We start from the raw sequence: 144179 nt of genomic DNA, 5'->3' as shown, positions 1-144179 counted from the left end.
AAGGAACCTAGAAAACTGCAGTTCAATTCAGGATCACTTACAACTTCCCTAGGGGGTCATAACCATTTGCTCAGGTAACTGTATTGTGGAAAGATTTTCCAGATTTTCTGAAGTGTTGTCGGGGTAAGAACAGATTTTGAAACTGGAGACACAAAGCACCAGGATTCTCTTGCTCTCCCAGTTAGTATGGGTGCCTATAGGAGGAAAGGTAATAAATAAAGTCTTGGCCAGGTCTGGCTCACAGTTGGTCCACTGGGTCCACAGACCCACCTGATGGTTATTTCTCTGCTCCCTCTATTTGTATTTGAAATGGACATACTTGATGATGGGCCCAACCCCTTATTTTGTTTGCTTGACCTGTGAGGTGAAAGTTATCTTGATGGACTGGTGTGACTTGCCTTCAGCCCCTACATCAGCCCTGATAATAACTTTATTTAATTAAAAAAAATTGTCTCAGGAGGAATACCACCCCCAGAGATTTAAACAAGGCAGAGGTGATTATCCATGTAATATACCCATTTAATTTGCAAAAATCAGATAAATCATTGTGGTTGCTAGTGGGTTGCCATAAACTTAATCAAATGGTAGTCTCAATTGCAGCTGTCAGCAAGGTACTTGCTATGGCAGATTAACATGGCCTCTGGCACATACTATGTAGCCATTAACCCGGAAAATGCCTTCTTTCCCACTCATATGAGAAGTAGGATGAGGAGCAGTTTGAATTCATGTGTAATGGACAACACACAATGGTCTTGCCTCAGGACGCTGTTAGCTCTCCTGCTTGTCTATCAGAGTCTGAAGGAACTTTAATTATCTGGACATGTCACAGAGGCATTATTTTAATCTCATGGGATGAGCGAGCAGTAAACAGTATGTCAGAAACTTAATAGACTCATGCACGCCATAGGGTGGTAGATACATACTACAATGTATTAGCAAAGTGCCAAATCAGTAAAGTTTTTTAGGGACCCAGTAATCTTGGGTGTGTGAGGACAAATAAAGGGCAAGTGATTGCATCTTGCATCTCCCACAACTAAAAACAAAACAAAATCACCACACTGAGTAGGTATTTTGGAGCTCTTCTACTGGAAATACTGATTAACCTATTTACCACAGACAGTGACATGAAAAATTGCCATATTTGAGTGGAGACAAAAACAGGAAAGAGCTTTCCAGGAAAGAACAAGTTTAGGCTACAGTGCAAACAACCTGTCACTGAGGCCATACAACCTGGGACTCTAGTGCTAGAGTTATCTGCAGTGGGATCAAACACCGTATGGATTTTATGGCAAGCCTAATAGATGAGGGCATCTGATGCTGGACCATCAGGTAACCACATGGCTAGAGTTTTCCTCATGAGCATTATTCTGTCTAAATCACCAAGTCATAAAGGGCTCAAAAAAGCCCAGCAGCAATCCATTGCCAGATGGAATTGGTACATCTGGAGTTGAGCATGACAGATCCAGAAAGCTGGAATGTACAAGTAAACTGCATGACGTGGGGCCGAGCTTCCCAGTCATCTGCCAGGGTTGTACAGCTTGTTTCCCTCTGCTCATGCCTGCTGCCTCACAGGAAACCCCTATGGCAACTACTGAGAAGGTAAAAGGACAAACAGGATTAATAGATGGGTAAATTATTATGGTGGGTTCAAGCTAGAAGTGGAGGCTTCTACACTATAATCTCTCTCAAGCCTGGCCCTGCAAGTCATCAGTGATGTAAACCAAAAATATAAAATTCTAAACCCCAAAACCATGTGAATGGACCCCTCCTCTCAGCAAGCGCATTCCAAAATTAACCTGAAAAACTAGTTTGGGCCATGAAGGGAAGGAGGAGCCACACATGCCTCATTATACCCACTTCCCTTTTGGAATTACTGATAGAAGAGACTCTAAGTCCGATAAGAAACATTTACAATCTTTGTCTGTGAAACCTGCTGCCTGGAGGCTTCATCTGCATGATAAAGCCTTGGTCTCCACAACCCCTTATCATAACCCAGACATTCCTTTCTATTGATAGTAACTCTTTTAACCAATTCCCAATCAGGAAATCTTTGACTCCACCTATGACCTGGAAGCCTCCACTTCCAGTTGTCCTACCTTTTGGGACTAAACCAATGTACATCTTACATGTATTGATTGATGCGTTATGCCTCCCTAAGATGGATAAAACCAAGCGATGGCCCGGCCACCTTTGGCACATGTTCTTAGGACCTCCTGAGGGCTGTGTCACAGGCCAGTGGTCATTCATATTTGACTCAGAATAAATCTCTTCAACTATTTAGAGAGTTTGACTTTTTTCATCAACAGTGAGAGGAAAACTTCTGGATGGGCAGAGCTCCCAGTAATGGACTTGGTCAGCCATTTTGTATGGAATGAGAAACAGCCTGAGGTAAGTGGCACAATCCTGAGATTGAGTGGCTCCTTAAATGTTGCATTCTAGGGGACCCTCTTGCCTCACACTACTACTGGTCCTGTCTGAGATTAAGGGATCCACTGTTCCTATGATATCCTGCCCAACTCAGAAGCAATCAGCTTGGTAGAGATAAATTGGCCTCTTTAAAAAAAAAAAGAGAGAGAGAGAGGGGTCTTTCTGTGTTACCCAGGCTGGAGTGCACTGACTGTTCACACATGTGATCCCACCACTGGTCAGCACAGGAGTTTTGACCTGCTCCATTTCCAACATGAGCTGGTTCACCCCTCCTTAGGCAACCTGGTGGTTGCCTGTTCCTGGGAGGTCTCCATAGTGACACTGAACTTAATGTGGACACCCAACTGGCATATCACAGTACAGCCCAGAACTCAGGAGCTCAAGCTATGCTCCTGGCCTCAGCCTCCCAAGCAGATGAGATTCCAGGTGTGGACTACCACACCTGGCAGATTGGCTTCTTAAAAGCCTAGCTGAGGTGCCAGCTTAGAAAGGATACCCTATGAGAATGGGCATCACCATCCAGGGTGTCACATACAGCCTAAATCAACAATCATCATATGGAGCTTTGTTCCCCAAAGGTAGAATTCAAGGGCTTGGGAACTGAAAGATTAAAGTTGTAGTGGCCCCGAAAACCATTACTCCCAGTGATCCACTTGGAGGGAATTGGCGTTTTCCCCTATATGTTTTAGATTCTACATGTCTGGAAATTCTGGTTCCTATAACAGTACCATTGAATTTTAGACTACTACTGCTATTCAGTCTTCCAGAATCCTTGTGCCAAGAAACCAGCAGGGAAGGAAAGGAGGCGCCACCCTGGAAGAGGTAATTGATACGGTCTTCAGGAGGAGGAAGGGCAGCTGCTACCCCATGAGGGCAGGATGGGATATGTTTGGGCCTCTTTGGTGCTGCCATGACCAGTTTTAATCCTATATAGGAAAATACATCTGCCATGGCCTGAGAATAGCAACCAGGAGCTCAAACTGCTCAAGAATGATGGTGTGCATCACCTAATGAGGCAAACTTCCTAGATCAATGGAAGTGTGAGCTAAGGGAGAGGAGAACCTCCAATGGATGGTACAGGAAGATGGTATCAGTTATAGTTTTGAAATCAGCTGCAGCAACAGGGGCTGTAGTTCATCCAACTGACACTTCTTTTCATAATTTCCCAGGAAACAAGACTAATCAGGATCCCGGAAAGCTTTGCCCTGGTAGGAAGATAGAATTTAGGAAGGAAGTAGCTGTGAACCTCTCAAAGTTTAGGTGTAGTGCATACTATGTTGCTTATACAGACCCTCTCTGTAGAGCCAATTACCTCATTCCTTCTCTGGGAATTGCCATCCGTCAGAGGCAGGTGCCCCCATTTGCAGAACTGCCATGCAAGAGGCAGCCCAGGTCAATGACTGTATGGTGAGGAGATTTGTCTTAATTGGAAGAATTCCAGTCCTTCCCCACAGGATCAACTGAGGCCTCAGGAGGAAACACGCTGGAGATCTCCTTCCCCCTGTTTAATCCTGCCTGCCTCGTGTCCTTACTAGAGCATCTCCTAGGAGCATGTACAACAAACCCTTTGGCCCAAATTCTCTGTCTCAGAATCTGTCTCTAGGGACTGAGTCTAAGACATGGGGCCAAACAACAAGCTGCTGTAAGCAGAAGTGACTGCAGGAGAAGCAGCCAAGAGAGTAACAATAGGAAGCTGTTTCAGTCAAAAAGAGGCAAGAAATATGGTGGAAGCTCCAAGAGCTAGAGGGGTTGAGAGAGGTTTTATTTCCTTATTGTTGGTTGTTTGTTTAAGATAGAAAAGGCTTAAGGATGCTTACATGTTGACAGAATGGAGGGGGAGGGACAGGAGATACAGAAAAATATATGAGAAAAATAAATTGTATGAGGTTACAGAGGGGACAGGAAGAGTGGGAATCACAGGCTCAAGTGGAAAGTTAAGGCTTAACCTTATTTAGACGGGATGACTTAAAAATCTGACTTAATGTTTTGCAAATGGTTAGTCACTCATTTCAACACTGTTCTTGACCAGTTTCTTCTTTCCCCACTTATATAAATTGCTACTTTTAGCACAAACTAAATTATATATGCCTGAGTTTATTTTTAGGCTCATCTATTTCATAACCTCTTTATTCCTCATCCAATAATAAATTGATAAAATTACCGTAGGTTTATATGACATTTTGCTCAATGGTAGGGTAAGACATTCCTTCTCATTATCCTCTTCCTTTAAAATTTTAAATTTATTTTCTATATATCACATACTTTTCTAAGTTTATTATCATGATGTTTTACTTTTACTTGCTATTCAAAATTATTCTGTTACATTTTCAAGGTTTTGATTGCTGAGATGGGGTGATTAAAGGTTTTATTATTAATTGATCTTTTATTGATCCCCTTATGGAATTCAATGAGTTTTTACATTTGTTCATTTTCCGCATTTTTAAAAAAATTAGTAATTTTTTACTTTTCAATAATTAATATTGAATTTAGTTCTCACTAACCTTATTATAAGAGTCAGAACCTACCATATTTTTTGAGATGGAGATTTGAGTGCAGGAAGATTTGGGGGAATTGCTCTTGAAATCAACACCTGTGAGAAGGAATAGAGGAAAACAGGACTGGGCAGCCGAAAAAATGTGTTGTTGTGCAATCTCAATAAAGTCCTTAGCAACCCACAGGGAGCTCTGAAGCTTAGACAATCAATCCTTGAGAGTTTTGGCGAGGGGATCCAGATGACCAGTCACTGCATACTGCCTTGTCCCTAGAAGGGGCTGTGACCTTGGGCCAGGTGTCACTTCAAATGAGGCATTGCCTGAAAACAGCTGAAGACAGACAGTTGTTGACCAGGCAGCACACCCAGCAACTTTCCAGGCAGCTGAGGAAATGTGTGTCACTCCTGAAGAGGGATCCGGGTAGCATATCACAGCACTCACTGCACGTCATGCATTAAAAAAGAGGACACTTTTGCGATTATGCTGCTTCCGTCTCAATTTTACCACTTTAAGGGAGACACTGCATAATTTTTGTTTCGGTCTTTTAAAGAGAAATTATTATTTTTGTTATGTAGATTTATTTCACGAATTGTAATTTCTAGGTTATTTTCTGTAATGACAGTCCATATTATTTTAGCATTATTTCCATGTTCTAATGATTACATTCACCACTGGTCTTCAGCACAGTGATTTCTAATTAGTGAATTATATATATGTATGTATGCATGGATGGATGTCTTATTTAGTAGTACATGCTTAATATGTTTCATGAGTCCTTGCGCATTGGAAAATGTCTTTCTGATGTCTTCAATTATTGTGACACTTCTGAGAAATAATTTTTTTCCTCATCATTCAGCAGATATCCCTCCATTGCTTTTTGTTACAAAATGCTACTGAGAAGATCCTAAAGCCAGGGGAGTGATGAAAATGTACAAATAACCAACATTCCACAATCCAATATTCTAATATTGAATACTTAAGTGGTCAATCATTTATATATATAAAACAAAAGGCTCATTATAAAATATTTGAGTGGAACTAAACTGTATAAAGTAAAAAGTTTAAGCCCCCTTCCTCCCTTTCCTGCCTCACTCCCAGACATACCCACTTCACAGTTTAAGGTCTGTCTCTCCATATTCATTTTTTAATCTTACAAGATGTGAGAAAACCATACATATTATGCTGCAATTTGCATTGTTCACACAATGTAGCTATCCTAGGCACCCTTCCCTTCTAATACATATTATTTTTTGTTTTTGTTTTAGCATTAAAAGGTTTTAAATTTTAATGTGGTCACATATATGTTTATTATTTTGTGATTTCTTCTACCTAAGCATTTCTAAATGCTTAAATGAAAGCTAAAATGTGTTTAGATATTGCAGCAATGTAGGGTATTCATTCAATTTACTGAAAGCAAAGAATATTGCTTTTTTATCTCCCTAAACTGTAACTAAGATAGGGATTCAAGAGAAAATTGAAAAGAACCTAGTGCTTGAAAATCTTGTTCTGTGCTAATGTGATCATCTTGGTACCTTGGGCTACCCAAATCAATGACAGCTTCAATGTCCCTGTTTAGTTTCATTCGTAAAACTGAATCTTTTATCTCAGGACTATTCTCTGTTTTGACATCTGATTTTAAAAATGGTGTCTGTACAAATGAAGGCCTGGCAGAAGTCAGTCAAGCTAACCAGAATCTTAATAATTTACTTCTTTCCACTCACTGGACGCTAATTGTGAACACTATGCTTCTTGCCTTAGCTGCTGTTTTCCTCTATAGTTATACCTTTAACATTCATTTCTTTCTATGTCCTGAAATATTTTTTCCTATTTTCATTTTGGTCATTGCATATGAATGCATTCATTTACCTGGTGAATGTGAGACCTCTGTATATTCAGATCAGATTTCAGTTTTCTTTTCTCTCTTGTACTCTCACTTGAAGTATGCCTTATTCTGTGCATACTTTTTCCCTAACACAGATTTTTGGCCCTTCTTGCAATCTGTTTTTGCTTCCAGTTCCTGTTCTGTCTACTGATCACTTATACATATAATAGTTTTCAGATGTCCAGGTCTTTTCTACATTTGGGTGCATTGTCAAAAGTGTAATGCCTTTCTTCGTTGGTCAGATTTCTTTTTGGCCTTGATTGAGTCTATATTACTAGTCATATTGGGCAGTCGGGTCTCATCCTGATCACCTAACTCTAAAATTCGTTTCTCTCTTTTAAGTGTCTTATATTTTTTTCCATTTTCCAGACCCTCAGATCCTACTGGCCCTTTCACATTTGGAGTACGGTCAGGAATTAACTGATTTCCTTAGCTTGGGACCAACTACTACGAAAACCTACCTGCACGTTTGTGCTACGTTATGTACTGGTGACTGAACATCATTTTCCCTCTTGTAGCCTCCAGTCTAGCTCCAGCTGCACCCAAACATTGTAACAGCTAGAAGCCTTGGAACTACAGGTACCAGAATCTCTACCAGGAGTTTCCAGTTTGGGTTCCACTAATCAGAAACACCTGCTTGAGATTTGGAAGAAAGAAAAGAAGTAGAGGGCATAATATTGTTCTTAGGCAACAGGAGGCAAATTGTGGGTTTTGGCAGAGGTATTGCAGCAACTTCTAGGCACTTTCTGTTAATTATCTGCTTCGGCACAGCATCATCTAGCCCAGTTGTTCTCAGTGTCATCCCTGAAACATCAGCAGCATTGCCTGGTAACTTGGGAGAGATGCAAATTCTTGACCCCAGACCTACACATTCAGAAGCTCTGGAGTTGGAGTCTAACACTCTAGGTTTCACAGAGCCCCTTAGTTAATCCTATATGCCAAAGTTGAGAACCACTGAAACATATTCCAATATAACAGATCATGGCTGGGCTTTCAAATTGGGTGAGTTAACAAAATCACCAGGAGTGATTCTGAAAACTGGAGATTTGTGTATCCTACCGTATATCTTCCCATAAATAAGACTCTCCAAGAAAAGGGCCTATGAATGTGTATTTTTACAAGTGATTCTGATTCTTAGTCAAGTGCAGGAAGTGAGTCAAATGTATCGCTCTAGGGTCTTCCAGGCTTCTTGTTTAAACAACATTCCCTTTTCCTTAGAGTTGACAAAGGAAAAGAAAAAGCAACATATTTGAATAAGAAAAAAACTGTGAGTTGTTTGGAAAAGTGTGCTTACTCAACATAAAATCCCTTTTTAGAACTTTAAGATTCTATAGTTCTGTATTTCATTAGTACTAACCAAAGATGACTTGCATCACAATCACTACGAGTGTCCACTGAAATTGCAGATACCTGGGTTCCATTCAGACTTATTGCATGGGATCTCTGGGCATTAACAAACACAGCAGCACACAAAAGCTTGAAAGCCAAGAATAAACTCTTTCCAAGTTTACGCTATACTATATGAGAATGTGTTATCAGATGTGCTATCTGTACTTCAAGTGTAAATACAACAAAAGTAGACCTACAAGCATTACTGGTATTAGCTCTGTGCTTCATGGGTAAAATAAATCTACTTCATGTGGAAGTAGATTATCTCTAATTTCTCTTCCTGTTCTAAAGTGCTATGATTAATTTACTTATTTATCAACCTATAGCCACTTCCAAAAACCGTAAATAATATTATACAGCCTTTCTTGGGACTCCATGTTCACCATGCATTTGTTGCATTGGCTAGAGACAAATATTTCAAGTTTATCACCATTGTTGGCATAAATACTTAAAACATCAAAACGTAATATCCAATAACATCCTATTTTGTCTCAACGTCTAATTCTAGTCATAGATTTTCTTTATTTTTTATTGTAAAAATGCAATCTTTACATTCTATTAATGGCTAATTTGGAATATATGTTTAACTATTGAGGCTTTCTATTATTGTTTTGAGTTAAAATATATCTTCTTAAGCTATGAATAAGTAATGATAGATAATATATGTACTCAGAATGAAATTAAATCTATGTTGAAAAGTATCTAGTGCAATGTCTTGTACTGGTACTGGTAGTAAACATTTCTTTACTTGGCTGGCAATTAAATACTCCACAAATTCTGACACAAATGATAATTTAAATAATCAACAGTAAAGTTTTCGAGGAGCTTACAGAGGTTACAGGGTTTTTGTCTGCAATTTTAACATATTTTAAAATAATTTCCTATTACCCTGACATTTTGAAACTGCTCTGGATAAATTATGAGTTCTTAAGTGCATGTTTTCACAATAGCAAGATTGTGGAAACAATATTGTTTTTTTCATAATGGAATTTTGGAGGTTACAGGGACCATCTTATTAAAGAAGGGACTATCAAGAAAAATTGGGGTAAAGATGAAATTTGGCAAGCATCCAAAATTGATGAAAACTTCTCATGTTGTTTGGTGACAATCTGGAATGATAAGTAATAAACAGTATTGGTTTGTTGGCTTTTCCTGTCAGTTTTTATGATGCTCCCAAAAACTAATATAATAGTTACCTTATTTTTAGAATATTCCAGTTTGGTAAAGTAATATGAGTTAATGACAAGAAAAGGGCATAGCTATGGCTAATGGTCATGGTCCAATAAATCCAAGTCTGTTGGCCTTGGGGCTCTCAGTACAGGATCCATCTGCTTAGCCAGATCTTTTTCTAATTGAGAAGAAGTCAGTTGGCTCTTTAACTTCAAAATTGCAACATTTCATTTTATTTTGAGAGTTTTGCTTTTATAGCCATACTTCCTGTGATATTTCATATTGGTATATTTTTAGAGGTAAAATCTATAGTGATCATTACGTTTTGGGGCATTGAGTAGATTTCATTTCGTTACTGCTAAAAATGATATTGGTAGAAAAAAATGTATGGTATGTAAAAAACATGCCAAACTTATTCCGAAAAAATATATTTTTGGGAAATTATTCAGTATGAAAATTTCTTCCTATCCATAATGCTTCATTCACCAATAGGCACAAGAAATGTTACATGCTAAGCAGAAAGGGTAATGCTAAGACCTTTGACACTGTGGCTCTTATATTCCTTAAGAATTAATTTTATGAAAAAATTTAAATTTCTAATGATTCATATTAAAATTTAATATAGTCGTGTGCCACATAATGACATTTTGGTCAATGAGGGACCACATCCACAACAGTGGTCCCATAAAATTATAATGGAGTTGAAAAATTCTGTCTAGTGACGTCTTCATGATCCTGACCCTGTGTGTAGGCCTAGGATAATGTGTATGTTTATGTCTTAGTTTTTAACAAAAAAGTTTAAAAAGCAAAAAGAAAAAAAAATTTAAATTTAAAAATAAGAAAAACCTTTCAAAAATATAAAGAAGACATAGTTTCTACAGCTGTACAATGTTTGTGTTTTAAGATGTTATTACAAAAGAGTCAAAAAGTTTAAAATTAAAATGTTTATAAAGTTAAAAGTTACTTTATAAGCTAAGGTTAAATTATTGTAGAAATAAAAATATTTTTATAAATTTAGTGTAGTCTAAGTATAAAGTTTATAAAATATATAGTAATGTACAATAATATCCTAGGCCTTCACATTTACTCACCACTCACTCATTAACTTTTTTTTAGATGGAATTTCACTCATCGCCCAGGCTGGAGTGCAATGGTGCAATCTCTGCTCACTGCAACCTCCGCTGCCCGGGTTCAAGCGATTCTGCTGCCTCAGCCTCCCAAGTAGGTGGGATTACAGGTGCCAGCCACCAGTGCCCGGCTAATTTTTGTTTTTTTTAGTATAAGAGACAGGGTTTCACCATGTTGGCCTGGCTGGTCTTAAACTCCTGACCTCAGGTCATCCTCCTGCCTTGGCCTCCCAAAGTGCTGGAATTACAGGTGTGAGCCACTGTGCCAGGCCTCACTCGTTAACGTACCCAGAGCAATTTCCAGTCCTGTAGGCTCTATTTATGATAAGTGTCTTATATAGGTTGTAATGGTTTGGCTCTGTGGCCCACCCAAATTTCATGTTGAATTGTAATTCCCAATGTTAGGGGAGGAATCTGGTGAAAGGTGATTGGACCATAGGGTGATAGATTTCCCCCTTGCTGTTCTCCTGATAGCGAGTGAATTCTTACGAGATCTAGTTATTTGAAAGTATGTAGCCCTTCCCCCTTCATGCTCTTTCTCCTGCTCCAGCATGGTAAGACATACTTTCTTCCCCTTTGCCTTCTTCCATGATTCTAAGTATCCTGGGGCCTCTCGCCATCCTTCCTGTACAGCCTGCAGAACTGTGAGTCAATTAAACCTCTTTTTTTCATAAATTACCCAGTCTCAGGTAGTTCTTTATAGCAGCGTGAGAACAGATCAATACACAATACCATTTTTTATCTTTTATAACATATTTATACTATACCTTTTCTATGTTTAGACACAAAAATAGTTGCCATTGTGTTAACATGGCAGTATTCACTACTGTATTCACTACAGTAACATGCTGTACAGGTTTGTAGTCTAGAAACAATAGGCTGTACCATATAACCTAAGTGTGTAGTAGGCTATCTAGGTTTATGGAAGTACAGTCTATAATGTTTGTACAACAAAATCACTTAACAGTATATCTCTCAGAACTTTTCCCAATTTAGCAACACATGTCTGTATATAATTTCTAAATTATAATTGATGTGATTAATCCATGTGCAGTTTTTTTAGCGTAGATTTTACTTTTAATTAAAACTTTGAAATGATTTGTGTGCGTTTGAGAAACATGTCAGACTTGACTATGAAATCAAAATTTTCTTGGTAATATTTTGCTGTTAAAAAACAGTCTTTTATAAACTAACCAAGGTTCCTAAAATATCAGAACAACAATAATGTCACATAAAAATAACTCATTAGCACAGACTACAACGTAGTTGATTCTGACTGTGAGTTGTGAGCCAGCCAGCCAACCCCAGGTACTGGGTGTTGGTATAAGCTGTAGACTCACTTCAGAGAGAAACATAAGGCAGACATGCCACTCTAGTAACTATGGTGGGCAAGCTTTTGCTAAATCATGAACAGTGGTGAATCATCAGATTATTTTATATTTTCTCCCACGGCATATGCATCATGTTTAAAATGTGGGTTTCCTTCCTTATTTGAATCAGAATAAATTTTTTAAAAGAAATTTCAGCATAGAAAATATTTTGAGGAAATTCTTCTAAGCCCTGTATTTACTTCTCATGTCTATAATAAAATAAAAGCATATCATAGTTTCTCAATTTTGTTTCCATTTTGGTGTGCAGTGCACAGGTGGGAAACTGAAACAATTCCAAATATCTAAATAAATAAAAGAATAAAATAAGAAAATATTGTTCCACTAGCAAAAAAGAAATTATGAAGTTCTTATTTCCAAAGTGACTAGTGGTTCTTAGACTTGTGGTTCTGAAATCTTGGTTTCTGGAACAATAGCAGCACCACCTGAGCATTTGTTATAAATGTATATTCTCAGGTCCCACCCAGGCCTACTGAATCATAAACTCTCAGAGTAGGGCCCATCGATCTGAGTTTCACAAGCCTCCCATGTAATTCTAATGCCTGCTAAAATTTGAGGAAAACTACCTTTGACTATGGAATGTAAATTAACAAAGCTAAAATAGATAGGTCTGAATTTATCTGTAGACTCATTGGTTCTCATTGGATCTCACTCTCGCCCTCTAATCCTACCTGGGGATGTTTATAAGACCCCAAACCAGATAATCAGAATTGAACTGAATCAGAATCTCGGCCCTAGTATCAGAATTTTCCAAAGCTCTCTGGCTGTTGAGCAGGCAGGATAGAGAGACACTGGTATAAGCTACACATATTTGTTCCATAGATCAACTTCTTACCATGTCTTAAGCATATACTAATCTGTGGTGATAACTGTTGCCCCTTTTTGGTGACCCTGCTTTCTTGCTGTTCCTCACTATTTCAATAGCTGAAGCTACAAGAGCCAGAAAGAAGATGAACATTAAGAAGATATTTTCATATATCTATTGTTACTTTTTCATTCCCACACCTAGCTACTAGAGTGGCATTCATCTGAGTTGCTCCATTTTAGAAACTTGTATATTCGATTTAAAAATCAGCCCACTATTCTTTGGATTATTAAACACACCGCTAGTACTGATCTGCTTGCTCTGTTTTATCCCTTTTCAACCCATTCCTCACATTGTAGTCAATGTTATCTTTCTAAAATGCAAATTTGATTGTGTTCAAACTTTTTAAAATGACTTGCAAAGCACTGCATAAGCTCTGTGTAATAGCCCTGCTTCATCTAACTTTTATCAACTATTCCCCTCCCTGAATCCCTTCAATGATGTAGCCGTACTAAATGTTAGGTTTCTTGAACCCAGCATGTTTTTTCTCTCTTCTTATCAGCAGAACACATGTTGTTCTCTTTACTTGGAACGCCGCCTCTGACAGATGGTCACCTCACCATCACTCATTCATCCTTCAAGTCTTTGATATGATTTCTTCCAAGAAAACTTACCTGATTATTTGAGCTTGAGATAGCACTCTCTGGAAAGCCCTAGAATTTTTATAGCTTGCAGTAATTACTTACTGAAATCTCCAGTGGGCTGGAAAATTAGGGAAGGTATTTTCATGTATCTATTGTTAATTTTTCATTACCACAGCTAGCAGAGAGGTTATATGTTTTGAAAAAACTTTTATTGAGTAAATGAGAGGACGAATTTAAAACAACCTAAACACAGGTAATGCAACCAAATAACAAATTAAAAATCATCAAGAAGTGAACCAAAGAATAAAATCAATAAGGTAATATAGGATCAGGAGTGAAATTGCACATTAAATGTGCTATGATAGACATAGGGCCCAGAAAAACTGATCTCCCAGGTAAATGTCCTTTTTCTTACACCATCCTAACACTTTAATCCCTTCCTTTCCATCTTACATAAAGTAACTGTTTACTGGCAAACATTTGAGATGCAATTGATGTATTAAAAAAAGTCTACATCTCTCAATTTATTAGCACTTCTCATACTGTGTTCCTCAAGCACTAAATGTACAAGAGGTTAATACATGTTTCATATAAATTCATTTCTCTGGTGGAACAAGTTTGTGAGGTGCTGTGTTAAATTAAGTAGCTTTCTCTAATGCAGTCATATTCAGAATCTTTATTATGGTGATGTGCTTTGTAAATCTCCCAAAGGGAGAAATAGTAAACATTTCTTTGGAAATATTTTGAAAGACATCTTGCAGAATTAATAGTCAGTGAAACAGTTTGAAAAGCATTAGTTTAAACGCATCAGTACATATCTCACTCCAAGAAAGTTGAGGAAAATCACGGGGAGTGTTGCTGGGAGCTTTCCGCTATCTCTCAGGAAATTGATTGCTCAGAATTATTTTCTGAACTATGTGAACTTTGTGAGCTTAAAAAATGTATATACAAAATGAGTGACCGATGTGTGTATCTTCAAGACTATTTAAAAGTATGTATTAAACACATACAACATGCAGTATTGTATGTATAAGATATGGCTCTTTCGATAACTACACATTCTTGTTGAACATACAATGACTGTGCTGGATGGGTGTTCTGAATTGTAAGGACTATAAATGCCTAACAGTTCAGGGAGACTGTAGAGCAATGTCAGCTGAAATAAACACTGGAAAAGTTAAAGATACAGGAGGGATCTAAATGGGCCCTGGGAAAATAATATGGGACCTCATTGGAGTTTTAAAACATGGGGCTCAGATTGTGTTGAGCACTGGAGTGAGGCACCATCTATTTCCAAAGCTAGAACCTGGTGCTAGTGGGTGGATTTATGAGCAACTCTACCCAACGTATTCATTTATATTTAGGAGCCTCCAGGGGGAAAAGGCACCGACACCTTGATCACTGAGATTTAAATGCATAAAAGCCTAATTGACGCAAGTGGAACCTATTAAATGAAGCTTATGTTTCCTCAAGCTTCTCTTCCTCAAAAAGAAATTTACCTCAGAAAGGGAAGCTGGGCCAGTGAACCATACTTAGTGCCAAGGTCTAAGTTATTTGAAGAAAGCGACTTTTCAGGCACATTACACACTTAATTCCAGAACTTTCTAAGCAGCCCTTCTAGCATTGAGGGAAAACTTAGAGAGTGACAGTTTGACAAGTTGTACTGTAAGAAAGAAAGAGCTTAAACCATTAAAAAGCTCTTACATGTAGGGCCATGGAAGTGTGTAGAACTCCTAACTGGGCTTAGTCAAGAAGACTCCAGGGGATATTGTGTGTATATGTGTCTGCATGCACACACATGCACGCATGCATGCTTCATTCATCATATTTCCTCGGGAAGTGTTCCTCTTCCATCTGGTGTGATTCTGAGGAGGCCTGTCAATTACATAGTTCCACCAGATCTAGCCACAGGGCTCTGCCCCAGACCTGGCCTAGCTTATCACAGTAACTTACCTTCCTGATTAGCAAGGGGGATAATCCAAGGGCTAGACATATGATCCCAGAAATACCTGTCTCAGTCCCCCATGAGATTAGCTAGACACTGGGAAAGAGAGAGACTCTCTTTCTTTTGGTTAATAAGTTATAGAGAATAATGACTTGAGGCTGACAGGAACCATTTTTCTTACCGTGTGGAAAAAAAGCTTGCATAAGAATGAAACCATCGCACAGAGGAAAGCAGAGCCCAGAGTCATAGAAAAGCTGAGTATGAATGACAGCTTTGTTAGAAACTCTAGATCACAATGTGCTCAAAGTCTACCCCATGCTCAGACTTGCCAGTTACAGGAGTTAATACGTACTTATTAAACTGTCTTGAATTTATGTTTGGTTTCTTTTACAAAGTGGGTGTTGACTAATGGATAGTCACCCCGTTTTCACAAAAAGGAGCCAGGAAATGGATGGAGCCATTGACAGAAGTTTTCTTCAGGATCCTGGAGAGCATGTGGGACAGCAGTAGTACCAGAAATTCAGAAAGAGATGATTGGTGTTCAGGTGAGTCATAGGCTTGCAGAATTATTAGGACTTATAGCAAAGTTATCAGTGATAGTGTATGTCCAGTTGCACCACTGAGAAGAACGGCAATAAATCATTGGCAATGCCACATGGATCATGGTCAACTGTTGAACAAAAGGGGTTTGGAAATGAAGTTTGACCTCTAGGAGCTTTGAGGTACTGCTTCCTTGGAATCATGAAGTGTAAGACCAATGGGAAACATTTCATAATTCACCACAAGAAGATACTGGGAATATCTAGAAAAGGGAGGTCCTTAGATCTATTAGAATTTCTATAAGCAAGGTTGGTGAAGGCTTGCAGCTATTGTGATTTAAGGAAGAGTTGTTGAGTATAACCTCAGACTACTTACATCAGAGAAGGAAGTGAGAAGGTCATGCCAGAAAAAGGAAAATATTGACAATAAACCTTGGCATATTCACAAGGCTTTGAGACCAAACTGATGAGACAAGATGAAATTTTGGAGGGAGTTGTGAGAAATAAAGCTGGCTAGTTATGAAAGGGTTGCGTTAGGGTACAGTTTATGAGAGAAGTTTAAATTGGATTTAGTATGAATGAAATAGGAAGCAAAAGGAGGGTTTCTACATCACCTGTTGTGGACTTGGCAACACCTGTTTAACTTGTTTGCAGCATGAATACAATCACACTTCTTATTTTTCAGATAGTCGCTTAAGCTTTCAAGTTTTCTTCCTTATACCTCGTGAGATTCTCTATTTCCCTTTTTGAGATAGCCCCCTATACTCACGCCCCACACTGAAATGTCCAAAAACCAAGGGGCTAACTCAATATATATATAAAGGGAGATTAGTTCTGTTTCCAAATACCAAACAGGAAAAGGGAACTGTAAAGTTAGATGAGTCCCCATACACCATTGATTTGATCATGTGCATCTCACACAGTCAGAGGTTTCTCCCCCTCTTGCAGACACGCCCTTGCTCGTCCAGATACCTGCACAGGATGGAGTGGTGGCCATCTTTCAGTTTCGAAGAAAGATCTTAAGCAAATCTTTCTGTTCTCAAACATTGTTTCCTAAGACAGGACACCATACAGACTGGCTGGGGCTGAACTCATGCTGACTCACAGAGACAGAGTGCAGACGTGTTTTTAGAGAGTATGCTCAAAATTTCACAAGCTGTCTCCCTAGCAGCTGATCATGGTGCAAATTTTGCTGCCCTGCTGCATATTGGATACGACTTTAACAATACCAAGTGCTCTTGAGTATAACAATAAACAGCAAGTTTTATAAAATGTGCACAGGAGTATAAATTGCTATGTCCACCTTGAAAAGTAATTTCACATCTAGCCAAGTTCAAGATACAAGTATGTTTGTATCAAATATTTCCATTCCCCAAGTAGCCGCTCCAGATGAGTGGATTCACAGCAGTATTGACCAAAGAAGGGGAAATGATCAAAATGTCTAACAATAGAGAATTACCCAATAAATTATGACATGCTCATACAATCAATTAAAATTTACCAGTGAAAGTATATGAAAAGCAAGACATGCCAACATGGATAAATCTCACAAACAATGTTGAACAACAACAAAAGCAAGTTGTAGAAGGACACCTACAGTTGGAGGTCATATATCTAAAGTTCAAAAATGAAAAACAGGGCTGGGCACAGTGGCCCACACCTGTAATCCCAGCACTTTGGGAGGCCATGGCCGGTGGATCACCTGGGGTCAGGAGTTCAAGACCAGCCTGGCCAACATGGTGAAACCTTGCCTCTACAAAAATACAAAAATTAGCCAGGCATGGTGGCGCATGCCAGTAGTCCCAGAGGCACTCAGCTACTCAGGAGGCTGAGGCAAGAGAATCACTTGAACTCAGGAGGCAGAGGTTGCCATGAGCTGAGATCACACCACTGCACTCCAGCCTGGGTGACAGAGCAAGACTCCATCTCAAAAAAGCAAAAAAAAAAAAAAAAAAAGAAAAATATGTAAAGAGTATGTACATATGTGATAAATTTTAAAAAACCACAAAGGAACAATGAACACAAACTTCAGGATCCTGCTTAGCTCTGTAGGGAATAGAGAGAGCTGTGATCAGGGACTGATCAGGGACAGACACATGGTAGCCTCCAGATATTGTAACTTCATATATCATAGAGAACACAAGTGTTTGCTTTATTCTTCTTTAAGTCATACATGCATATATTACATATATTCCATATGCACACATGCATGCGTATCTTATACATTATGTGTTGTGCATACCCATTCACAAACACATATACAATTTCATAAACAATTTTTATAAAGACTCACTTAGGTGGGGTTAGTTACATAAGTGAAAGTCCGTAAATCTCCATGGCTATCCCTTAACTCCCTGGCTCACAAAACTCTAGGCGGGTGAAGACTCATTTGGATAAGAATCCAAGAGGCTTTCTGAGAGGAAGGACCAAAATACCAACTCTTTCTTAGCTGTTCTCTGCAAACAACCACAGACATTTATTACCATATCCTTAAACACTGGATAGCTTCCTCCTGAAAAAGCCTTCCTGTGGATGAAAACCACCCACCTCTTCCAGCAGTTTTACTAAGTCTCTCCTCTCCCTGAAACCCTGGCTCCAGAGTACAGCCTCTTGTTCACCCATCTGTATTTATTGAACATTTCCACTCTTCTTTTTTTCTCTCTTCTTTTCTTCACCTACTTTTCTATTTTTTCCCTCCATTCTCTACTTGCCAAGTTCTTAAAGCTCAAAATAATAGAGATGGTGTGGGAAGAGGAGAAAAATGCAGGAAGTACTTAAAAACTATTCTAAGTATACTCATTGTGTCCTTGTTGGTATTTGGGGGGCAGGGGGAGTTGACGTCTCCTTATCAAATAAACATAGCCAATGACACATTTTTCTTTTTTTGCAGCAAGACTTAGAGAACTTTAAGAGGAGGGTATAGTATGTTGTTTATTTACAAATTTGTTTGATGAAACAATTTCCCTTTTCTCCAAATACCTATCTTGGATAATACTATGTTCAGTGGAAAAATGTGGGAAATGTTGAGTTTGAATTACCACCAAGAATGTTCTTCAAAGTATAAGGAGAAGAAATTATACTTCTTTCTACATTAAGTCTTAGTGACAAAATATTTTTATTGAATTCTCCCACTTTCTGCAATGAATTCTAGGTTCACATGGATATAACAAGTTCTCTATAGTAAATATTATAGCTATAAGTGAGTACTTGCTCAACATTACCATCTTTTAGAACATTTTACATCTTGCTTCCTGCTTGAAAATTGAACGATTGCCTATTCTGTAACAGTATCTTAGTGTTTGGGACAAAATAGTGAACATTATAGACATAATTACTGCCCTCATGGAGCTTATAGGTAAGGAAAAAATTGTCAGAAATTGATCACCACACTATTGAATATAATTATTATAATAGTAACATAAAAAACATAATTTTGACAAATTAAATGGAGTTTTTAGTCCCAATTTTTTTCCCCCAAGTTATAACATCTCTATTCAAGTAAAAGGCTAGATTGATTACCTGGGTATTTATTATTTGATTTACCCATTATAAAAAAAGATTGCATGGGGAAGAAAAAGGCATCATATAATGAAAATTTCATTCGGAACTTTTGATTTAGTCTCTGCTCAAGCAGTGCTCTTCTATTAATAGGAGTACACAGCCATACCAATGACAGCAACATCTTTGCCCATCCAAGTTTTATTATTCTATTTGCATTGTGTGGTTTGATGTTCACTGCAAATATGATTCAAATAAACTGTTAGTGAAATTAGAAATATTGTGAATATATTGTTAATGTAATTGATGAAAGTAATATTGGAGAAATTCTTTAATCAAAGCCCATAAAAAATGAAGACACAGAATGAGAATTGTTTAAAAATAAAGAATATAAGAATGATAACAAAATTATTCAGAAGTGAATTATTAAGGGAGGTCTTTGAAAAACCTGGAAAGTCCTCAAATGTATTTTCAGAAATAACACTTTATGATCATTCTGTGAAAGCCAAATAGGAAGGCAGTCATGCTATGACATTTTTGAAAAATACCATACTAAAAGAATCAACTTACTTTACTTTGTTCAACAAATCAGAGCACAACTGAAATTGTAATTTAAATTTTGTTAAGCACAAAAAGCATATTTTTAGAATGTTACACTTCATTTGTCAAAAAATAAACCAGTCAACCTTGTTTATGATTATTTATTGTGAATTTCTCTTCCTATTTTAAAGGGTCTAACTTTAAAATCCTTTCCATTACCAATTGCTCTCAGATAATGAGGATTTCTTGCACTGATATTCTCCTAAACATATAGCTAAAAAGTCACATTAAAGTAACTCAGAGAATTCCTGATTCTGGTTTTGGAAACTGCAGTTAGCTGACAGCTCTGTGCCTGAGATTGTTAAAACATTGAACCTTTCATCTTTAATAGGATGACATTTGACTTTAAATACTGTACTGTTGATACCAGAAAAATGAGTCTCGGTTGTAGGCTGAATAACACACCGCCCCCACCAAAAGTTGTCCATGTTCTAATTCCTGAAAGCTGTGGACATGTTACTTTATAGGGTGAAAGGGATTTTACAGATGTGATTAAATTAAGCCTCTTAAATTACAGAGGTTATTCCGGATTACCCAGATGAGCTCAGTGTAATCAAAAGGGTCCTTACAGGAAAGAGGCAGGAGTCAGAACACATATAGAGAAAATGTAAGGACAGATGCAGAGATTGGAGGGAAGAGGATAGGCTTTGGGTTTTGAAGACAGTGGAAGGGCTTATGAGCCAGGGAATGTGAACAGCCTCCAGAAAGAGGAAAAGGCAAAGAAACAGATTCTCCCCTAGAGCTTCTAGATGATGTGCAGTCCCATGGACCCATTTTAGACTTTTGACCTCCAGAATTTAAGTGTATAAATTTATATTGCTTTATACCAGTAATTTTGTGGTAAATTGTTACAGTGGCAATAGAACACTAATATAGTCTTGTTTGGAATTTTTTTCTGCTCTGCTGAAAATTAAAGGAAAATGTAGCTTCTTCTAGCTCCCCTTCACGAAGAGCTGGGCAAGAGAGAGAGAAATGACTTTCCCTCTCTGCCCCTGTTCCTTTTATGGGTCAGTTCAAAAGTCTTTTCCTTCGTAAGGCCTTAAGTCTGTCCTGTGACCTCTCATATCAGGTTGCTCTTATGTCCAGGACTATAGATCCATTCTGAGACTGCAATGGGATGAAGTTAATAATCATGCTGTGACAATAGGGATAAACTGGAACTGTGCTGGAACAGACGGTCACCAAACCCATTTTGTTTTGCCTTGAATTACAATTAGTTACTTAAATGTCTATCTCCCTTTTCTTTTCCTCTCTATTCTTCATATTTGTCATCATCACCAACATCACTATGATGAAATTTATATTTAAAAGTTCCATCACAATTACCATGTGTCTGGCACACATCATGCACCTTACATTAATAACTCATGAGTCCCTGCAGCAACTACAGGAGGACAGCACTAATGTTATCCTCATTTTATATGGAAATCATTGAGGCATAGAAAGGCCAGGTAACTTATTCAAAGTCACACAATTGGAGGCAGCAGGGCCAGGATTCAGTTTCAGACAGTCTGGCCTCTTCATTACTATTCCTGTTTTGTGTCCCTAAATGGGACTTTTCACAGCAAAGGTGCTAAGTTGTCATTTGAAAAGTAAATGACACCCGAGTTCACACACTTACACTCCTATTCCTAAATACTGTGGAAAAACAGGGTTTGGAATAAAAATAATAATGTCAATATAATAGTTTTGTTCTGTCCAAATCTCTGTGGCAAAATTTTTAAAAACCTATCCACACCAAATGTTGCCCTTAGTCTTTTCAGACCTAAATTAAAAGTATTAAATTGACTTGGTGAAATGAGTTATTAGAAGAAACATATACATTTTTAAAGTTGCTTTTTCATTAGAGCTTTGCCACAATGTCTATAAGTGGAGATAGCAGCTGTATTTTCCTTAACAGGTCAAATGCTTCCAAACTGTCCTTGACAGTAGCTAAACACAAAGGACATTTTTGCCAAAGGTTCATGGAAAAAAGAGATAACACTTAATTAGAAAAGATGAAGCGTTTATATGACTTAAGTGAACTCTTTAGCTAAATTTGAGATAAGTCGTGTTTGAAACAGCCCTGGCCTGAGATTGCCAGTCAAATATGTGTTAGTAAACAGAATAATCCTTGATTTTGATTATCTACATACTTAATGCCAAGAAAAATCACAGTCCTAAAAAAAACTTGGATTCCAAGAAATTAGGTAGGATTGATGCTGCTTTTCTTCCATGTAAAGCTCTGCTTTCCATGTGAACCATAATGTACTTAAATAAAGATAAGTGCATTCAACCAACTTAATACAAGAGGTAAAAATAGAATTACCTTAATGATGTGTATAAATATGAACATGATGTGATTAAAAAATGATTTTTTTTTTTTTTGAGATGGAGTCTTGCTCTGTCGTCCAGGCTGGAGTGCAGTGGTACAATCTTGGCTTACTGCAAGCTCAGCTTCCTGGGTTCACTCCATTCTCCTGCCTCAGCCTCCCGAGTAGCTGGGACTACAGGTGCCCATCACTATGCCCAGCTAATTTTTTTTTGTATTTTTAGTAGAGATGGGGTTTCACTGTGTTAGCCAGGATGGTCTCGATCTCCTGACCTCGTGATCCGCCTGCCTTGGCCTCCCAAAGTGCTGGGATTACAGGCTTGAGCCACCGTGCCCGGCCAATGATTTTTTTCAAAGGTTGGATTGTTAAAAATAATATGGACATAAATTTACTTTTTAAATGTCTTTATTGGATACATAATTTTAAACCAAAAGACAATTAAGTTGATATAAAATCTAGTCTTTTTTTTCTTCATAATTGTTAGAGGGACTTAAATCAGGTTTAATCATTCAGGTTCTTCCAAACTTAAAACAAAAATAACATACTTTTCTAAAATATGTGTCTGGACAACTTCAACTAATTATAAATGAATTTATTCCCATATTCCAATATAGTAAACTTTTATTTGATGCACACTGTATCAAGTAGAAAATAATCATTCTCACAGATGTGTGTGTGTGTGCATACACATTCCAAGGACAAGGATAGCTAAAATCTGCACATAAATCTAATTTTTCTCAGATCGATCCCATTAAACTAATGAACTCAAATCTTATGGAAAGTTTGAGAATCTAGTAAACTTCAAATGTATTGATTAGTAGATATGATTTTATTGACTGTTAAAGAGCAAACCATTTGCAATCTTCTGTCTTTATCAAAAAACAAAACATGCATGTAAGGCCTTGGAATATTTGATACTCTATCCTGATTTAAGTCCTGCAGATAGCAAATTCCTGTCCTCCTCCACACTCCAGGGAGCTACTCTTTCCAAAATAAGTTCAGAAGCTTTTTTAATGCATGACTGTGCTCAGCCCAGTCCTGTGGGAGGTGTGGAGAAAGAAAGGAATTTGGCTAGGGGAATTGAAACATATTTAAAAAACACAACACAACACAATAACAACATTAAAAAAAAAACCACTAATCTTTTGATTTGGCTGCAGACTAAAGAGATGAGTCTGTAAACTGGATTTAATAATTTTCCAGTATCTTGAAGGGTCAACTCCCCCTCCATGTATTGGAACTAAAAATAAAGAGAGCTGCTAATTTCAAAACCCTGTTTTAGAGTATAGATCTTAAAATGTGTATGTCTCTCTTTTATTATAGCTGACATATTTAAAGTGAAAATGAGATGGGTTTTCCCCCCACAGGAAAGGCTATATTACACCAAACCAAACGATAGCATTTAAAACTGGAATAGTCCAAGTCTTTACTGAGGCCCACCATTTCCCAAGAAAGTCACTGAAGGTGTGATTTATTCAAGACACCAAGACCCACATCTTCCACATTCAAATTTTAGCATTCTATCCTTTTTATTTTTTGTATGTGTTTCTCTAAAACTTGGGAACATTTCCATGCAATGCAAATAGAGTTGTTGTGGAAGAAAAATAAAGCATTTCATTTCCCAAATACAAATATAATGCAAAGACACATGAGTACCTATTTTCCAAAACCACATTAAAAATGTAAAAAAAAGTAGAATTTTAAAATTATATAACCCAATATATCACAAATCAGTTCAACATGTAATTTTTAAATTCTGTGTATCTGAACTCTTGTATTTTACACTAATAGGCCAACTCACTTTGGACTAGCTACGTTTTAAGTGCTCTGCATTCACACCTGGGTAGTGGCTGCTGTGTCTGTGCAGTTCCTATGTTTGTGAAATGGAGGGTTAACACACAGAGAGCTCTTTACTTCTTTACCGCACTGGCTTTTCACAGCCATTGACATGCTAATGTGCATCATGCATACTTATTAACATCTGTTCAGGCAATGCTGTTGGACATGCTGCACTACACCATGTGGCACCCTTGTGAAAAACTTCTTTATGCCATTGGATTTTGAAGATATGGCTAAGAAATGACACTGGATTTTGAAGATATGGCTAAGAAATGACACTGGATTTTGAAGATATGGCTAAGAAATGACACTGGATTTCGAAGATATGGCTAAGAAATGACACTGGATTTTGAAGATATGGCTAACAAAGGTCTTAACTCTAGATTTTACACCCAGCTCTGCCACTTCCTAGATAGCCAACATTGCACAAAATACTAACCTCTCTTAAATGTGTTTCCTTATATAGAAAATGGAAATTTTACCAATATTGCAGGACTGCTCTGATGACTAAATGAGAGCATTAGTAAGGTACCCAGAAAAGTACCTAGCACACAGTAGGCACTCAATAAATTATGTATGCATGCATTTTCTCTATATATTTATGTATCTCTAACATATTTTAAATAATGGAGGAGTTCGTGGTTTTGAGTAAATCTTACTATATGAGTACATTTTTCAAGGTCTTGATTTAGCACTATTGTATATATCTGCATCTAGAAGCCTTAAGTGTAGGAGGATCAGAGGTGGGGCTCTCAGAAAGAAGAAAGGGCACTTTTTACTGGCTTTCCTTATGCCAGCTTCATACTGAAGCTTTCCATTGCAGCTTCAGCCAGAAAAATGCTTTATTAGATTTAGACAAGATTCCTTTCGAAGAAAAAGATTCATAGTTAAAATTTGTAACTTACTATGTTAAGAAATTCAAGAATGGTTAAATGGTTTAAACGTATGCTCAAGTCTGCAAAAAAGTTATATTTATTACAGGTAAATTGCCTTGTGAAGTAGATTGCTAGGACAATTGGTCACTTAAAATGGAAAGGTAATTACTTATATTTGTAAACAGGAAAACATGTTATACTAAAATTGAATGCTGCAAAGTGAGTCCTATACAAACCATATTAATGAATTTGCTGCTGGGATAGTCCGCATTCCACAAGCTACAAAATTGATACCTCAGTACTATTTAATAGAAATTAAAGATAGAGCTGTTTAGAAGTAGCTTTGACTTAACTTTACTCTTGATTTTCAAAAGTGAAGGATCAAAGCTAAAACTCTGTGAAGTTTCCACAGAACATAATTAAAATTCAAGAGTGCACAACAGAAAATCCAAGGTAATATCCAATCTTCACAGTGGTTTATTTTGAAGACTAGCTTTACACTGAAATTGTACAAACATTTGTCAACTTAGTAAAAAATAACTGCAAAATTGTATGTCTAATTTAGCAAAAACAAAAAATCCTGGTAAAATAGAGAATACACAGATAGTGTGTTTGCACAGGAATAAAATTAATTATAAGAATCCCTCCATAGACACTGCAGTTGGAAAAGGAATTTCTGTGGCCCTTAGGCTCTCAAGAGTCCTACTCTATGTACAGATGGTCCCCAATGTATGATGGTCCAACTTAACAATTTTTCAACTTTACGTTGGTGCGAAACTGGTATGCATTCCGTTAGAAACCATATTTCAAGTACCCATGCAATCAATCTGTTTTTCATTTTCAGTACAGTATCCAAGAAAATTACATGATATATCCTTTATTGTAAAATAGGCTTTATGCTATCTTGTCCAACTGTATGCTAATCTAAGTGTTCTGAGCACCTTTAAGTTAGGCCAGGCTAAGCTACATTTGGTAGGTTAGGTGTATTAAATGCATTTTCAAAATAAGGTATTATCAACTTACAGTGGGCTTTTCAGGACTTAACCCACGGTAAGTCAAGGAGCACCTGTACTTTCTTCTAGGTGACAACTTCTTTTACTAAAAGTGGCACTCTTATCTGCTAAAATAGTCTCTGTCTAGTATTCTATGCATGTTTCCTCAAATTATCTCATTTTTAATCAATTAAAAATATTTTGGCCAGGTGCGGTGGCTCACACCTGTAATCCCAGCACTTTGGGCGGCCGAGGCGGGCGGATTACCTGAGGTCAGGCGTTCGAGACCAGCCCGACCGACATGGAGAAACCCCGTCTCTACTAAAAATACAAGATTAGTTGGGTGTAGTGTCGCATGCCTGTAATCCCAGCTACTCGGGAACCTGAGGCAGGAGAATTGCTTGAACCCGGGAGGCAGATGTGGTGAGCCGAGATCGCACCATTGCGCTCCAGCCTGGGAAACAAGAACGAAACTCTGTCTCAGAAAAAAAAAAAAAAATTAAATTTGAAGAACTAGCTCCTTCAATGACAGTGTTTCCATCCACTTTATGGATGGAGACCTAGGAAGACGGGCAGTAAAATCAAAGAAGCTGGAAATATTTGACCTTATACACAATACTCAGGAAGATTTATTACATGGTGGGACTATTCCAGTTGAGGCCTAATCAGCTCTGGCTTGGACAATTGCAGCTGATTCCTGTCTGTGCATATTTGGGTGTCTCTGGCCTCTGGACTTGATGAAATGTGAAATTTCATAACTTTTAAAGTAACTACAAAATCCAACTAAATAAGAGAAATCACAACAGACACCAAAGCAAACAGTAATTGGTTAAAAAAAATGCCTGGGAAACAGGCCAGTGGGATTGCGAAACGTAAACTTCTTTATATAAATGCATTTCAACTGTTAAGAAAGGGTTTTGAAAAGAACTAAAAAAGAAAACTGGCTGGGCGCAGTGGCTCACGTCTGTAATCCCAGCACTTTGGGAGGCCGAGGCTGGCAGATCACAAGGTCAGGAGATCAAGACCATCCTGGCCAACATGGTGAAACCCCCTCTTTACTAAAAATACAAAAATTAGCTGGGTGTAGTGGCGCATGCCTGTAATCCCAGCTACTCGGGAGGCTGAGGCAGGAGAATTGCTTGAACCATGGAGTTGGAGGTTGCAGAGAGTGGAGATTGCATGACTGCACTCCAGCCTGGTGAAGAAGCAAGACTCCATATCAAAAAAAAAAAAAAAAAGAAAGAAAGAAAATTTTCCAACCTAACATTAAAATATCAACTCTCTCATACTATTGGTTATATTAAAATGACAGAAGTGTCCTCAAGTTGATTAGAGATTGCATTTTCTCATTTTCCAGTATCAATATGTGAGACACTTAGTTTTCATTATGAAAACAAATTATGAGAGTTTTGTTTTTGAGGCATTTCATTCAAAGCACATATCAACAACCATTTGTTAAGCACTGATTATGATTTTAAAGGCACCTTAACACTATTATTTATAATCAAATAACAGCAAATTGTATTGACGGCTTATACATTCCACACTCCCCTCTAGGTACTTAACATGTACTGTGAACTTATTTAATGCTGACAACAACCATTAAAATTAATGGATTATTTAATCCTTATTTATTTTCAGATGATATAAATGGAGGCAGAGCAAAACTAAATTATTTGCCCAGATTTTCCCAGTTAATAAGAAATTGAGCCAGGATTTGAAGCCAGACGGGGTGCCAGAGCCTAGGATTTTCACCATCACTTTCTACTTCCAACATAACACACTAAGCAATGATGATGCTACCATCTGTAATAATGATTACAGTATCAACTAAGTTCATTTACATAAGGTGGTTCTGCAAACGACAAATGATGTAAAAAATGGTAACTGTGCTCTTAAGTAGCTTCAAATCTAAGGAGTAAAAAATAGCTCTGATGAAAGACATTAATAAGTATCTCCTTTTTTAAATCTGAAAAACTATTATGGCTCAGAGGAACTCAGAAGGGCAGAGTGGGGATAGGCGAAACACTACTTACACATTTTCTGGAAATAAGGTAGCATCTTTGGGGTCCTCTGACAGACATGGAGTCAGAAGCTCTAGGTTTAAAACCTTCATCTGGTCTTGCTCAAGTTAATTAACCTCTTTAAGCCTTTTTTGATCTCTAGTTACTGTCAGTATTCAATGAGAACATATGGATTTTAATCAGTACTTTTTCAGTAACAAACTGAATTCGATTAAACTAGATTAGGCATTAAAAAGTAGACTTTTAGAAGGGTACTGAAATGAAGAGAATTTTAGAAACCACAAGCGCCTTAGGGACTTTAAGAATGGCAACTGGGACAATGATTGGCTCACTCGTCCAATGCTGGAGGACTCGGATTGGTCAGGTCTAAGCCTAGAGACTGAGAAGTAAGAAATGCGATTGGCAGCTCTATCAGAATCATGTAGTTCCCAGAAGGGCACCCTGAAGAACAGATGCCAGAGGAGTCTAAAAGAGGTATCACAAACAAATTTAAAAGTGCCACATTTAAAAGTGCCAATACATTTTACACACCATTTTAAAAGTGCTAATAAAAATAACACTGACAGACACAAATGAACACTTCCCACATTGTAGGCACTGCTCTAAGCATATCACATGTAGTAAGTAATACAGTACTTGGAGGAAAGCCCAGGTTATGCACAGGACACTATTTGGATACAGTGTAGAAAGGAATGAGGAAGTAGTGAAGAGGCCTCAGGTGATGAAGAGCATTAAATGGCAGGCTAACTTATACTTAATTTTATTGACAAATCAGAGCCAATGCAGATCAAGGAATAGAAGGTGATAGGGCCACAGTTCTATATTAGGATAACTAACCTGGGTTTTTCGAGAAGAGAGAAATGGGAGGTGGGGAATTTAACTAATAAGCCATTTCAAGAGGAAGTTTAGCAAAGACTTGAATAGGTAGTAGTAGGAATAGAAAGGAAAACAAACAAAAAACAGATTTAAGCCTTTGTAGAACTGTCAGTAAACTGAAATGGAGATTAGGAATCAGAAGAGTTCCACCTAATGCATGCAGGGCTTAAAACTTAGATGACGGGTTGATAGGTGCAGCAAACCACCATGGCACATGTATACCTATGTAACAAACCTGCATGTTCAGCACACGTATCCCAGAACTTAAACTAAAAAGTTCCCCATTGAAGGAATAAATGATGATGGTACTTAGTAAGGAAAAATGGCAAAGTCAGGGTGAGAACTGGTTTAAGGAGAGAATGATGATGAATTTAGTTTTGAATACAATGAGTTAAAGCAGGCAATGGATTCTCAGAAGGGGATATCAAGAAGGCAATTCCAAATGTGGCATCACATCTCATAGCTTGGAGCAGGGAAAATCTGAGCTTCTGGAGTAGCTGAAATTGTAAAAAGAGCATAGAAAAAGAAGAAATGAAGATACAACAGACTGATACTTAAATTCTAATCCAAAATGTACTTAGCCAATAGGTTTGTAAAATTTTAAAAATTTAAATTTATTAGGATTAACACAATTACACAGAATAAAGTTCAGGATTTCATTAATGATGGTCACCAATATGTGCTTCTTTGTGGCTTTTTAACCCATAATTCTCATGATTCAAATTTATTCATATTATAGTTGAATTTCATACACAGCTTCACAATGTGGATATTACAGGTCCACCAGTAAAATTAATGAAAACATATCTTTCATGAAAGGCACATAAAGAATCTAAACTAACACATTTAAGGAACTTTGATAACTTTGAATTTCTTTACATTACAAAGAAGAAAATCCTCCAAATGAAACAGATATGAATATAGTTTATGGTTACACACACACACACACACACACACAAATATACTTCAACCCAGTGACAACACGTAACTTGGAAACTACTTACCAGCAACGTGTACTGAAAGACTAACTTTTTCCAAGATGAGTAAAAAAAGGAGGGTGGGGTGGGGAGTGCTGTTTACTTTGCTGAAACAAGGTCAGAGATGACACATCATGAATAATCAAAAGAAAATTATTCTATCAAAGCTCAGTATCTAGCTGATACATAACACTTATTTGAGCATACATATAATCAGACTTATTAAACACTATTACTCATTTTCTAAGTGTAATTGTCCATTTCATTCTCAGAAATAATAGTATAATTGAAAAGAAATGATATAAACTCAAGCAAGTGGAGAAATTTGAATTATCTAAGGGAAAAAAGTAATTTTAACATAGTGTGATAATTACATTTGAAATTAGTTATATGTATAAATTTAAATCTTGCGTTATATCAGCAATAGAGTATTCAAAGATCCTTCTTGTTATCTTCCCAACAAGGAGCTATCATGTATGCTAGGTACAAGAGACTCCTCAAGGGAAATAAAAGCCTCACCAATCAATGTCTCAAAATTCATTATGCCCACAGGTTTTTTTTTTTTTTACCCACAAAAATGCTCTTAGGATCCCTCCAAACTTAGTTATAAACAAAAATGTAGTTATTTAAAGTGAATAAAAATTAATATGACATCACCTTTCAGGCAATGCATTCATATCAGCCAAATATTAAAATTCAGAGTGAAAACAAGTGAATAAAAACTAAGTGTGTACAATAAGTCTAAGACAGTATATCCTCAAAAATCTGAAATTTTAGTTTTTCAAACCAAATCTAATGTGGAATCTAATGTAAAATTAAATTATTTTATTTTCTTAAAGTAGGAAAAATCAAAATGCATACAATGTTTAAATAGTTGATCCAAAGGCAGGTGTATTCATCTTAAGAACATTTCAATAAAACACATAAAATTTAAAGAACAAATCATGTTATTAAAATAGTCTGTGCAATGTTTGTACAAATAACATTTTTATTAATACAAGTATACATATAATCTAGATAAGGGCTGTAATGTTTCCTAATATTAATTACTGGACTTAAAAATTTACAGGACATGAACATAAATAAAGCTGTTTAAAACTGGCAAACGTAGTAATAGTCTGTCATTCAGTACAAGGTATATTTATGTTATTTCCAAAGCCATCACCCTAAAATCCTAAGTTGCCACTCTCAAGACCTAAAAATAATGTTGAAAACTAAAGTCATAAATACATGTATACATACATTTGCATATTTACACTTAAGCAGAAATCATCAATATACTAGAGCCCAGCTTTAACACTGTCCTTCAGTTTCACACTGCAGGACCATCTGTCACATTTAAGAAAGGTCCTTCTGTTACTTTCAGTTAAAAAAAACAGAACAACTTTGGTCAAGTCCCAGATGCATTTGCCTTATATTACATTCTGTGTTGCTGCAAGACTCTAGTCTACAGAGATCCATATATAAGTACTCATTTGGTTTGAAAATGCATTTTACCATGAACTGCAAAACTTAAAAGAGACCACAATCTTTTAGATTATTTTTTATGATGACATCTGTTACAGCATCAAAAACAAACTGCACATTCTTAGTATCTGTGGCACATGTGAAGTGGGTGTATATTTCCTTTGTGTCCTTTCTTTTATTGAGGTCTTCAAACTGACATTGAATATATGCAGCTGCCTCTTCATATGTGTTTGATCCTGAGATGGAAAAAGGAAAGAAACATAAATGCAAAAAGTTAAAATAACTGCTTAAAATACTGAATTCAGTTTCATACATATGAAACTGAAGTCAGTTTCATACAGTTTCATTCATGGACTCCTTAACTGTGCTTTCCCTTCTAGAATGGGAGACACTATTTCTTCTAAATGAAAAACACTCCATGTTAATTACCTTTAATGACTAAGTTATCCCTTAAACAAAAAATTTCCTTTACATGGCATTCCGTGTTCATCATGATCTTTGTTCCTGCCTCAATCCTCAAATGCCAGATCTTTTATCCTCTTATCCTCTGTCCTCTACACCCCAGCTCAGATGCTTGATGACGGCATGCTATTTCAGTTCTGGCCCAATGGTGGATCAAAAAATGTTGGCTGAATGCTGATCAGTATTTTTTCCTCCCTTTTCTATATGTACATTAATTTGCATTCTTCACTCATTTTTCTTTATTCAAAAATTGTACCAAGGTCTACAATGATGTTTAGGAGTATGAGGTTACAAAAAAAGTGAATGACACACTCCAGCTTTCAGGTTATTGACTATAAAAGACTTCCTCTGAGTACAAACACTCCAGAAATTGTTTGGCAATATCTAAAGATAATCACACACACACTCTGACCCCGCAATTCAGTTTCTAGATATACACTTGACAGAACTGTGTATCACTGAAGACACAGAAGAAGTGAGAATGAAAGTACTCAGTAACATGAATTAATCTCCTAAGTGTACTGTTGAGCAAAAGAAGCTAGATGCAAAAAGATCACATACTGTATGATCCAACAATGTTTGAAAAATGAACTGGTGAGGACAAAAACCTCACCAACAGTGTCTGTGGAACATGTGAAGTGGGTGTATATTTCCTTTGTGTTCTTTCTTTTATTAAGGTCTTCAGTGATTATCAGTGAGTAATCAGTGATTACTATGTGTATGGGTTGTGATTGTGTTATGTGTGTGTTGTGGGGAGGGTTTGATTGGTTAAGACTGAGAGGAAGCATGATGGGGCTTTCTGGGGTCCTGAAGCTGTTTGGTTTCTTGACCTGAGTGGTGGATACTGGTACATTAACCTTTAAACACGCACTTATGCTGAGGGTGTGTGTGTACGTATGTATGTACATAATATAACATACATTAATGCATATAATGTAATGCTCTATGTAATGCTTCAATAAAAAAACTGAAAAACATTCAAATTTCATTTGGAAAAAAACTGTTTAAACCCCTCTTTTGTAGTAATAATCCAAAATTATCTGCCAGACTTTCAAGGTCCTCTACTACCCAGCCTGCTCTGCAGTGCCATCATTCTGAGATCCTCTCCTCCACACTGGCGCTCACCCCAGGTCCATGTCGTGAGGACCTAACATGCAAACTGCCACCTGTGGTACTGTAGTACTTCCTCTTCACTCTACTTCACCGGCTGAGATCTCTGCCTGCCTTCACATTTGCTCAAAATTGGCACCCCATCTAACTTTTCCTAATTAATCAAATCTAGCTGGGTTCTCTATCACTTAAAAACTTTTTCCTCCTCCTAGAAATAATTATTTCAGTTTTTGTTATATTGCTTTATAGAGTCTTAAATTCTTTTTCAGTGTTGAATCTCCTCAACTAGAATGTGAACTCTTCAAGAGTAAATATCATACCCCACAAGCCTCATACTCCTTTTATATCTTATAGAATCCAGTGTAATACAATGTGACAAATGCCCATAGGAATGTTGTGTAATGTGCTATGACAGCATAGATTATGAGATTTTTATTAGGGATAAAAAGGTACTAAAGCTATCGTCTTTAAGTTTACATTTTAACTCTTTTATATCACTAGAAATCACATACTTTTAAAAATCAAATTTTATTAAATCATAAGTTTCGTTCTCCAAAATTTTAAAGCAATCAACAGCATCTTGTTGGCCCACAGAAGCTAATGCAACTGCTAAATTAAACTATGCTTCAGCCAAACAGCTTACATTGAGTGCCTAGCTAAATTTGCTCTATATATCCTAGGCACCTAGCTAGATTACCCTAAAAGCTACAACACATATGAATGAACATTCTTCATTCTGATTTTAAGTCTAAAGAAACAAATGGCAAAGCAGGGACAGGAGAGCAAATATGATAGATTGTTTTTTAATGTGTGATAGAATTGTCCTGAACAAAGGTAAGTATAGGTGATAACCAGGTTCAAAAATGAAGAACTGGGAGGCTGATGACATAATCAAAAGGGAAAGAGAGGAGATCTGAGTGTAAACAAGAAAAAGAGTTCTGTTTGAGCTTCAGGTGCTAACCAACCAACCAACTAACCAACCAACCAACCAACCAACCAACTGAACAACAACAAAACATGTATGTTCAAGCAGTTGCTAATGTAAATCTAAGGCTCCAGAGAGAAATTAGGGCTGACCACAAAATTCAACCTATTGAGAAGAGATACGACTATGAAAGGATAGAGAGCTAAGATGACGTGACTGCAGATGAAATTGGTGAAGTGGCAACATACAGTAAAAAGAAGAGGAGGAGAAGGATAACACAGGAGCAGACAGACAGGAGATAAATCAAGTGAGTTGTTTAGGGGCTACACAGGGTTCTTCCACAGCCACAGGAAATTGAGAGTTGCGGCTGAAGCAAGAAGCAACTGAATCAATACTTCGGGCATGCCATGGAGATCTTAAACAATAATCTTAACTCTGGGGATGTGAAAGAATTATGTAATATTCTTTTTGTGCAAAGATTCTGAAGTCAGGTATTCTTATTAACTTAGGCAAAACACAAGCAAAAATTCCTAAACACACTGTCTACTTGGCAAGGAAAGAGCTAACAAGTATATTCTTAGTTGCTCTAAAATCCCCGTAGGTATACAATATTTATGGATTCACTTGGGGAATCTGGTACTATGAATTAGTACAAAATGGCTACATCATAGAATATGATAAAAATAAACTGAAAAATATATTCAAATAAGGGAAAAGTTAAGCCATCTTGACTCTGGTAGCTTATTTCTAATAAGCACAAAAAAATGTTCCTGAATACAGTGATTTAGGACTTTGACTTTCAAAAAGAAAGCAAAGTTTTAAAGTAAGTAAATGTGTGAAATTAGTTTGAACTGAAGTGTAACTTCACAGTACACAAAAAGAGCTATAAGTAACATGATTATATTTACCAAAGAACCCTCCCCTTTTGGTTCCACTGAATGTTTAATTAAATGTAGCCTAGTCGTTCATGGTCTAGGAGCAGGAGGACAATGGACTTGGGTCTGGAACTGGACTCTGGCTTCAGGAAGCCCCGGTATTCTCATTTGTATGGGTAGGGATACCTGAGCACTGACATCACAGGGTTGTCTTAACATTTCCTGTAAAATGGCAGTGAATACTCATCGTACAATTTACTCAACACAAGACTGAAGAAAATTCTGTTTATAAAAAAACAAATTCTTGAGACTTTAAAAAAAAAAAACAGGAAGAGTGGGGTGAGGGTAAATAACTAAACTCTTCAAACGATCTAGATTTGGAGATTGCATAAACCAGTGGTAATCAAACTCCCTGTTTTTTTAAGGCATACTGAATGCTCTTCACTAAAGTAAAACTTTACTCAATACATAAACCAGATGAAAGCTGAGTTACTCTGCTTTAATGAAAAAGTTATAAGGTGGTGGGTGCAGGGGGCAGTAATTAGCTCTGTTCCCTCTCCCATTTCCACCTTCAACAGCAACCCAGGAGGTGCTCCAAGGAACTAAATTAAACTAAAACTAATGTTTTAGCCCAACTCCTGACTTCACAGGTGGAATACTGAGACCTAGGTGAACTAACTGCCTTGTTCAAGATCAAAGAGCTAATTATGGAAAAGTCAGGACTGTACTTCAGGTCTACTTTCCTCACTCCAGGGAATTTTCCATCATAGTAAAATTAAAGCACTATTAACAGACTCATTACCAAAGTTTAGGCTTCTTGTGAAACCTTCCCTGCCCTTCTGGAAGAGTTAGCTGCCTCAATGATCCTGTCTTCATTTCCCCTTACTATAATGTTCATGTTCCTTATTTTAGCAGTAGGTTGCACTTCTATTGCCTGTTGTTTAAGTATGTCTGTCTTTCAGATTAGATGGTGGGCAGAGACATGTCTTATTTATTGTACATCACACAGTACCTGATATGAAATCTGTTAACTGGATTTAAAAAATAGTATTTTAACTTGGAGTCATCACTAAAAATTATCTAACTGCTTTTCCATAAAATGAATACATTATTTTCAGTAATTTCATCCACATCTTAAGGAAATTTTTATGCTCAACTGCAGTTTGATAAATAATACCCCTTAAAGGTCTAAGAATCACTAAGCCAAGAGATTTAAATTAACAACTGAATTCTTGCCTTAGCGGAAGTTTCACTTAGAAATATGTAACTTGACAAGTTATTCCCAGAAAAGGAAAATACCTGCATATTCTGGATAGCATATAGTGAGAGGGCTCTTTTTGATTTTTTCTTCAAAGAGATCCTTCTTGTTTAGAAAAAGTATAATGGATGTATCTGTAAACCACTTGTTGTTACATATGCTGTCAAACAATTTCATGCTTTCATGCATTCGGTTCTGTAATAGAAAAAAATACAACCAATTGTCACTAACAGCAAGGATTTTTGAGGACTATTTTAAAAAATAAAAGGTGTTGTAATAAAACAGAGTTTAGTGATTGAAAAATACATATCACAAAAATACATTTCTGCCATTTCAGAACACACTTTCACTTTAGGTAAGAGAAGTGTCTGATCATCTTTCACCACTTTTTGCATTCAACTTTTACTTGCCAAGTGCCCACTATATGTCATGCTCTGTGCCAGGGAATATCCTGCTACAGGACATTATAATCTAGGGATGTGAAGTGTGAACATGTGAAAAGAAATGACATTGTCATAGAGTTCATTTCATCTAAATTTCCATTAAAAGATAAATAGAGGTTTTTAAAGATTAATAAATTAAATTGAACAAGCTAAGACCCAATTAGCCCAATACTCTAAATATTATAATAAATATAAATACTGGAAGGACACTTCCGATTCCTGTTTCTTGACCTTCCAGGATCTGTGCTCATCAAAGAGGGCACTGATATATTTTATAGTGCTGAAATGAAAGAAATGAACATGTGGTGTTGCACTGCACCTGCTGCACTATAATTTCATATACTTGATTTTAAAAATACAATCGTCTCTCGGTATACTCAGGGGGATTAGTACAAAGACCTCCAAGGGTACCAAAATCTGCATACACTCAAGTCCAGCAGGCAGTTCTGTGGAACCCACACATAGGAAAAGCTGGCTTTCTGTATACTCAGGTTTTGCATCCCATGAATGTGCTTGGTTGAAAAAATTTTCATATATGTGGACCCATGCAGCTTAAACCCCTGTCGTTCAAGGGTCAACTGAACAAAACCGACATTTCTACTTTTTCCCCCACTTTGTAATAAAGTTAACTTAAAATGACAAAGTTTTACATTTCTATTTAAAAACATTTCCCCCATATTAATGGTACACTGAAACCTATCTGAAAATTACAGGGCAGCAACAAAGCATAACATATATTAAAGATTTACCGGCTGGGTGCGGTGGCTCAGGCCTGTAACCCCAGCACTTTGGGAGGCCGAGGTGGGTGGCTCATCTGAGGTCAGGAGTTTCTGACCAACCTGGCCAACATGGTGAAACCCCATTTCTACTAAAAATACAAAAATCAGCTGGGTGTGGTGGCACGTGCCTGTAATCCCAGCTACTTGGGAGGCTGAGGCAGGAGAACTGGCTTGAACCTGGGAGGTGGAAGTTGCAGTGAGCAGAGATGGTGCCACTGCACTCCAGCCTGGCAACAGGGCGAGACTCCGTCTCAAAAAAAAAAAAAAAAAGATTTACTAAACTAACAGAAGTAACAAATTAAGAAAAGGGAATCTTGGACTACTATGTAACTATATTTCCATGTGCTATGTTGATATTAGATATAGAAATGCATAGTTAAGCTTACAGGCTTGAGGTGAGATTGACTCTCCATGTTTTCCTTTTCCTCAAGATCCACCTGTGCTTCTCTAGTATATCTCTCTTTTATCAAATAGAAAAGTTAGAGGAAAGACCCTGTACTTTCAAATTGTTACAGACATTAGAAAGAAATTCTTGGCAACACCTTCAGCTCTTCATGTTGCAAGCTCAACTCTTAAAGTAGTTCTACTTGCCATTTCTTCATCTTCAGCTAGAACCAGGTCGTAGTCACTCAGTGCTACACAGAAGATGATCGCCGTCACTCCTTCGAAGCAATGAATCCACTTCTTCCGCTCAGATCTCTGACCTCCCACATCAAACATTCTGTTAAGAGGAGAAATGAGTTAACATCACATTAAATGTTCAAAAAGCTCTGAGAAGTTCTTTAATGCTAACAAAAAAAGCTCTGAATAGTTGTGGAAATGTCTGATGAAAAGGAAGGAGAGAAGGACTTTATGCGAGAAAAAAATGTCACAAACTGGACTTCTCAAAAGGGGAAAAAAACCTGCTAGTTTTTAAAATTTTTGATTGAAGGGACGGTATCTCTAAAAAAAAAAAAAAAGCAAAAACAAAAATACCCTCAAAAAAACGAAACATTAACACACATGAGAACACTTAGAACATTAAAGCAAATACAAATGAATGGACTGCACTATGTGTAAACACTGAGAAGTCACATGAAGCAACTGGGGAATGCAGAGATCAAAGAGTAAATATTCCATTTGCCACAGTCACGGAACATTGAAGGCAGAGAACAGAGACCCCTCCTCCTACTAAAACATGTCGTTTTAACTCAGAAGTAATAAGCAAGGCTTTGATGTAAAGAAGAAACCATTTCAGGTAAGAAAATGTAGGGCAAGCAAATGAAATTCAGATAGGGTAGGTTTGCATAAAAAGTAAAATCATGATACATTACAAAATGAGAGAACTGAAATATGAAATAAATGAGGGATCCTATCGAATGGCCTTAAAATTTAGAATGAAAAAAATTCAATTTTTATACAATATATAAGAGTGAACCACTATAGGTTAGCGAACAAAGTAGTAGCAAAATCAAACAATATAAAGACAATAGTCTATTCCTTTTCTCTTATAAGACTTTATAAAGTTAAGCAAAAGTTAAAATTTGCATAGACTACATTATGCAACCTAGAAATAACCACTTATATAATGAAAACACTATGCGAACTGGTACATTTTTAAAGGCTCCATTTATCTAGATGGTGCACTAATTAAAATAGTCCCTATTTAATTCCCAGGCAAAAAGAATTTTCCCTACAGAGCAGTACTGGCCTATAAACCAAATTTGAGTACATCAACTAGTATTGTTACTTTTATGATCACTTAAGTGGGCTTCTTCATTCTTTTGGCTTAGCTGGTACCATTGTTCATTAAATTCAGGTAAGCTATATAACAAAATGTTTCTACCACAAACTAAATCACAGAGTTAAGATGTAAAAAACATAGCTGGTAATAACGATCAAACAAGAACAAAATAAATGACAGTAAATTAAAATGATATAAATTGGGTTACCATTTGCTAAAATGCCCAGGAACACAATTTGAAAATAACTTTACTGAAAAGATAGCATATCTCAGATAACTTCTCTGATTAGATGTCACACATCCTCTGTCCATCCAATAACAGATGTCAATAACAACCCAAATGACCCTAGCCCACATTTCCTCTCTGTGATGGTATAGTTTTGTGTGTTAACTTGGCTACGCCATCATACATTTATCTAGGTGTTATTTAATGAAACATTTATTTAGATGTTGCTGTATTTTATAGATATGATTAACATCTGTAATCAGTTAACTTTAAGTAATGGAGACTATCCTTAATAATACAACAGCCCTCAATCACTCTACAGGCTAAAACTGGCAAAAACTGAGGTTTCCCAGAAGAAAATGTAATGCTTCCTCCACAATGTTATGACAATTCATGTCCAAGCTTGCCAGCCTACCCTACAAACTTCGGACTTGTTAGCCTTCATAATCCCATAAACCAATTCCTTGAAATAAACATAACCTACTGGATCTGCTTTTCTGGTGAATACTGATGATACAACTTTAGTGCAGAGAATGAGGTGCTACTCTAACAAATACCTAAAAACATGGAAGTGACTTTGGAATTGGGTAATATGTAGGAGGTAGAAGAATATTTAAGCATTTGATAGAAAAGAAAACTACACTATCTTGAAGAGATTGCTGGTAGAAATAGGGAGATTAAAGACAATTCTGCTAAGAGCTGAGATGGAAATAAAGCTGGAAAGAACCTTCTGTTGTCTTAGAGAATACATGTATCATTGTGGACAGAATGTTGTAGATATACAAACGTTAAAGGAGCTTTTAATGAGGCCTCAGAAGGAAATGAAAACATGTTATTATACACTACAGAGAAGACAGTCCTTGTTATAAAGTGGCAAACAGCTGGCTGAACTGTGTGTTCCAGCGCTGGGTGGAAGGTGCAACTTCTAAGCAATGAACTTGGATATTTAGCTGAGGAAAACTGCAAGCAAACTGTAGAAGGCTGCAGTTTCCTGCTTGCTGCTTATAGTAAAATGAGAGTGGAAGAGATAAACTGAGGAATGAACTATTAAGCCAAATGGAACCAGACGCACAGGGAAGGAGGACATGTGATGACAGGTGGAGAATGGTCATGGTCATAAACGAAGAACTCAGAGTCTAAGCTAGTGGTTCTCAAACTCTGATGTGATTCAGAATGTTAGGAGTCAGATGTTACTAGCTTGGGGGACCATCCTTTTGAGGATCAATTAATCCCCAAGTCAATTAATCCAGAAGCAACACTGACAGAGAACTGATATTACAAATGATCAAACTGCTTAAGTTTGTTGGAATTCAGAGAGAGCTAGATGAAGATAACTAGAAGAAACACTAATTTTTATCACTGCTTTCATTTTCCATATAATGGTAGCTAAAAATGTACAAGCATTATTCATTGCTCTACACTTATATTAGAAGCATCTTCATTATTTTATATACTGTTAAGTTCTGAACTTCTATTTAAAAAGAGCAAAAATATGGTATTTTCTCCTTCATATAAAAAGGTAAGAGTTTAAACCAACATCACATAGGAAATGAATTTGAGTTTTCTTAGGGATTCTGAAGGGTGGGGTGGAAGGAGATGTTGGACATGCTGAGAAGTGATGATTCATGCCTTAGACTAGCATCTAATACCACTGTCACCAAAACTAACTGGTACAAAGCTAGCTAACCATATATGGATATCAAACTCATAAACTGGATGTTGCATTCCCAAATGCATAACGCATTTATACTACTATAGAAATGAAATAGAAATTTATCTCATATTATGATAATTTTAGGATAGAAAGAATGCTTTATATCTGACAAAAAAAAGTAAAACACAGTTGCTGATTCTTTAATTAAAGCAAAACGATCCACATAGACACTGGCCATAAATGCCTAATCACAGGGATAATATGAATTCTTAAATTATGATGCCCTATTGCCTCATTTTGAATTTGTTAATACCATTTTTTTAATGTGAAACTGAAATTTTACTCAGCAGTTAAAATTAAACAGAATTACAACATGAAGAGCACGAAAAAACCACAAAATGATGACCACACTCAAGAGTTCCCAGTAGAATTATTCTAAATGCATTTCTGCTCTCATTCATCTGAGGCTCATTTAACCTATAAAAAGCAAAGTTGAAACTATATGCTAGTAATGATAGTAATTTAACAGAACTCAAAATCCAAAATAAGACAAAGTTTATCTGAGGTTCCTGACAAACCTGTGTTTATCTTTAAGTCACCGAATAAAAACAGCAACTAAATACATCAACCTCAACCAAGAAGCCTAAATGGAGTATGATAAATGAACCTCCTGGAAGGATAATGTTGAGAGTCAACTTTACTGAATCCCAGTATTTGCTGGATGTTGAAATGACAAGTTTGAAAAACCTAGGCTGGAAGTGAAAACTATGGTCCTGAAATAAATGTTTAAGAGTGCACCTAACCAAGATGAAAAGTGAATTTTATATAGTCAGACTGCCTTAAGTACCAAATAATCGATTTAATATTTGCCTCTGCCACTTATTACTATGTATACAGTTCTCACTTTTACAACATTTTTCATAGGCAATAACTCATTTCATTTTTAAGCCTCTAACACAGAGCAAAACTGTAATAGCCTGTTAAGAAACTTAACCAAGTTTACCCAACTACTTATTAGGGGAACCTAAGTCTAGAATCTTTACTTGTTAACTCCAACTCCACACATTTTCTCCTCAGACAATATTGGTTAGAAATACAGTAGCTCCCCCTTACTCCTGGTTTCACTCTCTGCAGTTTCAGTTACCTGTGGTCAACCAAGGTCCAAAAATATTACAGTATTTTGAGAAAGTGAGACCACATTCACATACCTTTTATAGTACGTTGCTATGATTGTTCTATGTTATTATTACTTGTTAGTCTCTTACTGTGCTGAATTTATAAACTTTATCATAGATATGTATGCCTACGAAGAAACATGGTGTATATAGGGTTCAGTACTATCAGTAGTTTCAAGCATATATGGGGGGTCTTGGAACGTATCCCCTCGAATAAGGGGAGACTACCGTAAGCCATTACCTGAACATAATTTAAGTTTGCTTTAGAACATAATCTTTAAAACAAGGTAAACAAAACCAAAATCAGAATCTAAGGTATACTAGGTTAAAAAAAAAAATCTAAGTCCCAATCTAATAGTGAACTTCCTTGTCATTAAAATCACTTCTTAGTTTTAAGATAAAATGACAATATTCTCCAGATCAGACATATCTGATTACTTGAAATCAGAGTACTGAGTTTGTTTATTTAATATTATGGAAATAGTAATGAGCAGACTAAAAGAAGTTAAACAATTTCAGTAACAGATAATGACAGCAGCGTAAAATGTCCACTGAAGGCTTTTTTTAAGAAAAAAATGAAAATAAAAAAAAAGCATATGCAACACCATAGCATGTATTAAAGCACAAAGCTAATGTTGCCACATAAATTAATTATTACCTATATCTTTGTTTAAGAAAGCAGGTCAATGTTTGTTTTTTGGAGAGAAGTAGCCATGAAAAATTGAAATAAAGCTTTAGTTTTCTGTAAATTCAATTACATGAACCACCTGTAAATCAGTGACAAGTGATAGTAACAAATGTATTAAATTTAAAATACTTATGGAAGCAATCAGAAGTATTGTTGCATATAATTTAACAGTGTTGACTACTTGTAACAGTGAGACTTCTTTATGAGATGAACTGATAATTATTTTTTCTCTCACTTAGGAACCCTTTTTTTCCAAGATGATTTTAGAAATTCTGCTTTATCATCACGACCATTTCAGAGCAACAGAGTTAGCTGAAGCAAAGCCTAATCCATAATTCACAGTAAAGATTTATTTAGAATGATTATGTTGAATCATAAAATTTTTAATGAAAATAAAAAAGCCAAAATAATTTCAATAACGACATGGGATACTCCATTTGCAAACCAAATGCAGATAAATTACTTTTTTTGCAAACAGAATAATATAACAGTAAATTCTGCTTTCTGCTTTTGTAATCTTTTAAAAAATTCTGTTTGGTATTGTGGGGATGGAGTTGGGTAAAAGTTAGATATATACACGGTCTTGTAAAGTTTGAATTTCTACAAAGAAACCAAAAACCACCACTAAACATAATCTTAAAAAAAATCACAAACTGGTAACAAATGATTTATCTAATCCTTCACTGTATTTAAAAGTTGAAATTTAGAAAAACATGAAATATTAAAATTTTCCTTAAAAAACAGATCATAAACACCTTTTCTAATCCAATTTCCTGCAGTGACAACTGGAGTGTGCTCAATTTGGGTCAACGTATCTATAAAGCTCTGCAGCTGAGAGATGATATCTAATTGATGCCCATGACTGCAGTGGCAATCTTCCTTAAAATCAATCTTAACCTTGTTGGGTTAAAAAAACCCAAAAATATCTCTATCTGTTAAACTTAAAAGAACAACAAAATCCCTGTAAGTCTACAACTCATTTAATTCTAGCATTTTTATTATTTTCATTTCCAGGAATATTTGGTATAGGACATGCATAGGTTTTAATACTGTGTGAATAATGTGACTCTATTATATTCATATAAATTTGTCATTGACTTCAGACGGGCCTCCCAACGCTGTTCAAGGGCTTTGTGTTTGGTGTTCCTTCAGCTGAACACTCAACTGGCACTTGGGACATGTGACATTTTAAATGAATGTGAATTATAAGAAACTAGCAGATTTTAAAAAAAGAACTTCTGCCTCTTTATTTAGCTTCAATGTACTGAAATAAATAATACTAAGAAGCAAAAAAGGAACATCTGTATTTTTAAATTAGTATTTTTTTAACATCAAGTAACACTACAGTGGCCTTAGATGTCTATGAAAATACAGAAGTTTTGTTTCAGTAGAATATCCTGTGATGTTATCTTATTAATGTATATATCTTTACATAGGCTACATAATTTCTTTTTTCATGATTTTACTATTGCATTAACAGAAATGATTAATAACAGTACAGACTTAAAGGCAATTTTGTTTGAGTGAACAATGAAATGAGTAGGTGGAGCATTTTAGAAGAAGAAAGTCATGGTAATGACTAGCAGATGACCTGGAAGGGAAACAGATTAACTGACCAGGAAGGCTGTATAGATAAAACAAGACTCTGCAAATGAAAACATTATATTTCGTTGTGTTTAAGTCCAACAGTTCTCCTCATATCTTGGAAAATGTTATTTACTGGAAAAAGAGAAAAGTAGTTTTGTAAATTTGAATATGATATTTTACTAAACTTTCCTGAGCCTCGTTCATCATAAAATGAGGGAACTGGAAAAATATGCACTCCAAGACCCTTTGCATTTCTAAAGACTACGATTCGGTGCTTTTCTGCTCCGACCTCAGTAAGTGGATATTCAGTACACTTTAAATGAATACTTCTTATCATGAAATAGTGCATAAGGACTACCTTCATAGGGAAGGTAAGTTCCCTATGAAGAAAACTGTTCACGAAAAAATTGTTAAAGGTGCTCTTCTTAATATTTCCATAAATAAGCACTTATGCTATCAGTAAAACTTGCTCTCTTTTCACCTAAAAATAGATGGCAACACTTTCCGAAAACACAGTATATTAGAGCAGAATTTTCTGTTTAGAAATAAAAGCCAAAAACTATTTTGTTTGAATCACTGTAAAAACTATAGGCAAAACGGAATTTGTGTGGACAGATTTTCTTAAATAAAAATATTCCTCTTAGGAATGCTTTTTTTGACTTCTTTCACCCAAACATTCTTTTGTCCAATCATCTGAAGAAAGTTTTTTTCCAACTGTAATTTCCAACAGTAAAAATGTTGTAAACTTTTATTATACTTTTTATTTCTAAAGCAATGTGTTTTTATCTACATTTAGAAATCATATATTTCAAAGCTACTCACTTAAAATGAAGATCTTTGAAAGTAAAATGGGTTTCAACAATTCCTGTAGTTTTCACTCTAGTTCTGAGAACATCTTGTTGAGTCGGGATGTAATTTGGTTGAGCTATTCTGTCCAAGTCATTCAAATAGCTGAAAAAAATTAAACAAAACAACATGTTAATGGTAAATATAGCCAATAAAGATCATCCAAAACAAAAATTAAAACACATTTCAATACAAGCGATAATCTGAAATCACTAAAAGTTTTTAAATTTGTGTGTAAAGATATAAACCAGTTTAAGCTTGTATCTTATCTTACAAACTCCCACGGAAATAAAAATGTTTACACCTCTGCAACCACAAAGCTCTTTTAGTATTTTTTAAATGTGTACTTTATTTCTTAGGGACAGTTATCAGTGATTCAAAGGAAAAAGAATAACTTAAAAAAAAAAAGCTAATACACACCATGAGTTTGTTTCTTAGAATTCTTTATCACACCTTTTGGATATAGCACTGTGTTTATGATCCAGACATCATTCTTTTTTTTACTGAAGATTTTTAAAGTCTTAATTTTGGAGCAAGTAGTGATGAAAGCTCTTCCCAAAGGCTGAACAAGATGTTTCTTTTCAACCAGTCTTATGTTACATACAGGAAAACAGCACATACTCCTTTACGCTGCACTTTACTGCTCTCTAAATCAATACATGTTTTAGTCACTCATGTAATACTCTCTGCCACTGGTGCTACATATGTTGTGATATAAAAATGTAGTGGTATCATACCATGCAATGTAAGAGAGTAAGTTATCTTGTGTCAAATTATATGGTATAGTCAGTAATTCACAGAAAATACAGGTATGGAGAGATTAACGTGGACCTAGGTGATTAAAGAAGGATTCATGGATAGCGAGGGGTCTAAACAGAAACATGAATAATGGGGATGGAAGAAAAGGAATGACACTGCCCCAGGAGAAGCTGTAAATCAGTATGGAGATGGGAACAGTTGCATGGTCTTTCTTGGAAAGTAAAGCCACTAGAGTAAGCTATATAAAGCCTTAAATGAGGAGTTTGGAATGAGTCCTAAGGTCAGCTGAATGTAGAGACCATCACCGCAGTGTTTTTATTACGAGACCTATAAGGTGACTGATAACTTAGAAATAAAAAAATGTTTTAGACAGTCAAGTGTATGTATGTGGTAATTATACTAGAATACATAGACAGATGACAGCCTGAGTTACCTGTATTGTATTTACTGAATTTAAGAGAATCTTATTATCACATTGGTGATAATCCTCCAGTACTTTCTCTGTGCTTTTAATTCTAAATGTTCTACTTTACTGTAAGAGAATCCGACTTAACAAATCAAACAAGCCATGGCAAGATTTTACTGCCTCTTTAAAATAATGAGCTACTCTTATTTAAAACGTTCTTTGATTACTCACAGATTTCTTTGCTTAAAACCGTTACAGTTCGCCAGGCGTGGTGGCTCGCGCCTGTAATCCCAGCACTTTGTGGGGCCGAGGTGGGCGGATCACGAGGTCAGGCAATCAAGACCATCCTGGCCAACATGGTGAAACCCAGTCTCTACTAAAAATGCAAAAATCAGCTGGGCGTGGTGAGGCGTGCCTGTAATCCCAGCTATTCGGGAGGCTGAGGCAGGAGAATCGCTTGCACCTGGGAGGCCCAGGTTGCAGTGAGCCAAGATCACGTCACTGCACTCCAGCCTGGAGACAAAGCCCGACTCCATCTCAAAAAACAAAAAAACCAGAAACAACAACAACGAAAAAACTGCTATAGTTCAAAAAAATCTCTAAAAATAGTATTTCAATAAGACAAAGAAGAAAAGCAGGCACTGTGAAAAATTCTGATTGTTTTAAATGATTACAAATTTAAAGTGTGAATTGGTGGCTAGTCAGTCCTAATGGGCAACTTGACTGCATCTTAGCATCCCCAGTCAAGAACTCATAGATCAAGATGCCCTCTAATCACTATGGAGAAAAATGTTTCTAAGACTTTCTTCATTCCTAAAAAGCAGCTGCATTAGTGCCATCTTAAGGTCACAACTATTAGAAATAAAATAATGTAAAACTAAAGCAACATATTTTTCATTTTATAATTTTAATTTTTTTTTCTTTGAGACATGGTCTTGCTCTGTCACCCAGGCTGGAATACAGCTGTGCAGTCATAGCTCACTATAGCCTCAACCTTCTGGGCTTGGGTGATTCTCCTGACTCAGCCTCTCAAGTAGCTAGGACTACAGGGATGGGCCACCACGCTGGCTAAATTTTTTATTTTTACTTTTTGTAGAGACAAGGTCTCAGTATGTTGGCCAGGCTGGTCTGGAATTCCTGTGCTCAAGCGATCGTCTCACCTCAGCCTCCCAAAATGCTGGGATTACAAAGCATGAGCCACCAATGCCCAGCCTATGTTTCTGTTAACTCACATCCAAGTAGTGTGCACAGGAGAGAGAGTCTTGGACAAGAGACTGAGGGGGTCTGGAAGTTCCCCCATATAGTGAGAAAGAGAACTTCAATCTGTCATTCCCAAGTAGTACCCCTTAATTATTGAAGTAGCTCCTTTTGCTGGACTCGACTCAAAGCAATCTTCTCATCATAGTGACTCCCACTTAAATCTCCACAGATGCTGGTGGTGTCAAAGCAAATATGGTTTATGAGTTGTGTTCTTCCTGTAAGTATTTTTTCTAATTTGTCTTCTAGCCTCTGTGATGTCTGGTTTATGAATTCATTCATTATTAAACAAGATCATACTGAGTGATGACTGTGTCAGGCTATGGGAATACAATATTAGGTAAAAACACATTACTGAATTTACAATGTAATGGCAGAGACAGAAAATAATCAAATATTCACAACATAAATAGAAACAAAATAATCTCAAAATAAATGTAAAGCTGAAGAAAAAGTACATTAGGAGTACCTAAAACTGGAGCGCAAGGACCAACTCAGTGGGTCAAGGAATATTTCTTTGTATAGGATATGATACCAGTTGGAGAGATGGGCTACATATTCAATATGTTTATGTTATATATACATGTATAAACCACGTAATAATACATATGGTTAATACAAGTGTAAAATGTTAAAAATATAGATTATGAAATACAGCGTTATAAAGATTTATGTGGGTGATACAATATTCATTATTTCTTAAACACACTAAATCACACAACATATAGTACCTAGTCTGATGCTGAACAAATAATATAATTCGCTCTTCAGGAGGCACACCTCATTTATTTATTCATTGTGGCAAAGTGCATGCATTCACCTAGACCTTTCAAAATTTGTCATCTATCTAATCCTTACTTGTGTCCCTAACAGCCAACAGCCGTGTCAAGAAAATGGAACAATCCTGGAAAGTAAAACAAATGTACAACATAGGTTTTAAGAGCAATACATATCATATAGGACATTTTGAGTATGTGTGACAAATTATAATTTTTTTTTGTTTGTTTTGGTGTTGTTCTATGGAGATCACCAAACAGAAAGCTCCCTGATTAGGTTTTTTTTTGTTTTTTGTTTTGTTTTGTTTTGTTTTGTTTTTTGTTTTTTTTGAGACATGGCCTCACTCCATCTCCAGGCTGGAGTGCAGTGGTACGATCATGGCTCACTGCAAACTCAAAGTCCTGGGTTCAAGCAATCATCCTCTCTCAGCCCCCGCTGAGTAACTGGGACCACAGGTGTGCACCATCATGACTGGCTAATTTTTGTATTTTTTGTAGAGATGGTGGGGGGAGGTCTCGCTAAGTTACCCAGACGGGTCTCAAACACCTGGGCTCAAGTGATCTGCCCACCTTAGCCTCCCAAAGTGCTGGGATTACAAGCAATGAGCCACCTCACCCAGCCTCCCTGATTAGGTTTCATCACAACTTGCTTTGCAAACTTTCTGGGGCCACCACCTGAAAATTCAAGGCAGATTTTTCTTCCAAAAAACTGTACTTAAATATCTGGAAACAGTGTCAGATACAACAGGGCACACACACAACTGACAATTTTCAAATACAGAGCTATTTTACTTAGTCAAAAAATACCTCGGAGTCATCTTGCACTCCTTCAAAAAATCCCTACTTACAGTACCTGTCATTGGACAAGTAACTCTTCTCCGGCACTGCTAACAAAATGAAAAGAACTCAAATCAGTTACACTCTCATTAACATAGCTCCAAGTAAACTAGAAATACACCCCAATTTGGAGTGGATTTCGGAAAGTTCCAGTTACTTTCTTGAAAATATATTGGAAAAGGTACCATTCTCCATGTTTCAATTAGAGTTACATAGCATGAGTCTCCTGAGACACTATTGAACATATAGGAAATAACGTTGCTATCTACACACACACAACACACATAAGACAAAGTTTTAAAATATTGTCATCCTGAATATCCTAAGTTGTACAAGAATGTGTCAGCCAATTCTGCAGTAAAATTGACTTGGAAGTATATTTGACTTGCAAGTAATTATTCATGATAGTTTAGTTCTGAAGTTATGATTACTTACTATGCTGCAGAATCATTAAGCTGGTACTCTCGGGATCTGTTGAAACAGGCTTGTACACCACTATCTTTCCACAATCTCTTTATAACTCCAGCAAGTTCTGCAGTCATAAAGCCTTCTTCAGCAGCTCCAGCTAGCACAAAGAGTTGGCGTGCATCATCCTGAACATTCAAAGGACATTTTTTAAGTAAAAAGGGATACGTCAGAGATAAAAAGTACAAAGGAGACAATTTTAGAGTTAAAAAAAAAAAGGCAATAGCGAACTTCCTTTGTTTTTATTAACATGTCATTACTTTTCTTTCTCTAAGGCACCACTTAAAAATTGCCTTGACCAAAAGACAATAATCACACATCATACGTCTATGTTTTGTGGTGTTAGTAGTATCTGTCAAGGCACTAGGAAGCTGGAAGAATAATTAAGGTTCTGGCTCATAAAGGGGACATTAGCCAATTATCCACTGACAGTTTGTTGTGTATTGAAGATGATCATTTTTGAGAAAACAGAAGAAGAACGTATGTCTTCTTCCTCTCTCCTCAAAATGTTTTCTAAACTAAGAAACACAACTTTCAAAGATCAGAGATAGAATTGAATTAAGTGTTAGCTTTCTGATATACCTTATAGTTGCAAAGTAAGTTCAGAGAAGGGAGAAATCAATGTGGAGTGGGCAAGACCAGAAGACTAATTTCATGTAATGGTCTGAGATTTTCAGGAGATTTTAAGTATGGACACATTAAAATCAATGGGGCAGAAGTTGGGAGCAGGTGTTTTGCTAATCGAGGCATAGAAAACAAAATAAGCACAGCTTTGGAGTAGAAATACTCATGATGTATATAGAGGACAGTATGTAAAAATGTCTAAATGAAAAGATACTTTATATAAAGTTAATTAAACTTAGCTTAAAATTTGAGGCTACTCATATTTGGTTATTCTGACCCACAAGTAATCAACCACTCTAAATCAGTGTGTGGACCAAGAGAAATATAATGTGCAACACTAATACAATCTAAATATTCTAATAGCTACATTTTTAAAAGCTTTTTAAAGTTAGGTGAAATGATTTTTAACAGTATACTTAACCTATGTATAAAAATATCAATTCATTTATATATAATAAATACACAATTATATTTCATATTTTTTCATATGTATTACAACATCTGGTGTGTATTTTATGCATACAGCCCATTTCAATTCAAAGTAGATACATTTTAAGGATTCAGTAGCCACATGCGGATAGTAGCTACCATACTGGATAACCTAACTCTAGTTTCCAAGTAATAACACAATTAAAAAAAAACAAAACAATAAACAAACAAAAAGCCCAGATATGAAGTTTCTTTCTTCACAGAGATTCTCCTTAACTTGAGATATGTAGCTTGAAGATAACTGGGTGGACAATTCCTAATTTCTTTCAAGAGGCATTCTTCCAAAGTATTGTAGCAGATGCTTATAAAGTGATGGCACACATTATTATAAGGGGTATAGAAGAGAAGCAGCATTTGGTGACACAGGCTAGCAGAGTGTACTAGCTGACAATATAAATTCATGCTGTTGCCAATTTGTGAAACATTTTCTTTTCAGCTGGAACCCATCATGAAAAATAATTAAGTCTCTCAGCATGAGAACATATTATTCAAGCATATGCTTCCCTTTTTAGCAAATCACAAGAGAAATGCATGCAAGCAAGTGACACGTGCATGATATCCTTAATAAACCTCACATAACATGGTTTCCAGTCATTTTTGCACCATTAGTCTAATTCCAGTAAACAATTATTCAATTATCCAAATTATTACCTATACATGAGAAATTTCTGAATTTGACCATTTTTATTTATTAAATTACATCAAATATAACCTTTCTATTTTAGAAAAGTACTCTTCGCTTAAGTAGGTTTTTAAATGAGCTTTCATTACGACGTCTTCATTCAATTTCAATAGGGTTTTTTGACAAAAAAAGACTAATGCCCTCCAGTATGGGTCACAAGATCACATTCTTCTCAAACTTTCCAGGAATAGGCCTGAAGTAAAGACTTAAGAAACTTTGGAAGCTGTATTTATAAATCACATTCTCTCTGTGGCATTAAAAAAATGTTTCTTTTTCATAATTCTACATGTAAGTGAGATGATGTAATATTTTTCTTTCTGTGTCTGGCTTATTTCACTAAGCATAATGTCCTCCAGGTCTCCAAAAAAAAAAAAAAACTCCACAGAAACAAAAATAGGTCAAGGTCAAATATACAAAGATAGAGAACAAACCAGTAGTTATGGTTATGGGGTGGGGGAGGAGAGGAGGGAGAGGAAAGAGAAAATAGAGAGACATACTGAAAGAATACAAAGTAGCAGATACATGGGATGACCAAGTCTACAGAAGTCCAGACTGAAGTACAATATGAGGACTGCAGCTAATTAAAAAGTACTGTATTCGAGATTTTTGTTAAACAGGTTTTAACTGCTCTTCTAGTCAAAAAAATTAACTATGTGAGATAATGGGCATGTTAACTTGCTCCACTATAGTAACCATTTTACTATCTATATGTATCTCATAACATCAAGTTGTAAAGCTCAGATAATTTTTTCAAGCCTCTTTTCTTTAAAAAAAATTTACTGGGATTATTCACTTCCACATCATTACCAGGACATTCAGGTGTGTCTGTAGATGAGCTTTCAGGCAATAAATCTGACCAGGAAAACACTGCTGAAATTATTCTACCTAATCTTCTGTATAAAACGAACCCAAGGCACAAAGAGGTTAAGCAACTTACTTAAAGTTCCATGGCTAGTCACCCAATCATACAAATTAGGGAGTCAATGATTCATTATCTAAAACAGGATAAATTTTAAAAACACAGAATGATGACAACGATTTTATCTTGCCATGGAATGAGGTCTTTGCAAAATTTGTGAGAAAGAAAATTACTTAACATCTATAAATATAAATGTAAGTGTACCAAAATAGTGTGATACAGAGTAGAAAAAGAATAGGGATTACTTAAGAGAAGACTGGAGTTTGGTAAGGAGGGTTACAGGTTAATAAAGCAGTTTACAGGAAGTCTTTGTGGTGGTGAAAAGAAAGATTATTTGCCAGCCAATTATTTGACAGAAAAATTCCTTGGATGTAGCAAAGCTAAAATGTTTTCAAATTACTAAAAGCTAAACAAAAATAAGTTGATTTAGAGAAAGTAAATTCCAGTTCATATATCCATGTGCTCTGAGAACTCAGAAAGGAGCTATGAAGCACTATTTTGTCAAAGAGACAAATAATAAGTCCTCATTCCAAGCGGTGGTCAGGGGATATCTGGCATGCTGTACTTATTTAGTGATTACATGTTTTATTTAAAGCTGTCACCCACTTGATGAAAATTCAGAAGAGTCTGCCTAGGATGGGAGGAGAAGACTTTAATGGAGCATGATGGCTGTCATCTGACATAATTAAAGGTAAGAAAGAACAGAGTTCATGTTTAGGCACAGAGCAGAAAAAGGAGCATTCTTAGAGCAAAAGATATCAGAGTTCATCTCAACTAGAGGAATTTTTTTTTAAATAATCAAAGCCACCTGAAAAACAAAAAAGGGAAGGGGAATGAGAGACAGAGGTTTTAAAGCAAAGGTCAGATGACTATTGTAATACAGCAGATAGAATTTATGTATGAGATTAAGAGTTTAAATTTAAAAAGATCTGCCAGCCCTTCTAAAATAGAAGCTAAATAATATGGTAATGGAGTGTTATTGAGAGTTTTTAGCATGAAGGGCTGTTGAATTTTATTGAAGGCCTTTCTTTCACCTATTGAGATAATCATGTGTTTTTTGTCATTGGTTCTGTTTATGTGATGGATTATGTTTATTGATTTGCGTATGCTGAACCAGCCTTGCATCCCAGGGATGAAGCCGACTTGATCAGATGTTGAAGAGTTGCTTTAAGGAATACATACATTTAAAATACATTTTTTTTCTAAAAGCACAAATATAATCAAAGTAAAAATGTCTTGAGGAAATTAAATAGGAAGTCATTTTTCTTTTTTCCCCATAAGAATACTTAAAAGGGGGGAAAAAGCCTAAAATAAAAAGTCAATTTTAACTAAATTGCAGAGATAAATTTTTAACCAAATTGCAGTGAATTTAGCATGAAGTATGAGTTTCATTAAGTCAAGAAGGGAAATTATCAATAAACATTATATAAATATACAAATTTATAAATCTTATACATGTATAGATATATTTTTTCAAATTGGTAAAATGGAGAAATATTGACATTTAAGTGTTCCTGGTATTGACAAGAGAACTTTTCAATACAGAAACGTGAGATAAGTGAAATGAGGATAGAAAAATACTGTATCAGAAGCACACATTCATTTCAAATGGTGGCTAGTATCATTTTGCCACATATATATCAATATTTTTCAGAATCAAAACAAAAACCGTATTTTCATCTTAGTTCTCAAACATAAACCAGAATACTACTATAAATGATTCAAACATTCATGTGGAAAAAGCAAGTAAAAGTAACAAGGAGCATTTTGTAAAAGACTGGGAGCACAGGGATGTTATTATCAGATATTAAAAGCCTACAATATGTAGAAACAGTCTACTATGAAGGCAGATCCATAGGGGAAAAAAATCCCAAATCTGAACTTATTACATGATAAATGTGGCAAGATACATCAGTCAGAAAAGATACGATTAATCCAATAACACTGGTGATAATTAGATAGCCACCTGAAGAGAAATAAAATAATGTGCGTCCTTACTCCATGCACATAACAAAACATGCTTCAGACAGATTAAAAAATAAACACAGAAACAAATGTTAAAATTCACTCCCTCGAAATTCCCCTTGCTTTAAAAAGAGCATCAATATTTGGTAAATCTTTTGTTGAGAGAGGATGTTCTACATTTAAACACAATGGAAGAAATAACGGGAATTTTAAACATTTTTTAAAATACAGTATTACCATAACATTAATGGCAGTTAAGTAAAATGTGACTTACTAAACATTTGTATTAATGGACAAAGAGTTAATACATACACACATATAAACAAACAAACAGATCATCAAAACACCAAGATTCCAAGTGGTAAATGAATAAAGTGCACAAGCCACATAGAAAAATAAAAATATAATCAATAGACAGGGAAAACTGTTCAGCTACATTAAAAATGGAAAATTCAAATTAAACTGATACATGATTTACTAACAACAAATTAGCAAAGATTTTTTAAATACAAGACTCCTAAATTTTGGCTGCCCAGAGTGCTAAGAAAAGGCATTCCAAAAACTGCTGCAAGGAAGGTAAACTGATAGAACCTTTCTAAAAGACAATCTAGCAAATCTGGCAGACAGACACAGACAAACTAACTAATGAAAGTAAATAACAAAGTTATTGGAACAGAAAAATGGCCATTATGCAGGAGCATGTATGAGGCTTGGGGGGAAAACTTATTTAAGTCAATTCAAGGTGACGTTTCCTACTCCTCACAGCCTATATTCTAAATAAGTGCTTCTCAAGCTATCTGTGATGAAGAACCGGTGTTGTGTTTTATTTCATTTGCATTTGTTTACAGTCTATTCCAGAATAATAGTAGTAAAAATTAAATGACACACAAAATATAAATTAATATTTTAAAAACTCTCAGAGTGAACATATAAATTACTCTGTCAATTGCTGTAAACCCAATGCTTACATTTAATTTCTGTATCCATTTTGTGCACACTCTTGTGGACAGGCACTAGTCCACAAGTCCATGAATCACATTTTGAACAGCTCTCCTCTAAGTGCTCAGTGCCTGAACAGGTGAATAGACCCCTTTGTAAAGCTTCTAAAATTTTACTTCATTAGAAACATAATCACCTAAATTATCAATATATTATCACTCGCAGATGGACTATCCTCATTCTACGAAAGCTGTGAAATGATATTAGGCATAAAATGTGATTGCTCTATGCAAGCCTTGAAAACAATTTTATTTCTTCTCATTTTAAATAACCACTCTTTAATCTCTTCTGAAAATCTGGTAACTGCCAAATATGAAGCAAACCACAGAAAATTAGTCAACACTTATTAAGATTTTACATCTTCTTACTCAATTCTTACCAAATCAACCTATATACTAAGTAAGATGTAATCCCAACCAAGTCAACAAGCTGTTTTGGTTTGTTGTGTTTCAACAGGGTTGTGGGGGAATTAAGCTGGCTCTCAAGTTCATCTGGCAGAGAAAACCATGATGGCCTTGATATTCGGCAAAAGAACAACGGAATGAAATGGGGTGCGTTTACTCTACCAGGTGCCAACTAATCCATGAAACCATAGAAATTAAAATGATGTGACTCTCAGTAGAATAACAGTAATGTAATAATAATTACTAAAAACAAACAAAAAAACCAACAACAACAACAAAAAACAAGGCCGGGTGCGGTGCCTCATGCCTATAATCCCAGCACTTTGGGAGGCTGAGGCAGGTGGATCGCCTGAGGTCAGGAGATCGAGACCAGCCTGGCCAACAAGGTGAAACCCCGTCTCTACTAAAAATACAAAAAATCAGCCAGGTGTGGTGGTGCTGGACGCCTGCAATCCTAGCTACTCGGGAGGCTGAGGCAGGAGAATCGCTGAACCAGGAAGGCGGAGGTTGCAGTGAGCTGAGATCGTGCTCCTGCACTGAAGCCTGGCAACAAGAGCAAAACTCCATTTCAAAAAAAACAAACAGAAAAAAAAAAACAAAAGATAACAATAGCAGCAACAGACATTTATTGAGCCTGTATTATGACCAAGGCATGTGGGGAGTGCTTAATATTCAAAATGTCATTATTCCTCACAACCCTACAACATAGATATTATTTCCCTTGTATTATAAGGAAACAAGCTTAGGGAGGTTGAATAGCTTAGTAAGTGACAGATGTGGGGAAAAAGAACACATCAATAGAAAGAAAAACTGAGTCCAGAAACACACCCAATTTAATGCTAAGGGCAGCAATTTCAAGTCACTGAGGAATAGACGGAATAGGCTGATTATTTAATATTTAACAAATGACTGTTAGGCAAAAGATATTATAAAATATACTTAGATCCTAACTAGCAACAAACACAACATTTAAAGGTGTGTGAAGAGACAGAGATAAATATAAAAAATAAAACTACAAACATTCTAAAAAAATAAGAGAATTTAAAAAATTATAAGGTGAAGAATGCCATTCTAATAAGAAACAAAACACAGAAGTGAGAATCGATTGTAAAAATCTTAACAGTTCTGTAACGTACTATTTCAAAAACTAAAAGAAATATGCTAGGCAAAAGTGTCTGCAATATGCAAGGAAGGATTAATATGCTTAATACTTAAACAGAATCAATGTGAAAAGGTAAGTAATTGAACAGAAATGAGTGAAAACTAAGAGGAGTTCACAGAAGAAATATAAATGAACAAAATGTTTTAAAATAATTCTCAAGTTCAGTAAAAATCAGAAAAAAACTAGAAAAAGACAATACTTCTGATTTATCAGATGTTAAAAACTGAAATGTTGATAACACCTAAGTTGTTGAGACTATGGTAAAACAGACACTGATGAACGGTTATTAAAACAGATTATTCATGTTGCTTTTCTTCGGAAAGCAAACCTGTGGCACCTATCAAAATTCAGTATCTGGTTATCCTTCAACTCAGGGTTAATACTTCCAGAAATAGAAATATATTCAGACTTCTTTTGAATATACTGTTTGTGGCTGGGCGTGGTGGCTCACGCTTGTAATCCTAGCACTTTGGGAGGCCGAGGTGGGCGGATTACTTGAGGCCAGGAGCTCGAGACCAGTCTAGCCAACACAGTGAAACCCCATCTTTACTAAAAATACAAAAATTAGCCAGGTGTGGTGGCATACATCCGTGGTTCCAGCTACTTGGGAGGCTGAGGCATGAGAATTGCTTGAACCTGGGAAGCAGAGGTTGCAGTGAGCTGAGATTGCACCACTGTACTCCAGCCTGGGCTACAGAGCGAGACTGTCTCAAAATAATAATAACAATAAATATAATAATAATAATATACTGTTTCTTATTCATAGAACGCTTTTTCCATTTTTGTCCAGAAAACTCTTATTCATGTTTCAACACTCAGTTTCAATGCCCCTTCCTCGTGTCCAGGCCACGTTTAATTCGTCTTTGTATTCCTTAGCACAACTGCAAAAGCCCAGTAGTTTTGAAAGCTTACGTAAAGATAGGTAACACAAAACACGGAGTAGACCAACGAGAAGCAACGGGAGGACATGAGGCATTTGTGTGAATGAGTTAATGATGATGGAGAAAGCAAACAGAAGTAATAGTCTAAAGGCAGGAAGAAGACAGTTACTGAAGTATCGCTAAAGACAGTCTAAAAAGAGTGGGTCAAACCAGCAATAGTGAAACAAAGATGAGCAAAGCAGGCCCACATAAGATTCCAAAGCATCAGAAAACTGGTTTAAAAAAAAAAACAGAGCTTGAGAGTAGTTATTTCCAGTCTTGAAACTACGCCCAAGTTATGTTTAAAAAAAGAAAGAGAAAACGACAACATTCCTTGAGAGAAAAACTTGAAAATAAAAAGAACTCATGAGAAACTGTATTGACCCTTCATGATCTCCTAAAATGGAGGCTACAACGCTTTTTTCTTTCGTAAGCACATAAAAGATCCAAATGCAGAATGTCATATATGTGGAATTTGGCAAAAGGTTTAAATTAAAAGTTTATAATTGGAATTGGTGTAAGGTACAATTTTTATTAATTCTTTTTTCTTAATCTAAGCATGGTTCCCTACTGTGCAGTCTTTTAAACAAAGATTAAAAAGGCTTAGTTTAATTAGCATTTCCAAGTAGATTTCAACAGTATTTTCAATAATAATTTATAATGTTCTTTTAAAATGTCTTTTCTGAAATAAGATTTGATCATCTCAAGAAAACTTATTGCTTGGAAATCACTCTAATTTATGCATTTATCATTTATTCATTCAACAAATGCTTTTTGAGCTCAAAAAGTTTGCTGAATAAATGATAAATGTATAAATTATTTAAAATGATATTGAAATCTACTTGAAATTTTTAATTAATGACACTAAGCTTTTTTAAAAAGTTTAAAAAACAGTAAATTAATATAGCTCAGTAACTTGTAAGAGAATTCTTAAAGTAACATTTTAAAAACTAGATTTTACAGATTTTTCCAATGTATATTCCCTAATATTGCTTTCATTCATTTTTCTTCCCTAGTAAGCATGAATTGAGCCTACATGTTTAAAAAATAAAATCTAGCTGATACTAAGACAAAAAGAAAAATTTATAGTCTCTATACACAAAATCTTCATAGTATTAGTAGGAAGACAGTATGTATACTGAATATACAGAATTATAAAGGAACCATAAAAATAAATACTAGTAAAAATAATACAATAATATATCTGCTAGAAATAAATACATTAAGCAATCAAACAGAAGATAAGAGAAAAAAAAAAGAAAACAAAGGTGCCTTATGGATTGGATTGGGCTGCTTCCAATCCAACTGAAACAAGTTATTGGGCCAAATGAGGAGGCACAGGCATAGTGCCTTGGTTACCACGAGCTGTATGGCAATCTCTGTACCATGTAATTTCCTGGGTGCTAGTTTCTTTCTTGGCAAAATAAAGAATTGAAACTAGCTTGTCTCCAAAAATCTCTTTTAGCTCTCAAATTTTGATACATGGTTTTTAATAGCCGATATTTTCCTATTCCAAAGATAAGCAAACTTTTATACTGTTTTCATTATTCGAGATTAGATTGCTTTTCAGTCTAGGCATGAATACAAATGACTAGATCACTTCAGTATTCCAAATTGCAGAAATAGATTTTGAAGAGGGCCAGGGTAAGCAGTTTACTCAGTACTAAAAATTATTATGGGAATACAGGGGTACCCAACATAGCATGCTATACAGAAAGCACTGTGGTGATTATTCAGTTGTCCAAATCATCTAATGGATAAGGAAAGCATAAAGGAGAGATTATACAATCCTACATATTCTAATATTTCACTCACTTCTAACGCTCCTCATTTCACTCACTTCTATCCTTTTGGTTCCTTTTATGAAATGGCCCTGATAGTTGACAAGCCTATGTTACACAGTATGGTATTAGCATACAAGTTATTCTTTTTACTCATCAGGTCAGCTCCAACAAATTTAATAACTTACCGCCCGGGCTGAGTCACCAAAGTCTATCTTCAACCTCCCCATAGCCCTAATGATAGCAATAATTGACTGGATGGTATTACTGTAGACCACTGCTTTGTATTGTTTACACTCCTCTTCTGAATAACCAGCTTCATGGATAATTCTAATGAGACAAAAGGGAAAAAAAAGAATTATTTACTTCCTTTGGAAGAACGGTACACTAACTTAAACAGCAAATTTGGTGTTTAAATCTACTTACTTCATCTGCTTCACAATTGTACTTTTACCAGATTCACCAGCACCTAAAAATATAAAACACAAAAGGTTTCTAATTTCATCATAATCACTTAAGTATATTCAACTCCCAACACACACACACACACACACACCCAGTCTCTCTCCGTGTGTCTACCTCTTAGAGCTGAATTTTGTTTTATACTAAAATGAGATACAAGGCAGCAAATATGTCGGATGAATAAGTATAAAGATCTAACATACAACATGAGAACTGTAGTTGTACAGTAATAATACTGTATGGAGTCAGGATTTTGCTAAATGAGTAGATGACAGCTGTTCTAGCCACAGGGGACAAACAGGTAATTACATGAAATGATGTATATGTTCATTTGTCCCAATATAGTAACCATTTTGATACATATATTTTGTAATATCATGTTGTATGCATTTAAAATTTACTTTAAAACAAATAAATAAAATGAGCTTCATCGGTTTCCAAACACACAGAAAAGTTCTGGGAAATAAGTCTGCTCTACCTATTATTTCATATACTTAAAGTCAATCAACTCAAATAAAAAAACATGCTTCTACTGTTGTTTGTGTGTATTCTTCAAAGCATTAAAAAATTCAGTCTTCTCTAAGTTAAATTAAACCTGTATAAATTAGTTTTATTTAAGACTCTGCTCCCCATTGGAAGATGTTTTAACTGCCTGACCAATTATCTTAATTTTAACCTGTGGCTCTTGTGAAATAGGCAGCAGTGGCACCAAGAAGCCACATGAAAAACTATTTTAAAATATCGGATGTTCAAACAGCTATGTCTCATGGAATATGTGTTCGATCACCATTATTAAAAACTGAATACAGAACTAACATGACTTGCTAGCACTGAGGATTCAGTGTTGTGCTGGACAAAAAAAAATAAAATAAAATAAAAAGTGTTTTTTCATCTTCATTGTCATGCAAGCCATAAGGCCAGGAGCCATTCTCAGAACTCTCCTTCACTCTGTATACATGCAGGCTCTCCTCAAGATTTGAGTTCCTAGTGCTATGCTACCCTAACATGAAAATACTACTAAGGAAATGACAGTTTACAAAATCAGGCCCTTCTTAAATACCCTTTCCACTTAACAATAGCTGCCATCTTTATACCAAATTAGATCAATTATTTGTCAGGCTCCCCTCCCTTGATTGCTGGGTATTGAGAACATCTGAGCAAAGGACACAAGACATGGAAGATATGACAAGTCTATCATTTGGCTTCACATACTCTTTGGCCAATACTACAATATCCTGGAGGAATTTATGACTGTTTGAGACACCGGGCCCAGGATTTTCACTATATTTTCATTTCATTTTAGGCTCCATATTCCCATTTTCCCTGGGCCATTCCTACAGAGTTTCATGTTCAGCATTACTGAACAACTTACAGTTCCAGGAACACCCACTGCTGCTCATGCCACACATCTTCAAACACTGTTTCCCCTGCCAAAATGCAATTTGCTCTGGTCTTGCCACCCTGGTGATTTTTTATTAAGCATCGAACTTACCTCCTTTGTCAACCTCTCCTTACCCACTCTGCATGTGATTCCTGCTGCCTCTCACTTTGCACATGTTTGTATTTGAATTCTCAGAAGCTAGCTTGTGCTATACACAAAATCAACCAACCAGAAATGTACTTGAATTTATTTCTGACTGATACAACTGATGGTCAACTTCTGGGCCTCATCTCTCCCTTTACCTCTTTCCCTCTCCAGACACACAAAGACACACACACAAAGACACACACACACACACACACACACACCCCCAAATCATCAGAGGCATCTGAAAAGAGGTCATAGTTAAATGGCCTATTTGAAAATCTGAGGATAAAACTCCCTAAATTTTACTTGTGGTTTGATATGTAAGAAATTTTCCCAAAATACCCTCACACTGAATAGAAAAGCAGGCACTGAATAAACAATAAAGGCATTCTCCATTTACAGACAGCCTTTGAATCTTTCAGGGCATCTGCCAATGAAAACAATTCCAAGATAAACAACCCATTATTTATTAATCAACAACAGTGTGCTTGGCTCCATGAAAAGCATAATGGCAGGCATTCTGGCTCACACATTTCTCTAATCCAGGGGGTCCACCCAAGCAATATAACCTAGGCAGTTTCCAGTGGGGCTGTCTTTAATAAACCACTCTGGGTTTCTAGAGTACTGTGAGTTGAGGCAGTGGTTGCCATGCTGTGATGATGGGACACTCTAGATCCCAGGATTCGTACACAGGGATCGTGATTCCACAGATATAGTGAACTTTGATGAATAGCCACTATGGTCCATTTTGTTAGTGAAACAACTGAAAAGCCCAGAGAAAGGTTCAAGTGATGTAAGCTCGTGAGTTTTGAGATCCACGAAAGGAAGAAAATCAGAAATAGTAAAGAATAAGATTGTTTCCAGTTGAACTATGTATGTACAAATGAGAATGTTTAAACCTTAAGAAAAAAAACAAATTTTCCTGCTATTAGATATTATCTCTACATTCTAATTAACTTTTTATCTCTTCAAATAAATGGGAACATGGGACGCTTAGCTTACTTTGCATTGCACATCCAGTCAATGGCTTGTGGTTCAAAAAGTCCTGAAATCTGTTTAACATTAAAGAGTGGGGGGCCGGGCACGGTGGCTCATGCCTGTAATCCCAGCACTTTGGGAGGCTGAGGCGGGCAGATCACGAGGACAAGAGTTCTAGACCAGCCTGGCCAATATGGTGAAATCCTGTCTCTACTAAAAATACAAAAATTAACTGGGCGTGGTGGTAGGTGCCTATAGACCCAGCTACTCGGGAAGCTGAGGCAGAAGAGTTGCTTGAACCCGGGAGGCAGAGGTTGCAGTGAACGGAGATTGTGCCGCTGCACTCCAGCCTGGGCAACAGATTGAGACTCCGTCTCAAAAAAAAAAAAAAAAAAAGAGTGGGGATGGCAGTCTTATTAACTGGATTTGTACTTTCTTTACCAGTCACAAAATACTCTGTGGAATAGTTATCTACAGGCAGAAATTTTGCAAAAACGTTTCAAAGCTTAGCAATTTACATAATTAGTTTTCAACTCTCAATTCCATACAGAGTCTCCTAACAGGAAAATTACAAATGCCACGTGGTTAGGGTTTCAACATTCTGAACACTGGTATTTTCTCCATATAGCATACAGGAAAGAGTAAATAGTTGTTCTCTACAAATCTCAGGCAGCACAGTCACTTCTGGGAGGCTGGGAGTGTAACGCTGCACATCGTTGCCTGATGTGCATGCCAAGTCAATATGCCGAGACCCTGGGCTGCAGCAGAGAAAGAAGTTTAATCGTAGTAGAGCCACTGAACAGAGATAGAGGAAACCACAAATCTATCTGCCTGAGGAGTTTGGGGCTAGCGTTTTTAGGGGTTTTGGAGTGGGTTGAAGTGTACAGATTGAACGGTCAACGAATGCAGGGTAAAGCCATAGGACAGGGAAATGAAGAAACTATTCTTAGGCTGATTCGGTTCTTCTGTGAGGGTCTTTAAACTGCATGGCCTCAGCTGTTAAATTGGAATTCAGAATCTACTTAAACAATTCTTAAACAAAAGCCTCATGATTCTAACACCAGAGATCCAATCTAAGGCCAGAAATACTATCTATAGGAACAACCGGGATGCAAATGGTCAGTATCCAGTGTTATGTGACTTTCAGTTACAAGGAAGTGGGTCAAAGCACAGACTGAATAATGCTTAATTACAGCTATATTTCTGTCTAGAATTCTTTTTAACCCTGTGAACATGGCTTCAGCAGGAAACAATATTGTAAAGAAAAAAATGGGGTTGGGGGGTAAATTTTTTCCAGTAGTACTCAGCCAAGTTGCTGTTACTTTTCACTTAAATCCAGGATGGGATGAAAAGTGCTCCCATCTAGCAAGAGCAACTTCAAGAAGAAAAGAGAAATATGTAACATGTGTCAGTCAAGAAAGATCAAAGTGCGTGACCATTTGCAGTCACGAAACCTGGCTGGTCAAGGTGACTAAGTGGCCCGCACAGGAACTATCAGTCAACTAATCACTGTGGAGTGAATGAGAGTTTAGAGGGAAGAATGTGACTCCCAGAGGGCTGAGAATGTGTGTGCAATGGTTATGGTTGGCCAGTGGCGATAAAGCCAAAGTTGTGATGTTATAGTAGGTAGCTAGTCAGGCATGAGCAGGGCAGGAGAGGGCTCCACCTGACCAGGAATGTCAGGTGACCATCAGGTGATGGACAGGAGGTTGTTAAATGTTTCTCTAAAATAGTAATTGGTCACAGCCAGTGAAAGGGAAAGGCAGTCTCCATATAGATAGAAAAAAACCTGCAACTGGTGATCAGCAGCTTCCCAATAAGATCTGAAGAGATGGGTGAGTGAGCTCAAGCATGCACATTAAGAGGCAAAATGGTGGAGTTTAACTGGTATACGACCTTCCTCTAGGAATGCTAGACTGGTAAGGGAAGAATGCCTCAAGTGAGTATGGGCATAACTCCAGTAAGCACACTGCACAGGCTCCTCTCCCAAGCGCTAGCAGGCCACTGCGCATGTGAACAGCCCACCCCAAGGGAAGAATCAGGGGAGAAAGGACACAAGACCCTGGACGTACCAATGTATAAAACCTCAAGTCAAAAGGCCAAACTGCACAATAACCGTTCGAGTCACCAGCTTGGCCCTCTTCCAGGTGCGCGTTCCTTCCTTTTGTTCCTGCTCTAAAACTTTTTAATAAATTTTCACTCCTCTAAAACTTCTCGGTCTCCCTACCTTATGCCCCTCGGCCGAATTCTTTCTTCTGAGGAGGTAAGAATTGAGGTTGCTGCAGATGCATCAGATTCGCTACTGGTAACAGGCACACAGAGGAGTCCTCCCCCTCCGCCCACTGGTCTCCTTTAAGGAGGAAGTGGCTAACGAAAAACTGCATCTCTGACAGCAAATATGGAGCCCAGCAAATAAGACTGTGCTGAGGACAAAGGAGCACCATCACATTAACACCAGGGAGAGAACTCACAGGCATTTTGGGGTCTCAAACATACAGCAGCCTACCGGTAGGATCCAGGAAAGGGAAATGCATCAAGTCAAGATGGTGGGAGGAAGGGAGAAAAAATAAAAACAAATCAAGATATAAGGTAACCCTTTGCTAGATTCTAATTCCTTTAAGAGAGTTATGTAATTTATCACTATCAATGTGATAGTCAAACAGTGTCTGCCTCTGATTTGGTTGGGGGTAGCATAGGAAATTTTAGTTTTATCTGCTGGTAAAGTTTAAAACAAAAAAAACACTTCTGACCTCAGAAAACAAGTATCTTTTTTTTTTTTTCTTTCAAAGAAAAAAATCCTTTGGTCAACTTTTGCTTAGGGTCACATTTATATCATTTATTTCCTGCCTTCAAGGATGGAGGGTGTCCAACATCACAGGCTGTTCAGCTACAACATGGGGATTTAGCCAAGTTATCTTATGCTGAAGTCCTCATACCTCTACTCTCCTTTTAAGAAATCTTAATTTTTATGTTGAATTTACTGATTTAAAATGTTAACACTGAATAAAACTAAACTACAATGAACTAAAACTAAATTATAAATGCATTTAAAATCCTTTCTCTTTATTATAATGCTACTGTAAGATTAATAAGATCAAGGTCCTTATATTTAAGACAGAAGTAGATAAAGTAGGGGTGCAAGGGCAAATATAAATTAAAAATAAAACGTTCAATTCTCCCTGTTGAAATGAAAAACATTTCCCTCCCTTTTTCTTAGAGCATTTACTTTAGAAAAATTATAATTGGAAATACGTTTCTCTTTCTTTGAAATGTATATAATATATTCTTTTGAAAACAAAATAGGCCTTCTGCCAGCTTTATGACTCAGGAATGTCTTTCTCAAGGACCTGGGAGCCATCTCTTTGAAATGTAAATATCAAGGGAGATAGCATCCTGTCTCCCAGTTTCTGTGGCAGAGTAGGAACTTGACTTCATGGGCACCTTGCTCCAAGATGCAAAACTAACTTCTGTCCTAAAGATAGAAGTTTCTTTTTCTCCTATGAATAAGGCCAATTAGCTAACATGATGGTCATCCCAATTACCACATTAAAGGTAGGGTAAGCTATGTGTGACAAAGGTGCTTTGAAGTCTTCTTACTTGAGGACTTACTGTTTGTCACGTGAACATGCATGTAATGGGTTGAATAGGCTGTAATGTATAAAGGGGTGAGGGTCTTTTGTCTTTTCAATCTCTTAGATGTACATCACAATCTGGTTTAATGCTTATTTAATAACGAAAATATTTTCTTTCTGTGCTATTTTTGTAAAGAGGATTCCTGGGTTGGGAGAAGATTTTGTTTTTAATTATCATTCCCCAACAAAGGTAATTATCTAAAATCTTTTCCATTTAGTTCTAAGAAGCTCTGAACTTATATTTAAATAAATATTTACACATACATGGGAGATATCTGACATTCTGGAATATAAGAAGAATTTAATAATGACTGTAAACATTCAAATCCAAAATCCACAGCTTCAAAATGACCCACTTTCCCCAATCTTAACTCCATATAAAACTATCCCCTGAGCCATTCACTTCTGAGATAGGTATCATACTATTACAATGAGCAAGAATGTATGCATACAAAGGAAATGAAATCAGTATATTGATGAGATATGTTCACTGCAGCATTATTCACAATAGCCAACTTATGCAATCAATCTAAATTATCTGTCAAGAGATGAATGGATAAAGAAAATGTTGTGTATATATACACAATGAAATATTATTCAGCCTTAAAAAGGAAATCCTGTCATTCGTGATAGTATGGATAAACCTGGGCAAATACCACATAATCTAACTTGTATAGTACATGTAGAATCTAAAAAAGTCAGACTCATAGAAACAGCATAGAACTGTGATCACCAGGAGGACTAGCTGGGGGAACTGAAGGGGAGGGAGGGAGATGTGGGTCAAAGGGTACCAAGTTTTAGTTACGATGAATAAGTTGTAGAGATCCACTGTACATCATGGTGACAACAGTTAATAACAACATATTGTATACTTGAAAACTACTAACAGAGTAGATCTTAAATGTTTTCACCACAGAAAATGGTATGTATGCAAGATGATGGATACGTTAATTAGCCTGACTTAATTATTTACGTACCCATATAGTAAAACATCAGCTTGTATACTGTAAATATATATAATTTTTATGTATCAAAGGAGGCAACCCCACTGACACTTTGATTTTGAACATTTAGCTGCAGAAGCATGAAAGAATACATTTACGTGGTTTTAAAAAAATGAATGAATGCACACACAAAGCTACCCTAGAAAGGCAGGACAAAAGAAAGAATTGTGTGCAGCACTGAAAGCTCTTTTCTGAGATGCCCGTCAAATAGACCATTCGGCTAACTGAACTGACAGACAAAATGTTTCTAAAATTTGAATCTACACACCCACTCGATGAGGAAGGGTGGAGGACCAGAGGCCACAGGCATATTTTCAGGTGTACGTTTTCTGCAAAAAATTTTAATACAGTGTGTTTATTTGTATAGTGATAAACTCTAAGTCACTCTAATCACACCATATGTTTGAAGGGTGTCATACAGTTTCAAGGTCTATATTTGAGTTTGTGTTTATAAGTCCCTAAGTACTTAAGCAAATGTTAAATGTTGTGCTGGAGGGAACTTTCCATCTACCACTCTATCTGGTTTGACTGTCAGTCACCCAACTGGTCAAAGAAGAAGTGTCATGTGTTTCCAAGTGGCCCATGAGAGTGGTGTCATTGGGAATAAAATTCCTTATGCTTATAGATAAACCAGCAAACAAAAATTTTACAATATAAGATATATACATGTAATATATATATATATATAAACTTACAAAACAATCACTTAAGATACAGTGATTTTTTTTTCCTCCCACAAAGGAATGAGCTGGTCTTTCCCTTCCCTTTTATATGAAAGCTATCAAGAAAGATTACAGCATTGAAAAGGTATGTGAAATCTGGCCCACAAAAGCCATTTTCAATGATCACATAATGGAGGATGCCCTTAAAGGATGGGCCAAAACCTAGGAGAGCAGCACTGAATGAAGACCAGGACATGAGAGGCCTGACAGTACTGTTTGAACCTTTACATGAAGCCACAGTCAGGAGAACATATAATTTATCTTCAAAGTAGGGACTTTAGAGAGTTAAAGTGGACACAAGCTCAACTGGACTGACCTGGGCCAAGCAGGAAATATATCACTCTAGTCGTAACTGCAGACAAATCCACCTTGATTTCCCAGCTATGAGAGCCAGGTATGAGGTTGCTTTCTGTCACATTGTCCCAAAGAGTCTTGACTACCCCTGTGCCAAGTAGTAATACTTTAATTATCTTGAGCTAATGAGGGAAAAACAAAGGAGGTTAATGAGGCATCTGTACCAAGTGAAGGCCAAATAAACACTGCATGCTGCACAAAAGAAAGCTACAGAATTTTAGGTAGAAAAAGATGTGGGAAAATTTGACATTATACAGCCCTTTGCAGAAGAGGTATGCCAAATCAAAAGAATCATATCGCAAGTGCAATTTATTGTGGCTAACATACCATTACTTCTTATACTAACTTCACATTTACACTTTATATATATATATATACACACACACACACACACACACACACTTTATAAGAATGTTCTGTTTTATAGTTCATGTAAGACCTATAAGGGTAAGAAATTTTACTTCCTATGACAATTATACATACACATTTACGAAAATAATTTAGAACCACACAAGAGGAGGATGTTTTTCTTCATCAGGAAATCATATACTGCTTTGTCTAAAGCTCAAGTCTAACTGCGCTCATGTTTTTGCTAAGCTGTTTTCTATTAAGGACTGGCAAATAATTAACATATACAAACTTTTTCAACATTTCCTATGCCAAGCTACAATTCTTCATGGGCCTCTCTCACATTTGTGAGCAGAGTCACAGACTACCTATTCCTATCTTTTCAAGGATATTTGCAGAGACAAGAAGATACAGATAATGTCTCCTTCTACGGCAAAAAATAGGTTTACTGTCCAGTATAATAAAGGTAATATATCCTCTGGGACAAAGGTCAGACACTGACTTATTTTTAAAAAATTGTGATCCCTAAGGTCAGGGTTCCTCTACTATAACGTAACCCACTTCTTGTGCACCTATCACTTGGCACTGTTCAGGTTGCCCTTATGGACTGGGTAAATCACCACCAGTGCTGATTCTCTGGCATAACTGCTGTATTAAAGTAACTTTTTGTCTCTAACCCAGGAATTTCAGGTCTTTTCACAGTACTTATGAAATGGTGATATGGTAAATTGTTAGCTTGTACGTAGGGGAAAGTCTCAGACACTGAATAACTCCTGACAAACTGTTCTGCTTAATTTTTAATTAATTCCCAAATTTCTGGCAACTAAGGATACTACACTTCCAGCATCTTTATACCTGAACTACATGTCTTTTTAAAATTCTAGTACTTTTCCTTCCCAAATGGCAGGTAAAACAAGTTTGCCTAATAAGCCAAAGAAATACGTAGAACAGTGGTTCTGAAGCTATGATGGCAGTATCTGCATGACCTGAGGATTTGGTTAGAAATGGACATCTCAGGCCCCATCCAGCGTTTACTGAATCAGAAAGAAACTCTGGAGGTGAGGGGTCCAGTAATCTGTGTTTTAACAATTCCTCCAAGTGATTCTGATGCATGCTAAAGATGGAGAGCCACTAAGAAGAAAAAGAAGAAAAAGGTCACCTCCTTTTTTCTTGATTAGTTATCATAACACAGTCATTAAGTTGCTAACTAGTTATTAAAAAGGAATACACTATTTTAATGAAATAATTATATTTTCCCTTTACTCCCCAAAATAGTAAGACAAGTAGCACTGTTTTGCATTTCTACAAATAGCACAATAAAAGGCAGCTGGATTCTCATATCTATTTCTGCATTTAATATACTGTAATACATTACACTTTGGTTGAAATATAAGAAGAAAATCCATTTTCACATACTTTAGTTAGAAAAGGGTGGATCATTCAGTAACATTTAAGTATAATTATGGATAGTCTTATTCTACGTCGTAATTTGAGAAGCGGTAACTTCTTAAAGTTTGATTACAGTGTAGAATCTGAAACGATTTCTATGAAGTTTTCTTATTTTTGTACAGGTATACCTCAGAGATATTACGGGTTCTATTCAAAACCACTGCAGTAAAGAGAATACTGCAATAAATCAATTCATATGAATTTTTTGGTTTCCCAGTGCATATAACAATTATGTTCACACTCTACCATAGTCTATATTAACTATGCAATAGCATGATGTCTAAAAAATGTACATTACCTTAATAAAAAATACTTTATTACTAAAAAATGTTAACAATCATCTGACCCTTCAGCGAGTCATCATCTTCTGCTGGAGAAGGGTCCTGCCTCCATGGTGATGGCTGCCAACTGATCAGGGTAGTGTTGGTGAAAGTTGAGGGTGGCTGTGGCAATTTCTTAAAATACAATAATGAAGTCTGCTGCACTGACTGACTCTACCTTTCAAGAAAGATTTTTCTGCAGCATGTGACGCTCTTTGAGTAACACTTTACCCACAGCAGTAGAACTTCTTTCAAAATTGGATCCAATCCTCTAAAACCCTGCCACTGCTTTATCAACTAAGTTTATTTAAGATTCTAAATCCTTTGTTGTCATTTCAACAATGTTCACAGCATCTTCACCAGGAAAAGACTCCATCTCAAGAAACCATTTTCTTTGTTCATCTACGAGAAGCAATTCCTCTTTCCTTAAAGTTTTATCATGATATTGCAGCAAATCATTCACATCTTCAGGCTCCACTTCTAATTCTAGTTCTCTTGTTATTTCCACCACATCTGCAGCTTCTTCCTCTACTGAAGTCCCAAACCCCTCAAAGTCATTCATGAGGGTTAGAATCAACCCAGGCATTCTTTCAAATGCCTGTTAATGTTAATATTCTGGTCTCTTCCCATGAATCACAAATGTTTTTCATGGCATCTAGAATGATTAATCCTTTTCAGAAGGTTTTCAATTTACTTTACTCAGATCTATTAAAGGAATCACTATCTAATGGCAGCTATAGCCTCACAAAATGTGTTTCTTACATAATAACACATGAAAGTTGAAATTACTTCCTGATCATAAGCTGCAGAACAAATACTGTGTTAGAAGGCATAAAAACAACATCAGGCTGGGCACAGTGGCTCAAACCTATAATCCCCTTGGGAGGCCAAGTCAGGAGAATAGCTTCAGGCCATGAGTACAAGACCAATCTGGGCAACATAACAAGACCCCCAACTCTACAAAAAATAAGAATAAAAAACACTGGCCAGGCATTTTGTAGTCCTAGCTACATGGGAGGCTATGGAGGGAGAATCACCTGAGCTCAGGAGTCAAAGGCTGCAGTAAACTATGACCATGCCACAGCACTCCATCCTGGTAACAGAGCAAGATCTTGTCTCTAAAAACAGCAACAACAACAATTTCCTTGTACCTCTCCATCAGTGCTCTTGGATAATGCGGTGCATTGTGAAAGAGCAGAAATATATTGAAAAGAATCTTTATATATGTGCAGTAAGGTCTTAACACTGGGCTTAAGATATTAGGAAAACCATGCTCTAAAAAGATACGCTGGCCGGGCACGGTGGCTCACGCCTGTAATCCCAGCACTTTGGGAGGCTGAGGCGGGTGGATCACAAGGTGAGGAGATCAAGACCATCCTGGCTAACACGGTGAAACCCCGTCTCTACTAAAAATACAAAAAGTTAACAGGGCATGGCAGTGGGTGCCTGTAGTCCCAGCTACCCGGGAGGCAGAGGCAGGAGAATGGCATGAACCCGGGAGGCGGAGCTTGCAGTGAGCCAAGATTGTGCCACTACACTCCAGCCTGGGCGACAGAGCAAAACTCCATCTCAAAAAAAAAAAAAAAAAAAGATATGCTGTCATCCATGCTTTTGTTCTTCCATTTACAGAGCACAGGCACAGCAGACTTAGTATAATTTTTTTTTTTTGAGACAGAGTCTCCCCTTGTCGCCCAGGCTGGAGTGCGGTGGCGTGATCTCAGCTCACTGCAGCCTCAGCCTCCTGGGTTCAAGAGATTCTCCTGCCTCAGCCTCCCGAGTAGCTGGGATTACAGCCCGTCACCACCCCTGGCTAATTTTTATATTTTTAGTAGAAATGGGGGTTTCACCATGTTGGCCAGGCTGGTCTCGAACTCCTGACCTCAGGTGATCTGCCCGCCTTGGCCTCCTAAAAGTGCTGGCATTACAGGCGTGAGCCACCACACCTGGCCAAGAGTTAGTATAATTCTTAAGGGCTCTAGGATATTCAGAATGCTAAATGAGCACTGACTTCAGCAGTCACCAGCTGCATTAGCCCCTAACAAGAGAGTAAGTCTGTCCTTTGTAGCTCTGAAGCCAGGCACTGACTTTTCCTCTCTAGCTATGAATGTCCTAGATGAGACTTTCTTCAAATAGAAGGCTGTTTTGCCTACATTGAAAATCTGTTGTTCAGTGTAGTCATCTTCATCAACGATCTTAGCTAGATCTTCCGGATAACCTGCTGCTGCTTCTTCATCAGCACTTGCTGCTTTACCTTACACTTTTATTTTATGGAGATGGCTTCTTTCCTTCAAGCTCCTGAACCAACTTTTCTTCTGCAGCTTCCTCACTTCTCTCAACCTTCACAGAACGGAAGAGGTAGGGCCTAGATACGGCTTAGGCTTTGGCTTAAGGGAATGTTGTGGCTAGTTTGATCTTCTATCCAGACCACTAAAACTTTCTCCATGTCAGCAATAAGGCTGTTTCACTTTATCATTTGTGTGCCCATTGCAGTAGCACTTTTAATTTCCTTCAAGAACTTTTCCCTTACATTCACAACTTGGCTAAATGTTTGGTGCAAGAGGACTAGCATTCAGCCTATCTCAGGTGCAACAGCACTAGCATTTAGCCTATCTTTGGACATGACTTCCTCACTAAGCTTAATCATTTCTAGCTTTTGACTTAAACTGAGAGACTTGTGACTCTTCCTTTCCTTTGAACACTAGAGGCCACTCTGCAGGGTTAGTAATAAGCCTAATTTCAATATTCCTGTGTCTCAGGAAATAGGGAGGTTTGAGGAGAGGTAGAGATATGAGAGAACAGCCAGTCCAGTGAAGCAATGAGAACACATATATTTATTAACTAAGTTCTTTGTCTTATGTGGGCAGAGTTTATGGCACTCTAAAACAATTAGAATAGTAACATCAAAGATCACTGATCCCAGATCACATTTGAAATATTGTAAGAACTATCAAAACGTGACACAGAGATACAAAATGAGCACACATATTAGAAAAATGGTGTTGACAGACTTGCTGGATGCAGGGTGGCCACAAACCTTCAATTTGTTAAAAAAAAAAAAAAAAAAAAAAAGGCAGTATCTGCAAAGTACAATCAAGTGAAGAACAATAAAACAAGGTATGCCTGTACATTAAATCCATCGGTCTATCTTGTACTTGGAATGAATCTTTAACCCATGTTTGATTTGGAAATTGGTTAAGTTTTGCAGGACCAAATGTTGATGTATTTCATTATTTTTATACACACACACACACATAAATATACACATATATTTTTTAATTTCCTTTTCAAAATTACTCATAATCTCCTCAGAAAAGGATTTCAGTCTTGTGAAGACGCCGAGATGCCAGTAGCAGGAACAAGTTTTTAAATATTTTTATTTAAAAAATTTTATTTGGCTTGAAAGTTCAAATTTTATTGCTGACAACAAATACTGTTAGCTATTTTCCTTGAAGTGAATGGCTAACTCTGCCAATCCCAAGGTGGACTAACCATAGTTTGTCTATCAATTAAAAATGGTTTTCCAAGAAAAGAACTAGTTCAGTTCACAACTCAAACATTCATACAACTGCTTTCCCTCACGATAACCAACCATCATGCTTTGGTATACAGGAGTACTGTAAGCGTATTTCCCATTTGGTCACATGGAATATTAAAGAGATATATATTTATGGCTCAAGGTTTAATGAAAATAATAATACTTTTTGCTTCTTTAGCTTTTTCTTTTATTACAGGTGCGCAGTAGTGAAGAATCAATGACTGACTACTAGTACTTGGATCCCTGAATGACATGGGGTAAAGCGCCTCAAGACTATTTAAACTTATATTTGTGACATGGGAGAAATAAACATCTGCCTTCCTTAAGCCATGGTCAGGTTCGGTTTATGTGATCCAAGAGCCTGGCTTTTACGCTGACAAATTTTTTAAAAGCAGGCTAGACTTAAATATATAAACAAATATATAAACATGTAAACATAACACATAAGATAAAATAAAAAGCCCCAAAACCTACTTGAAGAAAAAAATGTAAAACCATAAATAAAATATAAAGGCAAACTACAGAATAGGAAAAAATATTTATAATTAATGAGTATCAAACTATAGTTTTCTTTAATACATAATGAACACTTACAAGAAAAATACCAATATTCTAAAAAAAAAAAAAAAAACAGCAGAAGATATGAAAACAATTCATAGAGGGAAAATAAGCATATATAGTGTATTTTAGGGCTATATATACATATGTTTATTCATAAAAGACAAGTACATGGGAAAAATTACATTGAAGAAATACTGTTTCAAAAATAAATTAAAAAAATTAAAACTCAGAACAATGATCTCTGAGTGAAAAAAGTGTTTACACTGGAGTAGTGTGTTTTTACTTCTTGAATATTTCTGTAATTTCCAAATTTTTACACAAAATCAAAATTATGCGATTTATTTAGAAAAAAATGGTATCTCTATGATTTAAGTTGAATAAAATCATCTTTAATTTCCTTTGCATCTACCCATCTTCCCATCTCATCATTCATATACATAAATCTCACTCCTAGTCGAAGCAAATTACTTTTAACTCTCAAAAGTTTCCTGATAACCCCTACCTCCAATCCTTCCCCACACTTTCTCCCAAGTTGGGCCCCTTATCAACGTGGGCCCTAAAAATGACCACACCACATTTGGGCAGGAGAGCCTCTGGGGTTGATATTTCCCAATCAAGGCACCTCTAATTTTCAGACAGTGTGGTAACTGAGTTGACAGACACTGGGATGTTACATGGACCAATATCGCGTAGGAGAGACGACCAAGACTTAGTAAAAGACTGAGGACTGCACTTAGAGGGAACTCAAGCAGGTAAGCTCCAAGCAAGCTGTGAGTTATAGCACCAGATATTTCATTTGTGATGCCAGGAATACCAGGAAGCCATCACCTCTGAGACTAGGGAGGCACAGAACATCACATCTATGCGATCAGACAATTCCTGGTACAATGAGTTTAAGCCACTCTTCCCTCCCTTCCCACCCACCTGCTGTTCCCCCACACCAATTGGGGAGAATAGCAGAAGGGGAGCATGGCAAGTGATGAAACATTTTTATCTGAACACTATATAAGTGGACTTTTTAAATTATCAGACAGGACTAAGGCTTAAGCATTTTGCAGTTTTGGGACATTCTCTAGTTTTTCCCTACTTATCAGAATATAGGGGCTCAGCAGGAGGTAGGCTGTGTACAGGATAAATTAAAATAACTTTTTTTTACTTGACATCTAAGCTATAGTCCAAATTAATTACTGTAATCCTACTAAAACATACGTAACAGGTTTCTAAGCATATTTTAAAAGTATATTTAGACAAGATATAAAAGACATATATTTTTGTGCTGCCATCTTCATGAGATGGCTTCCACCTCAGATGTAAGATATCTGTTCATGATCCCACCTGTACGTGAACCCTGCAGTCAGCAGGAGGGAGAAAACAAGTACGGGAAGTGGAGGAGGTGTCCTTTCACCTTAAGGGCACAATCCAGAAGTGGTACCAGTACCCATCAGTTCCATTCACATCTTCATAGGCAGAAGCTTGTCTTCTGGCCTCATTTTGCTTCAAGAAAGGCTAGGAAATACAGTCACTAACTGTGTGGCCATGTGCCCAGAAAACAGATGCTGAAGGACACTGGTTATTGGGGGATAACTGGCAGTCTCTGTCACACTCCATAAACCTACTCTTTCCTTTACCCTCGGTTCCATCTTTATGTTTTAAAAAACTTCTAATATTATGCAAATAAACATGCAAGAAGAAAGTTTTTTAAAAAAAAATTTGTTTTGGTTTTCCTCGTGAAAACTAAGGTGAATGCCACGGAAAGAAAATAAGTAAGGCAAGCTGCTAAAAAATGCCGCTGAACAGGTAAAAAGGTGAGATAATTCTTAAGTACGGAGGAAAAAGGATGTTACAATCTGGAAGGATTCTTCATTCACGTTGCTTTGCAAGTATCTTTAAATTCTCACTTGAAAGAAACAGAAACTGGAAATAAGGAGTACATTTTGGTTATGTGAAAAAGACAACTCTGAACAATACTTCAAGAAAAAAAGGTCATGACTCTACATCAAAAGATTGCTGAATAGAAGAATATGTTTTTGACTAAAATAAATACTCAAGGTATGCTGGCAATTTTTATTTTGTTTTTAGAAGTTCCCTTAAGACAGGTTGGTTTGACAGACAAAATCTGATCCCATGAGACAAAGGAAACTTCCCTCTGCATATTAACATATTCAAAACTTAACTACCTTCAGCTCCCAAATTGCATATTCCTTACAGAACTCTTTTCCTAAAATGTTTAAATCTGTAACAACTTTTTAATGCAAACTTCTTAGCATGGCATTCCAGGCATTTCTAGAACTGGACCCAAAGACCTTTCAGCCTCACCTCTTTTTACGAACCTCCAACTATTCACTAGCCATAGAAATCTTTCAAAATGAACTATTTCATCGACATAGCCAGGACAACGTTAAGAAATCTAGTCAAAGTTAAATAACACGTAGGTCCTAATTCCAAAAAGCTCAGATTACAAGAAAATGACAGTAAAAGATTACAGAAAGGCTGATACAAATAAAATGTGTACAAGTTCACATAATCCTAAAAGTACAAGCACTATTATACTTTTCATTGGACCACTATTCTTTCAAATATCATTTTTAAAGACATTTTTCCAGGAAGGGCACACAAATAGGATTATATACAGAGATGTGGTGTACAAAACAAACTATTTCATTAGAAGAAAAGCTGAGGGAGGAAGGAATGTTTAGAAGGAAAAAAGACTAGTGTAAATAAGATGTCTGATAAATAACTGAAGAGCCCTCCTATGAAAGAGAAGTCATACTGTGTAACTAAGACACTGAAATTTAAAATCAAAAACAGAAGTTATACAGAAGCAAATTTGGTTCCGGAAAAGATATAATCTAATAATCTGATGCCAGAATCTATCAAAGTACATCATCTGTCAATAGGATTGTTTCGCCCTGCACCCTAGTTTTCTATAATACTATGGGAAGCATACGGTTTCGCTAGATGCCATTTTACATCAAGATGTAAATTAAAATAAACATCAATAATAAAAGATGACGTTGACTTCATACATTCTGGCCATAGCCAGTTTCTGCAAGGGTCAAAGTCCAGTGGAGATGAATAAAAGACAAGCCTTCAATATTTTTCTTCGTCAGCTGTCTTTGCCAGACAAGAGTGAGTCTAACAATGATAAATGATGGTGTAGCTTTCACTAAATCCCTGCACTATTTCACGTGCATTGACACACAGAGACCTAAGGTTTACAAAGAAGAACATAGAAAAAAATCTTGAGGAAATACTCAATAAATTAATACATTTTTTACAAGGATTTTTTAATGAGGATAAATACATCAAATTTATCATTGCCTATAAATTGGCAAGTAAATACTAATCAGAAAAGGCTTACGTAGGTAAACAGGCATCACACCATAATTTTAATCTGATGAGCTGTAAGAGAAGGAACTATTTGGTCCTAATTTAACAATATACTTTAGTTTCTAGTTGAATCAGTTGCTCTAGGACTAAGAGAACCAGAAGTAATAAACCTCAACTGTAAACTGAATTTTCTTTTCCAAACTGTCTTTACTAAAGCCGTAATATATTTACTGTAAAATGCACTGATTTTAGTGATGTCAAATGTGAAAAATGTCTATCTTAGAATTAATGAAATACACTATGTCCCTTTGATCCATCATCACTAATGGAGCAAACTGCCAGGTTAGAGTTTCTAATATGGTTTGGGTCTGTGTCCCCAGCCAAATCTCATGACAAATTGTAATCCCTAATGTTGGAAGTGGAGCTGGTGGAAGGTGACTGCATCATGGGGGTAGATTTCCCCTTTGGTGCTGTTCTGGTGATAGTGAGTGAGTTATCTGAGATCTGGTTTCTTACAAGTATATATCACCTCCCCGCCTCTCTCTTCCTCCTACTCCAGTCATGCAAGACATACCTGCTTCCCCTTCGTGTTCTACCATAACTGAAAGTTTCCTGATGCCTCCCAGCCATGCTTCTTGTACTGCCTGCAGAACTGTGAGCCAATTAAAACTCTTTTCTTTATAAACTACCCAGTCTCAGGTATTTCTTGATAGCAGTGCAGGAATGGACTAATAAGGCTTCCATTAGGGATTTCGTACACTTGAGTTTTCAGAGTTAATAGAGGTTAATAAACATGAAAAGATGCTCAATAACATTAGTCATCAGGGAAATGGAAATCAAAACCACAATAAAGGTACTACTTCACACCCACTAGGATGGCCATAATAAAAAGGTAGACAATCCAAGTATTGCTGAAATGTAGAAGAATTATGGAATCTTCATACCCTGCTTGCTAGGAATGTAAATGGTACAACCACTTTGGAAAACACTCTGGCATTTATTCAAAAGGTTAAACACTCAATCCTACATACATACACAACAAAAATGAAATATACTCACAGGCAAAAAGTTGTACATGAATGTTTATAGCAGCATCATAATAGCAAAATGGTGGAAACAAGACAACTGTCCATCAACGGATAAAGAGGTAAACAATGTAGCCCGTCTGTACAATGGAATTACTCAGCTATGAAAAAGAACAAAGTACTGATACATGTGACAATGTAGAGGAACCTTATGAACATTATTATGCTCAGTGAAAGAAGCCAAAGATCGTATTATATGATTCCATTTATACGAAATGTCCAGAAATGTCAAATCTATAGAGACAGAACGTAGACCAGTGGTTGAGTAAGGGTGTGGGTTTTGTGGGAAATGAGAAGTGACTGGTAAAGGTCATGAACTTTTTGGTGGTAATATAAATATTCCAAAACTGATTATGGTAATGGCTGCAAAACATTATGCCTAAACTTGAAAATTATGGAAATATACTTTAATGATTTTTGGTGAATTATATCTCAATAAAACTGTCTTTAAAAGTTAATAAAATTTGGTAATCAATAATCAACAAGATAATTTGGGAATGACACTTAAAAACCTGATTATAGACATTTCAATGACTTCCCTTCCATGAAGTCATCCTGAAACACTAACACCTGGTTACTTGCTAAGAGCAAACTGTTCCTAAATGGAACCTTCATTCCACCTCCTCTTCTATTGTATAGCATTTCTGAATACACAATTTGCTGAAAGACTACTGATTTTATATAAAATAGAAGTCCAAAGATTTTACCTAATAGATAGGGGTGGTGTTTGATATGAGAAAATGATACATGTCTATTACTTTAAAATGATACTGGAAATACAAAAGGATTCCCTCAGGAGGAAATTTTAGCCTGTAAGTCTCCAACTTGCAAACGTTAAAAGGTTTTAGGCCTTTTAACAGTCACAACAGAACTTTATTAAAGAGAGCAGAGGCAAGTGGATGGAAAACCACCGCAAAAGCCACGTGTAGACTACGGAATCTAACTACAATTGTCATCTGTCAAGACACAGTTCTTACTCCCTATTTTAAATCTAAGAACGTTTTAAAGGGGAAAATCATAGTTTATGACAAAATCAAAAGAATCAGGGACAGAAGTACAGAAAGAAGAGTAATTAGAATATTATTAGTTACATTTAAGGGACAGAACAAGCAACATTAAAGAAACAAAATGAAGCATAAGTTTCTGGCAACAGAGGCAATATATAGGTCCTGTAACATAAAAAGACAGTCAATCTAACATCATCAAAAAGAAAAACCTGTAATAAAATATTTTTAGTCAAACCAGTAGGGTAAATTTTTAGAAAGGTAGGATAGTGGTTGTCAGGAGCTGGGAATGAAGAAGCAATGGGGATTTATTATTTAATTGGTAAAGAGTTTTAATATGGGATGATGTAGAAGTCCCAGAGATGGACACTGGTGATGGTGAACAACAATGTGACTGTACTTAATGCCACTGAATTGTACACTTAAAAATAATTGGCCAGGCGCGGTGGCTCACGCCTGTAATCCCAGCACTTTGGGAGGCCAAGGCAGGCAGATCACAAGGTCAGATCGAGACCATCCTGGCTAACACGGTGAAACCCTGTCTCTACTAAAAATACAAAAATTAGCCAGGCGTGGTGGCGGGCACCTGTAGTCCCAGCTACTCGGGAGGCTGAGGCAGGAGAATGGTGTGAACCCAGGAGGCGGAGCTTGCAGTGAGCCGAGATCGTGCCACTGCACTCCAGCCTAGGTGACAGAGCGAGACTCTGTCTCAAAAAAATAAATAAATAAATAAAATAATTAAAATGGTGAATATTATGTATATTTTGTCAGAATTTTTAAGTGAATCAGATGTTCTAGTTATGGCCTTTGTATGCATGGGGGGGCTTGTTTCTAATACATTTCACAGTAATCTTTTAAAAACCGAGTAAATGAGTAAAAAGAGGGTTAAGTACATGACTAGAGATTTCTAGAGCACCTGTCAAAAGCCATTTCTTGTATATTCTCTAGTCTGAGGCAGCATCTAGGGCTTCAAGTTGCAAGTTGAAGTTCTCATGGAGTCAGCTAAGGGCAATGATTCTCAAAAAGGATAGCGCTACCCCAGGAACAGTTTAATGGGAATTTGTGGGAACATTTTTGGTCATTGGTGTGGTTGGGTATACTACTGTGATATACAGAAGAATCCCATCAACAGAGTACTTTCCATGTCCTGCACAATTTTCTAATGACCTATATTCTGTTGGTGAAAAATCATAACTTCATAATATCTGAATCTACAACCTAACTCAATTTTCCACATAAACACAAAGACTTTTTTGCATGATTTTGATATGTGTTGACTTTTTCCAGCAATGCAACTACTGCATAAAAGAGAGAAGACTGTAATCCTTGTCATTTGGAAATTTCAGTAAAGTTGAACACCATTTCTGCATGCCATATTCTCAATGGCACATCTATTGCAGTTTGCATATACAGTGAACTATAAATGATTCTATATAAGGAAACAAGCAACCAACTTTTATAAAGACACAGTTGTGGCTGAGCATTTACATACTGAAGAACGGGATAAATTACTTTTATTTCTCTAATATATTGCAGATGGGCATATTATAGTGGTTTTTAGTAAATATATGAAAATAGGTTACTATTATCTACAAATTTTGTTTCGGAATATTATAGGGGGCATTAAAATTATATTACAAAAGTGAGCATCGGGTCTGGCAGGATGGGAGCTACTACTCCAGGTGAAGTAAAATACGAAAATCTTTTCCTTTGCCAGACTTCTGACTCCATCTTCACTTTTGTGACACTGACCACCATCTTAAGCACAGAAAAGTGAACCTAACTGCATACGCCTCCTGCTATACACTACAGACGCTACAAATGTCTACATTCCACATAATGCTGAGCATTGCAAGGAAAAACTTTCTTGTCTTTCTTCCATGCATCCATGTGCAGTGTTCGAGTCTGGATGTCCATTAGTCAGAGACGTAGAAAAAGGTCATTCTTATCTTAGCTGTGAGGCTGAAGGGGTAACTCCAAGTTTCTTTCCAACTCTAAGAAGTCTATGAAACCACCAATGGTTCTCAGGTGACCTTAGCTTCTAAAACACTACCAGGAAATGGCAATCCATTAACCCACTCACTCTCACTGGCTATTATTTATAATGATGACAGTCACCTCATCAGCTCTCACAGGCTGTTTGACATCTCAGGTAATATACTCTAATCATGACAAATAAGCCTCAAATGACAAAAGTGCTTTATACATCTTGTCAACTTATAAATCTAAAGACTAAAAAGGGAAGAGCACCTGGAACCTGCTTGGGAAGCTGCAGCAAATCATTTTTAAGAACCACAGGTATACACATGTATTACATGCAGAAGATTCATTTGTAACATTTCATCCCCAATCTATGACAGTAGTATTAGTGAGAGGTGGGAGATATCAAACTGAAAGTAACTTTATAAATATAGATATTATTGCCAAAGCACCCATGTCATTTTAAGGGACTAAAAGTAAATTATCACATGTAGAGTTAAATAAACAACATTAGAATATAAATTGAATGTGAGTAATCCTAAAATCAACTTAGAATATTAATATCAGTATGTAAATGGAACTAAGAGGCTCTCCAGTTCCTCCAACTATCTTCTAAACACATTTATATTCAAGCAAAGGAAAACTGTTTATGTCTACTTTATGATTATTTGTAAGAATAATGTATCAATCTATTTTGCTAAAATGAGAACAATCTAAAGAAATAGTAACCCTCTCTGTTTTTTTGAACAATTTCGAAATTCTGTTTTCTCCAACAATCAAATTATTATCCAACTCTACTTTCTGGAAGATTGCATGTCTATGAGCACTCATATCACAATTACATGTTTCTACCTATGTTTCCAATACAAGGATGAAAGATTCCCCAGTACAAAGAATGAAATATTTTTGTCCTTATATGCTCACTGCTTAGCATAATGCCTAGTGAATGGTAGTAAGCAAAATGTAATCTGTTGTTAATGCATAAAAATAATAATCTTTATAGCTCTTACTATGTGACAAACACTATGCTAAGGATTCTGTATTTATTTTTCCAGCAATCTAAACAAGCACTGTGCCATTACCATGCTAGACTATAAATGGTAAAACTGAGGTTTAATAAACAAAGATTAAGCAAATTGCCCAAAATCCTTATTTGTAAGCTGAGATCTAGGAGTCCAAGGTTTTATATTAATTTACCCTCTCTGTATTTAGTTCTCAACGAAGTAAAAGTAACAAAGATCAAATGAGATAATATTGTCCAAATGGTACAGTAACTGCTATGAAAGTATTTTACATATTAACCTTGATTTTTTATCTATGATTTATTTCCAAATCAGAAATTTTGAGAGATGATATTCTCAAATAGCATTTGTTCTTTGGTAATCTAGTTTTTAAAAACTATTATACTAAAAACTACTTCTAGTTACAGAATATGTTAACTAAAAGAACTAGAAATAAAGTGCTTGAATGAAAAAATAAAAATAAATGCACAGTATGTTCAATTTCACAACAGAAAGAGAAAACATTCTGCCAAAACTCTGAAGGTAAACTGAAAATAAAGACTGTCTTTAAAAATAATTTATCAAATATCTCATGTTTTTTAAATAACTGAAATACCACATAAAGTATCTGTATTTTACATAAACATACAAAGTGGAGTTTTATTTTTACACTAGGATAGTATATTAAACTGCAGGGTCACCCTTCCATTAGCAGATTCATGATGGAATGTTAACAGCCCTTTAAATGACAAAGAAAGAACAAAAGTGAATCTCATGCAACAGATCTCTAGCTGTGGAGTGAGATCTGTGAAAAGACAAAGTCACTGAGCAAGAAAGGACTTGAAAGGTCACCTAATATCTCTTTTAGCCTTTGGGAGCACTGTACAACATTACTGAGAGATGAAAATTGATGTTATTTTTAGAGATTTAAGAGGGGAGAGAAATCACAACTTCTACCAAAAAGTCCCTCCAGAGATGAACAATATTCAGAATCATAAAACTCCTATTAATACTCAATATACATCCCTTAATAATGCAGCCTAAATCAATTCCCTTCAGTTCGGTCTTGGTGGAAAATACAAAAGAGCTGGCTACTACAATACATCCTCACATATAAAGTCTGAGCTTTCTCTTTTTTGGAGACAAATAATGTCATCTTTAGCTTTTTCTCACAGGCGTATTTTCTAACTTTTCATATATCCTTTTTTCCAATGCCTCTCCATTGCTATTAAAAAGGTCGAGTAAAGAAGTAAGTGGTATACTAATGCTCTGAAATGTCAATCAGCTATTATTAAATCATCATTTTTGCTTCTCCAATTACTGGTATCTTTGTAAACTCATCAAAGGAAATTTGAGAAATCATGGAGGATGTTAGAGAAGAGCAGAGATGGATAAATGCCCCAAATTAAAAGAGGCAGTGATAAAATCAGGTAAAGTCTAGAGTCAACTTCTGCCAATTCTGAAGACAACTCATTAAAAAGTAAAATGTGAGTAGTCAAAAAGAAAGTGGGGAGGCCGAGGCAGGCAGATCACGAGGTCAGGAGATCAAGACCATCCTGGCTAACACGGTGAAACCCCGTCTCTGCTAAAAATACAAAACAATTAGCCGGGTGTGGTGGTGGGCGCCTGTAGTCCTAGCTACTAGGGAGGCTATGGCAGGAGAATGGCATAACCCGGGAGGCGGAGCTTGCAGTGAGCCGAGATTACACCACTGCACTCCGGCCTGGGCGACAGAGCAAGACTCCGTCTCAAAAAAAAAGAAAAAAAGGAAAGCAAGAAAAAAAGAAAGCAGCCAGGTGCGGTGGCTTACGCCTGTAATCCCAGCACTTTGGGAGGCCGAGGTGGCAGCTCACGAGGTCAAGAGATGAGACCATCCTGGCCAACACAGTGAAACTCCATCTCTACTAAAAATACAAAAATTAGCTGGATGTGGTGGCGCACACCTGTAGTCCCAGCTACTTGGGAGGCTGAGGCAGAAGAATTGCTTGAACCCAGGAGGTGGAGGTTGCAGTGAGCCAAGATTACGCCACTGCACTCCAGCCTGGTGACAGAGAGAGACTCGGTCCCCACAAAAAAAAAAAAAAATAGAAAGCACCAGTTTGACAAAGAAGCCTGGTGAAAAAAAAAAAACAGAAAGCACCAGTTTGACAAAGAAGCCTGGTGACAGAAAGAGACTCGGTCCCCCCCACCAAAAAGAAAAAAAAGAAACCACCAGTTTGACAAAGCAGCATAGATTCACTAAAAAAGGTCAGTTCTGTTTTGATAAGACTATTAGACACAAGAAAAAAGGCATGGACCATATCTGAGGCCTAGAGTAGTGTAATCTCAGTGATGCTTTTACAATATGCCGCATGATATTCTTATGTTCAATACAAGAATACAAGGCTGGCCTCCAGTTTACGTAGGTTTGCACCTGGTGGGGCAACTCTAAAGAATACTGATTAATGAATTAGTATCAACATGTGGATTATATGCAACAGAATTCATACTCTGACTATGAGGTAGGCAAAAAGACAAAAGGAAAACTACTGTCTCTAAATATCTCAAAATTCAACAATAATGGGCTAAAACTATCTTCACATATGTTTAAATTAATGTAAAACACAGAACTTGGACTCAAAATGCTCAGTTTCTCAAATATGTGTTACTGGTTTGAGCTAAGTAGTTATGTAAGTGAATTTCAGTTGAATATAATTAACGTGCTAACAGTGAAGAGTTTGCTAAACACACAATGCAGTGATGGAGAATCTACTACGAAAAGACCATCTTATTAAGAGGACATGTAGAGATCAAGCAAGGTGTAAGAACTCATTACTGTTCAGAACACACCTGCATTTGGTAAACAGGTATGAGCCTACCCACAGAAGGGCTAGTAGTATGCATGCTGAGGTGTAGGATAAAGATGATTACAAAATTAAAATTATGTAGCTTAAATAAAGTACTGAGGGGTCCTGGGGGATAGGGACCATTCTGTATTTCAACGTATTTCAAACATGTAAAACCTTCAGATGCTATATAAAAGAGAACTGACACATACACTGCCAGAGGAAATCAACACAAGTCCCAGACAGACAGATGAAACCCAGGGGTGTCAGCCTCCCTTGGGTGTCTCAGCAAGTCCTCTAAGGCTTCCTTGAATCTATCATCAGTACTTGGCCACATTCCCTAAAACAAACCCAGTTTTACAAATTATTTTTTAAAGCAAACACTTTAAAGATTTTGTGGGAAGACAAGAATAAGATTAACATCAAACAATGCAGAGCAGAAACCTATCAATATTACCCACACACTTCCATTCTTCCTTGCTGTTTCTCTTCACTGAAGGCCACCTCAACTCTCTTAAATCTCTTCCCACAGGATGTCTCAAAACCCATCCATTGTGCTCAGCCACACCAAATCCTAGTGTGTGGCTGAAGAAGGCCCATTTTATTACTTATCCCAGGTATGTATCTTAACCATCTATTCCCCAACCTCAAGGAGCTGTTCAAAGTATGCCTTCAACCCAAGGAGGGTTTCTTCGTAGGTGGAGAAATTTTCCATTGGTACTGAAATGTTAAGCTCCAAGAACAACTTTCTCTTCGAAAATATAAAGCTGAAAAGAATTCAGCTGATTTTGCTTGTGCAGCAACAAAGCCAAATCCTAAAGATGTAGGATAGTTCTTTTCCTGTTGCTTGTATTAACCTTGCCATACAGCTGTGTACCTTCAGTTTGAGAAGCAGATTTCTAGAAGAGTATCTGTTTCTTCATCTATAAAATGAGTAAAATAATACAAACTTCTTCAGTGAGGTGCTGTAGAATTTCATAAAATGCCTTAAAGACCAGGCTAACTACCTGGCACAGGAGCAGATTATCTTAGTCTGGGTTGTTGTAAGAGAGTATCACAGACTGGGTGGCCTAAACAACAAGCACTTATTTCTGATAGTTCTGGAAACTAGAAGTCTCAGATCAAATTGCCAGCATGGTCAGGTTCTTGGTGAGGGCCCTCTTCCTGGTTTACAGCCAGTCACTTACTTGCTGAATCCAGACATGATAAAGAGAACTCAAGGTCCCTTCATGCCCATCATGAGGACTCCATTCCATGACCTCATTCCAACCCAATTACCTCCCAAATGCCCCACCTCCAAATGCCATCACACTGTGGGTTAGGGCTTCAACATACAATTTCGGAGGGACACATTCAGTCCACAGCACAGACACTCGATAACTATTAAATAACCTGGTATTTATAGATCCTTTAGGACATAGGTTAGCAAATGGTAAGCACTGTATAAGTATCTATCAGTAAATAAAAAATTGAGCATCTTTCCAGTGACTTTCAATCATACTGTATAATTCCATGATCCAGTAGTTTCAGGGGTAATTTCAGCTTTTTGAAGAGGAGTATAAACCAAGAGATGCTAAAAAAAGTCTCTTTGGACTCAACTTCCTATTAGTCTATGATTCAGAGTATTTTGAGTTGTGGAGCTCCCACTTTAGAAACAAGCACAGCATTAACGATAACATTACAGGCTAACACACATTTAAATTTAATAAAAACTAAGAGAGTTTATATTGCACAGCCATAATGCATAATGCACTGCTAAAAATATATGACATTTAAAGAAATTCTTTGTTGTTGACACAAACATAATTGAGTGGAAAATTTCACTAGCATGCCCAGTGGTAAAATAGTTGACATTTTTAAAACTCATTCTTTGTGTCAACAACTTCTAACAGATTTCTCTGTAATCACCAGAGCTGTACTCAATTAACTCCTAAAATGCTTATCAAAAAAATAATGTTGCTGATATAAGATTCTAATTTCCTTAACACAAATTAATCTCCAAGTAAATAAGTATGTGCCTTCAATATGCAGCAACAATTTCTCAGATGCTCATGTACCTGACCAGTAAAACAATACGTAAAAGGGTTGTGAGAAACAAATAAGGTAATAATGCAACAGTACTTTATAAACTACAAAGTACTATATAATGAGCTTCTCACAAACCATATCCTTGGAACACTAATATCATGAAGAATCTCAACATCTGTTCTTTGAATACCAGGCTAGGTAGTTTAGTAGGTGTATACTCTACTTTCTTTTTGAGGATTCACAATTCACTTAGTGTATCAAAGATTCAAAAGAGTACTATATTTTAAAAGTCTGTTAACTTACTTTCATTTGGCACTTCTTAGATGTGATTAACTAGGGAGCCACTTGGTTTGTGGAAATTTGGTGTTCTGGAGAAGACTGCAAGATATCGTACTACACAATGCCAACTATTACATTAGTTACCAGGACATTTTTTTTTCTAAAAATTAGAACTAGCACCAAATAATGGAATTAAATGGAAAGAATATAAAAAATATACTTTTTGCCTTCCTTAGGAAATACTCAAATTGTTTTACCAAAATATTCTCCTTAATAAAACAGATTTTCATAATGGTCTGAAGAACATACTGGGCTACGTCAACAATTCAAAGTAATATTCTTCTAAAAAGTTACAACTGACAAAATCACAACAGATAATACACTGGCAAACAGCTTAAAATGAAGAATTTGATTTGCAAATGGATATCACAAGAATTCATTTTTAAAACGTAATGAAAATGTTTGCAGACCAAAACCAAAACGGGCTGAAAGCTGCCTGGTCAATTCCCAAACTTTGACCTATACTGAATTTCTCCTGAATGCTTAATTAATTCCACACCAGAAATACCAGAATACATCCTAGATATATGGAAGCCACCTGCCTAAAATACAAAATTGAGCCTAACAGATCTTCTCTTACAGAATAATGAATTTTTTAAACACAAACGAGTTATTAAAAGATCACCTGGCTCATTACTCCCATTTTTTTTTAGTAACCAAAATGAGGTCCAGAAAATTTACAGAGAAGCTGGGCTCCATGGAATGTTTTGTTTTGTTTTTGTTACCTACAGTCTTCTGACTGCTGCATTAAAAAAAAAAAACTGTCTAAAATAACCTGACTTAGAGGAGAGGCTACCTAGAGTATGCAAGTCACTTGTAGAGTGTTGATGTGATACTTACAGAAGCAGACATCTTCCCAGAGAGGCTTTAAGGAAATTGATCTGCAACAGAGTTGCCTCTGAGCACAGATCTTTGAAGCCAAGTAACAGGAGGGATTCCTTTATTTACTGATAGTTAATAAGTGATACAACCAACTCAGAGAGGTCAACGTCACTGCCACATAACCAGTATCTGGCAAGTGCCCAATACACTTAACATATATCTCTAATCCTCACGCAATCCCTATGAGATGTGTTTTCTGTCAATTTCACAGGTAAGGAGATTGAGTTCCCCAGAAATCTAGAAATGTGCCACAATCACACTACCAGCGAGGAAGCTGAGATTCAAACTAAATTCAGCCTACTTGAACACTAGACTCTTAATACAATACAAAAAAGTGAAATCAAGAATATCTATCTGGAGAGAACCGCAACTAAAGATTCTCCACCATCCAAACAGGAAACAACGAATATTTTTAAATGTTAGTGTTGTGCTGAATCTTCTCAGCACAAAGAAATAATAAATGTTTAAAGTCATGGATATGCTAATTACCCTGATTCAATCATGTACACAACGTATACATGTATTGAAACATGTTGTACCCCATAATTACATTCAATTATTATGTGTCAATCACACTTTTTTTTCAAAAAAAGACAGTAAATGAAAATATTTAAAGTGTCTGCTATGGGCCAACAAGAGTATTGACTGAACTTTAGATGTGCTCACCAAGAAATGAGGCTTGTCTAGACACCTCTCAAGGTGGGGCTACAGGGTATCAATGTACACAGCTTGGATTAAAAACAAAGTACAAGCCTAAGAACTATGTTTCTGAGTATGGTGTCACTTAGCCCAGCCCATCTGGACTTGGACTGAAATAGGGCACAAGGGCACTGCTAACAAACAAGTAAGCCTCCCAAAAAAATTGTTTCACAAAAGTCTCTGTGGGACTGTGAGAGCACAAGCCACCAGAACTTGAGCCAGCAGCACAAGATAAATTTATTATGTGGCCCAGGATGGCACCCTCAGCTTGACATGGAGAACATCACAAGCAACTCTTCAAGGCCACAAGATAGACACAGCAAATTCAAGCCTGGGCATCAGCAGTATCAGCATGTCTGTGGTGGGTGGTGGGCAGTGGCAGAAGCTATGCCACCTCTAACCTCAACAGCTTTAGAAGACATCGCCACTGTGAGCCATAGTGAGAAAAGAGGAAAATGAGAAGAGTTCCTGTAGAATCCAGGAGCCATAGGTCAAAGATTGTAGCTGAAAGGTCCTCCCTACATATCCCAGGATGAACTGGGAGGAATTTGAAAGGGATGGATTGCCTAAGGCTGGCATGAATAGCATGGTGCAAACTGAGAAAATAGTATTTTGCCATTTATACTGTGACTATCAGTTTGTTCTCATGTTGTTAATTAAAGACATACCTGAGACTGGGTAATTTATAAAGGAAAGAGGTTTAACTGATTCACAGTTCAGCATGGCTGGGGAGGCCTCAGGAAACTTACAATCATGGCAGGAGAGGCAAACACATCCTTCACATAGCAGCAGGAAGAGAAGTGAGTGAGTAAAAGGGGGAAAGGCCCCTTATAAAACCACCAGATCTCATGTGAAATCACGATCGTAAGAACAGCATGAGGGTAACAACCCCTATGGTTGAATTACCTCCCACCAGGTCCCTCCCACGTGAAGATTATGGGAACTACAATTCGAGATGAGATTTGGGTAGGGACTCAGCCAAACCTTTTCAGTCACCCTTTAGAAAACAGGAATTTCATAAGTATGTGGAAACACTGCTAAATATTAGAATACTGATTAAGCAAACAAACACCTCATTAAGAGTTACGGAATTAGCCAGCAAATTATTTTGTAGATATCAAGAAAACGATTCTAAACTTTATATGAGAAAAAATCCAGAGTAGCCAACATGATACTGAAGGAGAAGAACAAAGTTGGAGTACTGACACTGCTTGTTCGCAAGGATTACTTTAAGCCTATCATAATCAACATAGTGTAGTAGCAGTGAAAGAACAGACAGATTAATCAATGGATCAGAACAAAGAACCCAGGAACAGATCCACATAGATAAAAGTCAACTGATCTCTGACAAAGGAGCAAAGGCAATAATACAATAGAAAAAAGGCAGTCTTTTCAACAAATGGTGACGGAACTGGATATTCACATGCAAAAAAAATTAACCTAGGCACAGACCTTATATCCTTCACAAAAATTAAATCAAATGGATCACAGATCTAAATGTAAAATGCAAAACTATAAAACTCCAAGAAGATAAGAAGAGAAACTCTCCATCACCTTGGGTTTGGTGATGACTTAGATACAACACCAAAGGCACGCTCCCCATGAAAGAATGAACTAATAAGCTCGACTTCATTAAAATAAAAAACGTATACTCTGTGAAAAACACTGTCAATAGAATGAACAGACAAGACTGGGATAAAACATGCAAAAGACATAGTGATAAAGGACTATTATCCAAAATATACAAAGGTTATATTTCTCAATTCAAAAAATAATGTATATTTTAAAAAATACAAAATACACAAAGAACTCTTAAAACTCAACAATAAGAAAATAACTTAGTTTAAAAATGGGCTAAAAACTTTGACACCTCACCAAAGAAGATATGCAGATGGAAAATAAGCGTATAAAAATATTCTTCAGGGCCGGGTGTGGTGGCTCATGCCTGTAATCCCAGCACTTTGGGAGGCCAAAGTGGATGAATCACTTGAGGTCAGGAGTTCAAGACTAGCCTGGCCAATATGGTGAAACCCCATCTCTACTAAAAATACAAAAAAATTAGCCAGGTGTTTTGGTGAGTGCCTGTAATCCCAGCTACCTGGGAGCCTGAGGCAGAAGAATTGTTTGAATCTGGGAGACAGAGGTTGCAGTGAGCTAAGATCATGCCACTGCATTTGCAGCTTGGGCGACAGAGTGAGACTCTGTCTCAAAAATAAAAGAAAAAAGGTGCTTCACATCATATGTCATCAAGAAAATGCAAATTGAAGTACCAATGAGATACCACTACACATTTATTAGAATGGCCAAAATCCAGAACACTGACACAACCAAATGCTGGTGAGAATATGGAACAACAGGAACTCTCACTCATTGGCAAGTGCAAAATGGTACAGTCTCTGTGGAACACAGTCTGGTAGTTTCTTACAAAATTAAACTCACTCTTACCATATTATCCAAAAATTGTGTCCCTTAGTATTTACACAAAGGACATTAAAACATGTCCACACAAAAATCTACACATGGATGCTTACAATAGCTTTATTCATAATTACCATAATTTGGGCAAACTAAGATGTCATTCAGTAGGCGAACAGATAAACTGTGGTGCATTCAAACAATGGAATATTATTCAGCTCTAAAAATAAATAATCAAACTATGACATAGAGGAAACTTAAGTGCATATTATTAAGTGAAAAGGCCAATCTGAAAAGGCTACATACTACATGATTTCAACTATATGACATTCTGGAAAAGAAAAAACTATGGAGACAGTAAAAAAGATCAGTGGTTGCTTAGCATAAGGTAGGAGGGAGAATAAATACGAGGAGTACAGAGGATTTTAAGGGCAGTAAAACTACTCCGTGTGATTCTATAATGCTGGATAAATGTAATTACGCATTTTTCCAAACCAATAGAATGTACACTACCAAGGGTAAACCCTAATGTAAAACTATAGTCTTTGAATGATGATGTGTCACTGTAGGTTCATCCATTGTAACAAATGTACTATTCTGCTGGGAGATTTTGATAATGGAGGAGTCTATGCATGTGTGGGGGCTGGGATATATGGGAAAGCTCTGTACCCTCTCTGCTCAATAGTACTGTGAACCTAAAACTACTCTAAAAAATAAAGTCTGTCAAAAAAATTATAGAATTAGAAAGCAATGATTCATTTCAATGCTCAAAAGCCCTCCTTTAGCTAGGCACAGCAGCTCACTCCTGTAACTCCATCACTTTGGAAGGCTGCGATAAGAGGGTCACTTGAGGCCAGGAGTTTAAGACCAGCCTGGGAAACAGAGCAAGATACCACCTCTACGAAATAAAAAATTTTAAAATTGGCTGGGAATGGTGGCATGTACCTGCAGTCCCAGTTACTTGTGAGGCTAAGACAAGGAAGATCACTTGAGTCAGGAGTTTGAGGTGAGAGTGAGCTATGGTTGCACCGCTACACTCCAGCCTAGGCAACACAGCAAGACACCGTCTCAAAAAAAAAAGCTTTCCTTTATAAGGGTAGACATGATATGACATGACATAACACAACATAACATACACTCGGGGTGTTTGATTCACCTTGCAAAAGGAAATCTTAAATCTCTTATTCACTGCTACATCCAGAGTATAAGAATCTTTTATTTCCATATTTTCTTTCATTTCTTTTAACAGGATAAATGGTACATGATAAGCATACAATAAATGCCTAATGAGTACAACATATTTTTTAGGACTGGAAAAGTGAGAAGATTATGCAAATGAATACCACAGCCTCAGAAAACTAATGCCTGCACCAACAGCTCTTAGTTTTTGAATTTCACGAGGAAGAGAGGCAGACTTGCTTGCTGATACGTACATCAGCTTTCTTTCTTTCTTTTTTTTTGAGACAGAGTCTTGCTCTGTTGCCCAGGCTGGAGTGCAGTGGTGTGATCTCGGCTCACTGCAAGCTGGGTTCAAGTGATTCTTCTGCCTCAGTCTCCTGAGTAGCTGGGACTACAGGCATACGCCACCACGCCTAATATTTTTGTAATTTTAGTAGACACAGGTTTCACCATATTGGCCAGGCTGGTCTCAAACTCCTGACCTCGTGATCCACCCGCCTCAGCCTCCCAAAGTGCTGGGATTACAGGTGTGAGCCACCGTGCCCAGCAGTTTTCTAATAGTCTGCTCAATAACACAATGTATTTTTTTTTTTCTTAAACATCTAACTGTGTAACTGTGCTATCATTCCTCCTGGAATGCCATTGCTACTTAAAATTTCAAAACTTCAATTATAATCACTGATCTTCAATAATAAAGGCACCAGCCTACTCACTGACTTTGACACCTTAATGACTAAGAGTACAAAGTCTTGAAAACTAGACTACATAAAATACATTTAAGGAAGGTAAGCATACAGAAGTTTGTTTAATCCTGATGAAATCATTTCAGAATAAATAAAAACATAACCTCTAACTACCTAACGGAAATCACTGAAAACTTTATTTAATATTATAGACCTTACAGAGGCCCAAAGAAATCACTGTTAGGCATTATATATGTACTACTGGATAGAAATACAGAATTCGATATTACTGAAGTTGATAATGTATCAATGAATGTTTACTTTTTATGTAAGAAAAAAACAATTCAATGTTGATTAAAATATCCAAAAACCAAAATAATTCCTGTGTTTGATTAATATCAACTCAGAATATTCTGTCTTCCTTCATGTAAGGAGACTATAAAAAGTATTAAACTTTTTCTTTTACCAAGAAGAGCTCAATACTTCAAAAATTGCATAATCCCACATATTGAGTCAGTAATCTTGAAAAATCACTTCAGTTAGAAATACATTTATAACAAACAATACATTTAAACTTGAATTCAAAATCAGGCTATAATGGAAAAAATAAGCAATGTATTATTTTATTTTTTTCTGAATAGGTAATAGGTAACTTTCCTCTAGTAATATATCTCACTAAAGATCAAACTATATTTTCTAGAAAAAGAATCTACTTTAAAAAATATTTTATCTATAACCTAGTAAGTTGTAAATCCAAGTCTTTCACAATTATAGCTCTCAAATAATTCTGGAACACAGCCCAGAAAGCTATTGCTGAGCCCAAAGCTCCAGTGACAATAATCAAAACCAACTTCTTGCAAATGTAAATACCATTTTCAAGAAAATACCATTTTCAGGAAAACATTATAGTTTTCTCTTAAATATACAGTGTGCACATCATTTCCTTTAATATAAAGAAAACCAACTATAAAAGATGATGTAAAAGTTTAACATGTTATTTGTCAACAATGAACCTAAAGTTACTGTAGTAAACAACAGAAAGCATGCTAGAGGCTTGTTTATGTAAGAAGAATCCAAATAAAAACTGGAAGCCCCAGATAACTTCAGTCTGGAAATTAATGTATACACAGTGTTCAAAAAATCATGTTGCCACCTCATTCCTGCCACTCTTTCCAGAGCAAACCCAAGAACTTGGGGAAGATTACGGCTTTATTTCTAAAATCCCTGTGCACCAAGTTTAATCCTAGTTTTTCATAACTACACCAAGTACAAAATTCACCAAATTCACAGAGAAGCTTAAAAATACACCATTAACAAAATGTTTACAAGTGAGAACTCTATTAAACACAAGACATTATAACCATAAAATAACAATTTAAAAGTGCACCTTTTATTTCCTTTCTAAAAAAAAGTTCAGTGGCCATGCACAGTGGCTCATGCCTGTAAATCCCAGCACTTTGGAAGGCCAAGGCGGGCAGACTACTTGAGTACAGGAGTTTGAGGCCAGCCTGGGCAACATGGTGAAACCCCATCTCTACAAAAAAATATAAAATTTAGCTGGGTTTGGTGGTGAGTGCCTGTAGTCCCAGCTACTTGGGGGGCTAAGGTGAGAGGATCGCTTGAGCCTGAGAAGTCGAGGCTGCAGTGAGCCGAGATCATGCCTCTGCACTCCAGCCTGGGTGACAGAATGAGGCTGTCTCAAAAATAAATAAATAATTAATTAATTTAAAAAATAATCAGTTCAGTGACTATATAAGCCTGATTTCCATAGAAATGTATGTAAATTGCCTGCCTGAAATATTTCTAGGAGTTATGCTCAAGGAAACAAAGAAGTTACAGAAGATATAAAGATTAAGAAAACTAGGCAATCACCAAAGTGCAAGAAAAATAAAATACCACTTTCTGTTACCTAAATTTATTTTCTCCTTCTTGACTATGGCACAACGGATGTAAACCTTCTTGATGACCTCAGGAAAAAAGTATTTTAGGACCATGTTTCAGAATGTTAAGGCCATTAATACAAGTCCTCAAAACAAACTCACCAGAAACACTCCCTTGTATATTTACACTATTTAAGCATTTCAGATAGAATAAGCATCCTACCTCGGCCACCTGTGTCTTATTAACCACCTCACTGTTTTTCTCCTACTGTATTAGAGAAAAAATACCTCTGACATTATTCCAAGTTAACTTGTGGAATTGGAAATAGTTTTACTTCCAATTTGATAATTAGACAAATCAGTGCTCAAACATAATTTAAAAGTTATTAGAAAAATACAAGCATTAGCTATAGCTTACTAATTTTTAAGATGCACATTGTATAATCAAAACCAAGGATGTAAAACTATATTATGGCCATATTAATGGGGAAAAAAAAGAATACAAAGTGAAAATGAACCCTTTGATCCTTCTTGAAGACTATCTATGACATGACAAGCTTGATTAATTTAACTGCCCTCTTGGAATCTCCACCACTATCATGCAGGGGCTGGCCTGTCAATGATAAGAATATTTTTACTTTTGACACATTATCATAAATTTAATATTTTAGTTATTTTGGTTAATGGGAAAGTAATGATGTTAAAAAAATCTTTCTAAAATATAAAAGTCTACATTCTTCGGTAAATACAGTGTATTAGATATAATTAACTCTCTTCAAAGATTCAGGGTATTTAATTGCCTCAGGTTTTTTTTTTTTAATAAATTTCACTTTTCATTTGAAATCTTTTAGCCATAAATAATGCAGGTGTTTAAGAATTGAGACTGAATCTGGCTGGGTGCAGTGGCCTGGATTACATGCCTGTAATCCCAGCACTTTGGGAGGCCAAGGTGGGCAGATCAGGAGGTCAGGAGATCGAGACCATCCTGGCTAACACAGTGAAACCCCATCTCTACTAAAAAAATATTTAAAAATTAGCCAGGCATGGTGGCGGGCGCCTGTAGTCCCAGCTACTCGGGAGGCTGAGGCAGGAGAATGGCATGAACCCGGAAGTCGGAGGTTGAAGTGAGCCAAGAATGCGCCACTGCACTCCAGCGTGGGCAAGAGCAAGACTATGTTTCAAAAAAAAAAAAAAGAATTGAGACCGAATCTACCCCAGATTAGATCCTTAAGTTGGTTTCTTTAACCCGTTTTTGTAAAAACAAAACACCGACCTATTTCAATGGATATGCATGACTTAGTCTCCCCTTTTAAATTATCTAGTTAAAACACCTGTTGGGTATATCAGCTAATAATGGTATTGTAGTTATTAATTCTTGCAACATAAGATATAATTGTTCATTAATTTATTCAACAGATATTTACTTAGTGTCTACTTTTGACCAGGCCCTTTCTCCCTAATAGAGGGAAAAATACCATTTAGTTGCATAACTGCAAATGCACACATGAAATAACATAAGGAAAGAAGCATAACAGAGGACTGAGAGGCAGTATAGAAGGAGACAACACCCAGCATGGCCACGTACTAGCAGTATGTCTTGGGCAAATTCCTTATCTATCAAAAACTCAATTTCCTGCTTTGTAACATGAGATTAATACTACCTACCACCTTAGTTCTAGAAAACTGAAGGAAATAGCGTATACTAAAAAACTGAAAAGAGGCCGTGAAAGGAGAACAAAGTGAAAAAATTAAAAATAAACATGTCAACTTCATATTCTTGCTTGTGCCCTTTAATAGCTGAAGGGCTATGTACTAACAGCTCTGAACTTGAAATTCAGATGCCTCCCTATACAAGTTCAAATCACACCCCCTAGCATTTATCCCTCCCGTAAATAATGTTTCCTTGGTTTCTTTTGCCACGAAACTCCTCAAGGGCAGGATCCATGTATGATACATGTTTGGATCCACACAACCTTTGACACAGCCTGTAGCAGACAATAGCTAATATTTATTAAATAAATCTGCACTTAGGCAGTTTGAAAGTTAGAGGCAGATGTATTTTTTTCATGTAGGAATGCAGCCACTTGGTGGGGAACACTACTGAGCCTTTTCATTCATGATGCTTCATTGAGGCATTTATTCCACTGGGGGTGGGAGCACCCCAGGAATGAGGACTTTGCAATTAGAGAAAGAGAAGGGAAGAACTGAGACATCTTGCGCCATTTGATAGTAGGCATACCACATGTGAAAGCAGTTTATAGCTGACTGACATCACAACCAGCAGAGAACAAGTCATGTTAATGAGAACTCTATTGGTTTGTGGTTTTGTGTGTAATTTTTTTTTTGGCTTTGTGGTTATCTAGAAGTGAGAAACATTTTTCTACTTAATTATATGTTTTCATAGTTTTGTATATTGAAGTGATTTTGCAATACATTTAAATCAATATTAGGAATCCATAAGAACTGTTTTATTAGGGATCCAGATATTACTCAATTTTGAGAAAAGTTCTCCCAAACTCTGCTCATGAACATGCCTGGGCAGGACTGGAAACAGGTAAGGGTGGAAAGGCACTCCCTGAAAGAGGAACATAAGCAAGGATATCAAGATGGGAAAGCAGGGGAAGTTCTCATACTGTGGCAAGGGAGAATCATGGGAAATATGGAAATGCAGGGTGGAAGCCAAACCACAGAGGCTCCTGAATTCCATGCTAATGAAGAGAACAATATTCTGTAAATAACCAGAGCTACTGACGACTTCTGGCCAGTTACTGATACCATCAAAGCTGTCATTCTGGAGGACTGATATAGACTGAAGGGTGGGAAGCACATAGGGAGGAAGACCAGGTAGGAGGACATTACAAAAGAATAACTTGAGTAAAAATGGAAAAACGGCGGATGATGGATGGACAATGCAATGCAATAAGGAGTAAATAAGGCTTGGGAAATAACCGGATGTGAAATCACAGAAAAACATGCCAAAATTGAGATGAATTAGCCTACAATAACAAAAGTTCTGTTTATTTACGAAATATTTCAGTCATATAAAAATATCGAGAAAATAAGATAATAAACATCTGTGTGTCCAGCATCCAGCTTGAGAATTAAAACACTGCAGTACCCTGGATGCATCCTCCTGATCCACTTCCCTCTCCGCCTCCTCAGAAGTAACCAGCACTCTGAATTTGATGTTTATCCTCTCCCTGCATTTATTTACAGTTTTCCTTTATGTGTTTGTACCTATAAACATATGGCATAGTTCTGAGGATATTTTAACTTTATACAAATGGGTCATAAAGCATATCACTTTACAAAGTGCATATTTAACTTAGCATTGTTATTGAGATTTATCAAACATTCACTATCTCCGTATAGTACTTCATTTGTATAGTTCTAACATAGTATTTCACTTTCAGTATATACCCTCATTTATTTATTCATTCCTGCTCACATATTTATTCACTCCTGATGATTAATAATTTAGTTCTTTTGAAACTTTGCTATTACTAACAATGTTGTAGTAAATATTTTTCCTGGTACATGTACACCACTTTCTCTGGAATCCATACCTAGGAATGGGATTATCGATTTAAAGGTATGTAACCTTTACTAAGTATTGATAAAGCTTTACCCAAAATTGTTTTACCAATTGATGCTCCCAACCAACAGTACATTAAAGCTGTCAAGTCAACATTTGGTATTGTCCGGTTCTGATGGCATCTCATTGTAATCTGCACTTCCATGAAAACAGGTGGTATATAGATGGTATGCTGTTTGGTCCCACTTTGTTAGGGTATGTAGGTTTTCAATGCTAACGTGAATTAATCAATCTTGTCTATTGTAGTTTCCTTTTTTCTTCTCATTTAACAAATTCTTCTCTACTTTAGTTTGTATATCCTGAAGGCATATAAAATTATGTAAATTTTAAAAATGCCTTGTTAAAACCACTCAAGGAATAGTTACATGGGCCAACAATTTAAGGCTTTCTAAATCCTCTCATTAACATGAAGCAAAACAATCTATCTAGGTGAAAAAATAACAAAATCAAAAAGTACATGGGAAAGTGGGAATATACAAACATGTAAAGTATTACAAGACAGGTTCTGATGAATCTCAAAATGGAGCACATTAATTTCTTTAGAGTATATAGTCCTTCTACTGCCCCTCAGCAAATCCAAAATTGCAGATTAAAGTAACAATGGGAAGCCATTGTTATCCATCAAGTTAGTGCAGATAATTACAAGAACACTCAATGCTCGTGAGGGTAAGGTGAAACACAGCAGCTTCACATGCCTCCTGTAGGGATAGAAACTGGACCATTTAGGGGGTGAATATCTATACACATCATAAGCTTTAAAAGGGTTCAAAACTTTTAACCCAATAATTTAAGGAAATAATTAGGAATACAGGCAATGATACATGCATAAAATTTGACAGTTCCAGCATAGTACATGACTGTAAATGTGGGCGACATCAATTATCAACATTAGTGTGATTAAACAAATTATGGAATATCTGTAAAACATATTATATAGCCACTAAAGTTGGGATTTACAGAAAATATTTAATAAGTAAATATTTAAGCCAGAATAAGTGTAAAGTTACATTTGCAATACAACATCAACCACTCAAAAGACATCGAGAAAAGAAATTTACTCAAATGTTTGCTTCCCTAAATGTCCACAGTATAGCTGTAATATTTTATATAGAGAGAAGCAGCATTTGAAAATAAATACTAGAACAAAAGAAAGCAATTCCTATATTTTTTTCTACACTGATACTGCATATAATTAAGACTACTGAGACTACATTAGTATTAGTAATACCACATATCAGTCTCAAGACTGAACACCTCAAAATATGTGGGAAATATATTACAAGGAAGTTATAACTATATTTTTACCTCAAAAGTTCCATCAAATAAACTGGAGATATTAGTTGTAAACATCCACATAATATTTAGCTATTAAAACTATCTTCAATCTAAATAGCTAATCCTAACTTTCAGAAATAAAGACAAACCTTTATACTAAATCATTTCTAGAATACAACCATTCAATTCTAAAACATTAGTTTGGTTCTCAACTTATTTCTCCATGGATATGAACCCATTCTAGAAATTCTTCAAAATGGTTTTTAGCTTATATTTTTAAAAGTTAAGTTGCTTATCGAACAAAATCATTCAGATGCTCTAATTTTCTAAGTTTTTTGTTTTTTTTTTAATTTTAAAATAACATTTTTTTCACTGATGGACATAAACGTCGACATATACCCAAATACAATGCAAAATCTACACAAGTCTATGAATTACAAAGCCTAAGTCCTACCGATTCTCCAAAGGGGGCCACTACTAAGATCTTTTTGAGAGTTTCATATTTTTCAGAATTGCTCTTTCTATACTACTTTTTAAATTACGGTTTAAGTTATTTCAGATGGGACTGCTAATTCTACAATGGACATTTGTCAGTTGACAACTTTCCAGAGAATTAGTTCTAAAATTCCAAGCATCCCCATGTGCACAGTATAAATTACTGTGGAGTCCATTTACTTAGTGCTTAGCTCTGAAAGTCTGAAATAGTTTTTGGCAAAAAGCAGTAAAACTCAACCTGACCTATAAACTGCATTCATCTAAAACATCTTTAAGATAATCATCTTACTACAAAGGCCTATCAAGACAAATGAGAGAGAGAATCCACAGCCCAGTTTTTATATTTAAACATAACTAAACAACAACAACAGCAACAAAAAACACATTGTTTTACCTAATGGTGAAATGTTCCAATAATGTGTTATGTACTTTATCAGCTTCCCAAAGACTTCCATTCCCACATATTTAGAAAATGCAGGCCATAGAACTGGCATTCTATAAATATTTGTTGAATGAATTTACACGTTTCATAAGAACCAGATGTCGTAACTGCAACTAAGCCCAACCAGCAAATGATATTATGATGAAAGTAGAAGCTATAGAACACATGCTGTTTAATCACCAAATAGTTCTTATTTTGCAATTACTTATCACTAAACATGAAGGGTAGTTTTCTAAGATCAGAATTCCCTTTTAAAAGCAATGGAAATCATGTTGTATGCACCACCTACAGATCAGAAGAGCTGAAGTGATGGGAAAGCAGCACGATTATTTCAAGTCCAATGACTGTAAACTTAATCAGAATTTACAACTGTCTCAGTCAGTGAAGCCTGCTATAACAGAAAACTATACTGGGTGGCTTAAACAACATTTATTTCTCATAGGTCAAGAAGCTGGAGATCGCATCAGGGGGCCAGAATGGTCTGGTTCTTGGTGAGGGCCCTCACTGAGTTATGTCTCATATGGCCACTTCTTAGTACAAAAGCAAGAGAGCTCCTGTATCTTTTTTTTTTTTTAAATAAGGATACCAATCTCATCATGAAGGACCAGCCCTCATTACCTAATCTAACCTTAATTACTTCCCAAAAGCCCCATCTCCAAACCCTATCACATTGGGGGTTAGGGTTTCGACATGTGAATTTTGAGGGAATACAAATATTCAGTCTGCACCAGCAACAATATTTATTTATGACAAAGGAATTTTATCACAAACATTACCAGAGGAAAACAGTCAGAAAAACATTATTATTGGGGCTCTTTCAGCCTGACCTGAATAATCGTATCATCAAAAGAACTCCACTTAAAACACTCTTGCCAAATCATAAAAGATTCATTATCACTAATTATAGTTTTTGGTCATTCCTAAGGAAGCGGATGTTTCCATGCAAGATGATACCAAATGGTTTCTCTCAAAATGTACTACTAAAACAAGTTTCTAGATTGACATTAGAAGAAGTTTAACTATAAAACAGCAATAATATTAAGTGTGATAGATATGTGTGTGTTCATGTACATGTGAATATCTAGAACATGATGAATGTTTACTCTGTGCAAGGCAGTGTTTTAAATACCTTACTGATAAAGTGATAGGTTTCATGAATGTGGCAAAGGCCAGATAAGACGTGAGAAATGCTTATGAAATGCATAAATGGAAAAGAACCAGAGAAGATTACCTCCTCTAGGACTCTGAGATGGACTGGACTGTGGCTCAGCAATACAAGCACCCCGGGAGCCTGTGAGAAATGCAGAATCTCAGGCCCCACCCCAGACCTACTCAATGAGAATCTGCATTTTGAAAGATTCAAAATTACTTCTATGCATAGTAAAGTTTAACTTTAACAAGAACGAGCTCTAAAAAAATAAGGTCAGCACTTGGATTGCAGCAAGGACATACAGTAGGAATAATTGTGGGGAAAAAAACACAAAAACCTAACTCAATAGAGAATGTAATATGAGAAATTTTTGAAAATTATTAAAGTGCTTTTTTTCTCTTTTGCATTTACATGAATAATGGGAGAAGAGGCAGACACTGGTATCATCCACACAAAAATGGAAGAGTACAAGTGCCTTACTTTCCCAGGCATCCCATGGCAGAGCCTGCAAGCTTGGGAGCTACAGGGCATTCAGTTAGGAGCAACTGCAGAAGTCAGACGGGGAAAAGAGAGGCAGAGTCAGACCCATATCTTAATCTCCACTCTGGGCCAAAGCTGAATTGTATGTCAGAGAAGATGAAGAAATTGCTAAAGGCAGTGGGGCCTGTTTGGGTTAAGAAAGTCTCCTAGGCAGCAACATGTATCCAAGCAGTATGATGAAGTGTGGCTAAGCAGAGGGAATGCCTGAGCTGACCTTTCCCCATCACCATGGGACCTCTGTGGAATGTATATGCAACATATAATTTTCCTGATGCTTGAGATAACCAGAGAAGGCAAAGCACTCGAAACAGCTGAGAACCTGGCTACCTCATACTGGCTCTACAGGAAAGGGCTGCCTGGGAAAAACCAAGTAAGAAGGACACAGCATCCACGAGATTGAAAGGAAAACTGCAGCCAACCCAGGGTGTACAGGATTCACACAGACAACGTACTGCTTAATATATGCTCACAAATGAAAAATTATAAGAGGACACAATTTACCACGAGACAGAGTCAGGACACCATAAATAGCTGAAGCTCAAGAACTTCAAAAATCGTTTTTCAGACTATGAAATAGGTACAATATAATGAAAATGGCTTTGAAAAAGCCAGAAAATAAAGAAGTAGAATAACAGATACTTTTTCAAGCTAAAGATTAGAAATGGTTTTTAGACATAGAAATTTCACCACTAAAATGTAAAGCTCAATATATTAATAGGTAGATTAGTTATTACCAACTGGATAAAAATGAACCTAGAAAATGTGTAAGTAGCACAAAAAGATAAAAACCACAAAGAAGTTACAATTAAGTTCGAATGAAAAGCCCAACCTTCATATAAAAGGAACTCCAGAAGGAGAAAAGTACACGGGAATAAACACCACATTACCTCTTTAAAAAATATATAGATTGATATGGTTACATGACTGCCTATTTCTCAATACTTCTATATCAATCAGAAAGTCAATAATTTAAAGCAGAAAGTAATTTAAAGAGTGACTGCAAAGTGAAAAAGGAAAAATATGAACACTGCCTATTTTTCTGAATATTCTGAAAAGTTTAAATAAAAAAATAGATTAAAAATTACTTAAGGGGTGTATCACTTGGATTTTATCACTTTTAAAGCTAGGCATGACTTGAGACCAGGACACAGGAGTCTTTAAAGCAGTATGAAGATGCTAGTGGATCAGGTGGATGGAAAAAGGTGCTGGAGGCAAGAGAGGACGAATCGATGGAGGCAAGTGCTCAGTGTTGGTCTTGAATTACAGGAGCACCATCTTATAGTCCCAGCAACTTTACTGACCAGCATTACTTTTTACAGTAACAAAATATACCTTGCATACATTTCTTGATCTGATTGCTGATTGAATGTGCTCAGTTTGTGAAAACTTAAGTGAGCTAGTATACATGGATCAATTTCAAGCTATACCGAAATAAATGTAATTCTTGGAATTAGATTAACTTCGGAACCATATAAGAAGGCAGTTTAATCCCTACTACATTATATTGATTATAACTTTAAGTTTACTTACAAGTTCCATCCCTCTTAAATACCATGAAGAACAAAATTAGTAAGCCTTCAGCAACGGCTGTCAAATAAGATGTATGTGCCCAAACAAGAAAAATGAATAATATAGATTAGTTACTAGAAAAAATTCTGGACTGTACTTTAGTGAGGCAAGGGTAACAGGAGGAGTTTCATACAATTCAAGATGTAAGTCTTAAGGAACTCATTTTACAATTTATTAAAAGGCACAAATACTATCACAGATTCAACAATTCACTGTTTCTCTATCAAGGTTACCACCACTTTTAAAGACATTCTTCTCCTAAAAGTAAATCCGTTATAATCCTGGAGTTCTATCAGGAATCTCTTTGAGTCAACAGTGCAGGAAGTTTTAGAAAGGATTTTATATTTTGTGGAAAGTTGTCAAACTCCTCTGAGAAATGGCACCATATTTTGAATAAACTTAACGTTTCATAATTTACACTAACAGCTTTATTTTCCAAAAAAAAAAAAAAAGTTTGCAAGAAGCCACTGCACTAATTCTAAAAATGGATAATAAGATGAAGAGAAAATTACTGCTATAACATTTGTAAAGTCTTCTGATTACGTAAAGTGCATTCTCTATAGAATTCTTAACACAGCACAGATATTTACCTGGTCTAGTCCCAGTAAGGAGGCTGTTAAGAGAAATCCAAGTCCCTCAAGGAAGTTACGGTGGGATTAAAAACTAATGTTTAAAACTGAATTTATACTTCTTGAAGTCTTCACTATATATATACACACACACACATATATGCACACATATAGATACACACACACACACACGCACACACACACACACACACACATCCTTGCTAAGAAAAGCCAATAAAAAGAATTTAATGCCTATGACCACAAATGGATGAAACTGCAAGGGAGGGCTGATTCCACAGAGTCTCTAAAGTATTTATAATAATAGCCTATAATTATTAAGAATGTATGTACCATGTAGTATTCTAAGTACTTCAGATGCATTAGCTTACTTTGTCACTAGCCCTATGAAGTAGATATATTTATTATCCAGCATTTATAGAAGAAAAAACTGAAGCTTATAAAATTTGGTAACTTGCCCAAGGTCTCATGGGAAAACTTTTACCACCATAGTTCTAAGTCAACTCACCTTTCCTCTCTGGAAAGTCTTTCTACAGAGCTAAATAAACCTTGGAGGGGAAAAAAATTCCTTAGACATGGAAAATGTTAGAAAACTAAATTCATAGATAGCAAAGTCTCTTCTACATTATAAGTTTCCATACAACACAAAGCTTACACCCAGTAAGGGTTAAATAGTAGGTTCAGAAATACATGAAAACAATTGACAGATTTATAACCAAAGTAATATCTGAGAGGCAGGCTACCTCCACCTCCACCCCCCAAGATCAACAATGAAGTCCCAATATTGACACTCACCTCCCCTACCTAGTATCTATTTTATTCTTTTTCTTCCCCATTTGACATTATGAGGACTTATCTTTATGTATATATTGTATTTCCCCAAGTAGACTGTAAATTCTCTTAAGGATCTGGTAAGGCTAAAGCGTAATTTGACAGGAAAAGCATGGAACACATCTTACAAATGCTACTAGTGATCATCCTCACCACATAGGAACAAGCAAGACATAAAGAACAGTCTGCTGGTGAGCCTCTGAGCAGCCTGCTGGCTCCTGAAAGCTGAGGTTTACCAGAGTCACATCATCCTGTGTGAAATATATAGTTGTGAGTATATATTAAATGCCACATTGCAATAGTGTATGCATTTTAAGAAAGCAGCAAAATAACATGTGAAACAGCAAGGCAGCAATACTGTTAAAAACAAAGTTCCCAGAATATTCAAATATGAAAATCACATTTCACTCTACCACTTAATTATTTACCAAGAATCATGATTTTGATCATGCAACAAGAATATGGTCCCCAAAATTAGTTTACTTTTTAGAAATGTGTTAGGAATAATGTAGTAGGTTTTCATTACTCTAAACCAGCAAGATATATATTGGGCTAAAATTCACTCAAAATACCCAAGGCACAAAGAATATGCACCAATTTTTCCCTTTAAAAGAAAACTAGTCAAAATTAATGTTCAACAATTTATCCATTAATTTAAATAACAATTATGAAACAGCTACTATGTACCATCCCATCAGATGATAAGTCTGACAAGATTCATGCTCTGATGGGGCCAATGCCATAAAGGCAACAGACAATAAAAAATAAAAGTACAAGATGATTTCAATATGGTATTAGTAGGCAGGGAGACGAAGGAAGACTAATTTAGACTGGATGATCAGGAAAAATGTCAATAAAGAAGAGGCAAAGAAAAGCTTTATTCTTTCACATTACGACTTGAGTAACACCATGGGTTCAATATGACGTGTAAGAAACTGGTGCTTTTAGTGTTACCATGATAGTCACATAAATTATGAGGGACTGGAGAATGTAAAATTACAATTATTTTGCACTTTCAAAAGTGATATATGAGATACCAATGAAGATAATGGGAAATGGGGTGCTGCTATAACAAACACCTAAAAATGCAGAAATGGGCAATGGGCAGAGGCTAAAAGAATTTTGAGAAGCATAATAGAAAAAGTCTAGGTGGTCTTGACATACTGTTAATAGAAATACGATGTTAATGTCTCTCCCAGTGTGGGCTCAGAACGAAGTGAGAAGCATGGTAGATGAAACATTATCACCTTAGAAAATATGTGAATTATCATGAACATACTATTGCTAGATGCATGGAGCTTAAATTTGCTGCTGATGAGGACTTGGATGGGAAGAAAGGTGAAACATGTTATCAGAAACTAGAGGAAGGGGATCCTTGCTATATACAGGCAGAAAGCTTAGCTGAATTAAGTCCAGCAGTTATGTGGAAAGCAGACCTTGTAAGCTATGAACCTGGACATTAAGATGAAGAGATTTCCAAGCAAAGTATTAAAGATGTGGCCGGTTCTTTTTGTTTTTTCTTGCTGGTTACAGTAAAATGGGACAGGAAAAAAGTGAAGTAAAAGAATATGAAATGAAATAATGCTGTCAGACCACCATAATTCCAGAGGCAAGAAACAGGCTGATAAAAGTAATCAGCAGAATACAGGTGCTACACCCTTCATTAGAAAAGAAGGATGACTCCCAAGAGTGGAGAAGTTCAGTACCCACAGGGTGGAGTAAAGAGTCACAGAGAACTATCCCCAGTCCTTGAAACCTAAAGGAGTTTTGAAAGTGCTCAAAACTAGAGACTCCTTTTTTCTTTCCATTTAATGATAACCTATGCCTGACCCACCATATTCTGGGAGCAGATAACTTGTTTGCTAGTTTCACAGGTCCACAAACAGACAGGAATTTTGTCCCAGTATGGATTACACCCAGAATCTCACCTATTCCTGAGTTAGATCAAGAGCCCTGGTTGAGATTTTGCAGTCAGTTGTGGCTGTATTGGGTTGAGACTTTTGGAGATGTTGGGAGGGGTGAATGCATTTTGCATGCAGGATGCACATGAGCCTTTGGGAGCCAGAGGGCGGACTGTGGAAGGCAAAATAATGGTCCCCAAAGATAAATATGTCCCAATCCCTGAAACCTGTGAATATGTCACCTCATAGGGCAGAAGGAATTTTGCAGATGTGATCTTGAGATGGGACTATAACTTGGATTATGTGGGTGGGCCCAATGTAATTACACGGGTCCTTCCAAGTGAAAAGGGGAGGCAGGAGAGTGATGCCACATGAGAAAGACTCCACCAGCTATTGCTGGCTTTGAGATGGAGAAGGCACCATGAGCCAATGAAAGCAGGCAGCCTCTGTAGAGCTGAAAAAGGCAAGGGAATGGATTCTCCTCTAGAATCTCCAGAAGAAAAGAAGCCCTATCAACAACCTGACTTTAGCCCAGTGGAAACCCTTTTTGAACTTCTAACCTCCACAACTGTATGACAATAACTTTTGTGTTGTCACTACGTTTATGGTAATGAACATTCATTAAAAAAATTTTTTTGCCCTATTTCCGTTACGGTTTTTAATTGGCACTAACAAGTTATGACAGAAACCAGTCTGAGCACTAAAAGATTAGGTAGAGCTGACCTTAGTTCGTAAGACTCAAATGGAGTCTGGGATCTGAACTTCACTGTCTCATACTCTGGGGAGTCATACATTGGTTAACTGCATGCCAGAACATGTGACCAAGAAATCTGCAACAAACACACTCAAATACACTCAGGTCTTCCTGTGTGAATTTGTTGTACACAGAATTTTCCAAGGCAGTTAGAAATGTGTAACAAAATAAAAATTGATTGTGGTTGAATACACAATTTCTGTTTAAAAAATTACAGAAGTCTTTTTCAGGTTTAAATAACATCTATTAAATTCTGTAAGAGAGGCATGTTTCCTATCACTGAGACATTCAACAACAGTCATACTTTTTATGCATTAGAAATTGGGGCCAAAGGGTGCGGTGGCTCACCCCTGTAATCCCAGCACTTTGGGAGGCCGCGGCAGGCGGATCACGAGGTCAGGAGATCGACACCACCCGGGCTAACACGGTGAAACCCCGTCTCTACTACAAATACAAAAAAATTAGCCGGGCGTGGTGGCAGGCACCTGTAGTCCCAGCTACTGGGGAGGCTGAGGCAGGAGAATGGCGTGAACCCGGAAGGCGGAGCTTGCAGTGAGCGGAGACTGCGCCACTGCACTCCAGCCTGGGCGACAGAGCAAGACTCCGTCAAAAAAAAAGAAAAAAAAAAAAGAAATTGGGGCCAAAAATAAAAATTAGAAAATGAGATCTACCTTTACAAAAAAAAAAAAAAAAAAAAAATTGCAGGGCAAAGTGCCATAATTGCAACATAGCAGATCCTCCTCCAATGAATATCCGTTATCATTTTCTCAACTTTAATTTATCAAATACAATGACTGTGAAAAGCTCTTATAAATATGAAAAAAAATCTTAAACCAAACAATTTGATTTTAGATGCCATGTGTTCACTGTGGTCATCACATAATTTACTATTCCTTTTTTGTTTACATAATTTGGCTGGACAGTTATTTGCTCTCATTGATATTGAAAACAGCAGAGCATAAAGTTTATATTCCAGCAAGATAATAATTTTACATAATTAAGAAGTCATTTTACACATAATAAAATAGAAGGGTTGTTAGGTATTCAAAGAAAACCTACAAAAATTCTGCCTTTAAAGTGCCCACAGCAGTAGGAAAATAGGCTGGGCAGAAGGATAAACAATACCAGAAATCAAGTGCAAATATGCTTTAACATGTGCCAACAGTTTCTGTTTGGAGAAGGGTGCCCTAAGGAAAAAGTATAAGTGTACAGGGAAGCCAAGTCTAAAAGATTTTATTCTGCAGGAAACGGAAAAGTCAACAAAGGTTTCTGAGCAAGGAAGCAGCATGATATCTGCAGTAGAAAGAACAGGCTAGAGGAAAAGACAAGAAGCAAGAGAGCCTATTGGAATTAGGCTGCCAGAGGCAGAGAAGGACTTGAACTATGAATATGAAAATGAAAAACAGAAGCTACAGAAAAAAATCAGCAATTCCAAAACATACTCTTAAACCACCTGTGGCTTCTTATTAAAGTAACTGCTAATACAAGGTATGCCATGAGAAAGAAGCACACAACCCATACTGAAATACCGGATCCGTTTATTCAAGGAAATGGGCTTTTTGACATCTAAGATCCTAAACCAATTCTAAGAAAGTCAAAGCAATGAAAAATCAAAAGCCCTGCAATGCCAACATTTCTCAACTAGGGGAAGTCACAGGGCAAGTTCAAAAGGAGTGAAGATAAATGATGCAGCATCCCAAAGAGCTGCCTGGTGGCAGCAATAGAAAAATATCCACCACACAGAAGAAATCCAATCCCTCAGCTCATTTTCCCCCAAACCTGGAATACTTAAACCAAGCTGAAGAAGGAGACAAGGGTGTGGAATTTTGTATATGAGGGGGAGTGGAGCGGAAGGAAGGATAGTGAGGTGGAATAAAGGAGAATACTGCTCAAAGTACAGAAAATAAATTCATGATCATTTATTTGTATGTCAACTCTTATGTCCTCAAAATACATAATAATATTTCATAAGTACAAGTAGTATACTATAGCTACCTACCGAAATAAAGCATAAGCTTAATCTTACTGCCCTTAAAAGGATGATAAATTAAAACATTCTCAAAGATATAACAATAAAAAATAATTTCCTCAACAATTAGACATTATTATATAAAAAACTTTCATTATTACTTACTTCTTTAAAATGTTTCTCTATTAAGTATTAGCATCCTAATAAGCATAAAAACTAAACCTAAAAGACAAACAACCCAAACTCTGGCCTGATTTCCTTAGTGTCAATGATTAGACTAGCTCCTCTTTTTTTAAGGCCTAATTCACCGCTCAGTATAGTGAAATACCTCTGATTTAAATCATATAGACAGTGCCAAAATCTTTACTAATAGTGTGCAAGTCTCATATCTAAATTACTCAGCCCAGTTGTTTAAAATGACAATACATTCCTTAAGAAAAAAATGCAATATATTTAACAGACTGTCTTAAAAGTACTTTAAAAATTTTATGCCTTAAATTTAAAAAACATCATGTGATGAGAAAAACAGAATAAGTGAAGATGAACACGATCTAATGTAAATGACTGTGACACTGGTTATACGTTACCTAGAAACGATTTTACATTTCCAGTTTATTCTACTGCCGTGTTTTACATGGAATTATTTCATTTAGCTGCTTACACATATGCTTTAAGGATTCAAAAAAGAACCAAAAGGTCACAATTTACTACTAAAGTCAAATTAGGAAAACGATGTTTTCGAACATTCCAAGAATTGAATTTCTGGAATAAGTAAGCCAGCATTCTGTTTACAGGACTAGGGTGATGGAACTCTGGGCAAAAGGGTAGACTAGAACGGGTATAAGACAGAGGAGAGTGCTGGGCCAGCAGGGACAGCCAGGATTTCCAGAGAGGAGAGAGGTAGGGAAAAGCAAAAGACCAAAGCTAGAAAAGACAGCCAAAAGAATTCAGTCACTTAAAGATTTCTAAAAATCATTCTGAAATATTTCTAATGGTACCAGTACTGGTTTAGAGAAATAAGAATTCTGGCCGGGCGAGGTGGCTCACGCCTGTAATCCCAGAACTTTGGGAGGCTGAGGCGGGCGGATCACCTGAGGTCAGGAATTGGAGACCAGAGTGGCCAACATGGTGAAACCCGGTCTCTACTAAAAATACAAAATTAGCCGAGCATGGTGGCACGCACCTGTAGTCCCGGGTACTCAGGAGGCTGAGGCTGGAGAATCGCTTGAACCCAGGAGGTGAAGGTTGCAGTGAGCCGAGATCGGGCCACTGCACTCCAGCCTGGGCGACTGCGCAAGACTCCGTCTCAAAAAAAAAAAAAAAAAAAAAAAAAAAAAAAAAAAGGAAAAGAAAAGAAAAAAGAAAAAAGAAAAAAGAAAAAGAAATAAGAATTCCATAATTTCTTCTGGAAATGAGGCCTCTGCTACATCTTTCTCTGAACTCACTTATGATGACTGTCAAGATTCAACTTCTGGTTCTGTATTATACATTCAGTTATATTTAAGTCTTAATCTAGAACAGTGGTCCTTAACTAACGCTGTATTTTGCCCCCAGAGGACTTCTAGCAATATGTGGAAACACTTTTGGAGCTCACAGGTTAGGGGGCTGCTACTAGCATCCAATGAGTGGAGGCCAAAGATGCTGCTGAACACCCTACAATGCACAAAAACAACCTGCAGAACAAAGAATTACCCAGCCCCAAGTGCCAACCGTGCTAAGATCAAGACACACTGATCTCTTCTGAACATAAGCAAAAGCCTACTCCTGGGACCTTTATTCTAGTCCATCCCTAACAGTCACCTAATTAAAGGACAAAACACCACCACCAGATGATTCATTTTTCAATTGCTTTAAACATGGTGGATGGCTGGCTCAAACTAAGAGTCACACAGAAATACACTGAAACAACGTATCACACCAGGAGAGCAAAAACTGCAAGAAAAAAACTTCTTAATCCTCTTATTTCATATCTATCTCACATTCAATTCACAAGAGAAGTACATACACTAACCTCCTCAAAACACAGTATTTCTTATTAATGTAAAAACTTAGGCAAACAACATTAACTGAGAAAGATTTATGTTGGGGGCGACAGGGTGAAAAAAGCCACCGAGGTCTTTAAAATGCAAAGTTATTTCACAGTTTACTTGCAAAATGACTCAGATCATGATTACTTTTAGTCATGCCAACTTTGCTGCTCCCAAGCCTACTAGTAATGGAGAAAAAAAACCCACCATTTTTTCTGCAGTCATTAAACCAATGAAACAGAAGCTTACTGAAAACAGGTTTGTGCAACATTTCTTTTTTATTATAACTGGTATAAAAATAAAAGCAGTCCTTGGAAATGCAAATGAAGATTCTGAGAAATTTTTCATCTATCTAAATACCTAGAGTGTGAGAAGAAAACATGCAAACAAAAGAAAACCCTAACTCACGAATCTTAACCTGTAAAGATTTTCCTAATGCTTCCCTCAGTGAAAACCCTGGTTTACTCTTTATTTTCTTCCCCGTCAAACATTTGGAAAAGACCTCCACGTAGCGTTTCACGAACAGAACAGTGCTAAGAACAAATAAAATCCTTGCGTGTACCTGGCAAATCTCATTCATCAGAAACGGTGGCAGCGGAGACAGAACCCTGTTGTCTGGCGTGACCCTCTCGCTCTTTCACAGCAGTTTTCATCACTCGAGTATCTGCCTTGCCTACTACTAAAGCAAAGCTTCCCAACCCCACTTGGGTGGCTTCCATGCCCCCACAGCAAGAAAAATCAAGCATCCAGCGCAGCCTTTTCTCAGCGCAGGGGGAATGTAATCAGCGCTCCTTGACCACTTAAGGAGTCGCCATAGGAAGTTAACAGGAAAGACGCTTCAGCCCCATCTCAGAGGCCCCACAAAAGGTGCACTGATCTCACCAAACGTGGCACTCTGGGCATGAGAAAACCACAGTTGAAACACAACCTACACCGCACACGAAGAAGGGTTTTCCGGGAGGGGGTTGGGGGCGCGGGGGGGGTGTTTTCATTTTCTAGCCGCGAATGCCCCTTCATCTTTACAAGGCTGAGCTAAACTTCAAAGCAAAGGGTTTCCACGCGACCCGCCGCCTCGGACTCGCGCCTGGGCTCTTTGCTGGGTCTCACGAAGGCATCCGAGTGAAGTGACGCGCCCGCCCCGCCGCGGGGAGTCCTCGCCCGCCGGGGCGGAGAGAGGCCAGACACCGGGAGAGGGGGACCCGCCTCGCCTCCGCACCGCCGGACCCAGCTCCCGCTCAGAAGCCTCCTCGGGCGCTTCCTCCCCCTTCCCTCCGGGTTTCCAAACGCCGAGGGCCGCGCAGCGCCGCACCCGGTCCCCCGCCGACCCCCGGGCCCCGACCCGGCCGCCCTTACCGAGCAGCAGCAGCTTGACCTCGCGCGCCGCCTTCTCGCCGTCTTCACGAAGGTTGCGGTCGATCATCTTACTCCGCTCCACCGCCGCCTTGTCCTCGGCGCTCAGCGTGCAGCCCATGGTGCCGAAAGCGAGAGCCTGCCGCCGCTCCCTCCGCGCCCGAGTGCGGGCTCCAAGCACAGGGGAATCCTTTCTCTCTCCGAGCGGGCGTTCGAACGCCTCCCGACGGGGGCCACGCCGCCCCCACCACTTCCTAAGCGGAGTCGAGGGAGACGCTGTCCGCAAAGGGGCAGACAGCAACGGGCGGCTGTTCCTCACGACCAGGCTCTGCTTCCTGGCCCGGCTCAGCGCCCCCAAGTCCCGGGTTTGGGGTTTTGAATCTCTGGGTACAGTGGCCGCTGCACTCCCGCCGGTGGCCGCGCCGCAGCCTCGCCAAGCCCAGCCGAGCTCGGCCTCCGCGCGCCGCCGCGGCCCCGCCCCTGCCCGCCCCTCCCACCACCCCGCGACCACTCCCAGAGCGCGCGCCCGCGCACGTGCCCTCGGACAGCGCCCCCTCGGAGGGGCGCGCGCGCCCCCCGGCCCCCGACCCCGGCGCCGCGCCACCACTGAGGGCCTGGCGCCCCCTGGCAGCATCCCCGGGGCGCGCCACTGCCCCGCGGGGCTGTGGCCTTCTGCCCTGGGCGGGAGTGGGGTAATTTCTTTCCGTTTACTCACACGGAGGGAGCTGTGCGTACCTGCCCCTTCGGGTGGGGGTGGGAGAGCTGCCAAAGTTGCCGAAAAAAGCCAGTTCTGGGCGTTTGAGCATGCCCAGCGCCGGCAGCCACGCAAGGTTTTTCAAAATGCAAATCCCTGTCGGTTGGTTTCAGGGCCGTGAGAAACAGGGAACTGGGGAAGGAATGGAGCCTGGTGAAACCAGAGATGGGCACAGTGGAGAACAGGAAAGTCGGGGGAGGGGACTAGAAAAGGGCACCAAGGTCACTTTCTTCCTACCTTTTGCTTCTCTTTCCTTCTTCCTATCCCTCCCTCCTTCCTTCCACTCTCACGTTTTTCACAAAAACGCATTTTGAAGGATTTCCTCGTAACCTAAAAAAATGGAAGACAAATAATCAAGAGTATTTTTAAATGACAAGAGCAATAAAACACACCCACACAAGCCAATCTCCACATCGTAGCAGATCTCCTCTAGAGCAGCACATAAGCTTCCATGCCAAATTTGGAGCCAATATTTATGACCGTGTTTGTAACTCCTGTACCATTGGGCATGCCATTTTTACAGGCCTTAGCTGTAAAAAAAATGGCCTCATTTGCCCATAAAATGAGGAATGGATCTATGGTGCTATCTCCCCATCCTTCCAGCTGTAACAGATCGGCGGAGATAAGTTCCTGTGGCCCGCGGGAGGCATTGCTACTCAGCACCCAATGAATGAGCAGAGGCTTAAGATCTCGTCTCTCCCTGTCAGTTGCACTACACCTTTCCCCTACAGATATCACAGGAAGCGTTAACTGATTAGAAAATGGGGCTGGTAGCAAGGAAAAACATCGTCCTTGATGTATTAAAAATTGGAACATGCTCCCTGGTTTTCATCTGGAAATCTTATTCTCTAAAAATCATTTGGGAAAACTGGGCTTGAGTTTTCCAAGGTGAGGCTGAACTGATGATACGAGCAGAATAGCTTTCGAGTAGGTCACTGAGACCACGCTTGTGAGCTAGCAGAGACTGAGTTGTCTCCTTATGGGACATGTCCTTTCCTGTTCTCCTATGGGAGTCACACCACCTGCTGGGCTGATGAGATGCAATTTCAAGATCTGCCTCAACTATAATCTTTTGTAATATAACAACAAAAAGGAACAATCTTTAAATGTACTTAGTCACCTTCTACACTGTAATTCTAGGCACTCTAAATGCTAATGTGTATCAGAACTCTGGAATTAAACTTAAGGAAATCAAATTTCAACACACTGTATATTAGCCATTCTTGATTATCTTTTATGGTGAGTCTTTCCTATTAAGTTCGGACCAGAGTGTGGAACCAACAGATTCAGCAAAAGAAGAAGCAGTGCTGGCTGAATATTGGTAGAAATGACTACAAAACTTGTGTTTCGGAGAAATGAAGTATGTGTAACAGAAGTTTGTCAAATAGGTAACATTACTTCCATCCTTTGAAGTTAGTCAAATAGGTGAGTTAAAATGTGATACATAAACGAATAAGAACAGCAAATTAGATTTCTATGTAACACAATTCCTAAATGATGCAGAGTAATGAACTGATCAGTATGGGGGGAAATTCTAAGATAAGAAAGTTTTGAAAAAACGTTTGAAGGAAGTGATACCAGGATATTGGTGGGGAGTTTAAAGAAGTATGTATTAGTTCAGGCTGCCCTAAAAATACCATAGCCTGAGTGGCTGAAACAATAGGAATATATTTCTCACCGTTCTGGAAGCTGGTAAACCTAAGATTAAGGTGCCAGTTTATTCAGTTCCTCAGTAAGGGTTCTGCTGCTGCCTTGCAGATGGCCTCTTTCTTGCTGCGTCCTCACATGGCAGAGCGAGAGAGAGAGAGCTTGAAAGCAGTCTGGTCTCTCCTCTTCTTATAAAGGCCCCGTCTTAAAGGCCCCACTCTCAAGACCTCATCCAAATCTAATTACCTCCCAAAGGTTCCATCTCCAAATACCATCGTATTGTGGGTTAGGGCTTTGGAGACATTCAGGCCATAATAGGGTATATTTTGTTTGAGGGGAATAACCAGTTAAACAGTTAATATGCAAGATACATGAAAGAGAAAACAATGGTTTTATAACTGAAAGTTGTTTGGTTGTGAAGAATGATAGGATGTGTGGGACAAAGTTGGTGTGAAGAATGATGGGATGTATGGGACAAAGTTGGAAGACAGCTTTAAATGCTAAGGTGAAGGGTTGGACTTGATACAGTGGGTACAAAGTGCTCCTTACATTCTTTCCTGAGTTGGGTACTAGATGTTAAAAAGCAAAAAAATAAAAAAACCCTCTTACCACTACATGTAAAACAAATGGGTACCAGCAAGTGAATTGTGTTAGTAATCCAAATGTGAGGTGGTGAGAGTCACTCAAGCTAATAACTTATGTAATTATGATGTTGCAAAATATGATTCAACCTTGTCAAGGAGGTGGAGCAGATATTATTTATTTATCTCTTTTATACAGAGTGAAATTGAAATTATAGAGGTTAAAGCACTCTACTTCAGAGTACTGTTTTTTCTTTTCAACATCATGTTTGTTTTTTAACAGCTTTTTTTTTTTTTTTTTTTTTGAGACGGAGTTTCACTCTTGTTGCCCAGGCTGGAGTGCAGTGGCACGATCTCAGCTCACCGCAACCTCGTCTCCCGGGTTCAAGCTTTTTTGAGATATAAGTCATATGCCATAGAATTTGCCTATTTAAAGTGTACACTTCAGTGGCTTTCAGTATATTCACAGAGTTGTGCAACCATGATTACAATCAATTGTAGAATATTTTCATCACCACAAAAAGAAGCTCTGCATTCCTTAGCCATCATCTCCAATCCTTTATCTTTCCCCAGTTCTAGACAACGGCTAATCTAATTTCTGTCTCTTTAGATTTGCCTATTCTGACATTTTATATAAAAGGAATCATATAGTATACAGTATTTTGTGACTGGCTGCCTTCAGTTAGCATAAAGTTTTCAGGGTTCATCCATGTAGCATCCACCAGTACTTTATTTCTTCTTATTTCTGAATAATACTGAACATTATATGTTAAGAGAGTTAGAGACATATGTTAAGAGACAAATTAGAACACATTCAGCTGAGAGCCTCAGGTTTCAAAGTAGCTACAAACTATGTCATAAGGAATAATTGAAGAAATTGGGGGATATTTAATGTAGGAATGAGAAGATATGACTGAAGAGATGTCATAAATCAAAAGGAATAGAATTTTTAGCTGGCTTCAAGGTGGTGTTGAAACCTGTAGCAAACAAAATTTTGCCTTGCTATGTTGTGAATGGGAGCCTTACCATATGGAATTAAGAAGTAAACATGGAGAATGCAGAAGCTGAATAAGGAGACTTTTTCAAGAATCTTAACCATGGAGAGGGGTTGACACATGGGATGGTAGTTGGAGAGGTAGGTATGGAATTTGTTTCATTTCACTCGTAACTCTTCTCAAATATTATTCAACTGAGAAAAAAGGATTGCTATTGATATGGTTTCACTGTGATCCCAACTAAATCTCAGGTTAAATTGTAATAATCCCCACATGTCAAGGGTGGGACCAGGTGGAGATAATTGAATCATGAGGTCAAATTCCCCCATACTGTTCTCCTGGTAGTGAATAAGTCTCATGAGAGCTAATGGTTTTATAAGTAGGAGTTTTCCTGCATAAGCTTTCTTGCCTGCTGCCATGTAAGACGTGACTTTGCTCCTCCTTTGCCTCCCACCATGATTGTGAGGCCTCCCTAGCCATGCTGAACTGTGAGTCAATTAAACCTCTTTCCTTTATAAATTGCCCAGTCTTGGGTATGTCTTTATTAGCAGCATAAGAACAGACTAATACAGTTATGGGACAAAGGAAAAAATATGGCCACCCTACTTTCTGATCACCACTTCAGTCCTTTTCATCTCACCCTCTGTTACATTATTACCATCAATTCTCCAGTCCCACAGAGACCTTCCATCTACCAACCATATGCCTTTTCTCTTTCTGTCGTGCGCTGCATGTGCTAATGTCTCTCCTTATGCAACTTATATCCCATCTTCCATCAGGATAATTATTCCTTTGCAATATCCTCAAAACACTCCCACCATTGTATTCAACAGGAAAAACTTCAAATCTGGTTAAATCTACTCTGCCTGTGTATGACTATACCTGTTCAGCTGAGCTTGACCAGAGGAAAACACAGTAATCAACAACTCCACCTTTCTGTTTGCTCAGGCCAAATACTTGGAGTCATCCTAGATTCTTTCCTTTCCTGCAAGCCTTAGTTATTCAATCTGTTAGGAAATCCTACTAACTTTGTCTTCAAATATAACCAGAACTTGGCCAAATATCGCCATCTTTACTGATAGACACTGGAGATATTTATCAAATATTAAATAACCTGCTTTCTGCTCCCTCTACTTTTACCTTAATTGCTTACTGTTTCCCACCTAGCAGCCAGATGCATCCTTTTAAAATGTCAGGGAGAACTATCCATTCACTTTCCATCTCACTTAGAGGAAAATCTCATCTAAAATCCTTATGATGGCATACAAGGACTTACCCTTTTTTTTAACCATGTGCCTCCCCATAGTATTTTCTGCCATTCTCCTTGTCGTCTGGTTCAGCCTCCCTGACCTCCAGACTGTTGGAACTTGCCAAACACACTCCATCATTGGCCTTGGCATTTATGCTCCCCCTGCCTGGAACACTCTTGAGCCAGGTATCTGCTTGACTCACTCCCTTATTTCATCCAAATCTCTGTTCAAATGTCATCTTATCAGAGAGATATCTTTCCTAACTACTCAACAACCACTCTTTATTCCCTTATTACACACTATAATTTCTTTATATCTCTTATCACATAGCATATATATATTTGTGATTATGTGTTTATTACCTGTCTTCCCTCCCTTGAATATAAATTCAAAAGAGCAGAGACTTTGTCTTTCTTGCTTACTGTTTTATGTCCAAAACCTAGAACAGTAAAACCCGCAGTAATTGAATAAAGAGGAGCCTCTGGATCTAAAGTATAAATCTAGCCTTCTAAATCCATTAATTCATTTATTCAACAATATTAACTGAAGACCTATTATAAGCCAGGTGCTGTTCTTAGCACTGGGAATAAGGTGATGAATAAGACAGATTACATTGACGAGGAGATGGTGGCAGTGGTAGGAGGGAGATATTAAATAAATACATAAGTGGATCAATTTAATTGGATAAAATAAAAATAGTTATAAATGCTGTGAAAGTAATGAAACAGTGTTTTACAAGAGAGTGCACCAGTTCAGGTCTTCTGAGAAGCAGACGTCAAGACAGAATTAGACAAACAAGAGAAGATTCTGTGAAGGATAAGAGAGAGTAGGAGCAGGAGTAGCTGGGGAGCACTTCAAATGTGATGCAGCTCTGACACCTGGACAAGGAGAGAAGGAAAGAGGGAGTTTGGGACAGGTTATGGTGCAGCTTGAAGAAAGTCTTGGCCAACCTGATGAGATCTCTGTCCCACAACCCAGTCCTGAGTAGATATTGTTCATTAGGGAAGTCCCGTACTGGGCGGAAGTGGCGAAGTGGGCTGGGTCTAGTACCCCTACCTTACTCAGTCACAGGCTCAGGGCAGCCTTGGAAGAGAGAGCCTTAGGCCTAAGTGAGAACACTGCAATGGATCTAAAGATGGGGCAGTTGGAGGCTATCAGCCAACTATGCTCCCTTAAAGGGTCATCTGAATGGTGCACTTTCGTGGCCACAACAAGGAGTTACTCTGAGGGAAAGATTAGGTACTTTCAACTGAACATTCATGAAGATTACTCTAATGAGGTGACAACGTTTGAGCAGAGAACCAGATGACTAGAAAGAACCATGTTTGGAGGAAGAAGATTCCAGTGCCTTTCAATGTTGAATACAAGGGCAACAGCCCTAGGGTGGAATGGAAGTTGACTTGATCAAGGAACTCAAAGGTTAGTTTGACTGAAGTGGAGATGAGAATTTTTTCTACTTTGGAATTTGTAAACCTCAGTTTCTTCTTCAACACTGGAGATATTAGAAGTGTTGTGTTAAGTAAGATAACTCATAACACAGTTCCAGGCACATCATGTGCTTATAATTATAGTGCATTTTTCTTTCTGTTTTGTCAGATCCAAGAATAAGAACAAAATAGGAAAGAGAAAGAGATTAAGGTGACAGGGATAATTGAGGACTTTGAGGGCCAGAAGGAGGGATGTAGATAAGATCCGAAGAGGAGAAATTGTCATCAAATTCATGATGTATCCGTTTGTATCTTGATGGGCAACAATAACATTTTGTACATATTTTGTGATTCCTATCTGCATTGTGTTTTCATGGTTCTCAAGCTTCCTATTTTTCTTTTTAAGAATAAACCTAAGAATGAGGATATGTCTTCCCCTGCCCCAGTGTTGTTTGCCCTTACCAAAATTTCAAATATGCTGTCCTAACAGAGGATCAAGCAAACCTTGGGCCAAGCTTGAAGCATAGGCTAGCTTCTGAAGAAAAGAGCTACCTGGCTTTATTAAAGCCTATGAGTTTATTTACTACATTGGCTTTAAAAATAGCTGTCTTGACACCTCCCCCTCTGTTTATGCTTCCTGCTGGCTCAGCTGTTTTTCTTTCACTGTAGCTCTTTGTTTAAGCTGTGAGGCTGGCATGTGTGTCTCTTGTTCAGCTCAGCAGGAACTGCGACAGAAGGGTTGATAGAGGACTGGGAATAGGAGGCAGGCCAAAGGGATTCAGGGAAGCATTGAGTGCTTTTCTGTTCTAATTACTATCAGTGGCAATATTATTCCAAATAATTGTATTAAAGCATTTAGCAAACATTTGTTGAATATCAGTGGTTTATTAGACCACATATGGAGTAGGGGCTAAAAGGAATAAAATGTTTTCAGTTTTTAAGATATATGTCTTTGTAAGAGTTCAGGGTCCAGGTGCATTGGCTCATACCTGTAGTCCCAGCACTCTGTGAGGCCAAGGCAGGAGGATCCCTTTAGCCCAGGAGTTCAAGACCAGCCTGGGCAACATAGTGAGACCCTGACTCTACAAAACAGTTAAAAATTAGCTAGGGATGGTGACATGCACCTGTGGTCCCAGCTACTTTGGGAGGCTGAGATGGGAGGATTGCTTGAGCCTGGGAGTTCGAGGCTGCAGTCAGCTGTAATTGCACCACTGCACTCCAGCCTTGCATCAGTGCACTCCACTTTGGTCTACAGAGTAAGACCCTGTCTCAGACAAAAACAAAACAAAACAAAAAGAATTAAGGGCCGTTGAATGGGGAAAAATATCACACAGGAGGAGCTTTAAGACATGAAATTATCCAGATCTTCCATATACCGATCTATAACATTATGCAAAGTGGAGAGTCAGTCAGCCAAGTGCTCAAGATCAGATCCTAAATCTCTGATAAAAGTGACTGGGGAAAAATGTATGTGTTGAAAGAAAATCTTTGGTCACCTCTCCTATGCCTGGCTTATCCTTACCCCCTTTATTCCCAGCTCACTGTCACTCTAACACTGAAGAAGATACATTAAAAATTCAGTAGGCAGAAGTTTCAGACATGGAATGAGCCTCAGAACATTGAGTTTATCTTAAAAGCAATGTTCTGCTCTCCATGCTTTGCTTGCATATGTGTTTCCAATCTCCGTGTTACAGGCAGAACTTCTGCAGGAGCTTCTCTTTTCCATTCAGTGCACTTGGTTGGGTCAATGGGTTCGGGACCGGCCTGAGTTAAACATTGTTTTTCACAAGCACGCCTGAGCACACGGGCTCACCCATTTTTCATTTGTGTTAACTGGAAAGTGCTGCTTAGCTCTCAAGCTTCAGCTGTAAATTCAACCTCATTCTTTTACCAAGGCACTTCTTTGGGTATCTGGGGCTGCACAGCTATTGAAAGAGTGGTGCTTTAATTCACAAAGTGCTCCTGTCCCCTTTCTAAACAGTTCTGTGTTAGTCCACTCTGGCTGCTATAACAAATACCTTAGACTGAGAAACTTATATGCAACAGAAATGTATTGCTCATAGTTCTGCAGGCTTGAAAGTATAAGATCAAGATGTCAGCAGATTCGCCATCTGGCAAGGGCTCATTCCTCATAGATGATGGCTTCTATGTGTCCTCTCATGGTGGAAGGGGCAACCAGGCTTCCCCAGGTCTCTTTTATGAGGAACTACTCCATGCATGAGGCACTGCGTTCATCACTTAATCACCTCCCAAAGGCACCCCCCGTCATAATGCTATTGAATTGGGGATTAGATTTCAACATATGAATTTTGCAGGGACACAGACATTCAGAATATAGCCTTCTCCTTGGGAACTTTTGGATAAGGGAGAGTGTTTAGGCTGGCAGAGCACTTTCCAGGCATTTCGTGATCTTAGGAAAATTTAAAATGATTTTCCTGGGTTATATGGTAATTCTGTATTTAACTTTTTGAGGAATTACCAAGCTGTTTTCTAAAGTGCTATATACCATTCAATTCCCACCATCAGTGTATGAAGATTAATATGGTTAGTTGTGGATTCATAATTAGTTACTTCTGGTGCTGAATCTAGGTCAGACTTTGTGTCACTGCAATTTCAAAAAGTACCAAAAAAACAAAACGAAACAAAACAAACCAGAAAAAAACAGGATGCTGTGGATTTCATGGTCCTCTTATTCCTTTTTTTCTTCTCATAGTTTTAAGATTCACTTTGGTCAAGTCCGGGTGTGGTGGCTCACGCCTGTAATCCCAGCACTTTGGGAGGCCAAGGTGGGTGGATTACCTGAGGTCAGGAATTCGAGACCAGCCGGACCAACATGGAGAAACCCCGTCTCTACTAAAAATACAAAAAAATTAGCTGAGCGTGGTGGTGCATGCCCGTAATCCCAGCTACTCAGGAGGCTGAGGCAAGAGGATCACTTGAACCTGGGAGGTGGAGGTTGCAGTGAGCCAAGATTGCACCATTGCACTCCAGTCTGGGCAACAAGAGTGAAACTCCATCTCAAAAAATAAAATAAATAGATAAAATTAAAATTAAATAAAATATTTAAAAAAGATTCACTTTGATCAAATGATTCTCACTCATAAGCAAAAGGCTATCACCTATCGTAATGCTAATTACAGAGCATGAATTCAACACATATATATTAAATGAATGGAAGAATGACTAAAAGGTAATCTTAATGGTTTCACTAAAAGCATTAAGAGCATTTCATTTAAAGAAATGTCTTCTTGATTCTTGCCACTAAGGTATGCTACCATTGTCCTGTCCCTATCATAACATTTGAAGGAAGTTCAATGCAATAACCTGAGTTCAGTGAAAAGATGTATAGATTTTAGTTTGGCTCCAAGACTAATTTGCTGTAAGACATTCCGTAAATGATTGTCTTCGGTTTCCTTATCTGTCAAACAGTAATGATATCTGTTTTAATTACTTGGCAAGTTATTGGAGGGAGCATAGGAGATAATGCATTTATGACCCAGAGTCAGCTGCTGCCTCCCTGCCCTTGACACCTTGGGTGGTGTATGCTCTGCCTCCACTTCTGCTTTAACACACTTTCCCTCTGTTCCACACCACTTCCGGCCAGATGTACTTAATTTAGACACAAACACACACACACAAACACACACACTCTTACTTAATTCCGCAGAATGAACAAATAATTCAAATTGCACAAAAACAACTGAAAATCACATCTTGAATATTTTTCTTCTTAAAGAGTTTGTGTAGGGTGGAGGTGGTAAAGGTGAAGGGGTGGGGGCCACAGTACCAATGGGGAGATTTTTACAAGTTCCTTGCCTCATGCCACTTTGATGCGCCACATTTCTTGGACTCTTTGCCTCCCAGTCTCCTCCTTCTTTCTTTTTTCTCCCCAATCCTCTTAGGAGCAAAATCCAATGGCTTTCATTTTCTAAAGCAGAGCACCCCAAGCTGCTCTTTTGTTCTTGGGACTCAGCTTGCACCTATGCCCTCCAGATCTCTCTTCTCTTTCAAATGGCTTACTGAAGTATCTTTTTTCCCCCTTTCAACAAAAATAGTTCCATCCCTCAGAGAAATTCTGTTTCTATCTGTTAAGATAATACAATATCTCATTTCATTCACATGTGAAAATGCTTTGGAAAGTTAAAGAGAAGAGTGGATACCTAAGGGATTTTATATTCAACAACCTTTTTTTTCTGGAGGAAAAAGAAATAAAAAGTCTCTAACATATTGGAGAATAGCAGTATTCACCCAACAGCCATTTTTTAAATCTTATTCTTGATCATTCATCACAATTTGTAGACCTGAAAGTGGGCACATAATCGAAGCGTAACCAGATTCCCAGTGAATTTGTAATTGGAAATTAAATAGAGATTGGTGTCTCGAAGTGGCTGGATCTGGAAAATACATGCTCTGCATATGCAAGCAACCAAATTTTTATTCAAGGATAGGCAGAGGAAATATATCTTTAGATATTAGAAATAATATTTCAGATAAACTGAGAACAAATACAAGAGAAGAGAGGAAAGGTAACTGGTTCCAGTTCTTTCCTGAGATCTTGATGTGCTCCTAGTTTCAGATCCCAGAATGACATTGAATCCTTATGATGCAGTCCTCTCTCCACTTTTTCCCCCTCTTAAGCTAGTTTGAGTTGATTTCTATTGATTGCAATCATAAAATTCCTAATACAAGACATAGTTACAAAATGAGGACTTGTTATTGTTATTGCTGTTAAAGTTGTTCTGGGTTTCCAGAAATGTTATCTCTCTCTCTTTTTTTTTTTCTTTTCAAAATGTATTTATATGTTTTACCCCATTTGATTCTCACTGCAATCTTGTGAGGTTGGTAGCACAGAAATTATTTTCCCCATATTATAGATGAGGAAATTGACTTCCAGAAAGATCAATTGGCAGATCCTTGGTTACATAATCAATACATGGCAGGGCTGGAAGAAGAAGGCAGACCTTCTGGATGCTTCTGTGACACTACAAAGATTATGTAGAGAGGAGTGCCTTCTAACTGAATTTCCAACCTAGTTATATAAAACTGTAACTGTGAGAAAGTGAACAACGTTAGATCTCACTTATTATCTATATAAATTGAATGAAATTATAGTAAATTCCAATGTAGGACATAGAAGGCAAAGCCCTTACTGATGAAACAAGCAAATGAAAAAGACTAAACTGTAATGCTCTTACCCAGGAAAGTCATATAATTTTATGAATAAGGTAAGTAGCATAACTGGTTCAAACTCTAAAAGACTTTCTAGAATTATTAAATATGATAGTTTTTTCATATATTATAAAATAATTTTTCTATGTCTCTAATTTTCTCTATATTAAACTTGAATCTTTGGCTGTCTAGGAACCTAATAGTGGCCTGGGGACACTGGGAATATGTAATTCATATAATACTGAAATATTGAGCAAATGGTCAATATTCAGGTCAAGTACTCAAAACGCTTGGAAAATGAAGACAGTCCTACTTTGTTTATTTCCTCTAATGTGGAGTGTATTATGATTCTCTGGAGACAATATTGTTATAGATTCTGGCCACTTGGAGTGGGTCTAACAGGTTGGCTCTCAGAAAGTAAGGACCTCTCTGAACTGGACTGAGAACAATTCCATTTCTGTTTGCAAACCCTTCACTAGCGCTTAGATGGGTGACATTAGCACAGAGAGGACACACTTTCCCAGGGGGGCTGCTGGGGTACCTGTCTTTTGGCTTTTTGTCTTCTGAGGTTGTACTCAAGGCATCTCTGCAGAGACAGGCAAAAATGGCAGAAACAGACCAGAGATTTTGGTCCCTTATATCCAAGGGCTTGTATTCTATTTTTTAAAATAACAGTATTTCATCAAAAATTGTAAGATGTTCTCAGGGAGGTGAAATAGTCATAGAATGTGTTTTTTAAGAAAATTATAAATGATTTAGCATTTAAGTGTTTTAAATGTTCTTCATGGAAATCTTTATAATATACATTATGTTAATGTATATTGATTATAGTTTATACTCTGTATAATGAGTATATTTTATCAAAGTACAGTTGGCCCTCCATATCAGTGGGTTCCACATCTGTGGATTTAAACAACATGAATCAAAAATATTCAGAAAAAACACTTCCGCAGTGTTCCAAGGGAAAACTTGAATTTGCTAGGTGCTGAGTACTATGTTGAATCCATGTGAAGGAAGTGATGTTGTAGACCTTGTATTAGGTGTTGTACATATAGAGACGATTTAAAGTATACAGGAAGATGTGTGTGGGTTATATGCAAATACTAAGCCATTTGACATTAGGGACTTGAGCATCTGTGAATTTTGGTGTCCTGGGGGTTCTTGGGACCAATCCTCTGTGGATACCAAGGTACAACTGTACATAAAATGTATACTTTTATAAAATATATAAGTTTATGTACTTTTATGTGCTTTATAAAAATGATTTTCTAAAAATTTGCCATGCCGTTCTCCAATTCTTTTAAAATTCAGCATAAAAGATACTTGGCCCTTATAACCATCCATCAACAATAAAAGTTTTGCTTAATGCATTTATCCTGGCATTGTATACACAAATGAAAATTTAGAAACCATCTAAACACTCACTAAGAATGGCTCTAATATTCCACACAGTGAAATACTAAACAATTACTCAAAAAGGTTAAATATTCAGTGCTATTCAGTAGAAATATAAGCCACATATGTAGTTTAAATTTTCTGATAGGCACATAGAAAAAAATAAAAATAAATAGGTTAAATTTATTTTAAATATATTTTAATCCATTATATCCCAAATGTTATTTTAACATGTTATCCATCAGAAATTTATTAGCAAAATATTTTGCTTTTTTTTTAGTTAAGTCTTTCATATTAAAAGACTTAACTTCATAGTTAAGTCTTTTAATCCAGCATATGGGCTGGGCATGGTGGCTCACGCCTGTAATCCCAGCACTTTGGGAGGCCAAGGCTGGTGGATCATCTGAGGTTAGGAGTTCAAGGCCAGCCTGGCCAACATGACAAAACCGTGTCTCTATTAAAAATACAAAAATTAGGCCAGGCACAGTGGCTCATGCCTGTAACCCCAACACTTTGGGAGGCCAAGGAGGGCGGATCATCTGAGGTTAGGAGTTCAAGGCCAGCCTGGCCAACGTGACAAAACCCTGTCTCTACTAAAAGTACAAAAATTAGCCAGTCGTGGTGGTAAGTGCCTGCAATCCCAGCTACTGGGGAGGCTGAGGCAGGAGAATCACTTGAACCAGGGAGGCAGAAGTTGCAGGGAGCCGAGATCGTGTCACTGCACTCCAGCCTGGGCAACAAAGTGAGACTCTGTCTCAAAAAAAAAAAAAAAAGCCAGCATACAAATCCAGAATTTATGTGTCTAAATTCACACATTTTATTTTCAGTAATTGAAGTGAAATGCAGTCATACTAAACAATAAAGTGGTGTTTATTGGTAAAAACCTTTTATATTGCTTCAATTTTACTTTTAGGTTAATAAAATAAAAAGCTCTTCATTTGCACTAACTACATTTCAAGAGTTCAGTAACTGTACAGCTCTCTATGGGAAAAATCTGAAAATCATATAATAAAATGTTAACTCAGGTCCTAACCAAATGAAGGATTTTATGTATTCTTGATTATTTTTTCTTATAAACATATTCTAAGATTCCTATAGTTATATATGCATTTCTATGTAACTTCTCAGAAAAGGAAAATAATGGTCCCTTCCAGCTTAATATATTTGTTTTACTTTTATTCTCTTCAGCTGTGCTGTTGTTCTGTGTCTCCATTGATTATTAATGTTTTCTGGATTTTCTAGACAGTTGAGGGTGTTGGACCACTTAGCTTGAGTTAGATTGTGATGTCATCCAATTTCAAAATCCCTGGCCCTTTGTATATAACAAATATGCTATACAAATAATCTATTTATTTAATTGTATATTTATTTAACATTTATTTCTTAAGTGCTATACAGGGTGAGCAGTGGTCTAGGTCTAAGGAAGATCCAAAGTGACAATGTTCCTGTTGTTCGGGAGCATCCATCCAAATGGACGTTTAAATAGATGGATGGTAAACAAGAAAACAAATTGGGTGTTTTCAGATGGTGATAAGTGTACAGCAAAATAGCTAGGGTGAGAAGATAAAGGAGAGTAGGCAGAGCCCACTTTAAATCTTATAGGGGAGGGGATGTTTGAGCTGAAATCTAAAGGATATTTTCCTGAGAATGAGCCTGGTGATGGGTACGGATGGAAAGAAGAGCATTTCAAGTAGAAAAAGGTAAGGTGGAGGCTAGAGGAGCAGAGTGGAGGCCAGGGGGCTCAAACACGGAGTGTAAGCAAGAGAGAATATAGAGGACCTGGGTTTGCAGAGGAATTAGGGGCTTGATTATGAAAAGACACAATGGGAACCATTAGAGGGGGATAAACAGAGAAGGGATGTAATCTGATTTATTTTAAAAGATCACTGTTGCCACAGTTTGGAGAACAGAAAAATTGAAAATGAAAGCAGGGATTGTAATTAAGAAGTAAGAAGTTCGTGCAGTATTTTAGAAAAGATAGGAAGATAACTTACAATAGGGCAGTGGCAGTTCAGTTAGAACCAACAGGACCTGATGGTCAATTGGGCATCAATCAGGGATGCCAGTGTGGAACACAGAGGAATCAAGCATGATTTGTGTGTGTGTGTGTGTGTGTGTGTGTGTGTGTATTTTTTAACTAATTGGCAGAGCCATTTTTAACAGGAAGAGGAATGGATCAATGGAGAGAATCACCAGCTATGGTTTGAACCTTTCAACCCAATTAGGTATCTAAGAGAAGATGTCAGACAGGCGGTTGAACACCTGAGTCTAGAATTCAGACCAAGGGGATAGGTCTGACCTCAGAATGAGATTTGGAACATGGGAGCACAAGAATGTGATCTAAAGCCATAGGAAAGAAAGGGACAACCTAGGAAGAAGATGTGGACAGTAAAGAGGAGGAGGGAAAGGTAAATCTTGAATCAGAAGTAGCAGGAGGGTGCAAATCAGAGATTGAGTTCAAGAGATAGTGACGTAGGAAGAAAAGCGTGAAACTATTAGATCCAGGAATCCAGGAGGGAAGCTTTCTCGAAGAACAGCATTGCCAAGTAGGTTAAATTCCTATTGACATTGGCAACTCTGAGGTAGTTGCTGACCTTGAAAAGAATCAAGTCAGTGGAAAGGAGAATAAAGTCAAATATGTGTAGTTTGATGGATGAATTGGACAAATGGAGTTGGAGAGAGTAAGTCAGGCAACTAGATAAAGGATTTTTGCTGAGGAAAGGAATAAAATATATGATAATAACTGGAGGAAATATGGGATTAGGGAAGGGATTTTTAACATAGAAATAATAGAGAATATCTGCATGCTGATGAGGGTAGATTTGATAGCACAGTTAGTTCTTTTGTACTAGTAGGAATAGTGGAGAAAATGAATAGATTTGCTGCAGGAAATGTGAGGAAGTTTCCCTGTAGCCATTTTTCTTAGTGAACAATGAGGTCTAGTGTGCACCAGCTAAGAATTAAAGGGAAAGGAGAGGTAAATATAAAGTAAGAGAAAAACCTGGGTAACAGTTAACTGGGGGTGGGGTGAGAAAACGAATATCCTCACCAGGAGCAAGGAGCGGATGTTTCTGTTGTATTCTAATGTTATAATGAATGTGTTATTTTTCAAGACATGAAAGATTGAGTTCATCAAGTAGGATGACTGACATATTTTCAAAGGTTCAGGAAATTAAAGCCTCATATTAATTTTAGAATTAGCTTTCTAATAATTGTTAGAATCCGGTTGATTCTGTTTCCATCTAGCACGTTTTTCTGTTCTGTTCTTAGTTACCTGTGAAGCACTTGATTATCTACACTTACTGACATCTAGTCAGACTAAATATCTAAATGTCTCCAGTAAAAAGAGGTATTTAGAGTTTTCTTCAGATGTAATGAGAAGTCTTAGAACTACCAAATCCTATAAATTTAGATGTTATATTACTGCAGGATTCTGCAACATATTTTCCACAAAGATTTTTCAAAATATACACATATGCACACACACAGAAATCTCATTTCCAGATTCAAATAACTGAATAAGATCTTGAAAGATCTTGAAAAATCTTGAAAGAGAAAACACAAAAACATGGATTTAGTAATCATAAGATTATGCAAATGAATAACCTAGTTTGTACTAAAGCAATAGGTAATACCTTGCTAAATATATCGGATGACTACAAAGTGAACCATGTGAAAAATTTGAAACAGTCTTTTTTAAACATTAAAAATGCCAAGTTGCCTTAGTTTATCTGCTGTATCTGTACATTTTCAACTGGTGTATTATATGAGCTGGGATTTTAAGGTATGTAGTATTTGTATGTTTGTAAATGACAACACAGTGTTTTCTCATGAGTAATAAAATAAATCAATATAGAATGAAAATATATTAATTTTTAATTTCATCCATGTACTAAATTCCAGTGGATTCATTGTGTAGTTGAATTATACATTATGTTTGCTGGGTAAATGGAATTATGAAATTACCTTTCTCTATATTATCTTACTGGGGGCTTCATTGATTTGCCTTGATATCACAGAAAACTAATATGTAGTGAGTATTTTTTTGTTTCTTGTTTACTAACTTGTTACTGGTCTATCATAACAAGACAAATACAGAATATGTTATCTTTTACCTAATATTTTTTCAAAACACCTAAAATAATTACATTCAGAGATTTCAAATGAATTGAACTCTGTACATTTGATAAGAGAAATGCCTTTAACATGGTGTATTAGTCAGGGTTCTCTAAAGGGACAGAAGTAATAGGATAGATGAATATATGAAGGGGAGTTTATTAGGAGAATTGACCCACAGCATCACAAGGTGAAGTCCCACAATAGGCTGTCTGCAAGCTGAGGAGCCAGGAAGCCAGTCTGAGTCCCAAAACCTCAAAAGTAGGGAACCTGACAGTGCAGCCTTCAGTCTGTGACCGAAGGCCCAAGAGCCCCTGGTAAGTCATTGCTGTAAGTCCAAGAGTTCAAAAGCTGAAGAACTTGGAGTCTGATGTTTGAGGGCGAGAAGCATCCAGCACAGGAGAAAAACAGAGGCCAGAAGACTCAGCAAGTCTGCTCCTTTCATGCCTGCTTTTATGCTGGCAGCTGATTAAATGGTGCCCACCCAAAATGAGGGTAGGTCTGCCTGTCCCATTCCACTGAGTCAAATGTTAATCTCCTTTGGCAACATCCTCACAGACACACCCAGGAACAATACTTTCCATCCTTTAATCCAATTAAGTTGACACTCAATATTAACCCTCACATTATTTAGAAGAAGCTGTACCTTCAATTTATATCAATAGCCAAGACTTCTGTAGGCTTCAGACCTATGTATCAATGTCTCTTGAATCTCTCCACCGGAAAACTGGTTTCTGGCCAAACTGTACCTCTTTTTGCCTCCTTTTAAATTTTCATCCCATGAGGGTCAACACCTTCTACTAAACAACTAGTTCCACACATCAACTTATAAAACCTAGCATTGTCTACTTCATATCCTATTGATTTTACTTAAAAACAATTAAACTCTATCCACATTTCTGACAACTATCATCTGTGTAGTTTTTGCTATATTATGTTATGCCTAGACTGCTGAAATATAGGTTTGACCATTTATTTAAATCTCAATCTAGGAAATTTCTGAGAACGAAAGAGGCCCCCTCTAAAATTACATATTTTTAAATATTTATCTCTTTACAAACAATTATTTTTATGCTGAAACTGTAAAATAATTCCTAAAAATAAAAAGTGGCATGTGTCCATATTCATAAAGCAAAAATTTTAATATCGATTTTATAGATTATATTAATGTTAAAAATATAAGCAGAATAATTATTCTTGAAAACTGTTCATATTATTTATTCTTTTTTTTTTTTTTTTTGAGACAGAGTTTTGTTCTTGTCGCCCAGGCTGGAGTGCAATGGCGTGATCTTGGCTCACTGCAACCTCCACCTCCCAGGTTCAAGTGATTTTCCTGCCTCAGCCTCTCGAGTATCTGAGATTACAGGCGCTCGCCACCATGCCCAGCTAATTTTTGTATTTTTAGTAGAGATGTGTTTTCACCATGTTGGCCAGGCTATTCTCGAATTCCTGACCTCAAGTGATCCACCAGCCTCAGCCTCCCAAAGTGCTAGGATTACAGGCATGAGCCACCATGCCTGGCTCACTATTCATGTTCTTTAAGCAGTTTGTTATCCATGTCTATATATAATGCCACTGAAATTTTTCTTAATAATTTATTTTTTAATACTGTTTAATTATTTTCAGTTTTCATAAAATTACGTACAATCTTCTTCAGAGTTGTATCTTACGGCTAATAAATTTGGAATTTTTGAAAATTTAGGTTGATTTTCTATGTGGACCATTATATTTTGAGTTAAACAAATATTCTCTTGGTCAGGCATGGTAGCTCATGCCTGTAATCCCAGCACTTTGGGAGGCTGAGGTGGGCAGATATCCTGAGGTCAGGAGTTTGAGACCACCCTGGCCAACATGGGGAAACCCCGTTTCTACTAAAAATACAAAAAATTAGCTGGGCGTGGTGACGGGGGCCTGTAATCCAAGCTACTTGGGAGGCTGAAGCAGGAGAATGTCTTGAACTTGGAAGGCGGAGGTTGCAGTGAGTGGAGATCTCGCCATTGCATTCCAGTTTGGGTGACAGAACGTGACTCTGTCTCAAAAACAAAAACCAAGCAAACAAACAATCAAAAAACAACAAATATTCTCTTTACAGATGTAAGATGCCCAGTAAGACCTGAGCAAATTTTGCTAAACGGAGGTTATTGTTTATTTTATTTTATTTTTTGGTGTTCAAATGTACAAATATTTCAACCTAGATATTTTTAACAGGCTTTATCTTATTGTCTGCATTTTAAAAACCTTTCTTTCATATGTATTTCATAAGAAAATAACTTGTTAAAATGGCCAGGCACGGTGGCTAATGCCTGTAATCCCAGCACTTTGGGAGGCTGAGGTGGTCGGATCACGAGATCAGGAGATTGAGACCATCCTGGCTAACACGGTGAAACCCAGTTTCTACTAAAAATACAAAAAATTAGCCAGGCGTGGTGGCAGGCGCCTGTACTCCCAGCTACTCAGGAGGCTGAGGCAGGAGAATGGCATGAACCAGGGAGGTGGAGGTTGCAGTGAGCCGAGATTGCGCCACAGCACTCCAGGCTGGGTGACAGAGAGAGACTCCGTTCCAAATAAAAGAAAAAATAAAACAAAAGAAAATAACTTGTCAAATAAGTGTCTCTTTTTTATTCTTTTGTGTATTTCACCAAGTTTAAATCTATAGGTGTTTTATTCAATTTTAGTAGAAATTATAAATTAATTTGTTAAAAGACCTACACCAAAAAGTTCATCCCACAAATTTAAGTATTTCAAAGTAAAATTATAGTATTCCAAAATTATGAACATCATTTGAGATCTCATTTCTTAATTTATTCAGTCATTACCTTGGTTATGTAGATATATTTTAATGCCTTTCTGTGTTAAGCATTGTTTTCCATTTTACTTTTCCATAAGCCTGAAAAGCTGCAGTTTTTTTTATTGCTCTATTTGCAGAACATTTTGGTTAAAGATTTCCAAACTTAATTTTGAACAAAATGAACCAAAATTTAGAGGCTTTGTGTTTTTTTAAAGAAGTTCAGTTCACTGTAAGCCTTTTAGGTTGTTTTGCAAACTAATTTTTCCAAGTTGCAAACATTTCTTAAAATCCTATTGATGATGAGTAGCAAAGAGAAAAAAAAGCATGTATTGCTATGCTGAAGTGTGTTATAACTTATTTAAGATCAACTTTATCACAAAAATTTTGTAGTTTACCTACTCTGTACACATATAAAAATGTGTAAATTTTGACACCTACATTCTCTATGTTGATTATAGAATATTGTACTTTTTCAGTTTGCAATTAATTATGTGTCTACCACAACCACTTCCAAATACAGCATATGTCTGTTTTTGAGCTCATTGTTGCCAGAAGGGTTTCTAGATCAAACTACATTAGCCCAAGTCTTTGCATCCTTCTTTGTATCCACACCCTTGGCATCCTAAGCAGATTGTACTTTCCCATCCTTTGATTTATTTTGGCCAGTGGCATACAGACAGATTTGATAGTGTGCTATTAATATTTCTGAGCCCAGGCTTGAAGAGATCTTCGGTAATTGTGCTTGCCCTCTTAAGCTTTTGCTATCACCATGAGAAGAACATGTCCTGATCTAGCCCACTGGTACCAGGAGAAGAATGAGAAGCACATGAACTATTATGTCAGCTGAATGGAGCTCAGATCAATGGATTCAGCTGCTACAGTCTGATGCAAAGCCTATTGTGTCCAGAATTTATTCCTTCCGGTGGGTTCTTGGTCTCCAAGAATGAAGCTGCAGACTCTCGTGGTGAGTTTTACAGCTCTTAAAGATGGTGAGTCTGGAGTTTGTTCCTTCAGATGTTCAGATGTGTCCAGAGTTTATTCCTTCCGGTGGGTTCAGGAGTGAAGCCGCAGACCTTAGCAGTGAGTGTTACAGCTCTTAAAGGTGGCTCGTCCGGAGTTGTTTGTTCCTCCCGGTGTGTTCGTGGCCTCGCTGACTTCAGGAATGAAGCCGCAGACCCTCGCAGTGAGTGTTACAGCTCATAAAGTAGTGCGGACCCAAAGAGTGAGCAGCAACAAGATTTATTGTGAAGAGCGAAAGAACAAAGCCTCCACTGTGTGGAAGGGGACCCAAGCAGGTTGCCCCTGCTGGCTCGGGTGGCCAGCTTTTATTCCCTTATTTGGCCCTGCCCACATCCTGCTGATGGTTCCATTTTACAGAGCGCTGATTGATCCATTTAACAGAGTGCTGATTGGTGCGTTTACAATCCTTTAGCTAGACACACAGCGCTGATTGATACATTTACAATCCTTTAGCTAGGCACAAAAGTTCTCAAAGTCCCCACGACCCAGAAGCTCAGCTGGCTTCACCTCTCACTGTCATATATTTAAATTCAGTTACTTCTCATTACCACCCAAGGCCTCACTCCTGCCCTCCTCTGAGCTACCATCATCTCACTCTTGATTATTGATTCAGATATTAGCTGGCCATCACATAGCCATGAAGATAAATGTTTTAAACTGTTGAATTTGGGGGTGATTTATTAGGGAGCATTATTGTTAATGTGGCATGGCCAATTGATACAATAGATTTCTTAGCTGCAACATTGTGTTTACCATAATCCTGACTCCACCAAAATTTGTATTCATAATTTCACTGTAAAAATGAACCTTTAAAAACTGTGTCTTAATGTATCTAAATGTACCTTAAATGTTGAACTTTTAAACTGATTTTACACTGATGTAATGTTGTAAATGACAGATGCTCACCTTCTCTAAAATTTTTTATTGATTTGATTTTGATTCCATGAATTGGGTGGAAAAATATTCTGAAGCATTATTGGATTCAACTAACAAAATTTCTTATTTGAAGCATATAATTACACTTATATAAAACTGGCATCGGAGCTATTTTCTTCACTTTTCATATGTGCATAAAAATTGGGATTGAAAATAAATTATTTAGAAGAACACTCATTTGTTTTAAATGAAAACTCATGCTTTTCAAAATGGAATGTAGCAGCTGCAGGTATTAAATTGTTGTCTTTGGAAGCATTCTTCTTAAAATAATGATTGACTTTTTTTTTTTTTTTTTTTTTTTTTGGGTCCGAGTCTCGCTCTGTTGCCCAGGCTGGAGTGCAGTGGCACAATCTCGGCTCACTGCAAGCTCCGCCTCCAGGGTTCACGCCATTCTCCTGCCTCAGCCTCCCAAGTAGCGGGGACTACAGGCGCCCTCCACCAGGCTCAGCTAATTATCTTGTATTTTTAGTAGAGACGGGGTTTCACCGTGTAAGCCAGGATGATCTCGATCTCCTGACCTCGTGATCCGCCCACTTCAGCCTCCCAAAGTGCTGAGATTATAGGGGTGAGCCACCGCACCCAGCCAGTGATTGACTTTTGAATAGATATTGATGGTTTCTCAGAGATTTGTGTTTTCTGGTTTTCTAGTGACTACTGACTTTACTGTGGTCCCTATGGTGAATAGTAATCATGGATAAACTTTTTTTTGTGCAAATTTATATTATTCACTTGTTTTAAAAATGGAAATGGATATTCAGTACGATTTTTTATTTTTATTTTTATTTTTTGCTCTGTTGCCCAGGCTGGTGTGAAATGGCTTAAGCGTAGCTCACAGCAGCCTTGAACTCCTGGGAGTTCAAGTGATCCTCCTGCCTCAGCCTCCTGAGTAGCTGGAACTACAGGCAACCAGTACTAAATTTTTTATTATACATGTTGTCTTAGACCATTTGTGTTGCTATAAAGGAATACTCAAGACTATGTAATTTATAAAGAAAAGAGGTTTATTTGGCTCCTAGTTCTGCAGGCTGTACAAGAAGGCTGGTGCCAGCATTTGCTTCTGGTGAGAGCCTCAGACAGCTTACATTCATAATGGAAGGCAGAGCAGTGCTGCTGTGTAGTGATCCCATGGCAAGAGAGGAAGCAGGGGCAGGGAGGTGCCAGGCTTATTTTAACAACCAGCTTTCCTGGGAACTAATAGAGTGACAACTCATTTACTACAATGACGAGTGCACCAAGCCATTCATAAGGGATCTGCCCTCAAGACCCAAACATCTTTCACTAGGCCTCACTTCCATTATTGTGGATCAAATTTCCACATGAGGTTTGGAGAGTCAAATATCCAAACTATAGCACTTGCTTTTCATGTTTTCAGTTCATTGCTACCAAAATCTATTGCAAACTAAAAAAGCTTTACCAAACAATAAAATAAATATTTATAGACTTACAATAAATGACCAAACTACTGTACCAAGAGATTATATTCTCTACATTATACAGTAGAAATATCATATATAGCTAACCTTTCATTTGCCATATTTCCTGTTGACCCTGCTGACTGTTGACTGGTAATTTCGTGCATTGTCCAGTCTGTGGTATTTGCCATGACAGAGCTGGCTAGTTTACCAAGTGTCTGGCAGAGGCTGCGGCTTCAAAACTTCTCCCATCACCACCTGAAACTGCAAAGAGTTGTCTGTCTTAGCCACTCACTTCCAAATGTACTTGGTTTTTTCAGTGAGCATACTATATGCTGTTTGAAAGGGAGATGTTAGTTTTACTAAATATGGAAAGGCTCTAGAAAAGGTAGCTATTGCACATTGTTTTAAATATATAACCATGCGCCTGACCAACTGACAGAAGCTGGGAATACAAAGAGTAGATCTAACTCATCTCTGATTATTTTAATGCAAATATTGATACAAATACTTTGATAAAAATAAAAAATCCTGGACAAATGCTAAACAGGAGTAAATGAAGATTGTCCAAGCCAAATTTTACTTGAGGTCACTTGTATGCACACACACACACACACACACAGACACACACACAATTGCCTCCTAATTGGCCTCCTTTAATCCGTTCTTGCTTTCATTCCAAGCAGTTTTTTCCAAAAGAAAGAAACGAGAATCAGAAGGGCAAATAGTAACACAATATCTCTATAACTGACCACATGAAGAGGTGCCCTGAACTCACAAAGACAAGCATCTATTCTGTGGGTTTAGTGTAATCTTAAGGCAAAAAGCTATTTATCAGTTTTTCAGGCATGATGGCAGTAGCCATTATAATCATCCATCTAATGTTTTGGGTTCACAGTAACTTTCTGATTATAACATTGCTTCTGACACATATTTTCCCCAGGAAGAGAATGTGCTGATTAGCAAATATGAGTATCCTTTCTTCTTGATAACGCAATTCTTTTTTTTTTTTTGAGACAAAGTCTTGCTCTTGTTCCCCAGGCTGGAGTGCAATGGCACGATCTCGGCTCACTGAAACCCCCACCTTCCAGGTTCAAGCGATTCTCCTGCCTCAGCCTCCCGAGTAGCTGGGATTACAGGCGCCTGTCACCATGCCCGGCAAATTTTCGTATTTTTAGTAGAGACAGGGTTTCACCATGTTGGCCAGGCTGGTCTCAAACTCCTGACCTCAGGTGATCCACGCACCTCGGCCTCCCAAAGTACTGGGGTTACAGACGTGAGCCACCGTGCCCGGCCGATAATGCAATTCTTATTTTAAAATAACAAATGGGCTCTCTGGATTAATAAACAGTCAAAAATATTTTGAATACATATTCCTTTGGAATATTGCCTTCTATCTTTTCCTGTTACAGTACATTCTAGAAAGAATAGCCTTTGTCTCTGATTTCTCACTAATTCATTTATTCAAAAAATGTTTATACAGAACTCAATACCTGATGGTAGGAAAACTTCCAGAACATACATTTAGACAATTTTTGAAATAGGACCAAGTCCTGTGTACTTTCCATTGCATTACAACTTCTTTAGCTTTGGAAATATTTTCAATTAATGCAATGAAAGTGAATGGAGTGCTTAATCACTTCATTATTTAGGGATTTTTGCCTTTGATTCAGTGACAGATTGAATATTATTGAAACTGTGATTTAAAATGCTGAAGAAATTAACCAGAAAACATATTGCTAATCATCCTTTCATATCTTTTTCTATTTTCAAAAAAATTTTCCAAACTACAGTACTTTATAATAAAGTCTCTTATTTCTACAAAATCCTGAACTGTGCCTGTTCGTTTAACTGACTCACTCTATGGCCAAATTGCAACATATAGATTCTAAAGAGAATTTAAGATGTGAAAAAGTAAAGTTGAATATGATTTGGGCTGCCTTTCTTTGGAATTTATTTCCTACGCCACCTGAAAACCTTTAAATCTTCCAATATACTAGGTTTTTAATTCCTTGAGCATCTCTGCTCAAACTCTTAATGTGCACACAAATCACCTGGGCTGGGGAGCGTGTTAAAATGTAAATCACAATTCAGCAAGGCTGAGCTGGGGCCTGAGAGTCTGTATTTCTGACAAGCTCCCAGGAGTCGTGGATACTGCTGATTCAGGGATGCATTTGAATAAGAAGGCTCTAGAAGACAAACCAAGATGCTAATAATTTGGAATGTTTTATGAATGTATCAAAAACATACAAATTTTGATAAGTATCCTTGGTAATCTGTATCGATGTGCTCTCAGGGGTAATCTGTGGGCCCAGAATTGCCTAGGAATGTAGGACCATCAAAATGAGCTTTCTGTTTTAAAAACACAGTATACCCAAATTATTACAAACCAGTAAGTTAATCACTTGATGTGCGTTATTATCAGGTATTTAGGTATGTACAACTGTGTTAACATAAGTGATACATTTATGGCTTATCTAGTTTTCTTGGCTGTGAACGCTAAACTCAGTTTTCATACCATGTTTGTGAAAATATTTTTAAACATGGAAAGTAGTCAAGAATTCAAGAACAATAATATTGATGTCCAATGTGTATGTACTCTTGTATGGTTACAAACGATTTATTACTATAAATATTTATTACTTTCCACTTGGTTTAATTATTGGATACTTAAAAGAAATTTTCTATTATGTAACAGTTTAAAAATAACTTGTTGTATTTTCTATTTTTAAAGAAAAACAATCTAGTATAAAATGAAAATTATAAAATATCATGAAAGTAATGTTTTATTATCAATTAATATGTTGAATGAAGTATATAAGGTCTTTCAGCCCACATACTGCTTCTTCCAGCTCCCAACAAACATCAAAATGCCTTGATATTACCCTGCTATTTTAAGAAAATGGGCATTTAAATAACTCAGTTCTTCTATTTCTACGGTAATCAGAATGCTCAATTTCTCTTTGATTTTTAAGTTAAAGCAGTCTCATTTGCATACGTACAATAAAAGTTTTTAAGTGTTGCTGGGATCATTTCCATAATTCTATATTTTTCATCTTTTCTCATCATTCTTGACCCTGACATTGTGCTATAATTTGCAAAACTAAAATCCATTCAGAAATAATCATTGGCAGAAAAAGTAAAAGCCAAGAAGACAGATACCACATTTAATGCAACTTTGCTTTTTCACAGTAACCCAATGGACAGGAAGAAAAGCATCACAAAGTGGTTCAGCATAATGGTAGGATTGATTAACTTGCTAGAAATAGACAGAGTTTTTATCCAAGTTTTGATTGGCTCATACCAATTACTGTATGATTTCACTTGGAAATGGAGCCAGCTACAAGTAGCTGTGTGCCTAAGCTGAATATAAAAATTGTACCTGTGCCATTACTCTCCCTTTTTGTCTAGAATACACTTATATACATAGCAAAAGCAAGGATAAATAGAAACAGCAATACTTATAAAAATACTTTTTCAATTCTTCCTGGAATATTTGTGTTTTACAAATGTCTCTATACATTTTATTTTTTGTAAACAAGAGTCTTATTCTGTGCGTCTCTTAGTATTCTAGCAAACATTTGTGCCATGTTCAATTATGAATGCATTCCTTTAATTGAGACGATTGAATAAATTATATGCTTAGGTGATGAAAGCACTTTCTTTTCTAAATAAGCAGTTTGATATAAAATACGTCAGTAAGTAACTTATCTGTATTTTATTGAATTTAGAAATTTATATCAGGAACTTTTGTCTACAGGAGCTACATACTTCTTATACTAATTTTTTTCTGGAATAAGACAGTGTGACCAGATGAAGTCAAATATAATTTCCATGCAGCTTTTTCTTACACTCTGAAGAGCAAGCACTTAGGCAAATAAAAGCAAAACTGTACCTCAAAAAGCCACATCCTCAATGGATGTCTTTTAGAGGAAGCACTATTTTTTTTTTCCAACCAAAACAGGATACTTACAGCCTTCAGAGATAAAATAGCAGAACTTACCAGTCTCTTAGCATCTGAAACCACAGTCTGTACCTGTCATTTATTGTTTTGTAAATGAACTAAAAATAGAAGATGGATGGGCTGTGTGAAATCCATAAATTCTGTTAATGGCCTACTAAGAAGCCATGTGTTTAGGACACTCGATGTTACTCAATGATTCTCTTTCCATGTTGTTTTAAAGAGAGCTCTTAGAGCACTTGCTTATTTTGTCATTTTATTGCTACCTTGACTTCAAGGTAAAATAATGATTTTAGCTTATTTAGTTTCTTTCTATAAATGCACTCAGCACATGATTTTGCCTTCTAATTCCACAGAAAGTCAAGAGTTCTCAATTTCCTGTCCCTCCTCACTTAACTCCATGAAAACAAAGCTGCGTCCGCATCAGTTATTTCTCTTTCTAGTCTCAGGGGCTGTGCTTATGTCCAAAACTGATGCTAATTGATGTTGTTCTCTGGATATTTGTACACCCTCCTGCTCAAGATAATCTCTCTACCAATTTTCTCTCTCCCCTCTTCCTTTCTCTCTATCAGCTCTCTAACTCTTTATTGCTATCACTCCATCTCTTTATCTCATCTCTATCTTTCCTTTTGTCCTATATTTTCAACTTCCTCAGCTCCACTGGCTCTTTCAGACCCTTTCTTTTCTGAGTGTAAGCACTCTTAGTCACTTCTGTTCTGAAAGTATTATAACTGCCCCTGTTTCCTTCCTTTTGAAACAAAACTTCTTGAAAGGGTAGAGCACTCTAAACATATCCATTTCTTCACTTCCAATGCAATCATGAGCCTGCTGCAATTTGGCCTCTGACGGTATTTAAGACACCAAAGATGACATTAACTCCCTCCACATAAAACAGTTTCTAGGTAATATTTAACTTGGATTATGTGGCATTTGCTAGACAGTTGAGTATTTCCTTCTTAAACTTTCTTTTTTTGGCTTTCTTTTTCGTTTCCTACATCTCCTTCTATCTCTCACTAGTCTTGAAACAAAAATATTTAAGTAAAATTAGTAGCAGAGCTGAACAAATTCTTAGACATAAAAGAAAAATGAATGCCAATCTGATTTAGAAAAAAAAAGCCGTCAAACTGCCCAGACCCTAAAATTATATATGAAAAGCGGTCATTAGCTAAACTTCTAATTAGTTAAATATATAAAACTATAATTTTATTTTCAATTATCACCATAGGAAGAACTGTTTTATTCTACTCACATGTCGTTGGGTGGAAAATATTGCTAGTGTTGCTTGAACTGAACAGGCCAGGAGAAACCACTGAACAGGGAGAGGCAGCCAAACTTTTACAACATTGGTAATGATTATAGGGAAGAGGTGCTAGACTCTGGATTGTGTCAGTTTTCTCTTTCTCAAAAAAGGAAGGTTTAAAAGGAACTAATCTGAGACATTTTTTAAAAAAGCAAGTTAATATTTCTGTTCCTGCTAAATTCTACATCCAACTTTAATGAGGAAGAGGATATTTGTTTCCTAAGATTGCCTTAACAAAGTACAAAAACCAGGTAACTTATAATGACAGGAAGTTATTTTCTCACAGTTCTTGGGGACAGGAGCCTGAAATCAAGATGACAGCAGGGCCATGTTTCCTCTGAGGCTCTAGGGCAGGATCCTTCCTTATCTCTTCTAGCTTCTGGTGATTGCCGTCAATCTTCGGTGTTCCTAGGCTTGTAGACGTATCACTCCAACCTCTGCCTCTGTCTTCACATTCCTTCCATTTCTCCTGTGTGTGTATCTATCTCTGTGTTCCAATATCCCTCCTCTTTGCCGCCTTCCTCTTCCTCCTCTTCTTCTTCTTTGTCTTTGTCTTGCTCTGCCACATAGGCTCTGGAGTGCAGTGGCATGATACAGCTTACTGTAGCCTCAACCTCCTGGGCTGAAGCAGTCCTCCTGTCTCAGCCTCCTGAGTAGCTGAGACTACAGATGCATGCCACCATGCCCAGGCCTGGCCAATTTTTTTTTTTTTTTTTTTTTTTTTGTAGTAGAGACAAGGTCTCCCTATGTTGCTCAGGCTAGTCTCAAACTCCTGGGCTCAACTGGTCTACCTGCCTTGGCCTCCCAAAGGGATTACAGGCATGAGCCACTGTGCCTGGCCTACCTTCTTTTTATAATGGCACCAGTCATATTAGATTCAGAGCTCACTCTACTCCAGTATGACCTCATTTTAAGTTGATTACCTCTGCAATTTCCAAATAAGGCCACATTCATGGGTTCTCAGGAGACATGTATTATATGGGGATACTATTTAACCCAGTACATTTAAAAAAAAAAAAAGACTGATCACACATTATTTTTCTGCCTCTGCAAACCTCACTAAAACAATATTAAAACAATAAAGTAATAAAAAAGAGCTACCATAACAAATACAAAAACAAAGATACCCATTGGAAACTGACAATACAGGAAATAGTTTTTAAAATTTGAAAATAATCTAATATTCTCAATGAGATATTACAAGAGTAGGATGCTATGGAAAGGAAAGAAAAGAGAATAAAACTATGATAGAAATA

General features: G+C 37.1%; 1 protein-coding gene across 3 annotated transcripts; it reads right to left on the bottom strand.

Annotated features, from left to right (window-relative positions):
- Nucleotides 1-29413: 29413 nt before the first annotated feature.
- Nucleotides 29414-114654, bottom strand: GNAI1 (G protein subunit alpha i1). Of its 3 annotated transcripts, XM_063815424.1 has the most exons (9): nt 114176-114654; nt 68107-68266; nt 59891-59933; nt 59653-59794; nt 49490-49647; nt 44996-45124; nt 37712-37841; nt 35940-36093; nt 29414-31504 (listed from the first exon to the last, which is right to left on the bottom strand). In XM_063815424.1, exons 3-9 carry the CDS (start codon nt 59893-59895, stop codon nt 31314-31316), a joined length of 909 nt encoding a protein of 302 aa, XP_063671494.1. In that variant the 5' UTR covers nt 59896-59933; nt 68107-68266; nt 114176-114654; the 3' UTR covers nt 29414-31313. The 3 variants fall into 3 exon arrangements, with proteins under 3 accessions (XP_063671494.1, XP_001159548.1, XP_003951111.1); XM_001159548.8 differs by lacking the exon at nt 68107-68266 and having other exon boundaries at nt 114176-114648; XM_003951062.6 differs by lacking the exons at nt 68107-68266; nt 114176-114654 and adding an exon at nt 113385-113405.
- Between the last annotated feature and the right edge of the window lie 29525 nt (nt 114655-144179).

This window comes from Pan troglodytes, chromosome 6 (assembly GCF_028858775.2).
Source record: "Pan troglodytes isolate AG18354 chromosome 6, NHGRI_mPanTro3-v2.0_pri, whole genome shotgun sequence".
In the NCBI taxonomy this organism is placed as follows: domain Eukaryota; kingdom Metazoa; phylum Chordata; class Mammalia; order Primates; family Hominidae; genus Pan; species Pan troglodytes.
The sequence above is the reverse complement of the archived record's forward strand: the minus strand, read 5'-3'. Positions and strand labels throughout refer to the sequence as shown.

Bases quoted from the DNA above. Each gene is read 5' to 3' on its own strand.
- GNAI1 (XM_001159548.8), bottom strand. From the start codon at position 114,293: ATGGGCTGCACGCTGAGCGCCGAGGACAAGGCGGCGGTGGAGCGGAGT. The intron at 59,934-114,175 runs GTAAGGGCGGCC...TTATATTTTTAG, and splicing joins GGTCAAGCTGCTGCTGCTCG to GTGCTGGTGAATCTGGTAAA. The intron at 59,795-59,890 runs GTAAGTAGATTT...TTGTCTCATTAG, and splicing joins ACAATTGTGAAGCAGATGAA to AATTATCCATGAAGCTGGTT.